General features: G+C 39.6%; 1 long non-coding RNA gene across 3 annotated transcripts; it reads right to left on the bottom strand.

Moving 5' to 3' along the window:
* Nucleotides 1,535-93,576, bottom strand: LOC102160537. Of its 3 annotated transcripts, XR_002338983.1 has the most exons (4): nucleotides 92,756-93,576; nucleotides 21,320-21,419; nucleotides 5,250-5,373; nucleotides 1,535-2,636 (listed from the first exon to the last, which is right to left on the bottom strand). It is a non-coding gene; the product is annotated as an uncharacterized LOC102160537 (long non-coding RNA). The 3 variants fall into 3 exon arrangements; XR_002338982.1 differs by lacking the exon at nucleotides 1,535-2,636 and having other exon boundaries at nucleotides 5,151-5,373; XR_002338984.1 differs by lacking the exons at nucleotides 1,535-2,636; nucleotides 92,756-93,576 and adding an exon at nucleotides 91,709-92,261 and having other exon boundaries at nucleotides 5,151-5,373.

A 101,954-nucleotide genomic window follows, 5' to 3' on the forward strand; every position in this document is an offset into this window, starting at 1 on the left:
TTTCTGAGATTGGTATTGATGTGAACAGGTGGGATGTGTTGATGTTGTATAATAAAATGTGTCAGCAATTTAAAGATCACCTATAACATCATGAATGGGTAAAAGATCCATTTAAGGTGGAAAGGAGACCAATAGCTTCTTCATGGACTAAGTGTGAAAGTTATCTGATATAGTTTCAGATTTCGCATTGCAACTAACCTTTAAGAAACTACCACCTATAAATGTTGTGGTATCAAAGAAGAATAAATTTTTCTTTCTTTCTTTCTTTCTTTTTTTTTTTTTTTTTTTTTTTTTGTCTTTTTGGGGCCACACCTGTGGCATATGGAGGTTCCCAGGCTAGGGGTCAAATCAGAGCTGCAGGTGCTGGCCTACACCCCAGCCACAGCAACGTGAGATCCAAGCTGCATCTGCAATCTTCACCACAGCTCATGGCAACACCAGATCCTTAACCGACTGAATGAAGCCAGGGATAAAACCCACATTCTCATGGACAGTAGTTGGGTTCGTTAACTTCTGAGCCTCGATGGGAACTTCTAAAGTTTGCTGAAATGACTTAAAACTCTCCTCCCTTTTCCAACTACTTATCTGTGGGTGGTGTATCTTTGTCATACACCTCAAGCAAAAGAATGTATCACAGGAGTTCCTGCTGTGACTTAGCGGTAATAAACCCAACTAGTATCCATGGGGACACAGATTGATCCCTGATGCCCAGTTAAGGTGTTTGGGGTTGGTAGATACAAACTATTACATTTAGAATGGATAAACAAGAGAGCCCTACTGTACAGCACAGGAACTATATCCAGTGTCCTGAGATAGACCATGATGGAAAAGAATATAAAACAAGAAGGTATATACATGTATGACTGGGTCACCGTGCTGTACAGCAGAAATTGGCACAACACTGTAAATCAACTATAACTTAAAAAAAAAAAAAGTCTACCAATTGTGCAGGGAGAGTGTTTTTTCTCTTTTGTGGCCACCCCCTAGGCATATGGAAGTTCCTGGGCCAGGGATCAAATCCAAGCCAGAGTTACAACCTACACCACAGCTGCAGCAGTGCTGGATCCTTAACCCAACACTGGTCCAGGTGGTGCCTCCACAGATACAAGCCAGATCATTAACCCACTGCACCACAGAAGAAACTCCAAGTGTTTTTGTTTGTTTGTGTTTAACTATCTTTTTGTTGTTCGATGCCTTTTTTTTTTTTTTTTTTTTTTTTTGTCTTTTTGCCTTTTTAGGGCTGCACCTGCGGCATATGGAAGTTCCTGGGCCAGGGGTCTAATCAGAGCTGTAGCCGCCAGCCTAAACCACAGCCATAGCAATACCAGATCCAAGCCGCATCTGCGACCTACGCCATAGCTCAGGGCAAAGCCAGATCCTAGACCCTCTGAGCAAGGCCAGGGATCAAACCCTCAACCTCATGGTTCTTAGTCAGATTTGTTTTCGCTGCGCCATGGTGGGAACTCCCAATGCCACTTTTTTTTTTTAATTAATCTTTTTAGAAAAAATACCTAAGATCATATTTTTACCAACAGCAATTTCAAACGTGTCTTTTGGATATATCCCAATTTATAACTATTGATGACTTAAGAATTTAACTTGACTTTCTTTTTTGCATAAGTACTCTAAAATGTTTAGAGGGTTATTCTAAATTATTCCAAACACATTGAGATATTTGAAAATCAGTACATTATAGCTTAAGTATAGAGAGTTAGTTATTTCGCATACAAATCCTATGGATGTTTTGAGTGAAGAATCAAAATATTTACATACCTGTATATTTTAAGATCCCCTGTGTCTTACACTAACTTCCACCTCACTTCGAAAGAAGGGTTCTTCCAGATAAAGAGAAAAGTGAAATCAGAGCCTGGGATCCACCTTGGCAAAACCTTGCCAGCATCTTGGGAAGCATTTCATCAGTTTCAGAAGGCTAACACAGCCCCAGGAAGTCTCAGCTTCTGAGGCAGAGTTTACCCGAGTTCCATCCTTATCTGACCTAGCTCCCGGGGCTATCACTCAGAGGCCGCATTCCACAAAAGAATCTTAAACCCATGTGAAATAACCCTGAAATGTCATGCCCTAAGCATAGACCTGAGGGCTGGATAAACCTAGGGCTCAGGTAAACACACAAGCATTGAAGTACAAACTTAAACTAGGTCCCCCTCCATCTATGACATAACTTTAATGACAAATTAAAATCAACAAAAATGCTTGAACGAGGACAAATTTGAAATCTATTTTGGAAACTTGCTTTTATGTGTATACATTCTTGGAAAAAAAAAAAAAAAAGATGAAAATTTCCCAGATGTTGTGGATCGGGTAAATGTCCAGCTGCTTTCAATTACTGGAGAAGCAGGAGCACCTCTTTTGACAGAGCACCTCCACGTATAATTTAAATTCCATGATTCAGGAAGTTTAATTAGACGAAGGAGAAGTACCCTGTACTGATGTGTTTCATCATCAATCTCTCCAATTAGAGTCATTAACTAATATGCCAGGAAATCTTCTAGTCCTCGGGATGCAAAGCGTATGAAAGCCTCACTGGGTTTCTTTTTCTTCCATTTTCTCCTTTCGTATCAATTTTTCCATACTTGATTAATTTCAACCAAAGTACATATTTGTAACATATCTCCCTCCTGAAATATAAAGTAACACACATTTTTTTAAGTGACCATTTTCTCTTTTTTCAGGCTGTGATTAAAAAATTTTTCTCTTCTATTCCAGATAGTAGAGCATCTGTTTTAAATATAATACTTTTGGTCGAGTTCCCGCCCACATTTTTGTTAAGTGATACATCTGCTTATTTGTTCATCTTGAGCTGGTTCATCTTGAAATGATGTCTGATTCTTTGAAATATGAAAACATATATGAGGAAATGACCATATTATTCATATTTAGAATATTATGTTTATGGAGATACACATTTGTGGTAAAAAGATTTAAGACAGGCAAGAGAACTTCGGGACACGAGCTAGCTCCCAAGAGGGAGGGAAAAGATGGGCTTTTCTCTGTTGTAGCATGTTATGGCTTTCACACACACAAAAAAAAAGTCTGAAGCAACTATGACATATTATTAACATCCATTAAATCTGGTATTAGGGGTAGAGGCCATGAACTGCCATAAAAAGAGCCGCAGAAACCTCAGGAAGAAATCGGATGCCTAATTCACAGCAACTGTAAAGATAGAAAACATGAAATGAATGAATGCCATAAGGTAGACGGTATCGTGGCGCAGCAGGCAAAGACCTGGCTTTGCATCCCAGCTCTGTCACTTTGTAGATACAAATGAGGACAAGCTAGAGAATCCCCCTGAGCCACAACCTCTCTACTTGTAGAAGGAGGACAATAGCATTGACTTTATGGTTATAAAGAGTGTTGTGTCACTGTACATACAGAATGCAAAACTATCAGATCCTTAATCTTGACAGATAGGGTGATGATCAATTTATCAAAAAGCCTTAAATTCACTTCTAAATTGATTTCTAGATTTATCGAATTTTTAAAACACTTCCAACAAACACATTTCAATATTCCTCACTGAAACACTTTATAAAGTAATCCAAGCAGTGAGATGCTAGGGTGAGAATGGATTACGTTACAAGGGATCTGAATACAGAGAGAATTGATATAGAAGATGGAGAATGAAGCAGACTGTATGTGGAAATGAGGTACTGGAGATAACGCTCCTTAATTGTTTTTTGATTTTTTTTTTTTTTGTCTTTTGTTGTTGTTGTTGTTGTTGTTGTTGTTGTTGCTATTTCTTGGGCCGCTCCCGCGGCATAAGGAGGTTCCCAGGCTAGGGGTCGAATCAGAGCTGTAGCCACCGGCCTACGCCAGAGCCACAGCAACGCGGGATCCGAGCCGCGTCTGCAACCTACACCACAGCTCACGGCAACGCCGGATCGTTAACCCACTGAGCAAGGGCAGGGACCGAACCTGCAACCTCATGGTTCCTAGTCGGATTCGTTAACCACTGCACCACGACGGGAACTCCTGTTTTTTGAATTTTTGAAGGGGAAAAAAAAGAGGAAGTCAATTAAATGGTCTGACAACCCAGAAGGGAGAGAAAGGGAAAATGAATTATTGCTTTCACAGGTGTTATCACATTTAACACTCTTAATAAAACTCAGAGGTTACACAAGCTAGTAAGTGGGAGAATTATTCTTCAAAGCTAGGTTTGATTTCATTCTCCAATCCATACTTTTCCATTAATCAACAAAATATTCCCTCTCTGGACCTAATTCTGATCAACATAGAATTGGCTGAGGGAAAGTGATAATTATATGCCAGATTACAAAGCAAACTGACTGATAAAATCTCTAAATCTTTAAATTTTAAAAAATGTAAAAGCAAGAAAAATGTAATTCCGATATTGAAAAAAAAACAGATTCCACAAAATCTAACAAATTTTTTAGCATTCATCTTGATTTAAAAGGCAACTTGTAGGAGTTCCCATCGTGGTGCAGTGGCTAACGAATCCAACTAGGAACCATGAGATTTCGGGTTTGATCCCTGGCCTTGCTCAGTGGGTTAAGGATCTGACGTTGCTGTGAGCTGTGAGGTCGTAGACGTGGCTCGGATCACGCGTTGCTGTGGCTCTGGCGTAGGACTGCAGCTACAGCTCTGATTAAACCCCTAGCCTGGGAACCTCCATATGCTGCGGGAGTGGCCCAAGAAAAGGCAAAAAGACCAAAAAAAAAAAAAAAAAAAAAAAGAAAAAGAAAAAAGGCAACTTGTAACCATTGAGAAACAAATGAGAGATCACTAAAGCCATTATAGTTACAGAAAACAACGATTGTGGTAAACTAATTTCATTTCTCTTTTAACAGATTTTGACAAGCTCACCAGGGAAAGGCAATAGAAAACTCTTACCTGCACTTTAGCAGAGCACCTGACAAAGTCTTTAATTCATTCACTTGATAAACAATTATTGAATACTGCACTTTGCAAAGCCCACCTTGATATCTAAATTGTTCATTCCAGGAGTTCCTGCTGTGGCACAAGGGGATCCGTGGTATCTTGGGAGCTCTAGGACACAGGTTCACTCCCTGGCCTGGCACTGTGGGTTAGATACAGGCATTGCCATAGCTGTTGCTTAGGTCACAATTGTGGCTCAGATGGGATCCCTGGCAGGGAACTCCATATGCAGCGAGGCAGCCAAAAAAGAGGAAAAAATAATAATACATTAATTAATTAAATTGTCTGTTCCACCCATGCTTCATAAAACACACTTGCCAGGATCTGCTCACATATCTCCAAAGGTGCCCCTCCATCCACCATTGACTTCTTTGGTAACAACCTTTTCTTCCATCCACTTCTTTGGTAACTTCTTTGCTCATCTTCAAGATGTAGGAGTCACTGCCTCCAGGAAACCTGGTGAGAAACATCCAATTACAAAGAGTGATGGCTATTTCTGGACAGTTAATAGAGTTCAAAATAATTAAAATTTGCCCTAGATTTTTTTTTTAATTCTGTTAAACACTTCTGGAATACAATGACATCTGGCCAGCAGCTCCCCATTCAGCTTGTCCACTTCTTATTAAAGTCTATGAACACACTGGGAAAAGATGAAAACTGATGATGAACCAGAACAGAATGAAATAAACGCCTCCCTTCAGCAGGCCATTTGCTGCCTCTAGACATGTCACACCAGTGAATTTCTTGGGCACATACCCTTTGATCTACTTCTTTCACCATTTCTTAGAAGAAATGTTGCATGGAATGGCATGACAATGGATAAGGCAAGTTATAAAACACTGAGTAGTGCTATCAGAGTGAAGCACATCTGTGTCAGGCATTTGTATGTATTTCCTTGAGGATAAAATGCTGCATCCCCTAAGATGGTGACGGCAGGTCCCCTTAGGCAATGGTGCCATAGCAAGGCCTTAGCTTTGGCCTTGCTTGTTGACCAGGTAGACAATCATTAGAGTAACAGCCAAATTAATTTTGGTAAGGGCAAGTCCACATTCCTGAGGCCATGCATAGCCTCCATCCTTGCCAGCGTGGTCACCCTGTGCATAAGCCCATCAAACAAGCCATTTGCAGGGAAGAGACTGACATTCATGGCATGGGTCCTCTTGGCCATGTGACTGTTGAGATCTTCCTCTACTGGCTACCATCTGATGGGATACAAATTGCTTCACAAGCTTTGGCCATTCTGAGAGCTTCACCCACATAGCTCCATGTCACCAATCCTGTTCTTTCTAAGTCCCAGGCCGGCCAAAGGAAGAGCCAGAGTTTATTTCCACCATTTGGCATGCATATAACTTACTAAGGCATGTAGGATCTTTTTCCGTCCTGTCTACTGGGTTAAATTGCATGATCTCATACGTATAATCAATTAGCATGATGTTTTTGAATATATCAAGATACCTGAGTTTCTCCAGGCTACATGATCATGGAAAGCAAGTGAGTCAACACAGTACGAAGTTAAGACAGTGAAGGGGAGTTGTTTGTCCTACCAGGTGAATGTAAACTGCTATTAAGTGTAATCACTACTTAGGATGGAATAAAAACCCTTTGCTGAGGAAACAGTTTTATATCAAAAATCAGGAAATGTGTCAATCTTCTCTAGCAGAAATATCACATTTGAAGTAGCAGCTGCAGTCAGAGAGTCCACTGATGATACGTTTAGTAATCTCGATGCCACTGCAATACAACGTCTTGTTATCTTCTCATTCCCCACCCTATGTTCAACCTAAGAAGTTATTATTATTATTGTTACTGCTTTTTTAAGAGCTGCACCTGCAGCATATGAAAGTTCCCAGACTAGGGGTCGAATTGGAGCTACAGCTGCCAGTCTACACCACAGCCACAGCAATGGTGGGATCCAAGCTGCATCTGTTACTTACACCACAGCTCATGGCAATATCAGATCCCCGACCCACTGAGTGAGGCCAGGGATCGAACCTGCATCCTCATGGATTCTAGTCGGATTAGTTTCCTCGGCACCACGAAGGGAACTCCTATTTTCATTTAATAAGAGAGCCATCTCAAAATAAAAAAATAAAAAGAGAGCAATCTCTTCCAAGAATTTCCACAATGAGCTTTGATTCTGGGACTACTTTTGGTACCAAATACCAGTCAGAGTCCTAACAATAAACAGATTTCTCCCCAGTAGCTCAAATGAACACATTTTAATGAAAGCACTATTTTTTTTTTTTTTTTTTTTTGCTTTTTAGGGCATATGGAGGTTCCCTGGCTAGAGGTCAAATTGGAGATGCAGCTGCCAGCCTACACCACAGCCACTGCAATGTAGGATCTGAGCCGCATCTGCATGCAAACCACACCACAGCTTACGGCAGCAACAGATCCTCAACCCACTGAGCGAGGCCAGGGACCGAACCCTCATTCTCATAGATACTATTTGGGTTTGTTATCTCTGAGCCACAATGGGAACTCCAATGAAAGCACCATTTCTAAATATACAGGCAGCATTAGTGATTTTTTTTTTTTTGTCTTTTTTCTATTTCTTGGGCCGCTCCCGCGGCATATGGAGGTTCCCAGGCTAGGGGTCTAATCGGAGCTGTAGCCACCAGCCTACGCCAGAGCCACAGCAACTTGGGATCTGAGCCACGTCTGCAACCTACATCACAGCTCACGGCAACGCCGGATCGTTAACCCACTGAGCAAGGGCAGGGACCGAACCCGAAACTTCATGGTTCCTAGTCGGATTCGTTAACCACTGCGCCACGACGGGAACTCCAGCATTAGTGAATTTTGAGCTACTCTGAAGTTAGCACCAACAAGGAAACATTAGCGGCCTGAGGAACAAAGGGAGGAAACAGTGTTTCTGGATGGAGCTCAGTGAGAATAGAGTCCACAGTAAGAAGCTGAATTCATGGACAGTCACAGCTATTGCCAAAGATATAGCACCAAAGCAGCAAGGATCAAGGGGTAGATACTCTGACCTTCTTCTCATCCCCCTTTGATCTCCATCAGCTAAACCCAACTGGAAATCAGGTGGCAAAGTACCCTTGGCGATACAGAGGGAAGAGGGCAGGCTTCTAGGGTAAACAACAGTGCAGAGAAAGGTAGATCATGGGTAGGAGGGTGGGGAGAGGGAGAATGATCAGCACCGAAATGCCTAAAGAACAAAGCTTTTGTGGCCCTGCTCTCGGGTAACAAGGCCCAATGATCTACTAAAAATATACAGAATTTATTGTGTGAAGATATTTCTACAAATTATTTTTATCATGATTTGTAGTAGACAATAAATATTTACAGTGGACCACCCAACCCAATACATGTTCTAGGAATTCCCCCTTTTTTTTCCAACCAGTCCAGCTATGTGATCCGAAGAGCAGAGTAATCCAGTAAAAGTAAAGAATAAAGCAGATGTGCTGTGAGAATATGGAGAAAAGATGTACAGAGCAGTTCCTGCTCAGTCTACTCCTAAAACATGCCATTGTATTGCCCTTGAATCCCATGAGATTCCCTAACATCATTCAAACAAATCCACCTATTTCGTTTACATTTAATTAGAGTTTGGGTCTTGTTACTTAGAATCCTAATGAATAGATCATCATTAGGAACACATTTCTTTTTCTTTCTTTCTTTCTTTCTTTTTTTTTTTTTTTTTTTTTGCTTTTTAGGGCCACACCTACAGCATATGGAAGTTCCCTGGCTAGAGGTCAAATCGGAGCTACAGTTTCTGGCCTACACCTATGCCACAGCTCACGGCCACGCCAGATCCTTTAATCCACTGATCAGGGCCAGGGATCAAACCTGTGTCCTCATGGATACTAGTCAGGCTCACTGCCACTAAGCCACAGTGGGAACTTCCCAGGAACACATTTCAATACACTAAGATATACTGAAATACATAACTCAATACATTGATATGTGATGTCAATTCAAGTTTATTTTCCCTTCTCAATTTCAGGTGATCTCTTTGGAAAACATGAGAAATGAATGAAAAGGAAAGGAAACGCTACATCTATTGACTGAATAAAGAAAAGCCAAAGAAAAGAAACTGGGGTTACAGTTATCTACTACAAAAGCAGAAAGCCCCGTCAAATCTGTATAGACAATTCTAGATCATTGCCATTGCACGTGAAATTTGTATGGAAGGTAGGTAATCTCTAAATTATCTAAACTCCTAAAGGGTAGCGTGTTTGACTCACAACCAGCTTACTTTCACTTTGCCAATCTACTCATAGTTCAGAAAGCACCCGAGGTGTCATTCCTCCTCAAAACCCCATAAAGACCAGTGGCTTTGGAAGGCCATATATTCAACTGGGAGAATACAAATAAAATGGATAGTCTTGAGGGGGGAACGAAAGTTGTTGAGCAAATGACTTTTCAAAGGAGTTTGAATCTGCAAGCTTCCTTTGTTAAAATTCCCTATCTTAGATTTTTAAACCAAGATTCTTAGTGAACTTATCTACTAGGATAAATATCCACAAGCAAATAACATCATTCAAATGTTTTCTCCTAATTCCAAGCTTATTTCAGGGAAAAGAAATTTAATTTGATGTTAGAATTGCTCAGAGAAGTTCAGTTTGTGTATATGTTGAAAAACACATTTATTATATTCCGATCCCAACACAAGAAAGGTTAAAATGACTTTGCTTGGTTGGCTGTGTTTAGTTAGTAAGGGAATGTTTGTTCTTCCTCTGTATTGCTATCATAAAACACATTGATCATTGTCTGTAGCCACTTGGTTTTACTGTTTATATTTGAGAGATGTTGCAATACTGAGCAAGGAAGTCTCTGTCACAGAGGGGAAATTATTTGGACCGTAAGTGGTTATTTACAAATAAAGCCAGCTTATTCATCTGTTTTTTGTTTATGGTGCTAATTATCAGAGCTAAATGAATCTTTTCGTTTGGATGTCTCCTGATTCCCAAGTCTCCTTCAGGCAGATTTGGAATACCAGAGGATTTGTTTTTCACCAACCATCACAAGCAAATACTTAGCCTCATTTCCAAATGACTGTAATTGTGATTCCCGCCCCCTTATCTTTCCCTAATTTCATGGAATGAACATTTTAAAAAAAAATCTAATTCGATAGAGTAAACACTGGATATTTTCATCTGTCACAAATGCGCTATTTAGGGTATGTAACATGAATACAGTTCCTTGAGTATTTGGAGATGAAATGTTGGCCCCAAAACTCCATAAAGTCAAGACAATTGTTAAGAGTAGAAGCCAATGAGGAGGAGGAGTTCTTGTTATGGCTCAGCGCTAATGAACCTGACTAGTATCCATGAGGTTGCAGGTTTGATCCCTGGCCTTACTCAGTGGGTTAAGGATCTTGCATTGCCATGAGCTGTGATGTAGGCTGGCTGGGAACTTCCACATGCCACAGGTGCAGCCCTTAAAAGACAAAAGAAGAAAGAAGGAGAAGGAGGAGAAGGAGAAGAAGAAAACGATGATGATGAAGAAGCAGCAGCAGTAGCAGCAGCAGCTAATGAAGAAGAAAAGCAGATTCAAGGTGGAGGATATAAGGAGAAGAGCAATGTTTAGGGTTTTCCACTGAAATAGGGCTACCACTGAGTACTGTGTGCCAGCCAGTGGACAAATTCTTTTACACACATTGATTTGTGTGTGTGTGTGTGTGTCTTTTTGCCTTTTCTAGAGCTGCCCCCGTGGCATATGGAGGTTCCCAGGCTAGGGGTCTAAACGGAGCTGTAGCTGCCAGCCTATGCCAGAGCCACAGCAATGTGGGATCCGAGCCACATCTTTGACCTACACCACAGCTCATGGCAACGCCAGATCCTTAATCCACTGAGCAAGGCCAGGGATCGAACCTACAACTTCATGGTTCCTAGTCAGATTCTTTAACCGCTGAGCCATGATGAGAACTCCCGAAAACAATCTCTTGATGTAGGTTCTATTGCTCTCATTTTAGAGATTAAGTAACTGGGAATCAGAGAGGTTAAATGCTTGTCTAAGGTCGCACAGCCCAGTGAATTAGAGAACCAGGACACAACCTACCTTATCTGCATGGCACATCCAGTTAACTTCTATGAATTTACAGTAGTAACACAAGCTTAAAGAACTATGCCATTTTTCCCAGCAAGGCTTGGCAAGCTGACAAAAAGAATGCAGGAAGCCAGTTGTTGAAGTCCTCTAGGAATGAGTGAGGATTGACCTGGATGTTTTGGGTAAATCATGGTCATGGTGAAGGAATTGAGTGTGCTGAAGAGTCTTATGGGAACGATCATTAGATTAGGAAGGGAGATAGTGCTGCCAGTTGAGGGCTGATGTTTTAGTAAAATTGAGTTGTACTGACAGGCTTATGGGATTCAATAAAGACAAAGATGAGATTGAAGGAAGGTCAAGAAATGAGAAAAATAGAAGAAGAGGAGGTATAATCAGAATTGGAATTCCACATAAATTGGTACAGCCACTACGGAAAATAGCATGGAGTTTCCTCAAAAGACTAAACATGGAGTCACCAAATGATCCTGTAATCCCACTCCTGAGCATATACCTGGAAAAAACTATAATTTGAAAAGATACATGCATCCCAATGCTCATTGCAACACTATGTACAATAGTCAAGACATGGAAATAACCTAAATGCCCATCAACAGTGAATAGATGTGTTATGTATATACAAAGGTCATTAAAAAGAATGAAATAAAGCCATTTGCAGCTACATGGATGGACCTAGGTATTCTCATATTAAGTGAAGTAAGACAGAAAGAGAGAGACAAATACAATATGCTATCACTTACATGAGGAATCTAAAATACAACACAAGAAATTGTATTGGGGAAACAACAATAAAAAAATAAAAATAAGTATTTCCAAAAAATAAAAATAAAACAAAATACAAATAAACTTACCTACAAAGCAGAAACAGACTCAAAGACATAGAGGGCAGCAACATGTAGTTGCTAAGAGTGGAGGGAGGAATGGACTGAAAGTTTGGGAATAGCAGAGGCAAACTATTACATATAGGATAAACGACTAATATATAGGACAAACAACAAGATCCTACTGTATAGCACAAGGAACTATACTGAATATCCTATAATAAAGAGTAACAAAAAAGTAAAAAGAAAAGAATTGGGATTATAAATTTTATATATATATATATATATATTTGCCTTTTTAGGGCAGCACCTGTGGCCTATGGAAGTTGCCAGGACTGGGGTTGAATTGGAGCTGCAGCTGCAAGCCTACACCATAGACACAGCAACATAGGATCCAAGCTGTGTCTGTGATCTACACCACAGCTCACGGTAACACTAGCAGGGCCAGGGATCAAACTCACATGCCCATGGATACTAGTCAGGTTCATTATCACTGAGCCACAACAGGAACTCCCCAAATGAAATTTTAAATATAGAGACATGGAGCTCAAAATGGCTGAGTCCCTCAACTTCCAATCCATCCCAGTGATTGGACTAAACTAAACATGGTAATCCCAAGTTCACTATCAAGAATTGGTTTAGGACGAGGCTTGTAATCTAGTCTTGGTGGAATGACAGAAAGTCTGCTGGGGAGCTTCTGGAAACGTTTTTCAATGCTGCAGAAAAGAGGCACGTAAACAAAACCCAGCCCCTCTTCCTCTGCTGGATGCTGTAGCATCTTGGCCCCTGCTACCAAAGCCAATAGAGACAGGAGGACAGAGACCACAGGAACTGTGGACTAATAAAATTAGCCCCAATAAATATGCCTAAAGCTGCCTTGGGTCTTAAATTTTATGTGAGTTATAAACTTCCCTATCTTTTAAAGCAAATTAAACTAGGTTTCTGTTCATTGAAGCCAAAGGCATGCTAAATGATTCAAGGGTGGTTTCAGAAAATGACAGTGAATTTTTCCAATTGTAAGTGACTAATATGGAGTAAAGTCTGAAGCTGTCAAGCAGAGATGAGAATGGTTTCATCCAAACAGCCTGAGTCTTAGGGGAGGGAAAGTTTTGGAATTAAGTTTTGGAAGAACAGCAAATGGTCTGGGAAGCTAAAAAACGTTGTTGCATGTGTAATAATAAAAATAACATATTCACTTGATCGACTAGTGAATGTCCATAAAATACCAGAATTGTGCCTTGGGCTGGGGACACATAGTAAGCAAAAGTAGACACAGTGTCTGCCTCAACAAAGCTTTGAGTCTAATGGGGGACACAGACATTAATCACATAATCACACCAACAAATGTAAAATTACATGTTACAAATAAAAGTACATCTGCTACAAAAGAGAGGTTTAGATTTCTAGGTCAAGATAGGAAAATGCACAAACCACAACTCATTTCCTCCTATTCCAAAGGAATATCACTGCTACATAAAAAATTATGAATATATATTGGTGTTCCAGTTGTCTAGCAATTAAGGATCCAGCATAGTCTCTCCTGGGCTTGTTGTCACTGCTGTGGCTCAGGTTTGATCCTTGACCTGGGAATTTCTATTTGCCAGGGGAGCAGCCAAAATAATTATAAATATATTTAAAACCACAGAAACAAAGACAAAGGGGGAGGGAGGAGGAGGGAGAGGGAAGGAGAGAAAGAGAGAGAGAGAAGGAGGGAGGGGGAGGGAAGGAGGGAGCTGGGGGGAGAGAGATCTTAAGGAGTGAAAACCAGAGAAGGTACCCATAGTGTTTAGTAGGAACTAAAGTCAGGAAGATAGCAGAGGACCCAGATGAGATGTGGGCCTCGTGGCTGGGGTTCTAGTGCCCTGTGGTGAGAAAGCTGAAACCATTAGACTGAATGTGATAAGCCAGAACTGGGGTCGCTCTGCAAAACGGCACTGAAAATGTTGCTCACTTGAGAACTGGGACTGGAGGATCGATACACATTTCCCCCAGTTTATGAACAGAAGCTAGACATTCACCCCTAGCCTTAGCCCAAAAGCCACTATCTACATTTCATAGAATGCAGGGCCCAGATTGCATTATTCCAGTTGTTCAAAACTTCAGAGTGGGAGGAAGGAAAGCAGGAGGTCTGACATAGCCATTGCGGAGAGTGGCTGCGTACATTATAATTTGGTAGCTGAGCCATTGCGACCTATCGCGTGACTTTCTCTTGCAGCACTTGGTGCAGATGTGGAAGGAATGGATAAGGGGATTCATCTAGGATCAGGGAATGTGCCAGACCAAGGTGATGAACAAAACAGAAGTGAAAGAATTTGGGCTACAGGAAGGAGTGTTTTTGAAATTATGAGCTTTAACTCTAAACCAAAGATAAAGAGGGAAATGAAGGAAAAAAGAAGTCAGAAGAGTTGGCAGATTACGTGCTTCGAAAAGAAAATTCTAGAAGGGGAGTGTTAAACACACAACTATAAGAGAAGGAGATTATGGTTACAGATAGTGGTGTATGAAGTGGTCATTTTGTAAGTGGATCAATCAGAAGTAATAACGATGGGAGAGCACATGGTAGAAGTGGAGAGGAGGAGGAAATCATGACTGGTTAGGAGATTAAGGAGCTCAGAGTCAATAGCATAGAATGATCATCTAAGCCACCATCCTGGGAGGAACTGAAATGGAGTAGATTAGGCAGGTGCCAACAATTTAGATGAATGGCAGAGGAAGTAGTTGGGAACAATAGTGTATGATAACAAGCAATAGGATAGAAGGTAATAAAACCTCAAGGGACCAAGTCTCAACGGAGAGGGCTTTTACAAGACGTTGGCAAAACGGAGGTGACAATGGTAACTTAGGAAGACCAGCCCTATCTTCTGGTCTTAAGGTAGGCAGGGTTTGTGAAAGTAAACAGCCACAGCCACTTAGGAGAGCTTCAGGTCTTCTCAGGAAAGAGGCAGATGTCATGAAAGGCCAGGAAGAAGAGGGAATATTCAGGCAACAGGTTGAAAATATGGAGATAGGTGTCATTGGCTATGGAGCAGCAGTTCTGGAGAGAATAGCAAACGAGTTTGGGAGGTGAGGCAATGTAGAGCAGCCAGTTCAAGAATAAGAAAGCCAAAAGCATGATGGGGGCTTGATTTATGTTTTGGCTGATTAAAAAGAAAGAAGCAGCATGGGAGGTCTGGTCTCAGCACTCTCTTTGAGAAAGGCAGTCAATGGACCCGGTCACCAGACTTAACTCACTCAGTTAAGACGGTGGTGGATCCAGAACCTACAGATAAAAGAGCTACGAGGTGAGCATCCACTTATTGGATGAATATTATGCACCAAGTATTGTTTGTATTTATCTCGCTTAACGCTTACAATAGCCTTCAGAGTTAAGTGTCATTATTCTCACTTGATAAATAAAGAAACTGAGTCTTAGACTTAGGCGGCAAAGCCAAAATCCAAAGTTTAAAAGAGGCTGCCACTAGTGGCTCATGGACTGGGATAGCCCCAAAACATGTTTTTGTTTTTGTTTTTTGTTTTGCTTTTTAGGGCTGCACTCCCAGCACATGGAGGTTCCCAGGCTAGGGGTCCATTCAGAGATACACCTGCCAGCCTATGCCACAGCCACAGAGCATCAGATCTGAGCCAGCCACATCTGCAACCTAAATCACAGCGCACGGCAACGCTGGCTCCTTAACCCACTGAGTGAGGCCAAGGATTAAACACGCAACCTCATTGCTCCTAATCGGATTGTTTCTACTGTGTCCCTACGTGAACTCCCAAAAACATGGTGTTTTGGTTTTTTTTTGTTGTTGTTGTTGTTGTTTGTTTTTTGTCTTTTTTTTTTTTTTTTTTTTTTTTTTTTGCCTTTTCTAGGGCCACTCCTGCGGCATATGGAGGTTCCCAGGCTAGGGGTTTAATCGGAGCTGTAGCCAGTGGCCTACGCCAGAGCCACAGCAACACTGGATCCGAGCCACGTCTGCAACCCACACCACAGCTCATGGCAACACCAGGTCCCCAACCCACTGAGCAAGGGCAGGGATCGAACCCCCAACCTCATGGTTCCTAGTCGGATTTGTTAACCGCTGCACCACGATGGGAACTCCCTGTTTGTTTTTTTGTTTTAAATATAGCTCAGTGGCTAGAGGAGTTATATCGAGATCACCTTACTTGTTTTTAAATATTATGTTACTTGCTGGGTTACCATGCTGTACAGTAGAAAATTGACAGAATACTGTAAACTAGCTATAATGAAAAAAAATGAAAAGAAAAAAAAAAAAAGATTTCAATCTCCGTAGGGGGAAAAAATGTTATATTACTTGGAGTTCCCATTGTGGCAGAGTGGAAACGAACCCAACCAGGAATCATGAGGTTGTGGATTCAATATCTGGCTTTGCTCAATGGGTTAAGGCTCTGGTGTTGCTGTGAGCTGTGGTGTAGGTAGCAGATGTGGCTCAGACCCTGCGTTGCTATGGCTGTGGCGTAGGCCTGCAGCTGTAGCTCCAATTGAACCCTTATCCTGGGAACCTCCATATGCCACACGTGTGGCTCTAAAAATAAAATAAAATAAAACAAAACAAAATAAAATAAAAATAAATGTTATGTTACTGCATTATTCCTGTGGCATTTAAATAACCTTACTGAGATTAGATGTATCTGACTCCATATTTTGCATACTGTAAAGTATTTAACAAGAAAAGGCAGGTTCCATTTCTGGCCATGACAGAGTAAACCACCCTAAATAACTCTAAACTTGGACAAAGTATGCAAAGCAACTACTTTTGGTATTGAACCATAAGCAATGCAAGACCGTGAACCTCAAGAGAAGGAAAATGCATGAGATAACTTCATATTTTCCCTAGATTGCTGCCTGGGGCCAATTTCCAGATAACTGAGTAGAATAGTGAAGACTAAGCAGAACATGAAGTCTCATTGAGCTAATGAAGCTGAAGTCACAGTTGGAAGCTACTGAAGCTACTGGAATTTGTGCTTCATTGTTCAAAAGAAGTAACTGCGGAGTTCCTGTCATGGCTCAGTGGTTAACGAATCCCACTAGGAACCATGAGTTTGCAGGTTCCAACTCTGGCCTTGCTCAGCGGGTTGGGGATCCGGCGTTGCCCTGAGCTGTGGTGTAGGTCGCAGATGCAGCCTGGATCCCGAATTGCCCTGGCTCTGGCGTAGGCCAGCGGCTACAGCTCCAATTAGACCTCTAGCCTGGGAACCTCCATATGCCACAGGTGAGGCCCTAGAAAAGACAAAAATAAATAAATAAATTTTTAAAAAGAGAAGTAGCTGTACAGAGGAGAGATCCTGAAATCTCCTTGAGATGCCCCATGGGTTACTCGAACAAGGCTGGGCTATATATATATATATATATATATATATATACACACACACACAGGATGAGATGCCACAAAGCAAGCAAAGAGGAAATGATATAGGACTGAGAGCTGACAAGGGACAAGAAAGTTCACATGGAGCTGAGAGATGTTGAATTTCTAGGCCAGCCAGTGCTGAGGCTTGTAGAGAACTCCAGAAATGTCATGTCTTGGGAATAGAACAATAACCTTAAGTAAAAGCAACATCCTATAAACAAGGAAAACGAGGGTCAAAAATATTTGAAGACATAATAGCTGAAAGTTCCTCAAATTGGTGATAAACAGAAACCTACAGATCCCAGAAGCCAAGCAAACCACAAGTAGCATAAACTCAAAGGAGAGCAAAAGCAAACCTGGATATATAGCAATCAAATGACTAAAGAGAATATTTTTAAAAGAGCTATAGAAGAAAAAAGGACATTAAACATAGAAAAACAAGGGTAAAAATGATGTCTGACTTTCTATCATAAACAATGAAGAATAGGACACAAGGGAATGTCCTCTTTAAAATGCTGAACAAATCCATTTAAAAGGTCTACCTAAAATTCTTTAACTAGTGAATATGTCTCTTGAAAATGAGAATGAGATACACATTTTCAGATAAAGGAAAATTAAGAGAATTTGTACTCAGGTAGACTTGCACCATAAGAAATGCTAAAGGAAGTTTCTTTAAGGTGAAGGAAATGATACAGCAGAGGAAGAGTTGTGTTGACACAAAGGAATAAATAACACTGGAAGTGGTAAATATTTGAGTAAATATAAAGACTAGCATTTTCCCCTTAATTTCTGTGAAACACAACTGACATTTAAAACAAAAATAATGGTACTGTGCTGTAGGGTTTATATCATATGGAAAAGCAGAATATAAGACAACAATAGCACGAAGGGTGAGGAGAAATGTAATTATTTTATAAACAACTCATTTACAATCCTACAATAAATAAATTAAATATTTAGTAAGTTTTTTTTTAAGTTCAGTATTTGACCACTGAAAACTACACCCATTATTGAAATAAGGTGAGGACCTAAGTAAATGGAAAGACATTCCATGTTCATGGATTGGAAGACAATATTGTTAAGTATGAAATTATCTACAAATTGGTCTATAAATTCAATGAAATAGCTAACAAAATCCTAGCTGCCTTTTATTTTTACAGAAATTAAAAAGCTGATTGTTTGAAAATTCTAGGAATCCAGAGGAGCCAAAACAATCTTATAAAAGAAGTTAGAGGACCCACACTTCCTAATGTTAAAATGTGCCACAAAGCTATCATAATCAAGACTGCATGGCATTTGCATATGGTTAGACATAGAGATCAACAGAAACAATGAAAGACAAAATAGGTAAACTGGACTCCATAAAAAATTAAAACATGTGCTTCAAAAGACACTAAGAAGAAAGTGGAAAAATTCACAGTCTATGAGAAAATATTTGCAAATCATATATACCTGTTAAGAGACTTGTATCCACAGTATATAAACCACACTTACAACTCAACAAATAACCCAACTGAAAAATGGGCAAAGGATCTGAACAGACTTTTCTCCAAAGAAAACAATCTAGTGTGCCAATAAATATGCTTAACATCATTAGCATATGCCAATGAGAACCACATTGAGCTACCCCCTCACACCCAATAGGATGGCTATAGTTTAAAAAAAGACTGTAACAAGTTTTGATGAGGATGGGGGAAAATTAGAACCCTTGTACATTGCTGATGGAACTGTAAAATGGTACAGTGACTTTAGAAAACAGTTTGGCAGTTCTCTAAAAATGTAAACACAGAGTAACATTGCCAGCCATATTTTCTATTGCTCAAATTTAAATGTCAAAAGTCACTGGAAATAAATTTTGAGAGGAAAATGCTATGACTTCAAAATCATACACGGATATACACTATTTTTCACTCATGAGGCTACAGACAGCTATTCCCTGATACATAAAGATTCAGAAATTATACTGACTCTGATTCTTTCTGAGCAGCTGGGGGAGGTGGGAAAATAAGAAAAAAAAATTTTTTTTCTTTTTAGGGCTGCACCCATGGCATACAGAGGCTCCCAGACTAGGAGTCGGGTCAGAGCTGCAGCTGCCAATCTACACCACAGCCATAGCAATGCAGGATCTGAACTGCATCTGCAACCAATACCACAGTTCATGGCAACGCCAGATCCTTAACCCAATGAGTGAGGCCAGGGATCGAGCCCACATCCTCATGGATACTAATTGGGTTCATTACTCCTGAGCCACAACAGAAACTCCAGAAAAAAAAAAATTTAAACACACAGATTGGAGGCAATCATATTATAAAAGAACTGATTTGTTATACACCAAAATCAGTTAAAGATATGAGTAAAGAAAATCAAAGTAAACCTGAGTTGAAACAGAATTAACTATAAAAAAGAATTCTTAAAGAGAAACTATGTAAAATATCTAATATAAAAAATTCTTGGTTAACTTCTGAAATCTTACCAATGAAAACCAGGAAATAGGCGACTGATGAATCACTGAAACTAAAACTGTATCAACTTCAAAAAAAATTTAAATACAGGAGTTCCCGTCATGGCTCAGTGGAAATAACTAGCATCCATGAGGACACAGATTTGATGCCTGGCCTCACTTGTGGGTTATGGATCTGGTGTTGCCGTGAGCTAGGGTGTAGGTCATAGATGCAGCTTGGACCTGGCATTGCTGTGGCGGTGGCATAGGCCAGAAGCTACTGCTCTGATTCAACCCCTAGCCTGGGAACCTCCATATGCCGCAGGTGCATCCCTAAAAAGACAAAAAAAAAAAAAAATTAAACTCAGAGTAACCATACGATTAATTCCACTCCTACATATATATCAAAAAATTGAAAATGTAGTTCACCCCAAAGCTTGTACACAATGTTCACAGCAGAAGTGGAAATCATCCAGTCTATCAACTGATGAAAAGATAAACAAATGTGGTCTGTCCATACAGTGGAATATTACTCAGCCATAAAAAAGAATCAAGAACCAAGACATATGCTTCAAAATGGATGAACCTTGAAAACATTATGCTAAGCGAAATAATTCAGATACCAAAAGCCACATATTATGTTTCCATTTATGTGAAATGTCCAGAATAGGCAAATCCAGAGAGACAGAAAGCTGATGAGTGCCTGCCAGGGCCTTGCAGGAGGGGGAGTGGGAAGTGACTGCTAATGGATAGGGAGTTTCTTTCAGGGAGATGAAAATGTTCTGGAAGTAGTTACTGGTGATGTTTGTACACTCTCTGAATATATTAAAATCCACTAAATTATACACTTTAAGGGAGTGAATTCAATGGATTTGAAATATATCTCCGTTTGAAGAACTCTGTAGAAAGACATAAAACAATGGCTGTCTTATTTGGGAGAGGAAAACTCCCTCAAATTAATCCATAAATTCTGTGCTGGCTCAATCAAAATCTTAATAGGACTTTTTCTTACTTGACAAAATGATTATACACTTCTTTTGGGAGCATAAACATGAAAGAATCCTTAAAAAAAAAACCTGGAAAATATTACAAAATTTAAGTTGGTTGAGGTTACTGAATTAGTTCTCTTGGATATTGTGTCATGTGTGTTGAAATGCTACAAGGTTTAAAAGTATGCTCAGTGAAGTATTTTTCAATTTTTATTTTCTTGTTAGAGTGTAGTTGATTTGCAGGGTTGTGTCAATTTCTGCTGTACAGCATAGTGACCCAGTCATTACTTTTAAATAACAAAACAATAAATCAAAGAAGCACAATAATAATAAATAAAAATTATGCATCCCCTTCTCCAATGCTAGTTTATTCTATTTCAAGCTAAAAAAAATCCCTCTTCTTTAAATATATCTTCATGTGCATAATTTCAAATTGCTCTTTCAGCCTTGCTGAGTCTCTCTGAATACAGGTTAATTTATGAATAGCCTCCCTAGAGTTTGGCACCTAAGCTGAATGTATTCAACATGGACAGACTGGCACAAAATAAAGGTTTATTTTGGTGGTTAATCTGGTTACTTCATTTACATTAATGTGCCCTAAGATCATATTAGCCCTTTGGGGCAATTAATTCACAATGTTGGCTGATACTAAGTCAAAGACTAGTGACTGAAGTCCTATAAGTTGTTCATCATCAGTACTGCTAAGCCAAAACTACCTTTATCGTTTTGTCCATTGTGCAGTAATATTTGGAAACAAATATGTGGCCTTACCTTTATTTCCATCACATTTCATCTTGATCTAGTTGGGCCAATCCTTTGCATTTGATGCAGTCATTCAAGGTATTCCTGGACTCTGCCAACCCTGTGATATCTGAAAATTTGTAAGGAACAATCCTAGGTCATCATGCGAATCATTGATAGGGAGTTCCCCTCGTGGCTCAGCGGTTAACAAACCCGACATGTATCCATGAGGATGTGGGTTCAATCCTTGGCATCGTTCAGTGGGTTAAGGATCCGGCATTGCCATGAGCTGTGGTGTAGGTCAAAGACACGGCTCAGATCTGTCGTTGCTGTGGCTGTGAGTAGGCCGGCAGCTGTAGCTCTGATTCAGCCCCTAGCCTGGGAACTTCTATATGCCGCAGGTGCAGCCCCAAAAAGGCAAAAAAAAAAAAAAAAAAAAAAGTCACTGATGAAAATGATTATCAGGACATTTTGGGGGACACAGGCTGCAGAAAATATGAAAATCTCCATATGCTTTAATTAGTTCTCATCATGTTTCTGGCATCCAGCCCGTAGGTGCTCAGACCTTAGTGCATTTAGGCATCACGTGGGTAGCTTGTAAATTCCCTGAATTCAGCTATAGATTCCGATTCAGTAGATCTAGAACAATGTCCAACAAATGACAACTAAACCGAATGTTGCCAGAATTCACTTTTTGATTTACCAAAGACTATTTCTCTTTCTTGGTAATAAGCACATTGGAAAGGTCATGTCACACACTTTGCTGAAGGCAAGAAGGTACAGTGTCTACTGAATTTACTACATCCAGCAGCCTGTCAACAAAGAGAATGGAGTTGATATGCAACAAAACCCAAGTTACCTTCTTATGAACGAGGTGAACCCATGTGCTCACAAACCATTTGGGGTTTCTTGGTTTGTTTTTTTATGGCTGCACTCACGGTGTATGAAGGTTCCTGGGACAGGGATTGAATCCCAGCTGCCGCTGCAACCTGTCCCTGCAACCAGGGATCCAACCCATGCCTCTGCAGCGATCTGAGCTGCTATAGTTGAATTCTTTTTTTTTTTTTTTTTTTTTTTTTTTGTCTTTTTGTCTTTTTGTTGTTGTTGTTGTTGTTGCTATTTCTTGGGCCGCTCCCGCGGCATATGGAGGTTCCCAGGCTAGGGGTCCAATCGGAGCTGTAGCCACCAGCCTACGCCAGAGCCACAGCAACGCGGGATCCGAGCCGCGTCTGCAACCTACACCACAGCTCACGGCAACGCCGGATCGTTAACCCACTGAGCAAGGGCAGGGACCGAACCCGCAACCTCATGGTTCCTAGTCGGATTCGTTAACCACTGCGCCACGACGGGAACTCCTATAGTTGAATTCTTAACCCACTTCGCCACAGCAGGAACTCTCCACAAACCATTTTTTAATAAGCAGTCCTAGAAGCCTACTTTTATGCATTTTTATTCAATTAACAAATATGTGGGGGGCCTAGTATACGCTAAATATTATGCTAGTTTATACTCTCACCAGTGGATGAGTTTTTCATTGAACCCATGTTCACATGGCATCTTATAATTCTTCATTGTACTTGGATTGACAAGAAAGAATAAATATATTTATATTTTAATTTGTGTTTCATTATCTTCCATAACGAAGTTGAAAACTTTCATGGTTTCCTTGACCATTGTAAATTTCCTACTGATTCCCATCTATCAATTGCTGCCTTTATTGTTTTTCTGAATAAACATGTAAGTTATTGCCATTGTTTTTAATCTGCCGCATGGGTTGGAAGTAGTTTTCTTGGTTTCTTTGTTCTCAGTTTGTTGTCTTTTAACCTTTTTATGGCTTATTCCTTTTTTAGCAAATATGTTCCTATTTCTTATGCTGACAAAGCAAATAATCATTTTATTGCAGTTTCTGCCATTATTTGAAACTATGAAAACTAATCTTTTATTTTTACATATATTTAAATTGTTGATACCTTTCTATCTTTTCATCTCATATATTTCTGTAATTCTTTAAAAATGTAATCCTTTAAAAATCTGGATCAAGGATGTTATTAGCAGTATGGTTTAAGTAGTAAAAATTAAGAAAATGTTGAAATTATCATAAGATGAGACTAGTTGATTATGCAAAACACCTATAAGATAAAACACTATGGAAAATGAGATTTTGCTCTAGGAGGATATATTCAGACTTGAAAATATTCTTAATTTAATGTTAAATGAAACAAAGGGCTATACATAGACGCACACACATACATAGTCATGAAGTTTGAAGCTAAAACTGTATATTGTGTTGAATTCTAAGAACTTTGAGCAAAATAAGAAAATATGATAAAGTAGGAACTATTTGGTTTTAGGTGACCTGCATACTATTTGGAAGTTATTTAGAAATTTTTGTTTTCGAATGCAACTGTCCCGATGCTGTCCCTGTGAATCACAAATGCCCAAACCAAGTCAGCAATACACTTACTGTAAATGAGCACAAGTTTAATTATTTCCATATTCTCGTATGCAAATATAAATATACCACCACATTCCACTGGATTGATGACGCCAGCATGTTCTTCACTTAAAAGCTTACTTTTAAATGATTTTTTCATAGTCAATTAAAAACACAATTCTTGGAAAAGGGTTTCAACAACAGGAAGACGGGGTCAGGGGTCCCTAAGACCATCCCCAGGTTTGACGATTTGCTAGGAAGACTCACGGGACTCAGCATAAAATCATATTCATGGCTATGATTTATTATGGCAAAAATGTCAAAGCAAAGGCCAGAGGAAATTATGCAAAGCTTCCAAGAGTGTTCTCCCAGTGAAGTCACATGGGAAGCAGTTAAATCCCCAGGAACAAATGTGACAACACATGTAAAATGCTGTCTACCAGGGAAGCTCAGTAGAAACTCAGTACCGAGGGTTTTTCCAGGGGGCTGGTCATAGGCACCCTCTGCCTGGCATGTTCCAAAACTCTCAGAGGGAGAGCAGGTATTCAGCAAAAACCACATTGTTTGTCCAAACTGTCCAAGCAGAGTGAGCTGCTCTTATCAGTTCTGAGAATGGTAGAAACCTTCCAGAAATCCACATTTCCAGATGCCAATCAGGGGCCACCTTGCCAACAGCCATTTCCAAGGAGAGCAATCTGGGGCCCCCTGTGTTAACTCTTTTCTGCACACACATGTTCACTCTTAAGATACAAGTTACCAGGTGAACAGATGGGGAAACCACATACACACATGTGTAAGGCTCATCCATATCCAGATAAAATTAAACAAAGAAAAGTAAATGAATAAAGTTTACCTTCAAATTCAGTTATGGGGCCTGCCAGGAAATTATTTGATGGGACCAACTCAGAAGGGATCAGAAATTAAAATATTCCAAGATTTTTCTACATTGAATTAAACACCCATTTGCTGCAGACAATGTGGAAAACTCAGAAAAATAATAGTCACTGAACCCCTCAATCCCTATTACTATCGCTCACTTTTTCATATATTCATGTGGTTGACACCACACTTGATGCTAAATTTCACTTCCGTCACCTTCATTTTTCATGTCACTAAAAAGTCCCAAGAAACGTTTTTCATAACGAAAAAGTATTTTGTCTCTGATTATAAAATAATTTCTAAAGCCTCTCCCTTGTGTGGGATAGATAGGTTTTTTTTCCTGTCGTTAATATTTTCTTAGACCCTCATAAAGCATTTCAGTGGCTTCCTACTGCTCTTGGAATAAAGGTCAAAATCTTTCACAGGGTCACAAAACCCCACATGACCGGGGGCCTCTCTCCTTCTCTCTGCAACTTTAATTCACCTGTTCCCATCCCTCCTCTATACTCAGTCACTGTGGCCTTCTTTGAACTTCTCAAACGTGCCACTCTTTCCCCCGTATGGTATACACATATGTAGCTAGCCCCTACCTTTTACATGCAGTTATCACAGTTTTAATTAGGCACGTAATCATTTAAGTATGCACATCTTTAAAATGTCTATCTCCCTTGGAGTTCCTGTCCTGGCGCAGTGGTTAAACGAATCCGACTAGAAACCATGAGATTGCGGGTTCGATCCCTGGCCTTGCTCAGTGGGTTAAGGATCCTGAGTTGCTGTGGCTGTGGCATAGGCCAGCAGCTACAGCTCCAATTAGATCCCTAGCCTGGGAACCTCCATATGCCGTGGGAGTAGACCTAGAAAAGGCAAAAAGACAAAAAAAAAAAAAAAAAAAAAAAAGTCTATCTCCCATAATAGCAATAATCCATGAAGGCAGAGTGGACATCTGTCTTGTTCACTGATGTGATCCCAGTGATAAATGCTGTCCTTGGCTGCATATGTGCAAAGATAGTTTCGGAATTAAAGAATGAGTGCACAAACAAGAGGACTCCCCTTTTATGTGAATTTTTCTTTTTTTAAGGGCCACACCTGCGGCATACGGAAGTTCCCAGGCCAGGGGTCAAATTGGAACTGTAGCTGCCGGCCGATACCACAGCCACAGACAGCAACGCGGGATCCAAGCCTTGTCTGTGACCTACACCACAGTTCAGGGCAACCCCGGATCCCCAACCCACTGAGCGAGACCAGGGATCGAGCCCTCGTCCTCATGGATATTAGTCGGGTTTGTTAACCTCCGAGCCATGATGAGAACTCCTTCTGTGAATTTTTTAATCACTGGCTACGTTTGATAACTGTATTCATTGGATTCCCACATTTCTTATTAATTTTTTTTTAAACTTTCATTGCCTCTTTATACCTCTTCATTATCTCTTAGGGGAAATAGTTAAAATCAGTTAGTTCTGTACACATTTTTCTTTAATTCAGACTTTTGGTTTAATGTTTTATTAGTTCTAGCAATTTTTAGATTTATTCTTTGGAGTTTTCTCCAAATCACAAGGAATGTGACTTACGATAATTTAAGTAACACTTAAATTTTATCACGTATTTTTCTGATAATCACTCTTAGTTACATTTCACTTTGAATCAATACTTATACATTTTTTTTTTAATTCCTTGAGTGTGGTGTTTTGCTTTATGATTTTAAAAAATCAATTTCTGTGTCGGTTAGTATTAGCTCTTTGGAATTTATGGAGAATTCATTATAGATAAATGCGTTTCTGTACAGGTTTTTGTTTGTTTGTTTTTACTTTTTTCAGGACCACAAGAGCAGAATATGGAAGTTCCCAGGCTAGTGGTCAAATCGGAGCTACAGCTGCTGGCCTGCATCTGCAACCTACACCACAGCTCACAGTAATTTGGGATCCTATAATCCACTGAGCCAGGCCAGGAATTGAACCCGCATCCTCATGGATACTAGCCGGATTTGTTTCTGCTGCACCACAATGGGAACTCCTGATTTTTGTTGGTTTTTTGATTAGAATATTGGGCAAAAACTGAGTGGCAGGGGGTGAGGATGGGGGGGTTTCCCTTGTTGGGTCATGGAGAAATTGAAAGCCCTGGATTCTCTTGTAGGACACAAGGTCAAAGACAACCCATTGGAAGAATGTGAACCAGTTCCTATAACTTCATAATAGGATGGGGAAAACGGGAGGCCTGGAGAGTCCTGGGAATAGGGACTAGGTTATGGAGTATGAATCCTGAAGGTACTCATACCCAATACCTAGAATTTCCTTTTCTATATTGAATCTCCTTTTGTTATCTGGTATGGTTAGTAGAATTTGGTTAATTGTTGCAGCCTGATCTTAGCTGAGCTCTGGGTAGTAATTGATGGGCCTGTGTCCATATTCGGGTGGAAGCCGTCCAAGGTGAACTGCAGTGTCTTTAGGAAGTCAATTAAGAAATAATTAAAAATTATTATCCAAAGACTAGAGATGCAGGCCACAGGGAGGTCGCTGGTCCAAGTACACAGTGAAATTCAGGACTAATGGAGGAAATACTCGAATATTCTATAGGCGGTCCCAGAGAGCTTGGGAAAGGAAAAAATGGGCAAAGCCTAACTTTCCTGTGGTCAAACATAATGAGGGCTCAGATCTTTTCATTTAGAATTGAAGAGAAGTGCTACTTCTGACAATCGCAGAGGTCAGCAACCTCTGGGTTACAAACCAATAAATTCTTTTAATAGGCAGTCGATGAGACAGAAACTACTTTTCCAGATGCTTTTGTGTCTTCCTGCTACACAGTACTATGATGGCTGTTCTAAAGCTCTATTTCAAAAGCCATGATATTAAAAACTTTGTTTAAAAAAAAATATAGATGAAGATACAATACATGTGGCTGCATTGAGAAGGTGCACACCCATCAGCAGATAGCAACCTGGGGGTGCCTATCGCCACTTGATAATCCAAGTTCTGACTTCATTTTCTCCAAGGCATTTTTCTCATTTTTTCAGGTTACAAGGGACTGCAGCTGCTTTATTTGGCTCTGTTTGTCCTTAAAAATGAAATGTTAATTGGTTTAAGAGTCTACCGCAGCCTATTCACAGAAAATTTTAGTTCTAGTGCTGGCTTCATAGATTATTTATTGTTTGATTTTGAGAAAATCACTCAAATGTCTTTAAATCGTAGTTTCTTCTTCTGTTAAAAAAAAAATCTGTCTTATCTACTTTAGATTATTATGAGAATCAAAGGTCATAATTTTTGGCCATTCTACTACGCGGCAATTTCCTACGTGTTTGTGATAAAATGACATAGGTTCTTTATATATTAAGTATATAACCATTTTTTAAAATGTTTAAGTCTGGTGTTTGCCCTTAATTCTCTTTAGGTTGCTTTGAAAATATTAAAAAAGATGAAGTACAATGATTATAAAAAGGACAAATAAATATTATAGTTTGTAAAGAGACACGCTAAAAAATTTTAAATTATTCATAAATGCGAACCCAGTGTGCATTTTGGAATATACACTTATCTTTTTATTATGCATATATTTGCATATATTTGTGAAGGGATACATATATATAACAAAATAGGATCAGAGAGACATGCTATTTTGTATTTCCATTTTTATTTCACAATATGGTGCAAATATGAAACATCTTAGAAACATCCCTTCTTACTGTCTTTTTATTATTGAGACAGCAAAAGTTTGTTTTGCAAGGATAGTAACTACTTTTAAGATCATGTGCCCATCTTTAAAAAGCATTCTTTTTAAAAGAAAACTACCTAAGATATACAAAATGCTGAGAGCTAAACAAAGATGGTAAAATTTCTTTTTCCTTTTTTTTTTTTTTTTTTTTTTGCTTTTTAGGGCCACACCTGCGGCATATGGAGGTTCCCAGGCTAGGGGTCAAATCAGAGCTGTAGCTGCCAGCCTACGCCAGAGCCATAACAATGCTGGATCCGAGCCACATCTTCAACCTACACCACAGCTCATGGCATCCCTGGATCCTTAACCCACTGAGCAAGGCCAGGGATTGAACCTGTGTCCTCATGAATGCTAATCAGATGCATTAACCACTGAGCCATGATGGTAACATTTCTGAAAAGGACTTGCAGGTGTGAATGTGGGGAATGATTACCCTGGAAGAATGGAAGCTGTGTTTTGGAATCATTTATATTGGATATGAATCCTCGCTCTGTCCCTTTAAGTCTTGCTTTTCCTGTCCATTAAGAAAATATAGGTCTTACCTTAAAACACTTTTTTAATTTAATACTTAAAGCACTTAGTTGGGGAAAAGTAATAATAAACAATACCTGTCATTAATAATATCACTACAATTATTAATATTTAATCATAAGATATTTAAGTGATAAAAATAGGCCTTCGAAAATCCTGAGGATGTTAGAGTTTTCATGATTTAATTTAGGGATATAATCTATCCTTCAGCTGTCACAATGTCTTCCTTCTTTACCTAGAGAGATACTGAGGTCATTAAACTCTTTTCTCGTACCGTGTTATTAGCAGAGTAAATGGAAGTAAGTGATCAGAGATTTCACAAGAAGAGAAAGTAATCACTGCATCCAATAATCCTAAGTGTTCAACCTTCCTACTAAGGAAAAACGTTACAACAATTTCACCAATTATGATATTAAAGGAAAACAAACACAAGACCCCACTACTGGCAGCTGTCAACTAAAATAAGCATGCATGCATACACTGGTGGTGGTGGCAAAAAAATTGCTACTTTTTTTTTTTTTTTTTTTTTTTTTTTTTTGTCTTTTGTCTTTTTAGGGTCGTACCTGTGGCATATGAAAGTTCCCAGGCTAAGAGTCGAATCAAGAGCTGTAGCTGCTGACCTGCACCACAGTCACAGCAACGCGGGATCCAAGCCACATCTGTGACCTACACCACAGCTCCCAGCAATGCTGGATCATTAACCCCCTGATTGAGGCCAGGAATCAGACCTGCGTCCTCATGGATGCTAGTCAGATTCATTTCCACTGAGCCACGACAGGAACTCCACTATAGTATTTTAGAAACTAGATAGCATGTAACAAGATATTTAAAAATTAATAGTCATTGACCAATAATCCTAGTTCTAGGATTCTCCTCTAACAAAAACTTTGATTACAGTAGAATCTTTCGCACAAATTTTGTTGCTAGAGCTTCATCTGTGCTAGTGAAAAATACGAATATCTGAGAATAGGAAAATATCTAAGAAAGTGTTAGTATCTCCATTCAGTATAACAAACAGACATTAAAATAGGTTTCAAGTAAGTTTCGAACAGCATTTTAAGATGCTAACACTATAACGGTATGAAAATAAAAATTTAATATGTCACAAGCATCATGTTATTTCGCTTTGTTTTTCGTGGTTAAACAAGGAGACATCTATTGAGAACTGACTTTTGCCTACTACAAAGTAGATTATCTTTACTCTTTTTCCACTTGTTTGTATTCTGCCCAGATCTCCCTCCCAGACCTACTGGTGTACACAGCCTTCCAGTTTAGCTCTATGTCTCTGACTGTAACAGGAAACTGATGCAGCCTGAGGTTTTACTTTGCTCACAGAGCCCACTCTGAAAGTCCTCCTTGCAGGGTAAATCCTTTTCATTTACCCTGAGATGAATCATCTCTCCGCTGAAACACATACACATCTTGGAAAATAACACGTCCCTGTATCCCTCGCATTAGTTTGTGCAACCATCAGGTTGCTGCCCTGAGCGACAAAATGGGATCGTTGATGGGGACTAGGAATTTGAGGGAGAGAGAGAAGTATATTTGGCCAAAAAATATTACCAAAAAATTCATATGTTTGAGGGAGGTGGGGGGTGACCTTTTTCTGGCCGGTGAATCTTCTGTCTTTCAGAGCTAAGGCCAGAGAGTGGAGGTGAGTCAAAATCTCTGCCGTATTTTGCTACCTGCCACGTTCTAGCGGTGTTACTAACGGAGCACCTACGCCTTGGATCTTTCAGTTTCCACCCAACTTCTGCGTCACCGCAGCTGGTGGAATTTCCTTCTGTTCTCTGGAACACGGTCTCCTCTTATCCATAGTTCTAGGGGCTTTCTTTATTTCATTTTATTTGGTTTTAGGGTCTTTTTTGTTTAATTTTACATAAACTGGTAACACCCTAATGGAATACTGAGAAATGGCATATCATACACTGAGTTTTAAAAGCAAATGTGGTAGCACCAAATCTAAGCAGGCATTGCCAAACAGTGGCCACCGCATAGGCGTGTTCAAAACATCTTGATCACAGATCACGGTTGCGAATTAGTTGCTGAGACGAATTGTGAATAGATTTTTATATTTCTTTGGAAATTCTATGCCTCTAACTTGGTTTATATAATTTTATTTTAATAAAAACCTATCTGGGGTTCTGCTATTATCCAGTTCTAAATTTGTCTCACTTTCTCTAGGTAATGGTCCTAAAGAGAACTTAATTGAGGTGATTAGAGAAACAGGTAATGTAGAAAGAAAGAAAAAAATTTTTTTTCTGCTTATGGATGACCTTTTAAAAATGATGGCATCAGCTGAATGTGATTAAATGGCAAACAAAGGCGGTGGCATACCAAGAGGTTTCAATTAGAGGGAAAGCCATCCATGCAATTTAATTGGGATCGCCTTCCAGAGCCAGAAACAGGGGCCCTGGCTCTGTCGGGGCCATGCGTTGCTGTGGCTTATGTGTGAACAGCTACATGCTGAGGGTCTTGCCATCACTCTTTACTTCAAAGCTGGAAGTCAAGCTTCTCCAGTGACTTTAAAGCAAGTTAAATAAACACCCATCAGGGAAAAAAGAAAGAGCTGTGGTGGAGAAAGACAGAATTCAGAACAGTGAGAAGCAGCAGATATTACAGAGAACCATCTCATCCACCTCCGCTGGGAAGCCAAGGACGTAACTTTCCCAAGTTTCTCATAACTGGGCTGTGGTGAACACAGCAATACACCAGCCGGTCCACCTTCAAGAACAGACTGTCTACTCAGCTAAGAGGAACGTGGTCTGCAGTGAGCCTCCAGCTAACAGCAAATTCGGGGTCAACCTCATCTGCCTAGAATTGCTTTGCCCAAGGTCATACCCTTCCCAAGACAGCATACATCCAACAGCAAGCTAGAGATATAAAAATTCAACAATTAATGCACACAGGGTGACTCCAGGTAGTCTAATACAGCAGCACCACAATAAAATTAAAAAAAAAATAGAAAAAGGCTGTGCAGTAGAAAATAAAATAATGCCAGATGATAGGATGGCTATACAAAGCACATTCTGTAAAGTCCTGTACCCTTGTTAGCAGTGGGCTGCAAATCTGAACTTAAAAAGAAATGCGCCCTCTGGGAGTTCCCATTGCAGTTCAGCAGTAGCGAACCTGACTAGTATCTATGAGGACTTGGGTTCGATCCCTGGCCTTGCTCAGTGGGTTAAGGATCCTGCATTGCCATGGCTGTGGCTGTGGCATAGGCCGGCAGGTGTAGCTCTGGTTTGACCCCTAGCCTGGGAACCGCTATATGCCGCAGGTGCAGCCCTAAAAAGACCAAAAAAAGAAAGAAAAAAAGAAATGTGCCCTCTGAATTAGTAAGTAACTAAAGACTATGTAAAGACTAAAAAAATGACTAAGGAATGGAAAAATATGTGAAATCATGAGCTATGTTGTAAAGAAAACCACGCAAATATTCTTCCCCAAATAACTCATAAATGTCATGCAATTCTAATGAAAATTCCAAAGTGTGTAGGAAATCAAGAGAAATATTCTGAAGTTCACCTGAAAGAAAAAACAGAGATCAATAGTTCCAATGTTTTAAAAAACAAGAATAAGAAAGGGGAATTGCACTAAAAGTACCTAATAAAACTATATTAAGAATCAAACTATATTAGGAACAATGTTAGGTCCTCTGTGGCACAACAGGTTAAGGATCCGGTGTTGTCACTGCAGCAGCTCAGGTTGCTGCTGTGGCATGGGTTCGATCCCTGGCCCCATAATTTCCACATGCTGTGGGCGTGGTGCCAAAAATGAACAATGTGAGAGATGCATAGAAAAAAAAAGATATGTCAATCCCACTAAACGATGAGAGACAGAAAGACACCCAAGTATACTTTGGAATTTAGTATGAAAATCATTTCTTGCTTCTCATGATTTTGAAATTTCCGTAAGGCTCGGAAGGGGCAACTTATTTCTACCTCATATTGTGTTGACTACAGCAGCTCAGCTGGGGCTGGAGCTTCCAGGATTGTTACCGACGTCTCTCCCTTTTTCTCAGTTTCCCCCTCTTTCTCTTTCACCTCTCATCATTCAGTAATCTAGCCTGAATTTCTGTACATGGGGACAGATCACAAGAAAACCTAAATAGAAGCTGCCCAGCCTCCCAAGGCCCATAGACAGCACAGCATAATTACAGCTGCATTCTATTGGCCGAAGCAAGTTACATCCGCCCAGGTTCCAGAAAAGGCAGTTTCCTGTGCAGGCACAGATGGCATCCTCTTATCCCATTGCTCATATCCACGTCTGCAGACAACCTACCAGAAATAAATTTTGTTATTTTTATGATTCACATATGCATAGCCAGGCCCCATTGATTTTGTAGGTTTGTTCTACTAAATATTCTCCTTCAGACAACATAATAAGGAAAATCTCCGACTCGTTTTATAATGTTTACATAAACTTGATTTCAAAAGTACACTGAAGGACTGTAAGAAATGAGTTTAATTCAGTCTCATTTAAAAATATTAATCAAGACATACCTAAATATGGACACGCAATGAGATCCTGCTGTAGAGCACAGGGAACTATATCTAGTCACTTGTGATGGAACATGATGGAGAATAATGTGAGAAAAAGAATGTGTATATATATATGTGTGTGTGTGTGTGTGTGTGTATGTATGGCTGGGTCACTTCGCTGTTTAGCAGAAATTGACAGAACATAGTAAATCAACTATAATAAAAAAAACTCTTTAAAAAAAATAAGTACCTAGGAGTTCCCATTGTGGCACTGAGGAAATGAATCTGACTAGGAACCATGAGGTTGCAGGTTCAATCCCTGGCCTCGCTCAGTGGGTTAAGGATCTGGTGTCACCATGAGTTGTGGTGTAGGTCTCAGACGCAGCTCAGATCTGGTGTTGTTGTGGCTGTGGTGTAGGCCGGCAGGTGTAGCTCTGATTTGACCCCTAGCCTGGGGACCTCCATATGCCACTGGTGCAGCCCTAAAAAGAAAAAAAAAAAAAGTACCTAAATATTATCAAATTGAATCAGCAAAGCAAAAAAAACCAATAAATGTATGCCTGATTTCACATGGGTTCACATCTGAAAACCTAATTGGTATAATTCAACTACTGTAACAAAATAAAAAGAGGAAAGAAATGAATATTTCAATGGATAAGGGAAATGATTTTTATTATTCAAAAGAGTCATGATTTTAAAGAACTTTTAGCAAATAAAAATAAAAATGAAATTCCTTAACCTGATAAAGATAATCAACTGAAGACCTACAATAATCACCCCAAATGGTGAGAGGCTGGAGCCTTCCTTTTGAAGACAGGACTGTGATAAGGGCACCCGCAATCAATACCTCTATTCAACATTGCACCAGATGCCCTAGCCAGATGAGCAAACAAAGAAGAAAAGATAAGTGGTATACAGGTTGGAGAGGAAGAAGGAAAACAATAATTATTTTCTGTTGATATTTCTTGACATTTGGAAACTCAAAAAAAAAAAAAAGCTCTTCAAGCAAACTAGTAGAGCAAACAATATAGTTTAGCTAAGTTATATAAAAGGTCAATATATAAAATCAACTGCATTCTCACACTTAAAAGTCCAATAAAGCTGGTAGAAATTATTTTTTAAAATAACATAAAAATTAGCTGTGGTACATTAAAAACAAAACAAATCCTAATCCCACATAAACTCTTGTGAATCAATGTTAATTTTTAAAAATGAAATTACTGGACTATCAGAATTACAGGTGAAAGTCTAAGTAAATGGAAATAGATTTTCCAAATGTAAAAGCCATGGGAAGAGTCATAAAGCAAACAAGTGAAAAATTAGACTCCACAAAATATGTTGTGATATTTAAAACATCTTAACATTTAAGTGACAAACTGGAAAAATAGCAACGAATAAGAAAAAAAGGTTAATACCCTTAAGAGACAAAGTATAAATTTTTAAATCCATTGGAAGAACATGAATCCTCCAACAGAAACATTAGCAAAGAAAATTCATGCAAGAAAATAACACTTATAATCATGCAAATTAAAGTTTAGCCTCACCATAATAAAACAACTGCTTATTAAAATAATGATGTGTTATTTCACAATCAGCAAATAGAAAATAACACCAAAAAATGGTAAGTTGTGTGCCATGAGACAGGTCCTTTTGCACTTTGCTGTTAGGAGTTGAAGCTGCACAGCCATTCTCCAGGCCATATTTATCTAACAAAATAGAATGGCATCTATGTTTGTCCCAGAATCTGGGTCTGTATCCATTTATATATATGTATAAATCCTAAAGAAATAATTATATATTTATATATTTTATAAAATTAAAATATATGATGTGTTATATATTTATTTACAAAGTTACATTTAATATATTACTTTTTAATACAATTTAAAAGTTGTCCATGATATTACTTAAACTATAAAAAAAAACTGTATATGCAACAAATGTGAAACGGTTAAATTATGGCTCATTGGTACTTGATTTCAAATTTTGATATGCTTAGGAATCCTTCAAGGAGAATTTTGTGCAGAAGCCCAATATATAAATTCATTAAAAGTGGAGATGCTCTGTTTGAAAAGAACAAGGGGAGCCTTGACTCAATGACCTCTGTCCAGATTCCCGCTCTCCCCAAGCCCTATGGTGGCCCTGAGACGCCTCTATGAATCCTTAATACTTCATAGGAACCTCTGGAAGAAAAAAGTGCTGTACAATATATAAGACGACTGACTTCATACCTTGAAGTATTTATAACGATGAGACCGAAAGCTCAGAATATCAGAGCACATAAAAAATAATATCAAAACTATATTCTGCATGATCTCAACTAGATAAACATAGGTAAATATCCACTAAGTCTATTTTGTTCTTTAGAGTTATCTGTAACTTTCAGTTTTTCTCTGGAGACCATGAATTCCTTTCATAATTAGGGGGAAATGGAAAATTATTAACAAACGTGTAGTTTTCATTCAGGCCCGCTAGTTCATGCTAGAATTATTATATGCATCTGCAGAAAAAAAAAAAAATCTTGGAATTTTTAAGAAAATTTTATTAGAAACAGCTCAAGAGCCCTCCAATAATCTACCTCTGGGACATTTATCTTCAGTGTTACTCGGAGCACATCTGAAATCAATTACAGCCCCCCAAGTGGCTTCAGGAACCTCTGTATGCCTCCAGCCATATCCACATTAAATTGCCTCAGCCGTGGTCAAAGTCAAAATTTCTCAGTTGCCTTGTTTGACCTAAAAATGTTTTATGTAATTTGCCATTCTCTGAAAGGGAAACAGTTGTTAAAAAATAAATCTTTTCTGACGGGGCCTTGTTAAAATGGGTGCCAAGAAATAGTCTTCAGTGTTCAGACACACCAGAAGAAAAATAACAAATATTCGGTAAATAAATGGAGTCACCACAATAAATCCAAAGGAAAAAAAATATCACTGTCAATCCATCTCTAGAGGCAGAAAAGTGAAGGATGCTTCGCTTTTTAACCTTTGATGAGCAGAAATGGGACATCTATCAGGACTGTAAATTTGAAACTAAGAGGCAGAACTTTTATTTTCCTTTCCTCCCTCCATTCTGTAAATATTTATCTAATAATCTACAATATGAAGATACAGCACGAGAAAGACGTGCATCATGGAGATAAGGATGGAGGAAGCTATGTAAAGAAATGATTGCAAGAGTGCTCCCGCAATGGTGTCTGGAAGCTGTTTCGGAAATTCAAGAGAAAACCACTGACGTTCCTAGGAGTGAAGGAACCAGGCAAAGAAATTGTGGAGGAGGGCGAAAGGAAGGATGGAAGCAGAAATATCCAGTTCTTCTCAGAGGTGATGATAGTTTTACAACTTTTTTTTTTTTTTAAGGTAGAAAAATAGGGGAAGTGTGTGGCATAAAAAAGAAATGATACTAGCTTGGTACTGAGGACCGCTTATCTCAAATGGTCCCTTAGAGCCTCCAGGCAACTCAGTTATGTTTCTGTAGCTCATTTACTTGCCTCTTCTCTAAAAGGACTAGTGTGTACCTTTTTCTCTCTCTTCAAACCTCCAACATTTCCTCGCCATCGTCTCTCTCACATGAGGAACCTGCTTTCCCTTCCACTGAGAAAACAGAGGCAATTGAGAAAGATTTTGACATACCTCCCCCTTTGCATCTACCGACATCAAGCTTTGTGCGCCCTTACTCTCCCCATCTCTCTCGTGGCTCTGGGTAAACTCTTGGCCTCCGAGCTGTGGCCAAGCCTCAGCTACTACTTGTGTGGTAGATTTCATCCTTCTTGCCAACTCAAGAGCACTGCTTCGACAATGATTTCCTCTCTCCCCTGCATCTTCAATTTCCCTCTCTCGACTGAGCCGTTCACATCAGCGCACAAAAATGCTAGATCTTAAAATAAAACCTTCCCTTGACCCCACATCCCCCTTTGTCTCCCCATCCAGCTACCATAACCCGTCTCTGCCATCCTCTACTGCAAAACTTCTATAAAAGGTGGACTACGCGTGGCATCTCAAATCTCACTGGAATGCGTTTCTACCAGGTTCTCTTCCCAACCACTCCGCCGGAAACAGCTTCCATAAACATCCCCAAATCTACCCCATCACTCACACTCTCTCGTCTCCACATTCCTTGCGCCACCATCAGACACATCATATATGTACTTGTTTATTTGTTGCCTATCTCTCCCAATGAGGCTGTAGTTTCCATGAACCCTAGCCGTAAAGTTCAGAGCATTGCGTGGCACATAACAAGTATTCGGTAAATGTTGGTTAAATGCGTAGGTGAGATACATAAATTATCATGTGTAAGATCATGCAATTAATTTTTTAATTTTAAATTTTTTATGGCCGCACCGGCAGCATATGGAAGTTCCCAGGCTAGGGGTCAAATCGAACCTGCAGCTACAGATCTGTGCCACAGCCATAGCAACGCCGGATCCAGGCTGCATCTGTGCCCTACACCACAGCTCACCGCAACGCTGGATCCTTAACCTACTGAGCAAGGGCTCGGATTGAACCCACATCCTTACGGAGACTATTTGGGGTTTTTAACTCATTCGGCAGTAGCAGGAACTCCAGCCAGATGTACCTGACTTTAAAATCATGTACCCCATTACCTCAGCAGATGAAATCAGCACACTACGACATAAAGTTTCCTTGTCTTTTTATGCTCATTCTTTTATCATTTAAGTCATATCCATGAGCTTAGAAAGCACAATTATGAAAAACTAAATAGAAAATGCAAACTGTAAATTGGTTAAAAACAAGCAACCGTAGCAACATGATCTTTCTATTTCAGAAGAATGTGGCTACAAAGTAGATTAAAATAAAGTTACACACATAAAAATAAAAACAAGTAAAATCATGTACCCCAAGCTTCATGCTACCACCTGGGCTTCTGATGGGGTGATGGGAATAGCTGACCTGGTCATCAGTAAAGTAGGATCTATAAGCAAGAAGATTGGAGGCAGAGAGTGGTGAAATCATTCACTAGTTTGCAAAATAAGCATAACATTAGAGACACTGCCTGCTGACTCAGAGGTGAGTAATCTGGCAGTCAAGGATTTCTACTACACCATCCAGAATGAGAAAAGGAACAACCACAGCCTCTAAATGACCTAAGCAAATGTCACAAAGCCCAAGCTTACACACGAGGAGCTCAGCGGGCTCTCAGAGCCACAAGTTTAGGTCAGGTATTCCAACCACAGAAGCTCAAATGTAACCAGCTGTGAGGTATGGTAGGAGAGGGAAACACACCCCCACACATCGACACACACAATTTCCAAATGCCTTTCCAAGGACCTAAATGACCTAATGTGCTTCTATTCAGCCTTAGCACAGCCCTTCACACCACAGCACTGATTCTCCTCCTGCGCTTGAGTACAGGGTGCCATGAGACAGGAATTGTTTAGAACAATGATCTGAGGTCGAGAGGGTAAAATCTAAATTTTAGTATTCAGTATCTTTTTCTTAAGAAGACAGACAGATAACTCATATATTTTAGAAAGCTATCCATCGAATCTGGTTGTAAGTTTTTAAAGGCTGCATTTGAAGAGGTAAACATTTCTGGGGGGAAAAAAAATCTATTTGATGGAAGAGCTTAACCCCCAAGGATGCTGGATAAACAGGACATCAGTGTACTTCTCTGAAGAATTAAGAAAATCAGCACCTAGACTCGATTTTTACTTTTGCGTTTGACTCAGGCCAAAGGTATTTGAGAGGTCATTTGTACATCACGACTTTGGTATCAGGGAAGTCACATCAACAATCCAACACAAGGTAGTGTTCACTGGTCCAAGGAGTCAGAGATGACTTACTTTAGCAGTGCTGTGATCATTTAAAGAGAGAAAATAAAATAGTCTTATTTGTGGGTAACTAAGTATATATACACTTTTCAAGTAAGAGGTTGCTTTCGCTGAGATTAGCAGTATAATATTCTCAAAACTGGAAATAAACTAACAGTGCCAAAGGAAATTCCAATAACCAGGCTGTTAACCCTGCAGACCAGAAAGAGAGAAATAAGAGCTTAATATCAAAATTTTTCAAGTTTTTTTCCACCCTCATTAGTGCTTCTGGTCTCGGATTTCAGTGCTGGCATTGCCGATAGCGTATCGAAGCTTGTTTTTGTCACACATGGGAGGATTTATTTAACTCGAAAGTCCTTCCCAGTTCACGTGGGTTGAAACCATAACTAAATACCTTGTCACATGTTTCTTATTGTGGATAGCCATACCTAGCTTTCCAAACAGTAATTATTATTCCAGTGAACAGATTTCACCAGACTTTCAAAAGGTAGACTACAGACCTTGAGAAACCTAAAAACTTGTTTCTGATTTTTAATCAGCAAAAGACTGTGTCCAAAATTAAAACATGGAAAACAACTCATTCTCTGGAAAAGAGGAAAATAAAGCTTTCGAAAACCAATTGTCCCTTTTCTTTGAGCCAGATTCTGAGATGTAGAGTAAAAAGATATCACATGAGAAAAGAACACTCCTCTTCCTCCTTTACTCAATATTCCAAATATCATATGAGATACTTTAAAGGTAGAATTTTTCACTTTGGGGGAGAATGGAATGGTTTCTTAGACGTCACAAGGGATCATCACTCTGCATTCTGGCCAAGTCTTTTTTTTTTTTTTTTTTTAATGGCCAAACCCACAGCATGTGGAAGTTCCCAGGCCAGGGACTGAGTCTGAGTCACAATTTCAACTTACAATGTAGGTGCAGCAATGCCAGGCCCGGGGATCAAACCCTTGCCTCTGCCGCCACCCGAGCTGCTGCAGTTGGATTCTTAACCCACGACACCACAGCAAGAATTCCATGGGCAAATCTTTTTAAAGTCCTCTTTTACAATCTGGTATCCAAACATATAAAAATCAAGGCAATATGATAAAGGAGTTAAAAGACTATAGGCTCTCAAATCAGCAGACTTGAGTTGGAATTCTCCATTTCACCTGCTATCCTAGTGACCTTGAGCTATTAAATTAACTTCCAAGAGCCCCGATTTTGTAACCTATAAAATGGAACAAAAGCATGGCCTGTTTTAGACTTTCAGGATGACAGAAAGAACTAATGGACTAATGCATGTAACCACCTCGCACAAAGTAAATGTGCAAGCCCAGTTATTAGCATTTCCAATTGTGAATGTGATTCTGATCCAGACTGTCCTTCCCAGTGCCACTTGCTTGAGTGGCACACAGTCGGTAGTATTTCCTTCTGTAATATTTTGTGATAGCCTGATGAAGGGATGGGTTTTAACCTTGGATCCATGCTCTTAAAAGTCAAGAAACTCAAAGGCTCTTTGCCATTCCATTCCATCTACCTTCATTGTTCCTTCAACTTTCTTCCTAACTTCCAGAAACAACTAGAAAAGGAAAGACTGAGGAAAACTTTGGGTTTGGGGGATTTGGAAATTGGGTAGAATGAGGTTGACCCATCAGAGAATGGAAATGGGGTAACAGCAAATGTAATATGAAGGACGCGCAGCCTAAATGAGGAGAAAACAACTACTGAATTCTGTGGATGCCAGTCATTGGTATGACATCATGAGATGCCAGTCTAGCAGCTATTTTTTATCCTCACACTCCATAATTATCCCTTAACCCTTTTCCAGCTCTTTTTTTCTTTCTTTCTTTTTTTTTTTTTTTTTTTTTTTGGTCTTTTCTAGGACCACAGCTGGGGCCTATGGAGGTTCCCTGGCTAGGGGTCTAATTGGAGCTATAGCCACCAACCTACATCAATGTGGGATCCGAGCCTCGTCTGCAACCTACACCACAGCTCACAGCAATGCCCTTAACCCACTGAGCGAGGCCAGGGATCAAACCCACAACCTCATGCTTCCTAGTCAGATTCGTTAACCACTGAGCCACAACAGGAACTCCCTGTTCCAGCTCTTTAAGACAAACTCATTCGAGGGCCAGTTGGATTTTAAAAGTACCCATGGACAAAAAGGGTTCAGTTAACCCAGTAGATGATGACCCAAGAAATGATGACAATACAGAAGGTTTCAGCAATATTATTGGAAGCTTGAAAAGGGGACATTTCAGGTAAATTCAATGGAGGCTGAACTCTTTTGCAGTTTTCACCCAAATCCCATCCAGAAAGGAAATATCAGTCGCTCCTGTTTTCATATTGGGCTTGACAAGTATGTTTTGTCAACCATTACCATGACTGACCTTGACATTAGAAAATGTTATTTCCTCAAACTTTAAAAAAAAAAAAAAAACCCAAAAAACCCTGCAATGGCCCTTCTCTGTTTGTGCTTCCCCATCCCCCGACAACACTGGCCTTTCACCTCTGTTTTGTTTTCTTCTTTCTTCTTCTTCTTCTTTTACTGCGGGATTTATGAAATCCTTTGAAACATGTTGTTTCCAGATGTAGGTCCCGCGTGCCCTGTCATTTACTTCCTGTCCAAGCACTGAGCAGATGGAATTACACAAGTTCAGCTGTATGATTCCACCCCTCAATGCCTTCATTAAACTCCGGGATTTTAAAGAGTCTGCCTGGTTCCTGGCAGGGACCTTTTCCATACTTCCACCCCCGAAGCTGTAAATTACTACCTCATTAAACCCAATTGTAAATGATTAGGTGTCTGGAATGTACTTTCCTTTCCCTGCAGCCTCCTTGGGGTAATTATTGCCTCACAGGCCTCTCTACTTAACTTCGCACATTATTTAAGCCATGCAGGGTTTTGAGTAGCTCATTGAGGGTAGAGGTTTTATTTTTGTTAGGATATTATAACTCTATCTTTTTGGTTCCAAAAGCAGAAGATTTGTGATCTTCCATTTCCCATTGAGCAATCTCTCTCTTAACAAGGGAAAGCTTTAATCACCAGGCCTTTTTCAAGAATTCGTTTTTTTTCCTTCCACCACACATGCAGTTGGAACGACAGAACCTTTGTTTTTTTCTGATCATCGGTGAGATCATTTAACATTTTTAAAAGGCTGCTGTTGCTGCCATGAGTTTCCGTAGGTACAGACCATCTGGGAAGTGTTTAAACTTTTTCTGAGACAAAGAGAAACAAAAATAACTCAGGTGATGGATGCCCAGTCACCTAATTTTGATTCTCTGATGAGATTTGTCTTAAAAAAAAAAAAACTTGAAGAGTCTGAAAAGGTCATGGGTAAAGGCTTGGAGGGAGGGAAAAAGGAGGAGGGGCTGTCACAGTGAATAAATAATCTATCCAAAGTTCCCAGCCTGGTTGCCATCACTTTAGCAGGAAAGGTAAAACTAATATTCCCTGAGGGACAAAAGCTCAGAAGGTCAGTCCTCTTTCTTATGGAGGTTTTTGCCTCTTTAGTTGATTCATTGGCTTAGCGTCTTAAAATTTGTACTATGTCTGCCACAGGCTTCTCCGCCATTTGTTTCCCTAGAGTCAATCAGTGTGGCATCACCATGTCCCTGGACCACAGGTAAACATATTGATGTGTCATATGGAGAGAGAAAATGAGGGCCATGGAGCAAAATGGATTAGCTGGGGTCAAACAGGTATTCGCCGTACAGTCAAGGTTGAAGTAGAGTTTCCACCACAGGTGAAGGAGAATTCAAAAATGGATCATGGAATGGAGGGTCACTCATTCCTTCTTGACATCTGTGAAGGACAAATTCAGAAGGAGATAAGGGAATGGAGTTTCCTTCATTTCCACCTCAGCCTGTGAATGTGTTCTTGTGTGTTGTGGATGAGCCTAAAGGAGATGCATTCTTATCTGGACATGATAGACAAACGGTGGACCAGGCATCTTAGGTGGTAGCCTGTACTCATTTGTGTGTGGAACAAGTTCAGATGAACTTTGTTTGGGACCATTCTCTAATTGGGATGGAATAAAAGGTCTATCTTCACTTTGATTCCTTGTCTGGGGCCTTGGAATAGACAGAAGGACTATAAGAGGTAAATAAGCTATTAACCCAAGGGAGAAAAAAGAGCATCATATGACCCAGGTGACAAAGGATGATCTAGAGTCGGGAAGGATGCAGGCTCCCTCATTCTGTCCATATACACATAGCATTGGTTTGTGAGGACTAAAGGAATTGCAGTGATACTCAGATACCCCCAGGGCCTGAGGATTCAGAAATCACCCTTGGGGCAAGATCATTGATGTTGCCATGGCGGACACCAGCAGCAGTGATGATACTGAGTCACAGTTCTCAGGAGGTTTCCTGAACATCAGATATGCAAAAGGGTACACAGAGTAGAAGAGCATGAGCTGAAGTAAGACACCAGAAAAATAGTCAAGTAAGACTGAAAGGGCTGAACATTCTATGTCAGCCTGGGCAAATATGAGTGGAATTTATAATATATTGACCCTAACCAGACCTAAGGTCCAGTGAGTTCTGGGAAAATCAATTTTCACAAAGACACATTCAATTAGGGGCACAGAAAAAATTAGCTACTTAAGTAGACTGAATAGAAGCAAAGCAAGCTTCTCAAATACTGCAAGTTAACTATGTTTTAGGCAATTCACTCCCTGACAAATTTTTATTATTTTAAAATTATCTTTTAAAGCTTAACAGAATATTAAGGTTATCCCCCCACTACAATGGAGTAAGAAACAAAAAATGGTATAAGATGGATCTTTGACTACTAATGATGTAATTTTTATATCTTAAAACCTTTGTATGTCTTTGTGAATTACTTGCTAAGACATGTTCCTATTTGCCTTTTCCTTGTTGGTTTATAAGAGCTTCTTTATATAGAGAGGGTGAGAACCACTCTGTGTCATTTATTTTATAGATACATTTTAATCTGTTTTGGAGATGGACTTTTAAATTTGTTTATGATAATTTTTGAGGTAGAAAAATTCTATTTCTTATTTTCTTCTATTATTTTTAATTTTATTCTTAGAAATATTTTACTTACCCTGTAAGCAGAATCTGCTCCTCTGTATTTTTAAGAATTTTTACCCTGTAGATTCATTTTTTAAATGGACTTTTATGTAATCTCTTTTTGAAGTATTGGGTGAGAAAAGGTTCTACTTTCACTCTTTTACAGATACATATTTTTTCCTTATATTAAATTTTATCTTTATCTTTATCACAAGCTAAAACCTTTCCTATTTCTCGATATTCTATTCTATGTGACTTAACTGCATTGGTCTGCTCTTGTGCCAACACCACAATGTGAAATGATAATATGTTACAAAATTCCATGACGCAAATGTCACTTCATAATTCTTTTCTTTCCCCACAATTTTATGGCAGAATTTTACTTCAGGTGAAGATGTAGAAGGTTGGGACAGATCATTGCTCTCGCCAGAAAAATTATAAAAGTATGGATTAACTAAAAATTCCTATGTTTTAACACACTGGAGAGCTATGAATGAAAAGAATCTAAAGACTTCCAGAGAAGAACAGGCCCTTCCTGGATGAGCAGAAATCCTGGACTGCTCTTCTCCTGGGAACACTTGCTGAGCTTATACAAAAAGAATCTGCTGGTATAAGGAGAATCAGTTAAGCCCCTAACTGGCATGGTGAAAATGCCATGTGAATTGATGCAGTGAAATAGAATCTTAGGAACTCCAAATGCAGAGCAAGTCCTTCCTGCCACCAATTCTCCCCATTGGACTTCTGCTTGGAAGAAACATCTAGAAATCTGGGGGTGAGGCTGGAAAGCAAATATAGATCCCAAAGTCCACTAGAAGGAAGAGCTTGCTGTATACACAGATAAGATTGCACTCTCCAGAAATTTGAAAGCAAATGAAACCTAAAGCTAACTATATAGCTACAAACCAGCCTGCAGTCTGTTAAATTCCTGATAGGATCAAAGTAAAAATCCTCTCCACTCCCCTTTAGCTTTCTGATAAGAAGAAAAGAATTTTCTCACTTCTGGGGGAAAGTAATATTTACTTCAGTCTCTACAATTTTTAAACAAAATGAAAAGTTACAAGTCATGGAAAGAAGGAAAATGTGACTTTTATTCCAAGGAAAATGATAATCTATAGAAGGAGAACTACGGATGACCCAAATGTGGGGTTAACTAAAAATGACTATAGCATTTTCACCACTACTAGCAATGTTTTAAAAATTAGAGAAAAAATAGACTTAATTTATGAAAAGATGGAGAATTTCAAAAGAGGAATGGAAAGAACTAACAGCAATAAAATGGGGATTCTAAAATACTTAAAATTAGTAAAGCAGTAGATGGGCTTAATATCAGACTAGACATAGCAGGAAAAAGAATTGGTGAATTTGAGGACAGGCCAATAAAAACAAATTAAAACACAGAGAAAATAGAACTTTTTTTTTTTTTTTTTTTTTTTTTGTCTCTTGTCTTTTTAGGGCCACACCTACGGCATATGGAAGTTCCCAGGCTAGGAGTCTATTCAGAGCTGTTGCTGCTGGCCTATGCCAGAGCCACAGCAACACCAGATCCGAGCCACATCTGCAACCTACACCACAGTTCACAGCAATACCGGATCCTTAACCCACTGAGCGAGGCCAGGGATCGAACCCACAACCTTATGGTTCCTAATCGGATTTGTTTCCACTGCGCCACAATGGGAACTCCAGAACTTTTTTTTTAAAGCAAAGAATTAGGGAAATATGAGATACTATCTGTAATTAATAACTTTCACACACATATAGGCTAGCTTAAGAGCCACTGGTCTAGACCTAGTTGTGAAATCTAAGGAAGCTGAGATAACAGGAACAAAAAAAATACTCCATAACAGTTCAAAACCCAGGCCTGCAGGCAGAGGAGTTCGGACATGAAAATAAAAGCTTCTGGCCTAATGAAGGTCAAACAACAGATCCAATCCTCTCCAAGTATAAATGATGCATTGGCAAACCTGAGAATGACATCTACTTGACCAAAATCAGACAGCAAACCATTGGCAGAGCTGGGACTTGGAAAGACTGGGTCCTATAAGAAATGATGGGCATGGGGGTGGGGGAATGAATCTAAAGGAGGAAAGGAATTTTCTAAAAAATCATTCAAGAAGGGAGCATCAGAGCCAGGACTGGTAGCCAGGTCTCCGGTCTCTCAGGTGAGTACATATTCACTGAATCTAATTTTTGTCCCCTCCTGATCCTCACACCCTCTATACTTCAGAGCCTCTATGCATGTTTGAAAGCTGTCTGGTACAAGAACTGCTCCATGAAATTCTATCCACCATCATTGTGTTTAAATGTGGTTCCTGATATCCTGACATAATGGAAATGAGGGGGTGTAGAATTCCATCAGGGGGTAGGGGTCTCTGAATTGGCCCTTGGCACATTGAGACTGTGACATCCCTCCGCACCCCCAACCCCATGCCCCAGTCAATAGAGAATTACAAGAGTAAAGACTCAATGGTATTGAGAATGACTCTGAAGAACAGGGGAGCAAAGAGAAAAAAACAGAGGAAACAAGAAGCCTGAATTTTTATTCTGTTCTTTTTGGTTCTGCTTCTTTCTTTTTCCTTTTCTTCGTTGAGAAAATATTCACCTGAACATTCACCATTTTAAAAAAATTATAGTTGACTTAACAGTGTTGTGCCAATTTCTGCTATACAGCAAAGTGACCCAGTCATAGTTGAATATACATTCCTTTTCTTATATTATCTTCCAACATGGAATATCCAAGGAGACTGGATAGTGCTATACAGTAGCACCTCATTGCTTATCTACTCTAAATGTAATAGTTTGCATCTACTAACCCCAAAATCCCAACCCATCCCACTCCCTTTCTCCTCCCCCTTGGCAACCCCAAGTCTGTTCTCTATGTCTGTGAACATTCACCATTTTAAGGAGTGTACAATTCTGTGGAGTTTAGTGTAGTCATGAGGTTGTGCCACCATCACCACTATCTAATTTCAAAATAATTTTTATCACCCCAAAAAGAAACCCTATGCTCATCAGTACTCACTGCCATTACCCTTTTCTCCCATCCCCTGGCAACTACTAAACTTCTTTCTGTCTATATGGATTTGCCTCTTCTGGACATTTCATAGAAAGGGAATTATACAACAACAATGTTGAGAAAAAAAAGAAATAAAGAAATGCTTTTATTTAAGCTATGGAGTCTATGGTAATTTTGTCACAGGATCCTCACTGGATTAAGACAATTAGGAAAATTAAAATTAAAACAACAGTGAAATATCATTTCACACCATGAAAATGGCTAAAATTAAAGACTGACAATATGAAGGACTGATGAGAATGCGGAGTAACTGGCCTTCATATACAATGCTGGTGGGAGCAGGAAAAGTGATAAAAATGAGATTGGAAAGGTATTTATGGGTTTCTAATCAAGTTAAACATTCATCTACCCTATGATCTAGCTGTTCTCTTCCTATGCATATGTCTAAGAGAAATGAATGAAGCCACAGAAAGCTTTGATCAAGAATGTTTATAGCAGCTTTATTCCAAATAGCCCCAAACTGGAAATAACCCAAAAGTCCATCAATAGGAAAATGGATAACAAGTTGAGTTATAGTCATACAATGGACTGCTACAGAGCAGTGAAAAAGAACAAACAGCTGATATACTTATCTACATGGATAAATATGAAAAAGAGCTCCAAAGATTCCCTACTGTAAGATTCCATTTTTTATGCAATTTAGTACTAGGCAAAATTAATCTATGATGTTTGAAATAGTGTAGTTACCTCTGTATTGGGGCTACTGACTGGGAGAATGAGGAAACTTTCTAGAGATATGAAAATGTTCTGTATCTATTTTGCAAAAGTTCATGGAACTGGAAAATCAAGATCTGGATATTTTACTATATTAATTACACCTCAATGAAAACAATGTTAAAAATGTTTAATGCATATATATTGAATATTCTTGGTTTTACATACTTATACACATGCACAATAATTGAGAGGCCCCATGTTGGAGTCTTGCTTGGAATCACATTAATACATAAATTAACCTGAGAACTGATGACATACTGAGTCATCATATCGGAAACATCTTTTATTCCATTTATTCATTTTTATGTGAATATGGTTTCTTATTGGGTGTTTTGCCTTAAGTTAAAAATTGTTTTTGTAGAAATTGTAATTATATATTTTCTGTTAATTTTACCAATGGGTTGTTTCTCACGTAGAGAAAAATAATAGTTATTTTAACTGGATTCTTTATTCCTGTTATTTTTTTCTATGTTTTTTGTTCTCAATTTTGTTTGTTTTCATTGAAAATATCAACAAGAAGAATTATTAATATTGCCTTGTTCTTGGCTCAAACAGCCGAAATATTATTTTTAAAAGTGATGAAAAAACTTATTCAGGGCTGCACATCACATAGCTCAATAAAACTGAGAGGGAAAAAAAGTGATGACAGCTAGTATTTCTGCCCTCTTTGTGGTCTTGATAAAATGCCTTCAGCATTTACTATTAAGTATGATGCTAATGCTAATTTGAAAGAGAAATTGACTATCCTATTATGATGTTATCTAGCTCCTTAGTTTTCCTTGAATTTTATCTTGGCTGGATTTAAAATTTGCATCTCCAGGTGGAGAGAATTCATTTCAAGAATTTATAAAAATGTTCAAATGGTTTTCTTTCTTTGATCTAATGATACTGTGATATATTACGTTTAGTTCTAACTTTAAACTATTCCATATTCCTAGAAATCATATCTCTCTCTTTTAAAAAAAAAATCTTTCTTAGGGCCACACCTGCAGCATATGGAAGTTCTCAGTCTAGGTGTCTAATCAGAGCTGCAGCTGCTAGCCTATGCCACAGCCATAGCAACACCAGATCTGAGCTGTAGCCTACACTGCAGCTCCTTGCAATGATGGATCCTCAACCCACTGAGCAAGACCAGGGATCCAACCCATGTCTTCACAGATACTAGTTGGGTTCTTAAGCCACTGAGCCAATGGGAACTCCTAGAAATCACATCTCTTTTAATGTAGTTCTACATTTGTTTTGTAGGAGTTCCCGTCGTGGTGCAGCGGAAAGGAATCTGACTGGAACCATGAGGTTGCAGGTTCAATCCCTGGCCTCACTCAGTAGGTTAAGGATCGGGCATTGCCATGAGCTGTGATGTAGGTTTTAGATGCAGCTCGGATCTGGCATTGCTGTGGCTCTGTCGAAGGCCAGCAGCAACAGCTCCGACAGACCCCCAGCCTGGGAACCTCCATAGGCTGCAGGTGCAGCCCTCAAGAAGACAAAAGACAAAAAATCCCCCAAAAATACATTTGGTTTGTAAAGAATTTAGGTAGTTTTTTTCCTCTACAGTTATATATATATGTAGTTTCATTTTTGTTTTTTGTAAGAATTTTAGATAGCAATTGTTGTTGTTGTTTTTGTTTGTTTCGCCTCTGCAATTGGAAATGTACAACTTTCTGCCTGCAGTAAGAATTTCAGGAAGTTTTGTTTCAGTGACCATAAATGTAGCCTTTTAATACTGTCTGTGTGATTTGTCAGATTTTGGTACCAGTGTTTTGCTGGCACTGTAATAACGGATTGGGAAACTTTCCTTATTTTATGTAGTGGGCATCTTATGCAAGTTGATACCTCTCTACCTAGAGTTTTTGGGGTGGGTTGGGGTGGTGTTGGAGAACTTCCACCAGGTAAAAAGCAGCTACCAGCTTTCTATTTGCTTAATCAAGAGCAGCCACCGAAATGAAGTTTCACAGAATACAGACCAACTCCCAGGGGACTTCTTTCTAGGTCTTAAACTGAGATGTCCCTCCTGAATAAAAACAAAGCAAAGCAAAATCCATGTGCTTCATCAGTCACTCTCATTAAAGTTACTATATTTTGTAAATCCTAAGACAATGTTGACAGTGGATGCAACATTATTTTATGTTTCACAAAAAAAAACCCCACAAAAGCAAGCAAACAAAAAACTTTGCCAATTAAAATCTGAAGCATTATTGATTATAAGATCCATCCCAATTTCAGAGATATTAAAATATGAAAACCAAAGCAAACCAAACACAAAACAAAAAAGCCAAACCTGAGTCTTAGAGTTGATGAAAAAATAATAGATGACTTCCCCATCGGTAGGAATGAAATAACAATTTCCTGCCCCCCTCTCCTGACCTTAGCAGTTTAGGAGAGTAACCTGGCCAGAGGGCATCCTGTAGATTCAGAGAGAAGTTAAAAGTGCTTGGGGCGAGCAGGCAACGTAGAGGGAATAATGAGGTGGCTTTACTTGGTCTGCCTTAAATGCAAGCATGTTAAATTCATGAGTGAGAAACCCCCTGCTTTAAGTCTTTGTTTCAAACTTGGAATATATACATATTTCTCCCTTCCTTCCATCTGGACTTCGTTGAGACCTCAGGTCAAGCCAGCTTGAAAAAAAAAAAAAAATACAGTGGAGCTACCTTCTACAGTATGACATCATGTCTCCTCTGGTTTTCATTATGAAGTTGCATTTCAGATGTTAAAATCATATCCTCCTCACCTTTCTCTGCTTTCTTCTTCCCTCCCCCTCAACAATCCCATCCTGATTGCGTTCCATTGTTTTTACAGTTGAACTGCTGTGCCGGGCACACAAAATTATTAACCTGACACTGGGAAAACACATCTTCAAAGAAGTCACTTCTATAATTTTTAACTCTAATTTTTAACTCTGGGTCTACGTATTATTTTTCACGTTCCAGTTTTGACCTACATATAAGAAGTTATATTTTATAAAATGAAAAACTTTGGATTTGCTTAAAAGCATCACATAATTTTTTCGGGACACATGTGAAACTGAAACATGGTTTATAAAATCATACAGTTTTATTAAAAGACATCAAGTGAATAATGGTGTAATTAAAAATTTTTTAAATAGTGGAGACATGCAGCAATAAAGGAATGATGCCTGTTCTTTCTGCTGGAAAATATAGATAGGTTGAATAAAATTTTTGGCTACAATTTATGGTAGTTTCTAAAATCTTAATCTAAAACCAAATTATGTTATTATAAAAAAAATTTAGGAATAAGAATTTATGCTGAAACTACAACTTGAAATATAGCCCAGTTATTATTAATATTATTTGAGTAATTACAACTCCTAATTTTTATTAAAGTTGCACATTTTGCACAGTACTTATTAATGTCAGTGAAAAATAGCAAATTAGCCATTTCTAAGATATGTTACATTTTATACAGTTATGACACTGAGATATGTGAAGCTGTCATTTCCTACAATTCTGTCATTTCTAAGCATCTCTATTCATAGAGAAGTTGTAGAAAACTGGAAAATGAGTAAAAGGAAACCAACAGAGGGGTGGATCCTGGGAGGAGTGTTTACTGATGGACAAAGCATTTTATCTAAGAATAGACAGCAAGAAGCAGGAGAGCTGATTTATAAATAGGTATACAACTTTGTATCCTACAGAGAAAACATATTCCTTTTCAATATCTGTGGATATTTAAAAATTATAGAATGATGTATAAAGGTATAAAAATCATCAATGAATTAAAATACCAGAAAAAGGCACTGCAAAAATATTAGAAATTAAAAATAAAAACTAAAAAAGATAATCCCACTGGAAAAATTTTTAAAATTCTCTGTGTCAGATATTAATACTTGCTCCCTGTTTATCTATTTTGTTTTGTTTTGTTTTGTTTTCCATTTTACTTGGTAATAGAATTTTAATTGGGCACATGGCCAACCAGGAAAAGACTGCATTTCCCAGGATCCCTTGAGTCTAGATGCAGCCATGTGACTAAATTCTAATGTAGATGGTAGTGATAGGTGCAACTTACACTTTGCAAATCCATTCCCCTTCTGTGGGCTAGGAATGTAGATCTGAAATCCTAATGTGGAAACTGCTTATTGTGGAAATTGGTGGGATAACAAGATAGAAAAACTGCCTTCCACCCTAGACTGCCTCCCATGTTCATTTGCCTTATTTTAGCCACTTTCGCAGCAGCCAAACCTGATTTCTAAATAATATCTCTTTTTCCTTGAGTTAAATCAGAAGAATATTTGGAGCCGAGATTATTAAAAATGATGATGACAACACTGAATATATAAGTACTTACATATTTGAAACTAAAAATATAACCAAAATGAATTCTTGCAGTGTATTTCTAGTAAATTAGAAAGAATGAAAATTAGCTAATATCATCAAAGAATTGGAAAATAAATTAATCTAAGAGAAGCAAGAGAAAAGAATTAAAGACAGAAGCGAAATTAATCCAGGCATATAAAAAAGAAAAATTGGCAATAAAGTTCACCATATACAGAATAGTGTTATCAATGAAAATGGAATCGAACTCTAAATAATGGTTATTTACGCATCCCTGAAGAGTGTTTTTTTCCCCAAAGATCAAAGACCCAGGAAATCTGGGATGAACTAGCTTGCCATTGAGCAAGAGATGCTGGAAGTGATAATGAGTACACCCAAGTTTTACCAAAGCTGTTGCTCCAGAATCATACCCCCACTCCTCCCTCGAAAGAGAAACCAATTACTCTCATCTATGTTTCAGGAGGAAGCTGCAAAGAGAGAAAAACTAAGAACAGGTTATCACCAACTAGCCCCAAAGTGGTGAAGATTTGACTTCCAGTAGACCCTGAGCCTCATTATATGCTCAGTGTAATTGATTAGCATGCTAAATGACACACCCACCAGCACCCTGACAGTTGACAATTGCCACGACAACAACTAGAAAAGCCCATTAAAGGACTGAAAAGGAGAGCTGCATCAAGTTCTGGGTCCAAACCTCACCCCTGCTCTCAGATAACTCGTGAATATTCCTCCCACTCTTTCCAATTTCCTTCCTTTCACCTTAGCTCTCCTAGATATTGGTGTCTCCATTGGAATTAGGTTGAGAAGTTGATTTGTGAACTAGGTTCCCAAGTCTCCATTTTTTGGCCATTGAATAAAGCTTGTGCTATTCCAGTCTCAGCACTGGTTTCATTAGTGACTACGGGATTCAATCGGAAAAAGAAACTCCCAGCCTGGCTAGGATCCCAGAGTAGGTCCAATCCACCCATTCAGTAGCATGAGGGGAAATCATTAAGGGGGCAAAAACTGGCCTTTCTTGAGTATGTGGTATAGCCTCAAGATGAGCTTATAAGAAGAAAGGCAGCAGGTGGCCTAGCGAGGACGTTCTACAGACGCAGCCACTCTGGCCTAGGGTTGAACTTTTTGCAGAACAGTGACCAAGCTCAGAACACGGCAGTCCAGCCAGGAACCACTGTAGCACTGGCAGGAATCCAGATCTTCAAAAACATTCCCTTCTCTGCAGACAGGCACTCATCTGGCTAAGCAGAACCAACCTTGCAGCAGCAACATGCAACAGAAGCCAAAGCAATAGAGCCAATGGACAGACTCAATTTGCCAGTCCCCTTCACTTGCCAGTCTCTGTATCCCAACCACTAGAGCAAACCATTTATAAACCTGGCACCAAGAAGAAACCTTTGAAAAAGTTCCCAACAAACAGACTCACAGACAGAAAATTTATGGTTACCAAAAGGGAAAGAGGCATGGGGGGGAGAGATAAATTGAGAAGCTAGGATTAGCATATACACACCACTATATGTAAAATAGATAACCAACAAAGACTTACTGTATAGTACTGGGAACTATACTCAATATTTTGTAATAACCTAAAAGGGAAAAGAACCTGGAAAATAATAAATAAATATATATAATAAATAATACATTATACATATATACACAACATACTTATAACTGAATCACTGTGCTGTTCACCTGAAACATGACATCATAAATCAACTACACCTCAATTAAAAAAAATTTTTAAAGCCTCAAATGGTCAATGAGAAATTGTGATTATTCTAAGGAAACAGAGTCACAGCAATCTTAAAAAAAAAAAAAAGTTATCCAAAGATACAAAGCTAATATAAATTAGTAAGTGGTAGATTAAAAATTCAAACAAACCGAGGATAACCTGACTTAGAAAGTCATGTTCTTTTCACTACATTGTGCTGGCCACCTCTAAAGAGATGAGAATTCTCACAAGGATATACTGGCAGATCAGATTCCTCAGAAATAGCCCACAATGCTGAACTGATTGTTTTATGTCTGGAGTAGATAATACAACCTGTCTTTGGAATATGAAGAGGAACTATTAGATGGGCTTAGAACTGGCCATTTAGTCCAGTAAATATTCCTTGGATTCACTGTGAACTGGTTAATGCAATGACAAATTAATGGTTAATGACAAATTTAGGAGTTTTTTCCAGATAGCAAAGGAGACCTTGACTCTACTTCCTCTGGAGGAAATACTATAGAGTAGCCCTGAAAACCTCATTTAGAGCCTCTTTTCCTTTGTAAATAAGAAAAGGTAGAGGAGTTTGTCATTAATCTAAAATCCATCTACTAAAGGGTTCCTAGGCCATCTCTGGGATTTTTTGGACATCGAACTCCTTAAAGCAAAAGGGACGATGAATTATTTTTACATTCTTTTTTTCTGATTGTAAATATATTATGAACTTGTATGAATTGGGGAATTTAAAACAATTTATATGAAAAAAAAGACAAAATAATATTTGGTGCATAATCTTCCCACAAAGTAACAAAAACTGTTACCAGGTCACATGACTAGTTTCCAGTCACTGCTATAAAAAAAGTCATAATTAGTACCACACATGGAAATAGTTTTATATCCTTCTTCTTTTACTTAACATTACGTCATGAGTTTTCTCCTAGCCTTTACAAACTTGCACAATGTGCCAAGTCTGTAATTTGGGGTATGGGCCATCAGGGATTCTGATTACTAGCCTGCCTGCTCATGTACCTACTCACAGACGAAAAGGTCACCAAAGTCAGCATCCCAGATGAGGATGTGCTTGAGAGGCAATGGGAAACCCAAAGTGTGATTTCGAAAGGTACGCGTGGAAAACAAAACAACAAACAAACAAAAAAAAAACATCTGCTCGAAACACCAGGGAATATAGGTTCAAGTAGTGAGGGATTTAAAAATGTGTAGAGATTTTTTGGAATAATGGTATCCAGAGGAAGGGAAATATTTATAAACAGGGCGATTATATATTTTATCATTCAAGCTGGGACCATATTGATTAATTGCCCTGGGACAACAAGTGTAAACCAGGGCTTTCCAGGGAAAATTGAGACAGCTGCCTTGTTTATAGCTCTTTTAAAGCCAATCAAGAAGATATGAAGGTGAAGAGTTCTTAAGGCTCCCAGACTGCTTGGATATTACCGCATTGCCAGTAAATCCTCGACAGCATTATACGTTAATGTGGTATCGAGAGTTCTTTTCCATATGGCACAAATGAACCTACCTACAAAACAGAAACAGACTCACAGACATAGGGAACAGATTTGTGGTTGTCAAGGGGGAGGGGGGAAGGAGTGGGAGGACTGGGAGTTTGGGGTTGGTAGATGCAAACTATTATGTTCAGAACAGATAAGCAAGGAGGTCTTACTCTATAGCACAGGGAACTATATCCAGTCTTCTGGAATAGACCATGATGGAAGACAATGTAAGAAAAGGAAGGTATATACAGGTACAACTGGGGCACTTTGCTGTACAGCCGAAATGGCCACAGCATTGTAAATCAACTATACTTTAGTAAAATAAGTTCAACTAAAAAAAGAGTTCTTGTTTCGATCCTGTTTCACTTCCACAGTTACAGTCAGAAGCAATATTTCAATATCATTTTTTTAAAATGACCCAGTGGGATTTGTGAGGCAGAGACTAGAAATTTCCCTAGGGTAATGGTACACAGTGTCTACTGATGACTCAATGCATTCAGGGGAGATCGTACATTACTTAAGAAATATTCATTGTACAGTAGTCGTAAGGTCTCTGGACTGTTCCATCAATCCCTGCATTCAACCCAGGGCACCATCATGGTTCCGGGATTGCTCTTAGGTCCTTTGTCCATTCTCTGTCATAGGCATGTTAATGGAGAGTGAGCTTTTGGTGGAATGAACAAATGAGGATCAGTGAAAGATGGGATCGAGTGGCATGGAGAAAGGTACCTGCAGTCCAAAGGTGGCAGGATTGGCAACCCCACCATTACTCTACAGGGACACGGGTAGAGCATCTCCATTTAGTCATGTGTCTGAGGCAAAGAGACATACTCTTCCTTTGATGTAGATGGACCTCCCAGACCCTACAGTACATTTCTGAACTGTCCTTTGCTCAGAAAACAGTACCTAGAAGATCCCCCCATTCCTTCAACATTCTGAGAAATTTTAACAATGTCTTTTTTTGCTTCAATAAGCCAGAGTCCCTTTCTGTAGCAATCTCTTTCTGACTAATCCCTCTAACTGATAAAGCCTTTTAGAAGTAGCATGCCCTTCATTCCTCCAGTTCTTCTTATGGTACAATGATTGTGAAGGTCTCTAAACCCATATTAAATTCTTATAACCAGAACACATAGAGTGGCTTTCTATTTTCCATATCATGTTATTGTTTTTCATATATAGAAAAAAAAGATATCTAGGAAGTTACTCTAAACTTGAAATAATTTTACATGGAAGAAGGTGTGGAGAGAAACAGGAACGTTGCCTCCCCACAGACCAGAACAGCATTCTCCCATCACATTTTGTGTAATATCTATACTAATACACCAGTGGGAGAGAGAACGCACATGCAGCAACATTCACTGCCAGTAAAAATGGATGAGACGTCTGGGGCGCAAGAAGGGAAAATGGGTTTGTTTATCCACAACATAAAGGAGACAAAATTTTTAAATGATTTGATAATAAGTCTAATTAGGCAAATAGATAAGTTACTGTTTTAAATCACCACACTCCAAAACTACCCTTTTCAATGTAGTATTTTGTGAAGCTCTGTGGATGGATGGATGGCTAGAAAGATGGATCATTTCTTGAGTAGCATTATTTCAAAGTAAAATACATAGTCCTGAGGTTCAACAGGGTGTTTTCAGTTCCTTGATAACTCAGCTGTTTGGAAGGAGCTATAGCATAGTACAAATTCTACTTTGTCTTGTTAGGGTGAAATTCCAGTGGTCTACCATATTTTTTCAGTGACAAAGCTTTCCGGTTGAGCATTAACAACATTCTTAACAAAAGACAGAGGCAAGGAACATGAAGAAGACCCAAGCTAAACAGTGTGCACACACTTGTTAAGCATGATAGAACCCCCAAATACAACTAACAGCAAAGATTAACTCCATTTGTTATGTATAGTCTAACATCATATGAACCTAAAACAGTAACTTCTTCAACAATTTTCACTGAGAGTTGTGACAGTCACATCAGCGTTCACCAGCCTAATGTGTTATTTAGGGATGCCATATTAAATATTTACAAAAGCAGATGAAATAATTCACTAACTTTATGTTTTAGGATAGAGGATGCCTAATGATATGTGAAGCACATATGTCTTAAGAAATAATTGATATCCTTTTGCCTTCTTGAACAATTGTAGAAAAATGATGTTATTTTACACAATTAGGAAACTGAGTAGAAATCTCCCTTAGTCTTGAAATGCTCTCTGGTCATATATTATGCTTTTGAGAATTTGGACAGAATAAAATTTCATGGAAACTATGACAGTACACAAAATGCTTGCAACGGAGCACAACTATTACAGTATATTGGATTTGTACAGATTTTATCAAAGAGACCATCCTTGTTTTTGGGACAGAAATATTTGATAAAACTGAGGCACCATGACACAGAGGAAAAACAGAATTTGGAGACAGATATGGGCTGGAAAATATATCCTCAAGAATGCCTGTCTATCCATCTGTAAGCCCATGACAACCCATTGTCTAAAGAGATAGAAATACTTCCTTCCTTCCTCAGGGACTATTTCAAAAATGAACAAAAAGTCTGTAAAGGTCCAGGATCTGCTTCCAAACAAGAATGCAGCATAAACATCAAATTATTAACTCCAATATGGGTTGCAATTCATTTATTCTTGGCACGGAGGTTGATATGACAGTGCTTACCCAGTTTGCTGAGTAGACAATCAATTTACTAATACATAGGAGGCATTCAGTGTTTGCAACCTGGCTTGGAAATCTGAGTATCATTAATTTTTGAAGTTATGTATCATTTTAATCTTAATGATTTGGCTAGTCTTGTTAAAATAAAAATTGATTGCATGTACTCCTTTATTATCTATGTCCTTGCAAATTCTAAAAGGGATTTTAAGAGACTTAAAAGAAAATGATCTTGGGATAGACCATGATGGAAGGTAATTTGAGAAAAAGAATATAGATATCTATAAATATATATACTTATGACTGGATCACTGTGCTATACAGCAGAAATAGACAGAACATTGTAAATCAATTTATACTCCAAAAAATTCTTTTTAATAAAAAAAAGAAAATGAAAGGAAAAATTAATTGAGACATTGAGAGTATGTAGTAGAATAAGTAATTACATGAGAAAATGATGTTGAGAAAAAAATATTTTGATTGAACAGAGGACTTAGATATTTCTGCCAAATAGAGGGAAATGTAAAGCTTTGGTATAAAATGGTATCTACTTATTAACTTCTGCAGCAACTTTTCCTGAAAACACATTAACCTTCTGATGAAGATTCAGGAAAATTTGAAACCAGCAATAAGATTAATAGAGAGTATGATGGAAATGTATGGAAGGAAAGGAGTTTGCACTCCCTAAAATATCAGTGGAGGTGGATTGAGAAAAAAAGGTAATTCAAGGATTCTCAAGCTTTACTACGTGAAAGAAAGGACTCTGCCAGGGTAAAAGATGACAGTGGAGACACTTCATCCTCCTACACTCCCCCTCTGGTCCCATACAAGGAGGGAACTACAGCAAAGGCAGAAATGGGAAGAGCCTTGATAAGGATGTAGAACACAGGCTGGGATTTCACATGTTCTTGGGTTCAGAAAGGGGAACTTAGGGAGTTTGAGTCATGGCTTTGAGGGTTAAGAACCTGATTAGTCTCCGTGAGGATGCAGGTTCCATCACTGGCCTCGCTCAGTGGGTTGAGGATCCGGCATTGCCATAAGCTGTGGTGTAGGCCAGCAGCTGCAGCTCCAATTTGACCCCTAGCCTGGGAACTTCCATATGCTACAGGTGCAGCCCTGGAAAAGGGGAGCTAAGAGAAAAGCATGCCTCATTCCAGCAGAATGCACTCGACAAATGTACACAACGCAATGAAATTTCAGCTAAGGGACACGCAATGAGATAGAACAAAGACTCAAGGAAAAGCCACTCATCTTGACTGATAACAGAAACACCAAGTCTGAATAGATCTTATCATTTTTAAAAAAAGAAGAAAAAATTTTAATTTTTAAGAGAAAATTTTTCGTTGAAATTTTTAAATTAAAATTTGTTTTTAATTGAAATGTTTTAATTTAAATGTTTATAAAATTTTTACTTTTTCATTTTTTTAAAAACAAGAAAAAAATGCAAATATGCCCTACAGGAAAAAGTAATGTAACACAAGGAAAAGAAAATATTACTCTGATAATGTAAAAGAGACCTATCTAACTTTTTTTTTTCTTTTTTGGCCACATCCACAGCATATGGAAGTTCTTGGGCCAGGGGTCAAATCCAAGCAGCAGCTGTGACCTATACCACAGCTGCAGCAACACCAGATCCTTGACCCACTGCACCACAGAAGGAACTCCTCCGAGACCTACCCATCTTTGAAAATGATATTTGGCAGAAATCAAAGGAAAAGTTTTAAAAACTTGGCATCCTTAATAGGGTCCAAAAGGACATAATGAATATAAAAGAGAGAGAACAGGAGCAAGTAAGAACGCAACAAAATGAGAGCAAAGGCAATAATTATAGATGAGCAAGAGCTGAGTGAGATAAGGAAAAACAAAAAGGAAACTAGCATGGAAATAGCAGAATTAAAACCTGCAATGGAGAAGTTCCTGTCGTGGCTCAGTGGTTAATGAATCCGACTAGGAACCATGAGGTTGCAGTTCGATCCCTGGCCTCACTCAGTGGGTTAAGGATCTGGCATTGCCTTGAGCTATGGTGCAGGTCACAGATGTGACTCAGATCCCATATTGCTGTGGCTGTGGTGTAGGCTGGAGGCTACAGCTCTGATTTGACCCATAGCCTGGGAACCTCCATATGCCTCAGGTGCAGCCCTAGAAAAGACAAAAAAAAAAAAAAATCTCTAATGGAGTCATTAAAGAGAAGGGATGACTTGGAAAATAAAGCAAATGTGGAAAATAACTTGAAGAGGCTTCCTAAAAAGTAGCTGTAAAGGACAGGAGCTGAAAGTTCAGTGAGAAACTATAAACATAGAGGACTTAGATGAAAATCTAATCAAGGAGTTAGTGCTGTCATACCAACAAAATCAAAGCAATTTTAGAAGTCATAACTTTTCTGAGTTTAAAAACATAAGGATTAGAATATTCAGATCAAAAGCAATTAACAAGTTCTAAATTATCAAAAAAGACCTATGTCAAAATTACTTCATTGCAAGGATAAATACCCTATTTTCAGGGGCAAGTGGAATGTTACCCACAAAGGAAATTTGTTAATTAAAAATTTAAAAGTTGGAGTTCCCGTCGTGGCGCAGTGGTTAACAAATCTGACTAGGAACCAAGAGGTTGCGGGATCGATCCATGGCCTTTCTCAGTGGGTTGAGGATCCGGCGTTGCCGTGAGCTGTGGTGTAGGTTGCAGATGTGACTCGGATCCCGTGTTGCTGTGGCTCTGGTGTAGGCCGGCGGCTACAGCTCCGATTAGACCCCTAGCCTGGGAACCTCCATATGCTGCGGGAGTGACCCTAGAAATGGAAAAAAAAAATTAAAAAGTTAAAAATCACCACTACTGGAGTGTACTTGTGACACAGTGGGTTAAGGATATGGTGTTGTTGCCACAGTGGCTCTGCTATGGTGTGGGTTTGATCCCTGGCCCAGGAACTTCCACATCCCTCGGGTGTGGCCAAAAAAATAAATCACCACCATCACCACCAAAACAAAAACAAAAAAACATTGGGCTGGCCTCAAAATTCTCTCCAATTAAAAAAATGTCAAAAGAAAATAAAGAAAAGCCTACAGAATTTTCTGGGGGTAAACTGGTGGCCGAAGAATGCTATTTCGACATGAGTGGTTATTCCATGGTGAAAGAAAAAAATAGTCATTCCAGACATGAAAAATAAAAAAATAAAAAGAATCAAAGTGTCTCCTTTTTTTTGAGTAAATTTCTTTCTTTTTAAATATAAAATGTATAACAAGTTTATTATTGAAGATTTTTCAAATAAGCAATAGCAAAGGTCAGACTCAACCATAAATCTACTACCCAGAGATGACCTTCAGTTTCTTTTTCTTTTTAGCAAGATTAATATTTTTTTCATTTTTATTACAGTTGATTTGTATTGTTCTGTCAATTTCTGCTGTACAGCAAAGTGACGTAGTCATTCATGTGTGTGTGTGTGTGTGTGTGTGTGTGTGTATACACATTCTTTTTCTCACATTATCCTCCATCATGTTCCATCAGAAGTGATCAGATCTAGGTCCCTGTGCCCTACATCAGGATCTCATTGCTTATCCGCTCCGAATGCAATAGTTTGCATCCACTAACCCCAAACTCCCAGGCCCTCCCACTCCCTTCAGTTTCATTTAATAGTATGTGATACATTGTTGTCCATTTCATTAAAATTCTCCTACAGCATCATCTGTCATGTTGGGGTTACAGGTGAGAGTTTATTCCAATATGAAAAATAATAAATTATGGATGTGCCACCATTGATTTTGCCCATTCCCTATGACTCCAAGATCAGTTGGGCTCACTTTTGGGAAGCTGTTGGCGAGGTACAATGCCCACTCCTAAGATCCCGCCCTCCTCTAGGGAATTCAAATTCCTATGCTCACCTCTGGCCTGGAACTCTAGCTCTCCTCTGAGTTCATGTGGACTCTGATTGCCTTGGCATGCTGTATGGGATCCCGTCACTTCTCTGCTAAAACCTTTTAAGAAATAATTTTCCATTTGCTCTTGTAATAAAGTACATATTACTCGGCTTGCATTACACGGCTTGCCTATGCCTCCGGCCTCATTTCCAGACACTGTCCCCTCCCATTACGTTCTATCCAAAGTCCCCCTCTGCTCCAACAATATGAACAATGGATTTTTGTTTCCCAAATGAGCCAAAGTCCCTCTTACCTCCAAACCGTTGGCAAGTTGTTCAAAAAATATTTACTCATCTATATTTCAAGACACTGCTAGAGACCTAAGGGACCTGGTCCAGAACAAACAAACACATCAGTGGAACAGAATGTGTAGTCGGAAGACAGATTTTAGTGTGTATAAGAACTTAATATATTATAAAATGGTGTCACACAGCAGTTGGAACATAATAAACTGTCTAACAAATATTACTGGGAACATTGGCTTCCCCCGGAAAAAAAGTGACAAAGAATAAAGTGAAAGCCTCGCCTAATACTATGTATAAAAGTTAACAGACCAGATTAAAATGTTAAATGGAGCTACAAAGCCTTTTAAAACTAGAATTAATGGAGCCGCCATGGTACAGTGGGTTAAGAATCTGAGTGCAGTGGTTCAGGTCACTGTGGAGGTGTGGGTTCGATCCCCAGCCCAGCAAAATGGGTTAAAGGATCCCACATTGCCACAGCTGTGGCATAGGTCACAGCTGTGGCTTGGATTCAGTCCCTGCCAAGGAACTTCTATATGCCACAGGTGCAGCCATAAAAGCAAATAAAAAGCTGGGAGCTCCCACCAGGGCTCAGTGGGTAGCGAACCCAACTGGCATCCATGAGGACGCAGGTTCGATCCCTGATCTCGCGCAGTGGGTTAAGGATCCAACATTGCCAGTGAGCTGTGGTGTAGACTGCAGACACCTCTCAGATCCCACATTGCTGTGTCTGTGGTGTAGGCTGGCGGCTATGGCTCCGATTGGACCCCTGGCCTGGGAACGCCCATATGCCATGGGTACAGCCCCAAAAGACAAAAAGAAAAAAGAAAAAAAAGCAAACAAAAAACTGAAAGTAATTACAGCTGATTATTTAATTGATCTTAAAGTGGGAAAGGAATTTCTAAGCATAAAAACAATGGAGGAATCCTTGAAGAAAAAATGTAGCAGACCTGATAACATGAAAATTAGCAACTGTGGCAATTACAGAAAACCAAGCATAATAACCACCTGGACCGTACATTTTCAGACATAATAATGCTTTATCTGTCAGGAGCTTCCCAGCTCACTCAGAGAAAAGGTCCAAGTCCATAGACCTCCTGTTCTCCCACCTCATCTCCTCCTACCACCCTTACATGCTTCCTCCACATCCTTGACTCATGACCACATGGACTCCTTTCTGTTTTTCGACCCGTCCTGTGTGCTTGCACCTCAAGACCTTGCAATGCCCTGCTCTGGGTTTTCTCTTTTCCCAGTTACCTGCAAATCTTGCTTCTGCATTGCTGTATCAACTAATGTCTGAACAAATGACCACAAACTTAGTGCCTTGAAACAACACAAGTTTATTATCTGAACAGTTCTGGAGGCCAGAAGTCCTAAAATCAAGGTGTTAGCAGGGCTGTATTCTTTCTGGCAGCTCTAGGGGAGAATCTGTTTCCATGCTTTTTCAGCTCCTATAGGCAATCAGCATTCTTGGTTCATGGTTCCATCCTCCATCTTCAAGCCAACAACCTAGCATCTTCAAATCTGACTCTGCTTCTTTATCACATCTCCTGACTGTCTCTCCTGCATCCCTCTTATAAGGACCCTTGTGATTATATTGGACCTCTCTGGAAAATCTCATCTCAAAATCAGTAATCATATTTGCAAGTCCCTTTTACATGTAAGGGAACCAACATGTGCATGGGTTTTAGAGACTTGAACATGGAAAGCTTTGGAGCAGGGCATTATTTTGTCTACAGAACTTCCTTCAGATCTTTGCTCAAACATTACTTTATCCAAAAGGCTATGACACTCCTGGGAGTTCCCACCATGGCTCAGCAGAAAAGAATCTGACTAGTATCCATGAGAACGCAGGTTAGATCCCTGGCCTCACTTAGTGGGTTATGGTCCTGGCACTGCCCTGAGCTGTGGGACAGGTCACAGACGTGACTCAGATCCCGCCTTGCTGTGCCTGTGGTGTAGTCTGGCAGCTACAACTCCGATTCAAGCCCAAGCCTGGGAACCTCCATATGCCATGGGTGTAGCCCTAAAAAGACAAAAAAAGATTATGACACTCTTAGGAGTTCCCAGGTACCTCAGCAGGTTAAGGATCTGGTGTGTCGCTACTGTGGCTCAAGATCAATTCCTGTCCCAGAAACTTTCACATGCCTTGGACACAGCCAAAAAAAAAAAGACAATGACGCTCCTAAATAAAGAGTTTCTGCTCCATCCCTACACCTACCTCACTGTACTTTATTCTTCTGAATAGTATTTTTCACACACTAATTATACAATATCCATTAGGCCAAGGATTTTGTATTGTTTACTGATTCTCATAGCTAGAATGGTGGGAAGCACATTGTAGGTACTCAATAAATGTTTGTTGAATGGATAAATAAGAAAAAATAAAGTGACTTATTTCTAAGTGGAAAAATACCAGAAGCGATAAATTCTTTCTTACATCAAGAAATAGCACAAAGGGAGTTCCCATTGTGGTGCGGCAGAAACAATCCGACTAGTATCCATGAGGATGCAAGTTCAATCCCTGGTCTCGCTCAGTGGGTTAAGGATCTGCCGTTACTGTGAGCTGTGGTGTAGGTCACAGATGTGGCTCAGATCCTGCGTTGCTGTGGCTGTGGTGTAGGCCGGCAGCTGTAGCTCTGATTTGACCCCTAGCCCAGGAACTTCCATAAGCTGCAGGTGCTGCCCTAAAAAGGAAAAAAAAGAAAGAAAGAGCAAAAAGGAAGGACGAAGGAAAAGCGAGAGGAAGGGAGGGAGGGAGGAAGTATTGCTGTCTCTCCTCAAATAGATAATGAATCAGGAGTTTTCTATTATGGGTCCATGAAAATTTTACTAAATCGTGAGTTAGATTTTAATTAAATTTTGACCAGAGCAGTACTATAAGACACTATAATAGGGGCAAGATGTGAAATGTCTATACATTGGTCAAGAATATTCTACCTCTTACATGCTCCTCCTGCCTCCAGGGTAACCTAAGGCAGGCAGCCTGGGCAAAAGCAAAGGGAAGAAGAAAAGAGAACGGTTGAGCCCGTGTGGCTGGTTCACAACAAAAGTCTGTTACACCATGATTTGTAACCTGTTATTCAGCAGGAAAGAATCTTGGAAAAACAAGCATCTTGTTCTTGGAATGTCAGAGAGAATCAAAATAATTCAAAATCCAATCAGTGGCTTTGAGCAAAACACATCTTCTCTTCTCCTGCTGGTTCTCAACAAGAATTTCGCACACAGTAGATTTTTATAGAGATGGAAACTACTAGAATAAGGAAAAAGTCTAGGAAAAACCTGAACTAGCTTGCTAAGGTTTGGGGCTGGTGCAGGGCTGCTGGGCATGACCAAGGGAGTGCAAGGAATGGGGTAGGGGGCGTAGGGGGGTATGTGTGAAATGAAAGACCAGACCCTGGCAGGGGTAATGCCGGCTCTGGGACTCTCATAGCAGAATAACGACATTAGAAACCTTGGCTTTTACTTGTCCTTAAAATATATGAGGCCACGTGACTGTTCTGATCCTTCTTGCTCCATCAAAATTATTCTACAATTTAGTGATATGAACTACAATGGTTGGGGTTTGCTCACAATTTCAAGGGTCGGGAATTTGAGAAAGGCTCCCACTTGGGGTCCCTCATGCAGGTGCATTCAGATGTCCACTGAGGCTGAGTCATTTGGATGACTGGCTTCCCTGGCAGAACATCCAGAATGGCTCAATCCTGGAGCTGGCAAGTGCTACTGATCTTCTGCTGGGCACGCCACTGACTACACACACCCTTTCCAAGGTGGCGCTCTTAAGGTAGTCAAACTTCTCCTTTTTTTTTCAATGAATTTTATTTTATTTTATTATTTATTTATTTATTTAATTTATTTTTAGTCGAACTTCTTAAAGAGCTTTTTCTATCCCGCGACAGAACATGGGCTTCTGTATTCCAGAAGAGGTCAACATGGAAGTGGCATGGTCTTTTCCAACCTTGCCTTGGAAATCACACAACGTCCCTTTAGCTGCATTCTATGAATTATAAGTGGGTCACTAGGTAAGCTCAGATTCAAGGGGAAGGCGATTACTGATCCCACCTCTCAATGAGGTATGCCAAGCAACTGATCTTTAATCAACTCAACTAACTGTTCCTTTTTTCCTTGGTATGTCCCACCATTTGTTCTATGCTGGGCTGTTTACTTCTTGCTTCATGGAACATACTGCTAATTCTTAGTGGTTATCTCAGAAATTTATTTGATGCTTATGGAAGACTTTGTTTTCCTCCAGAGTTCACTGTGCAATGCAGGCCGAGGCTGTGTGATGCTGTAGCTCTCTGTGTCTCCAAGCTGAAATGACTGTCAGTAGCTTTTTCCATAGGCAACTCTGTCTTTTCTAACCCAATGATCATCTTTTGTGGCAATGGAAAAAAGAACAAAGATGCCCCTTTGGGTTCCTCATTATGTGCCTTTAAGATGTCATAATGCTTCTTGAAACCCCATTCATCATTTTCCTGCAGTATGTCACTCATATTGTCATTTAATTACTTCACATCAACACTATGTAAGGTGCAATTACTATGTCAGTTTGAGCTATCTGCATTAAATTCCATCAAAAAATTATCCATGGTATCAGAATAATATACAGAATTGTTCACCAAAAGAAAATAGGTAGAAAAAAAGACTAAACAAGCATTTGAACCGAGCCTGGCTCATCTCCCAAATCTGTATGCTGAGTATGGACCCTCTCTATACACTACTGAAATCATCAAAATTATTACAATGTCTTAAGATTAGAATAGAGACACCAATGGCCTAAGTAATTAAAAGGTAATCAGCATAAAAAAAGGCTCTTGGACTCTGACAGAGGTAAGTCTCCCATGATTTTAATAAATAGATCAGTTGCTTTACTTTATCTATTTCCTTCTTCAATATTAAATTTATAAGAAAAAAAGCAAATCTTTAAAAGAAGCCCTGAAGATTTAATTTTCCAGCAGCATTTGTCTTTAGGAGAAAAAAAAATATTTGTGTTTATAATATTTTGCTTCACAGAGTGGTTTTGGATAACATCTCAACTGTTTAGATTGCTTCGGGGATGCATTTTTAAGCCATCATTTTAAAAAAAAGTTAGCTGAACCATGCATTACAGTAACTCAGTGACCCCCCTGACTCTGTGTATTATGGACTTACAAATGGTTTTTGATAGGTTCCCAGGAGGACAGAGACAGACCCCACCCCCACCCAAAATGTGGCTGTTCACCTTGGAGACCTGCTGCAGACACCCTCTCCCGGAATGTGGGGGCTCAAATTGGGCAGCAAGAAACAATGGCCTGCAGAAAACAACTGCCTGCATAGATTAACCTCCTACAAGGATTAACTGCCCTCTGTCATGGGACTCGAACCCCTATCCCTCCCTTGACCTTCCCCTCCTTCTTCGTTATTTTTGCACAAGTTCCCCCCATGAGCTCCATCCAGCCACAGATTCCTGCCACAGATCCTTTATAAGCCTAGCACCTCCTCACGGTCAGGGCTGGTGCCATCTTGAGCTCAGCCCATTCCCTGCTGATGCCTTAATAAATCTCTTTTGCTTTATTAACTTGGCCTTGTGCATTCCTCCCTTGGCAAACCTAGCAGTTTTGAAACGAAGCAGGGCCCTGCAGGGCTCCTGGATCCAAGCCTTCCTGTGTCCCCCATTTCTTGTTTTTAGGGTATAAGCTTCAGCCTTCATAACCTTCCCTGAGTTCAAAAGGATAGGTTCAAATAATTGCTAATCAGGGAAGAGAGGGGATGATGCAAAGATACAACCTTGGGGCAGAGACCTTGTTCCACTTCAAGGAATACACATAACAAGATCATTGAGTTCTTTTGCAGAACGAAAACCCCAACAAATGAAAACCAGAGAGGAGGACCACCAGAACCAGTCCTGGGGCCACCACACGCCAACTTTGAAGAAGAATACAAGCTTGAATCTACCCTGATCCTTATCTAAGGCCCTATATTCTACTCCCAAACTATAAAACCACCTCCTAATCTCTCCCAAGGGAAGAGAAAGTCTTTAGGATATCAGCTTGCTATGGCCTCCTTTGCCTGGCAAAACAATAAAACTATTTTTTTCTCCTTTGCCCAAAACTCTGTCTCCACATCTCTCTTTGGCCCCGGTGGACAGAGGCTGAGTTCAGCAAGAGTTTCTTTCACGTTGCCACTGTGAAGTTTTTTCCTATGAACTCTGTGCAACATAACGAATATCTATATATGGGATATAAGGGGCCAGGTGGGCCTCCAAACTCCATTATGTGAACAATTATTATTTCTTAAATATTCTACAAAGAATGTACATGAATGTGTGGCGTGAAATGCCACCAGCCTAAGATAGGACCATCCAATGGATCTAGATAGACAAACGCAACCAAAACCAACGCTCTATGTCTGTGGCCTTGTAAGACTCTTTGGTGGAGCTTCATTCCTGCTTCTTCCCACCTCTACTGCCCCAAATCTTTTGGCTTCCAGCAAAATTCCTGAGTGGCTCTAGAAGTCTCTCTGCCATAGCCTGGGTACCTCCTTATAGGCTACCAGGTTCAGCCACAGATGCTGCATCTCCCAGCCCCTGCTACTCCCAATGGTTTGCAGTCCTGGGCTGGAGGCAGAGCAAAAGGTAATGAGCCATTCCCATCCCGGAAATGGGCTGTACTATTATCAAAAGATTGAGAGCTCATATCATCCACGTGTACCTGCATGTTCCTTAACAGCTTCCTCCATGTTTCAATTTCCTATCATATCAGAAGTCTTTGAAGAGAAGAACTTTCAACAATCTTTCGAGGCTAAGAAATAACTGATCACATAAGTTTAAAAAACTTGAAGCAGACATGGAAAAAAACAAAGTTTTTTTTTTTTTAGCTGAGGACATAGGTACGTTCTAAATGTTACAGTGGTTGATCTGCTAATTCCTCTTACTGCTCTGTCTATTCTAGATGAAAAGATTAATAACACTAGACACTTTCAAGAGCAAAGTTCAAATACTGGTAGTTTGGAAGTTTTTTTATTGTAAATAATTTTAGGAAAAATTTACCTCTGGTATGCAATGATCTGGAAATAGTTTCCATAAAAAAAATAAGAATACCTTTTATTGGTGTTGGTTTTTAGAAATCACTAACGGCAACAAAATACATTATTCCATTTGATCCTCCAAACAACTCTGAAGCAGACAGGAAAATTATACTGTGATTCCGGTTTTATTATTATTTTTTATTTTTTTAGGGTCATACCCATGGCATATGCAAGTTCCCAGGTAAGGGGTTGAATCAAACCCATAGCCACTGGCCTACACCACAGCCATGGCAATGCCAGATCCAAGCTGGGTCTTTGACCTACATTGCAGTTCACAGCAACACCAGATCCTTAACCCACTGAGTGAGGCCACAGATCGAACCCTCATGGATACTAAAGTCAGGTTCGTTACCTCTGAGCCACAATAGGAACTCCTGATTCCCATTTTAAAAATGAGGAAACAGGTTAGGCATCAAATCAGAGCTACAGCTGCCAGCCTACGCCCCAGCCATAGCAACTCGGGATTTGAGCTGCATCTGTGACCTACACCACAGCTCATGGCAACACCAGATCCTTAACCCACTGAGTGAGGCCAGGGATCGAACCCACAACCTCATGGTTCCTAGTCAGATTCATTTCCACTGTGCCAAGATGGGAACTCTGACAAAAATCTTATAAGCAGTAAATAATAATGTTTAGTCTTGGTCTCAGTTCAATGTATTTTCCCTTACACCGTAATGGCTCTTTATCTCTCTTTTTTTTTCCCTAGAAAAATCCAGGTACTTCTGTTTTGAAACTTGAAAATGTTGTTGAGTTTATAGGAAAAAATTTCTCCTTTTTAAAATTGCATGGGTAATAGATCTTCACTGTAGAAAAAGAAGAGAAAAATTTGAAAAGAAAAAAATCTCTGGGTTATTACTCAGAGATGATAACATCTAGAATTAATTGCTTGATGTATTTCCTTCCAGACTATTTGTATGCAAATTTGCCCATGTAAATAACTATAAATTTGCTTCAAAAACTGTATCTTTTTTTTTTTTTTTTTAGGTCCACAACTACAGCCCACGGAGTTTCCCAGGCTAGGGGTCTAATCAGAGCTGCAGCTGCTGGCCTACACCACAGCCACAGCAGCACCAAATCTGAGCTATGTCTGCAGCCTACACCACAGCTCACAGCAACTCCAGGTTCTTAATCCACCAAGGGGATCCTTAACCCACTAGTGAGGCCAGGGATTAAACCTGCATCTTCATGGATACTTGTCAGATTCATTTCCACTGAGCCACGATGGGAACTCTGTATTATTTTTTACAAACTGTTCCATGCCTTGTCTTTTGTTCTTAATGTATTTAGAACTTTTTATGTTAAAAAAAATATCTATACTATCATTTTGATGACTGCGTGTCTCATAGTAATCTTAATTTATTTAAACATACCCCTATAATGCCAGATTTAGATTGTTTCCAAATTGCCTCTATCATAAATAAGTAATGTGAATCATTCCTTAAGGAATATCAGACGAACCCAGATTAAAGAACATTCTAGAAAATAATTGTCTTTATTATTCTAAAAAATTGGGATCAAGGAATATACAGAAAAAAATGAAAAACTGCTCCAGAGTAGAGACTAAAGGGGTTGAGTGGCAAATGGCTATAAAAGACATAATGGAAACAATTTGTTTTTTGCTGTAGCCATGGCATGCAGAAGTTCCCAGGCCAGGGATCAAACCCAAACCACAGCAGTAACCAGATGCAGAGCAGCGACAATGGAGGATTTTTAACCCTCTGAGCCGTGAAGAAATTCCTGAAACAATTTTTAAAATTGAATATGGACTGTGGATTAGATAATAGTATTGTATCAATGTTAAATTTCCTGATTTCGATACTTTGTCTATAAAAGAATTCTTGGGAAATATATACTGAAACATTTAGAGATAAAGAAGCACAATGCCTTCAGTTTACTCTCAATTGGCTCAAAAATATTTACTCACAAAAACACACACATATACACAGAGTCCACGACAAGAATGGGTTTTTTGGGGGGGAGGGGTTGGGTTTTTTTGTTTGTTTTTTTTTTCTCTATTTAGGGCTGCACCCATGGCATATGGAGGTTCCCAGCCTAGGAGTCGAATTGGAGCTGTAGCCACCGGCCTTTGCCAGAGCCAAAGCAACGTAAGATCCGAGCCATGTTTGTGGCCTACACCACAGCTCATGGCAAATGCCAGATCCTTAACCCACTGAGCAAAGCCAGGGATCAAACCTGCAACCTCATGGTTACTAGTTGGGTTCCTTAACCACTGAGCCACGATGGGAACCCCAACAAAAAGAATGTTAAACAAATAAGGTAATACATAAAATATTGGTGAATCTCAGTAAAAAGGATAAAAGGAGACAAGAAAAAGAAATAAAAGGCATCAAAATTATAAGGAAAGAAGTAAAATTATCACTACTTGCAGATGACATGCTACTCTATATAGAAAACCCTAAAGTCTCCACCAAAAAACTACTAGAACTAATAAATGAATTCAGTAAAGTTGCAGGATACAAGATTAATACACAGAAATCCATTGGTTTTTTTTTTTTCTTTTCTTTTTCTTTGTAGGGCCATACCCACTGCATATGGAATTTCCCAGGCTAGGGGTCGAATCAGAGCTACAGAGGCCAGCCTATGCCACAGCCACAGCAACATCAGATCTGAGCCACGTCTGTGACCTACACCACAGCTCACAGCAATGCTGGATCCTTAACCCACAGAGTGAGGCCAGAGATTGAACCTGCATCCTCATGGTTACCAGTCAGATTCATTTCCAATAAACCATAATGGGAACTCCCCTATTGCTTTTCTATACACTAATAATTAACTATCAGAAAGAGAAAACAAGAAAACAATCCCATTTAGAATTTTATCAAAAAGAATAAAATACCTAGAAATAAATTCAACCAAGGAGGTGAAAGGCATATACTCTGAAAACTATAAAATATTGATGAAAGATATTGAAGATGATAAAAAGAAATGGAAAGATATTCCTTGTTCCTGGATTAGAAGAACTAATATTGAAGTTCCCGTTATGGCTCAGTGGTTAACGAATCCGACTAGGAACCATGAGGTTGTGGGTTCGATCCCTGGCCTTGCTCAATGGGTTAAAAATCCAGTGTTGCCGTGAGCTGTGGTGTAGCTGCATTGATGTGGCTCTGGTGTAGGCTGGTGGCTACAGCTCCGATTTGACCCCTAGCCTGGGAACCTCCATATGCCACAGGAATGGCCCAAAAATGGCAAAAAGACAAAAAGAAAAAAAGAAGAAGAATTCATACTACTAAAATGTCCATACTATCCAAAGCAATCTACTGATTTAATGCAATCCCTGTCAAAATATTCAGGACACTTTTCACAGAACTAAAACAAATAATCCTAAAATTTATTTAAAACCACAAAAGACCTAGCAAAGCAATCCTTAGAAAAAGGACAAAGCTAGAAGTACACACTCCTTGATTTTAGTATATACTACAAAGCTACAGTAATTAAAACAGCATGGAACTAGCACAAAAACAGACACATAGATCAATGGAACAGAATAGACAGTACAGAAATAAACCATAGGCACTTATGGTCAATTAATCTACAACAAAGAAGGCAAGAACATAAATGGAGAAAAAACAGTCCCTTCAATAAGTGGTATTGAGAAAACTGGATAGCTACATGTAAAAGAATGAAATCAGTAAGTGGTATTGAGAAAACTGGATAGCTACATGTAAAAGAATGAAATCAGAACATCTTCTGGATCTCATTGTAGTGCAGTGGGTTAAGAATCTGACCACAGTGGCTTGGGTCACTGCAGAGGTATGGGTTCAATCTTTGGCCCAGTGCAGTGAGTTAAAGGATCTGGTGATGTTGCACCTGTGGCATAGGTGGCAACAGTGGCTCAGACTCAATCCCTGGCCCAGGAATTTCCAAAGGCCTCATGTGTAGCTAAAAAAATTTTTTTTAAAAAACATTTTCTCACACCATATACAAAAATAAACTCAAAATGCATTAAAGACCTAAATGCAAGACCCGAAACCATAAAACCCCCAGAAGAGAACATAGGCAGAACACTCTTTGACATACTTCATAGTAGTATTTTATTTTAACTATCTCCTAAGACAAAGGAAAAAAAAAAACAAAAATAAGCAAGTGGGAGCTAATTAAACTTAAAAGCTTTTGCACAGTAAAGGAAACCATTGTCAAAACAAAAAGACACCTACAGAGTAGGAGAAAATATTTGCAAACGATATGACCATTAAGGGGCTAATATCCAAAATATATAAACCCATACAACTCAATATCAGTAAAACAAACAACATGATTAAAAATAAGCAGTAGATTTGAAGAGAGATTTTTCCAAAGAGGAAATGCAGATGGCCAACAGACACATGAAAAGATGCTCAACATCACTCATCATCAAAGAAATGCACATCAAAACCACAATGAGATGTCACCTCTTACAAGTCAGATTGGCTGTCATCAAAAAGAACACAAATAACAAATATTGGCAAGCATGTGGAGAAAAGGGAACACTTGTATACTATTGATGGGAAGTAAATCTGTGCGGCCACTGCAGAAAACAGTATGGAAGTTCCTCAAAAAACTAAAAATAAGAGTTGCCACATGATCCAGCAATTCCATTCCTGGGTATATATCTGAAGAAAACAAAAACACTCATTCAAAAATATAAATGCATCCTTATGTTCACAGAAGCATTATTTAGGATGGCCAAGATAGAGAAGCAAACGAAGTGTCTGACAACAAATGTATGGAATAAAGACAATGTGACATATCTACACAATAGAATATTAGCCATTTTAAAAAAATGAAATTCTACCTTTTGCAGCAACGTAGATGGACCTTAAAGGATATTATGCTTAATGAAAATAAGTCAGACTGAGAAAGATAAGTACTCGGTGGTATCACTTATACATGGAATCTAAAAAACAAAACAATAAATGATTATAACAAAATGGAAACAGACTCACAGATATAGAGAACAAACTAGTGGTTACCAGGGGGGGAGAAGGAAGAGAGGAGGGGCAAGAGAGGGGTATGGGATTAAGAGATATAAACTACTATGTGTAAAGTAAATAAGCAATGAGGATAGATTGCACAGCAAAGGAAAATATACCCATTATTTTGTAATAACTTTAAACGTAGTATAATCTGGAAAACTATTGAATCACTAAGCTGTACACCTGAAACTAATACAATGTTTAATAAATCAACTATATATTTTTTTTTTTTTTGTCTTTTTGTCTTTTCTAGGGCTGCACCCACAGCCTATGGAGGTTCCCAGGCTAGGAATGGAATCGGAGTTGTAGCCACCAGCCTACGCCACAGCCACAGCAAAGCCAGATCCGAGCCACATCTGCGGCCTACACCACAGCTCACAGCAATGCCAGATCCTTAACCCACTAAGTCAGGCCAGGGATGGAACCCAAAACCTCATGATTCCTAGTCGGATTCATTAACCACTGAGCCACAATGGAAACGCCTACTTCAATTTTTTAAAGGAAGAAAAAAGAGAATAAGGGAGTTCTTTATACACCCTTGCAACTTTTAAGTTTAAAATTATACCAAAATAAAAAGTTACCCTTGACAACCACTAGGAAAACTATACAAGCGATATCAACAAAAACTTGATAACAGAGAAATCAAGGTGGAATCCAAAAAAAGTGTTCATGTAACCCACAGGAAGGTGAAACAGAGGAACCAAACAGAAAACAAATCGTAAAAATGCAGGCTTCAGCCCTAACATATAAATAATTACCCTAAAAATAAATATCTAAATATACCAATTAAAAGAACAAAATAGCCAGAGTAGGTTTTTTTAAAATGATCCATTAATATGCTGTCTACAAAAAACTCCCTTCAAATATAAGAGCATAGGTAGGGAGTTCCCTTTGTGGCTCAGTGGTTAACAAACCTGACTAGGATCCATGAGGATGCGGATCTGATTGATCCCTGGCCTCGCTCAGTTGGTTAAGGATCCGACATTGCTGTGAGCTGTGGTATAGGTCACAGATGTGGCTCGGATCCCTAGTGCTGTGGCTGTGGTGTAGGCCTGCAGCTGTAGCTTCGATTCAGCCCCTAGTCTGGGAACTTGCATATGTCCTGGGTGCAGCCCTTAAAAGAAAAAAAAAAAAAAAAAAAAAAAAAGCTTAGGTATATCAAAGTAAGCAAATGAAAAAAAAAAATGTATTGTGCAAACATTAGTCCAAAAGTTACTTCCCCAAAATGTCAACTGATGCTTAAAGCAAAAATAGTTAACAATTTTGTAGAGGTAAAATATATGCCAGCAGCACAAAGAAAGGGAGAGGATCACTTCTCTCCTGCAGAACTTCACTAGGAGTAAAAGCCAAATTTCTTACAAAGTTCTACAAGTCCCTACGCCAACTGTCCCTGTTACCTCCCTCTGTCACTCCCTCTCCTATTAATCCTACTATTCCTGCTCACTGTACTTTAATCATGCCAACCTATTGGGCTGTTCCTAGAGAATCCTGGCAAACGCCCCACTTAGGGCCTGAGCATGAGTGGCCACCCCTGCCCAGAAGGCTCTCACCCCAGAGGACCAGAAGCTAACCCAGTTCTAACAGAGGCCCACTTCGACAAATCCATTTAAAGCTGCAATTCATGCACTCCTCTCTAACCTCCTTGCCCTCTATTTTTTTCATAGCACTAATCACCTGTAAACATACCATACAGGAGCTCTTGCTGGGACACAACAGGATCAGAGCCATCTCTGGATCACTGGGATGTAGGATCAACCCCCAGCCTGGCACATGGGGCATAGGTCGCAACTGTGGCTCTGATCTGGTCCCTGGCTGGGGAACTCCATATGCCACAGGGCAGCAAAAAAAGAAAAAAAAAATACTATGTAATGTCTTTGTTTAAACCGAATTTATTATTTATGTTCTGTTTCTCCCTGCTAGAATGTAAGCTCCACTAGATATGGATTTTGTCTGTTTTCCTGATCAAAGTACCCCAAGTCCATAGAACCATGGCTTGTGTATAATAGTTGATTAACCAATGTTTGTTTATGGAATGAAGGAATACATGAAAGACTATTTCAGAGGGAGGGGGAGAAAGGAAAGATGTTTGTGATACACTACAGACATTATTCTGAGAACCCAGGGCACAAAAAGGGAGAGCAGGCTAAAGTGAGCAGTTCAGACTCAGGTTAACCTTTTGTGTAGAAGCGTATCCTGACTAAGATGGTGCTTTATCAATATAACAGAAGTTCACACATTGAACCTCAAATACAAGCTCATTTTTCGCAAAGAAGGGACTGAGTGGAGTTCCCACCATGGCTCAGCTGTAATGAATATGACCAGTACCCATGAGGATGTGGGTTCAATCCCTGGCCTCACTCAGTGGGTTAAGAATCTGGCATTGCCGTGAGCTGCAGTGTAGGTTGCAGACACGTTACTGTGGCTGTGGTGTAGGCCAGCAGCTACAGCTCCGATTCAACCCCTAGCCTGGGAACTTCCATATGCCTTGGGTACAGCCCTAAAAAAGAAGAGAGAGAAGGAGAGACTGAGTGAGAAGGCATACACAGTTCTGTGTCAACCATATCCAAACTGCATATCCTTAGCTTAAAGTCACCTTGACAGAAAAATAACATCATGTTTGCACAAAGCACCTGGATGTGTGTGTCCCTCACTTTCTATTCCTTTTATTCTTTTTTTTTAAAAAATTCATTGCACACAAAATGCTCCAGCTAAGGGCTTTGCAGATTATCCATTAGAGATAAGAAATACCTAGTTGCTGTTTGTTCATTTTCAACAAGCAGACATCTCCAGGCATAGGTGTCATGCAGAGTAGCAATGTAAATAGATCATTTAAACAAGGAATTCAGGTAGAAAATGGAAATCACTGAAGTACCATTAATGCCCACACCGGCTTGCTTCATCTGGAAACAAGGAGGAAATAGGTACCCACCATCTGAGCTGATGGTAATGGTTCTGTCCTACAAGCCTGCTGGTGCCCTACAAAAGGAAAATGTAGTCAATCTTCAAGAACTAGCTCAGCTGCAATCGCCGTCATGAAGACTCAAAGATTCCCGCAAACAAATGATATGTTGGCTTCTATTAGGCCTCTAGTACTACACCGACGTCAACGTACGGCACTTAGCTTACCTCTCTGATATATAGTCATGAGCACTCAACACTGTTGCCACCATAGGAGCAGGAATCCTGTGTGTCTAATCTTTTGTCTCTCCTTTGGTGCCTCACACATATATCTAACAAGTCCTTATTAATCAAGGAGCTCCCGTTGTGGCGTAGCAGAAACGAATCTGACCAGTAACCACGAGGCTGAGGGTTCAATCCCCAGCCTTGCTCAGTGGGTTGAGGATCCGGTGTTGCAGTGAGCTGCAGTGTGGGTCGCAGATGTGGCTCGGATCCTGAGTTGCTGTGGCTGTGGCATAGGCTGACAATTTAGATCTGATTTGACCCCTAGCCTGGGACTCTCCATATGCCACAGATGCGGCCCTAAAAGCATGAATGAATGAATGAATGAATGAATGAATAAAGTGAATCAAGTCAGGAGTTCTGACATGGCTCAGCAGTAATAAACCCAAATAGTATCCATGAGGTTGCAGGTTCGATCCCTGGCCTTCCTTAGTGGGTTAAGGATCTAGTGTTGCCGTGAGCTGTGGTATAGGTCGCAGACTCAGCTCTGATCCCATGTTGCTGTGGCTGTGGAGTAGGCTGGCAGCTACAGCTCTGATTTGATCCCTAGCCTGGGAACTTCCATATGCCACAGGTGCGGCCTTAAAAAGACCAAAAATAAATAAATAAGTGTGTGTATTAGAGAGAGATACTTAGGCACATATGAGGTATTTAACAAATATTATTGAATAGATAAAGAATGAATGACACATCTACTACATGTCATTGTGTCATGTACTGTACTGGAACTGGGGAGTAATCCTAAGATATGCAAGGTATTTATTCTCCTGAATATTACAGTCTAGCGGGATGACAAACAACTAAAAGCATTATGTGTAGAAAAAGAAGTACCAGTTTCTATTGGAGCACATGAAGCAATTAATTTAAGCCAGAGGGTCAGATAAAATATCTCTATGGAAAGTATAACATAAAGATATAAGATGCAAGGATATGATTACCACACAGGAAATATAGTCAATATTTTATAATAACTTCATATGGCATATAATCGATAAAAATATTGAATCACCAGGTTATAATACCTGAAACCAATACAACATTGTAAGTCAACTATGCTTCAATAAAATATATATAAATAGATGGATACATAGATATGTAGATATCTCTATGGAAGAGTGGGAGGGAAGACAGGGAAGGGCTGAAGCATAAGGCTCAACAGGCAGGACACTACACAAACCCTAGGAGCTACCATTCACATATGAGTGAGTTGACCAAGAGGGAAGACTAGGACTGAATGGCATGTGCAATGGCCTGGAATGGAGGAGTGTGGCAAATGCCACCAAGGAACTGGAGTCTAGAGAAGCAGGGTAGAAGTCCAGTAGGATGAGGCCGAAAGAAGTAGACAGTGGCCTGCTCAGGGAAGGGGAAGGATTTGGAACCTGCACCCCAGTGTTTATGGAAGTATTATTTACAATAGCCAAGACGTGGAAGGAACCTTTATCCATCAATAGAAGAATGGATAAAGAAGATGCGGTACATACAATGAAATATTACTCAGCCATAAAATGTCCTTTTTTTTTTTTTGTCTTTTTTGAGGGCCACACCCACGGCATGTGGAGGTTCCCAGGTTAAGGGTCCAATTGGAGCTGTTGCTGCTGGCCACAGCCACAGCCACAGCAACGTGGAACCCGAGCCACATCTGCAACCCACACCACAGCTCACGGCAACACCAGATCATTATTAACCCACTGAGCAAGGCCAGGGATCGAACCCAAAACCTCATGGTTCCTAGTCGGATTCATTGCCACTGCGCCACAAGGGGAACTCCTACTCAGCCATAAAATGAATGAAGTAATGACATTTGCAGCAAGATGAATGGACCTAGAGATTACCCTACCAAGGGAAGTAAGTCAGAGAAAGGCAACCATCATATGATATCACTTATGTGGAAGCTAAAAAAAAATTGATACAAATGAACTTATTTACAAAACTGAAACAGACTCAGAGGTTTCTAAAACAAACTAATGGTTACCAAAGGGGAAGTGGTGGGGGAGGAGGGATGGATTGGGGGTTCGGGATTGGCATATACACTCTTGTATATGGAATGGTCAATGGGGACCTGCTGTGGAGCACAGGCAACTCTACTCAATATTCTGTTGATGACCTATATGGGAAAAGAATCTGGAAAAGAATGGGTATGTGTGTATATATTTATATATATAAATGAATTGCTTTGCTGTACAGTAGAAATTGACACACTGTAATCAAGTATACTTTGGTAAAACCTTTAAACATGAAAAAAATCAAAGATTTTTTTTTAAAAAAAGAAGTGCTTTGGTAAACTATGTTTCCAGATATCTATGACCGCAGGATATGAAAACATCTGTGATTCCTACTAATGACAAAGTTGCAAATACCCCTAACACAACCTTGGCTTGCAGCCTACATTCATAACTGAAGGACATGGGGAACCATAGTTAGGTATCTGTGAAAATAAAGATTAATTTTTCCCATCATGGACCCTAGGAATAAAACCCTAAAAAACTACCTGAAGAGATCTAGTGTCCCAAAGGGCAAAGGCATAGAGCAAGTGCCTTCGGGTGCAGGGAAGCAAAAGATGAATTTCTCATGCAAGAAAAAGGTTGCAAGGTTTTGGTCCCTAGAGCAGAAACTTTGCATCACCATCTGCTGACCCTAACCACCATACCTAGGTTAGGGACCAAGACCCAGCAAGAAATGGATGCTTGGAGTAACTTAGGAGCCTCCATCCATAAGCACTGGGCTCCCAGCTTCAGTAAAGGACCTCTGTGGTCCATTTGCCATGGCTTGGACAACAAGTATTTTAGTGATATGGACTGGAGGGGCCTCCCAGAGTGTTTTTCTCTGAGTAGGTATTAGACCTCTTCATACACCTCTCTGGGTTTTAAAGGTGTGGAAAGGGAGCCATAGAAAAGCAGGAGAGAGGTTCAGAGTTCAATTTAATTTTTTAAGGCCACACCCACAGCATATGGAGGTTCCCAGGCTAGGGGTTGAATCGAAGCTACCAGCCTACACCACAGCCACAGCAACACAGGATCTGAGCTACATCTGCAATCTACACCACAGCTCACAGCAACACTGGATCCCCAACCTACTAAGAGAGGCCAGGGATCAAATCTGCAACCTCATAGTCACAGTCATATTCGTTTCTGCTGCACCACAGAGGAGCTCCTTTAAATTATTTTAAAGAATTTTTGCGCATCTAGGTTTTTTTAAAATATACATATTTTATACCCGCTATACATACCTGACTCTTCTTTTCTTTTCCCCAAACTGATCAACCAGCCCACATTGTTGACTATACCTCACGTGCTGGACTGTCCTCCCATCACTGTGGCCCAGGCTACCGTATCCCTCTGCCCAGCACTTAGTCTTGCCATCCCCTCAAAATATTCTTCAACCAGGGGTGCTGGTTTCCTTTCCAAAACACACATCTCAAAACCAGAAATGGCTTCTCTTTCCCTTAGAATAAAGTTCAATGTCATCTATTCTTTCTGTATATATGCATAAAGAATACTGTGCAATGATTATCATTTAATAGGATAATATTTTTGATGGGGAGTTGCAGGGTTTGTTTTAGTTTTTTTTGCCTAGGAACTTTATACTGCCAGAATTGTATTAATAAAAATATATTTTATAAAAGCAATAGTTAAGAAATAGAACATTATATCAGAAGCCTTTCTGTGTGTTCCTCCCATGACCTTCCCTAAATTTCTGTTTTACCTTTCCCTTTAACAGTTTTTCCAAATATGATAATATACCCAAATATAAAATTACATGATGTCATGGTGGTAAATAAATGGAATCATAATTCTCTTGTATTGTATTCCATTTTATTAACATATTATCCTAGTCTATTCAGACCACTATAACAGAATACCATGAGAGCTCTGCCATCATAACCTAATCACCTCCCAAAGGCCTCCCTCCTAATACCTTTTATTGGGGGGTTGGGATTTCATCATAAGTTTGGTGAAGAGCAAAAACATTCAGTCTACTGCACACACTGCCATGTATTTATCCATCCTACTGGTGAACATTTGTTTCTAGATTCTTCCCATTACAAAAAGGGCTGCTATGAATATACTTACACATGTACCCTAATGCAATAATATCAGATATATATATCCAGACATGTAATGAATATATTCACTTTAACTGGATAATACCAAACTGTTTTCTAATACTATAGCATAAATTCATATTGTCACCAGAAGTATATAATAGCACTCATCGAGCTGTATCCTCATCAGCACTTGATATTTTCAGACATTTCATTTGTTTTTCGTTGCAGAGGGTATAAAAGGGTATCTCACAGTGTTTTACTTTTCATTTGCCTAATTGGTAATAAAGTAAAGATCTTTCCATATGTGTATTAGCTATTCTGTTATTCTCTTCTATGAAGTGTCATTCAAAACTTCTGCCTGCCTATCTATTGGGTTGTTTGAGGCTTTTTTTCCTTATTTTTATGTAGAATTTTTTACTATGTTCTGATTACTTTTCTTTTCACAATTCTATATGTTGCAAGTATTTTCCAGGTTTTATCTCTTTATTTTCTATGATGTCATTTACTAAACAGAATTCTTTTTTTTTTTATTCTTCTTTTTAGAGCCACACCTGCCACATATGGAGTTCCCAGGCTAGGGGTTGAATCAGAGCTGTAGCTGCCAGTCTACACCACAGCCCACAGCAACGCCAGATCCTTAACCCACTGAGAGAGGCCAGGGATCGAACCCACATCCTCATGGACACTAGTTGAGTTCGTTACTACTGAGTCACAACAGGAACTCCTAAACAGAATACTTAATTGTAGAAGAGTCAAATTTATCAATTATTTATCTTATGGTTTGTGTGTATTCCAAGATAAATTCCTATATAGATTGTGTAGTTCTATCTTTCATATATATTTATTTATTTATTTATGTTTGTTTGTTTTGGGGTTTAGTTTTTTTGTTGCTGCTTTTTTTAGAACTACGTTCCACAATATATGGAAGTTCCCAGGCTAGGGGGCAAATCGGTTCCTTAACCCACTGAGCACGGCCAGGGATTGAACCCACATCCTCATGGATGTTAGTTGGGTTCGTTACTGCTAAGCCAGGACCAACAGGAACTCCTATCTTTCATATTTAAATTTTTCACACAGGTGGAGTTTATTGGGAAGAAGGATATGGTAGGAATAGGAATCCAATTTCATCTTCTCACATTTGAATAACCAGTTTTCATGGCTCCATTTATTGTAAAGCACATCTTCAATGCAAGCTCTGTCATAAACAAAGCTTATATTTATATGCTAGGAGTCAAATCAGAGCTGTAGCCGCTGGCCTATACTACAGCCACAGCAACATCAGATCCAAGCAGTGTCCACGACCTACACCACAGCTCACCACAACGCTGGATCCTTAACCCACTGAGCGAGGCCAGGGATTGAACCTGTGTCTTCATGGATGCTAGTCAGATTCGTTTCTGCTGAGCCATGACAGAACTCCATTTTTATGATTTTGATGCTTCCAATCCATGGGCCTGGTATGGAATTTAATGCCATTTTAATGAAATATTTAGGTTTTGTCCTTAAAAGTTCACAAATATTTGGTATATTTATTCCCAGGTAATCTATAGCTTCATGCAATTTTAAACAATATGCATTTCTACAGTTACATTAACTACTGGTTGCTGATATTAAGCAATGCAATTGATTTGTGCATAGTGATTTCTGTTACCAAGCAAACTTAGTAAATTCCTTTTTAAATTCTAATATATCTACAAATTCTTTTGAAATCTCAGTGAAGATATTATCATTTGTGAATAATGATAGTTTTATTTCTTCTCTTCCTATCATTATGCCTTTCTTTCTTTCTTCTTCTTTTTTTTTTTTTTTTTTTTTCTGCTTTTCAGGGCCACTCCCCCAGCATATGGAGGTTACCAGGCTAGGGGCTGAATCAGAGCTATAGCTGCTGGCCTACGCCACGGGCACAGCAATGCCAAATCCAAGCCTTGTCTGTGACCTACACCACAGCTCATGGCAACACCAGATCCTTAACCCATTAAGCAAGGCCAGGGATCAAGCCTGCATCCTCATGGATACTAGTCAGATTCATTTCTGCTAAGCCACTACAGGGACTCCCTCTTTATTTTTCTTACTGAATTGATCTGGCAAGGATTTCCATTTTAATCTTAAACATAACTCATCCTTGCAATCTTAATCTAAAAAGAGATAGATGTTTTCTATTTTTAACCATCAAAAATGTTTCCTTATGCTTTTTGAACCTAAACTTACTCACTTACTTATTTATTTATTTACGTTTTTCTAGGACTGCACCTGCGGCATATGGAAGTTCCCAGGCAAGGGGTCAAATCAGAGCTATAGCTGCCAGCCTACATCACAGCCACAGCAATGCCAGATCCTTAACCCAATGAGCAAGTTCAGGGATGGAACTTGAGTCCTCATGGATACTAGTCAGGTTTGTTACCACTGAGCCGCAATGGGAACCCCCTAACCATTTTTAGATTAAAGTAGTCTTCCATTATTAGTTTGCAAATCATAAATGGATATTTAACTTTATTTTTTTAAATTCTGCACCATCTCAATGATCATATTTTTACCTCCTTTTATTTGTCAGTATGGTGAATTATATAATAAAGTTTCCAGTATTAGAAACATTAGACTGACCTGACTGACATGGTATTCCTGGAATTAATCCAACTTGGACATTATAAATTAGCTGTTTTATATTGTGTTGAATTTGATTAGCTATTTTTGTGTGTGTGTGTGTCTTTTTGTCTTTTCTAGGGCCGTACTCACAGCATATGGAGGTTCCCAGGCTAGGGGTCTAATCACAGCTGTAACCAGCAGCCTACCAGAGCCACAGGATCTGAGCCACATTTGCAACCTACACCACAGCTCATGGCAACGCCAGATCCTTAACCCACTGAGCAAGGCCAGGGATTGAACCTGCAGCCTCATGGTTCCTAGTCGGATTCGTTAACCACTGAGCCATGACAGGAACTCCAGTGAAATTTTTTAAAGGATTTTTGCATCACTGTCATAAGTAAGATGCTCTCTAATTTTTCATATTTTTAGTATCCCTGTCAAGTGGCAGCATTATGACTATGTTAGCCTCTATCAACCATCATTCAAAATTAAATTTATTATTAAATTTATACAAGATAACACTTTATTTATTTATTTTGGTCTTTTTTATGTTTTAGGGTTGCACCCATGGCATATGGATGGTCCCAGGCTAGGGGTTAACCAGAGCTACAGTTGCTGGCCTACACCACAGCTCATGGCAATGCCAGATCTTTGACCCACTGAGCAAGGCTAGGGATCAGACCCGCAATCTCATGGTTCCTAGTTGGATTTGTTTCCACTGTGCCATGACAGGAACTCCTATACAGATAACACTCTAAACAGACAATACTTCATGTACAGGGAGGACATAAGATTAACTCAAACAAAAGACACTCAAAACTGTATAAAGAAAATTATACAACTTTCTTAAGAGCTATCAATGAAAACTTTTTTTAAATGGAGAGATAGACCATGTCAGGGATTTGAAAGCTCAAAATTCTAAAGATATAAATTCCCCCAAATTGATTGACAGACTTATTGCAAAGTCAATCAAAATCCAATAGGTTTCATTGTGTGAGATTTGATAAGCTGACTTCATAGAAATAAAGATCTAAGAATATTAAAAATATGTGAAATAGCTCTAAGATAGACAAATCAACCAAAGCAACAGAATAGAAAAGCCAGAACAGACTCATGCATAGATACTTTTTATATGGCAGATCAGCACTATAAATCAGAGGGAAAAGGATAGACTCGTCAAAAAATGGTTCTGGCCCTGCAATCCCACTCTTGGGCATATATCCTGACAAAACTCTACTTAAAAGAGACACATGCACCCGCATGTTCATTGCAGCACTACTCACAATAGCCACGACATGGAAACAACCCAAATGTCCATCAACATATGATTGGATTCGGAAGAGGTGGTATATATACACAATGGAATACTACTCAGCCATAAAAAAGAATGACATAATGCCATTTGCAGCAACATGGATGGAACTAGAGACTCTCATCCTGAGTGAAATGAGTCAGAAAGACAAAGACAAATACCATATGATATCACTTATAACTGGAATCTAATATCCAGTACAAATGAACATCTCCACAGAAAAGAAAATCATGAACTTAAAAAATAGACTTGTGGTTGCCCGATGGGAGAGGGAGGGAGTGGGAGGGATCAGGAGCTTGGGGTTATCAGATACAGCTTAGAATAAATTTACAAGGAGGTCCTGCTGAGTAGCACTGAGAACTATGTCTAGACACTCATATTGCAACAGAACAAAGGGTGGGGGGAAAAAATGTATACATGTAAGAAAAACTTGATCCCCTTGCTGTACAGTGGGAAAAAATAAATAAATAAATAAATAAAATGGTTCTGGGACCACTGGGCATCTACATGAGGAAAAATGAAATTAAGTTTTTCTCATGCACACAAAAGTTAGTTCTATGTGAACTGAAATCTAAATATGAAAAGTAAAACTATGATGTTTTTAAAATATAGGTATCCTGTATTTTATCTTATTTTATTATTTTATTTTTATTGGCCATGCCTGTGGCATGTGGAAGTTCCTGGGCCAGGGATCGAACCTGTGCCACAGCAATAACCATGCTGGATCCTTAAACTGCTGAGCCACCAGGGAACTCCAGGAATCCTATATTTTAGAATCCTAAATTTATAAAGAACTTGTATAAATCAATTTTAAAAAACATAACAAGCTATAGAAAAATAGATGAAAGTTCCAAACGGATGGTTCACAAAAGAGGAACTCCAAATAATAAACATAGGAAAAGATTTTAAATTTTATTGGTAGAAAGAAAAATATAAACCAAAAGTTATAATTATTTCAAAACGACTTCATTAGCAAACATTAAAGTCTTGACATTACCCTGTGCTGGTTAGAAAGTAGAGCAGTAAGAAATTTCATATACTGGAGTTCCCGTCATGGCGCAGTGGTTAACGAATCCGACTAGGAACCATGAGGTTGCAGGTTCGGTCCCTGCCCTTGCTCAGTGGGTTAACGATCCGGCATTGCCATGAGCTGGGTTGTAGTTTGCAGATGCGGCTCGGATCCTGCGTTGCTGTGGCTCTGGCGTAGGCTGGCGGCCACAGCTCCGATTAGACCCCTAGCCTGGGAACCTCCATATGCCGCAGGAGCGGCCCAAGAAATAGCAAAAAGACAAAAAAAAAAAGAAAAGAAATTTCATATACTGCTGGTAGAAGGTAAATTAGGATAACCAGCTTGGAAATTTGATTAGCATTACCTATTGATTTGAAAACAGTCAGACCCTATGCCCTGATAAGTCTGTTTCTAGAGAGTCTCATGGATATGCACAATGGGAAACATGTTACCAAATGCCCCAAATTAGAACCAGCCCCAAAGTTATCACTAAAATGGATTTTAAAATTATGGTACAGTAGGGGAGTTCCCATCATGGCTCAGTGGTTAAACCCGACTAGCATCCATGAGGATAAGTGTTCGATCCCTCACCTCGCTCAGTGGGTTAAGGATCCAGCATTGTGGTGAGCTGTGGTGTAGGTTGCAGACTCAGCTCAGATCCCATGTTGCTATGACTGTGGTATAGGCCAGCAGCTACAGCTCTGATTCGACCCCTTGCCTTGGAACCTCCATATGCCATGGGTGCAGCCCTAAAAAGGTAAAAATATGATGGTATAGTCATGCAATGGAATAACATATCACAATGAACGTGAAGCAACAATAGATAATCATAACATGATGGAAGAATCTCACAAGCATAACATTGAGGGGGGAAAAAAAGCCAGACACAAGATAATAACACACACCCTATGAACCCTTCCATGTAAAGTTCGAAACCAGGCAAACTTAACAATATTGTTTAGAAAAGCACATATAATTGGTAAAACATAATGAAAAAAAAAGATTATCAAAAAAATCATGATGTAGAATTCTTCTAAGGAGAAGGGAGAAAGTTATGAGTGGAGGTGGGGGAGTGGGGGTGATTGGGGAACACATAGGGAGTTCCTGAGATGCTGACAATGTCCTATTGTGTGTGTGTGTGTGTGTGTGTGTGTGTGTGTGTTTTGTCTTTTCAGGGCCGCACCGGTGGCATATGGAGGTTCCCAGGCTAGGGGTCAAATCAGAATGGTACCCGCAGGCCCACGCCACAGCCACAGCAACTCCAGATCCAAGCCATGTGAACGACTCATACCACAGCCCATGGCAATGCCAGATCCCCAACCCACCAAGCAAGGCCAGGGATCGGACCCACGTCCCTGTGGATACTAGTCAGATTTGTTTGCACTGAGCCACGATGGGAACTCCCTAATGTCCTATTTTTGAAATCAGTATGGTTTTTATACTCTGTGTGTTTTATTCATTAGCTCTACATATGTTTCATATGCACTTCTCTACAGGTATATAAAATATGAAAATAGAAAGGTTAATAATTGTTTGGGATTTTATTTTAAAACAAACTTAAGATATTTTGAGAAGCAATACAGTAGAGAGGTTAAAATGAGGCTCTGAAATTTAACCAACCTGGATCCCAACCCCAACCCCATCAATCAGCCCCTGACTTTGTACTGGTTATTGCACTGTTCTGAAAACCAGTAGATCTGACCTTCAACAAAAATGTCCATTAACAGATGGGTAGAAAAATTATGATATATCCATACCATAGAAGACTACTCAGAAATAAAAAAGAACAAACTATCAATATCAGAACAGATGAACCTCAAAAGTACTATGCTGTGGGCGAGAAAAAAGACGCAAGAGTATGTACTCTGTGACTGCCATTTATATGAAATTCTAGAACAGGCAAAACTAATCTGTCTTGACAGAGAGCAGATCAGTGGTTGACTGGAGATGAGGATGACAGCAATTGAGTGCAAAGGGGCATGAGGTGATAACCTCATTTTTTGCAGTGACGGAAATTTTGATTACACATGGATCTATATTTGTCAAAACTCATTGAATTGTGCACTCAAAGTGGGTGTGTATTATTACATGTGAATTGTAACTCAATAAAGTTGGTTTTTTTAAATTTAAAAATAAGTTCCCCAGGGGATGCTAATGGGCAGCCACAGCTGAGAACCACTGCTCTAAGGCCCAGTTCCCTTACCTGTGAAACTGTGATGATGACCACAATCATAACACCCAACTAGAAGGTTGTTATAAAGACAAAATATGATAATGTGTGCATGACTGCCTGGGATTCAGTGGCTTCCTCTCTTATTAAACTGCCCACTCCACTATGTTTTGAAGTTGGATTGAAACTGACTTTTTGAAGAATCATATGAAATAGATGGTATTTTTCAGAAATAGGATTTGATGACAATCTGGCTGCCAAGGAATTAAAGACAAGTACCCAGGGTGGTAAGCTCTGGGAGGGGGTGGGGGGAGGCAGGAGGAAGAGAGAAAAGGAAGCAGACCAGTCTTTTGACTTCAGCTATCTGGACACAATCTCTCACTCTCCGTTGTAATTTTCCAAGTTTATACAAGTGATTCAAAATCCATTGAAAGGCTTGGCTTTATGTTCGCTGGCCTCACTGTGGGTGGAATCTTAGAAATGCTAGTGTCTTGCAGATATAATGTTCTCTTTGTTTGAAGATTTTGTTTTCTAACCAAGGAAATAATTAATGGAGCTTGTATTCTCCCATCCCCCTCTATGATGATGTTCTAAACAGCTGGTACTTATTTGGGACATGATAATGGTTTTGCTTGGAATCCATGGTGATACAGTGTTTGTTTATTGTCATGAACATGTTATAAAGCGGATTTATGGTTTTCTAAACCAGTCAATAAGCATTGCATTAAGAATCTTCCTTTGTGAAGATAAATTTTTTGAAAATATAATTCTTAACCTCAGACATCCAAAACATCTTTCTTTCATTCAGTTAATGAGTTAGGCACCTCCAAGTCCAAAAATAATAATAATAATAATATTAACTATCTGGAATTCTTAGTAACATTAAATTTTCTTTGATTAAGGAAACGGGTTTTGCATTTTCAAAAAATGCTATAGTTGAATTACTTATTACGCCTATGCCCTTAAAATGTCATTGAGCAAACACACACTGACATAGAATGACCACTAAAAGAAAAAATGTGAAGAAGAGATGCCTTAAACATGCCTTAAACAAGAGAGGACCTTGTGGGGGTGGTGGAATTGTGGGGGTTAAGGGAATCTGTGGACTGGCTTGGCTCCCAGCTAGATTTCATCTGGACCACCTGTCAATGCCAAGAAAAATAAGAGCATTTTGCAGAGGCCGGTATCTCCAGTTCTCTCCTCTGACCTCCCTCCTTCCTGACCCTTTGACCCTCCCTGCAGGAGCCGCTCTGAGCAACTGTGCCCAGCACCTGGGAGGCAAAGAACTCTGCAGAGGCCAGCAAGTCAACATTCCGTGGCCAGAGAGTTCAACAGATTCAGCTGTTATCCTTCCACACCCTCCATCAAGGCTTGCACCCAGCCCCTCCTTCTTTACTACTGAACATTACAAGCCAGGCCCCCAGCTTCTCTTCCCACCCCTCCCCAGCCAGTCTCCCCTCTTCATCCCACCTCCATACCTCCCTGTGTGCAGGTCGCTACACTGTGCCTTGGGAAACCCTGATTCTCTAAGGAGGTAACGCTCTCTGGTCTACACCTGGAGCATTCCCCCAACAATACGAACCAATGGACTTACGAGCTTCCTTCCTAACCTGTCATTCCATGAGGCACCAACCTCAGATTGCCCCCTAAAGTCACCTGGACACAACCCCTTGGAGAGAACATGACCTCCTGCTCCCATCTGCCTCCCCATCTTTTGCCACGTGTCTACATCTAACTATGACCTTGTGGGAGGGAGGAAGAACTAGATGAGCCCATGTTCAGTTGTTCACCGTCCTATTATTTCTTCTCTTTTTATTATGAAAAGCTTCAAACATACCCTTAAATATAGTACAGCAAAATTCCCATGTCCCCAGCACTAACATCATGAGATGACAACATGTTACAATACTTATTTGACTCCATTTCTTTTCAACACCTTAATTTTTTTTAACAGATAAACACAACGAGCACTGAATGACTATCCCCATGTGAACACCACACCTACCCAGCACAGTGTCTAAGACACAGCACAAAGAATCACTTCCTCGGTAGTATTTATATAAGTTGATGAGCCTCCTTGAGTCCAAATCCTTCCTCTTTCCCTCTCTCCCTTTCTAATCTGCTGCTTTAGGATTTGTTTGGGTTTTTTTGTTTTTTGTTTTGTTTTGTTTTGTTTTAGAGCCTTGAGGCATATTGGAAGTTCCCAGGCTAGGGGTCAAATCAAAGCTACAGCTGCCAGCCTACACTACAGCCACAACAACGAGGGATCCAAGCTGCACCTGTGACCTATACCACAGCTCATGGCCACACCGGATTTTTAACCCACTGAGTGAGGCCAGGGATCAAACCCATATCTGCATGGATACTACCTGGGTTTTTAACCCACAGAGCCACAACAGGAACTCCCTGGATATATTTCTATCTGCACTGGTTGTTAATATTTTTTCTTGTAATATCTCGATATTTTTCTGGACATGTGCATCTCCCTATTTCCTTTTATTTTTCTTTCTCCTCACACCATTCATGCTGTCTTTCATTTAATAACTATTTCCTAAGCAACTACAGAGGGCCAGACACTGTTCTGTCCCTGAGGATATGTATCTTCCTATCTTTTTCTCTTTGTAGCTTTCTCTCTGCTCATACTTATTTTCCGACCATCTCTCTATCTGAATTTCTTCTCTTCCTTTCGTCATCTCCACACTTATCATTTCCTCTCACACTTCCCTCACCTGATTACAAAAGAAAATGGAGGTATTATTTATTGTGTTTTTACACTAGAATGATGTGTTCTCCATATCTTAATTTTTTTTTAGTAATAAGTAATTTCCTATGGAGTGATGCTCAGATTTCTGACAGCAGCACCAAGTCATCAAAGAACATCTTCCTTCTCCCCAATCGCCCTGTATCCCAATCATGTCTGACTAGTCTCTCTTCTCCCAATTCACTTTCAGACCTTTACTCATGCTGTTCCTCCCTCTATGAAATGCTCTCAACCAGGAGTTGTCAAGGTTCTCCGAAGACTTGGCTGCCACTGTCTGCTTTTCCACCCACGTTGCCAGCATTTAACATGACACACCGGAAGAGCTCAAGAAATGTCCATTGTGTTATTAAAAAATAAAAATAAAAACGAAGTTACTCACTACTTGGTACAGCATGTTTTCTTTCAGCTCATGAGTGCCATAGAAACCAATTCTCAGCTTACATTGACAGGTCCAGACAAAAAAAAAAAGAGCAAGTAAGAACTCATGACAATTGTCCTTCTGAGAAAGAATGAGGAACTCAGATTCTTCTTTCTCATGGGGTTAAAGAACTGTCAGAGGTGGAGTGAAGCAACTGCAAATAGTTTGCCTCCCTATTAATCCTTCAGGGGAAGAAAACCTGTTCTAAGTAGAAGATGCAACAGCTGCAGCTCTACCAGCGCATTCCACAAAAGTCACAAGAAAATGGATGAGAATTCAAATACTCTGTGATAACGTAGGTAGAAGCTGCCAAAGAAAAACACCAGGACAGGGGACTTGGAGACTTTTCCCCCTTAGGAAACGTATTAAACCACATACATCAGGAAGACCCAGTACATCAGAGAGAAGATGGCATCAGATGCTCCAGTGATGGCTTACGCAGAGTGTAAACGTCAAACAACCAGGCAGTTAAAAAATAATAATTACATGAAGAATGGCTAAGGAATGAGGTCCTACTGTGTGGCACAGGGAACGCTCTACAACCTCTTGGGATAAAACATGATGGAAGATAATACTAGAAAAAGAATGTTTATATATGTATGACTGGGTCACTATGCTGCACAGCAGAAATTGGCACGACATTGTAAATCAACCATACTTTAATTTTTACTTTAATTTTATACTTTAAATGAGATTTAAAAAAGGGAAAATAAAAGTTATAAAATTGTATTCCTATTAAAAGAATAATAATAATAATCTCCTCTAGAGCCCCCCGGGTCCAAGCTGGTTTCCAACACCTCGTGTGAAATCATTGACCAAGAGATAAAGCCCTTTTTGGCTTGCTTCTTAGGAGTTTAGTGATTAAGGTCAACTAGAAAATGAGTGAGAGCTGTTTGAGAAGATACACACGCCTATCAAAGCCATGTGCAGCCTCTTGGAGCAGCTGGATCTTCACAGGGTCTAAATAAACCACATCTTTAGAAAAGGACAGTATTTTGCAGCACTTACCTGCAGTGAAGTCCTTGGGTGCTTGTTAAAAATTCAGATTTCTGGACATCAACTCTTTTCTACCGAACCAAGTTTCACCCCGGGAGCAGTGGCTGTGTTGAATAATTAGGAGGTTTTAAAAAACAAAACTCTACGCTCCAGGCCCCACTCAGATTCTAACTAGTTTACAACACTTTTGTAAGCGCTCTCATTTCTACACTCAAAGATACAGCTTGTAAGGGTTAATTGCTTTTTTAGCAAGTTTTCTTGGTGATGACCACTTGGTAATGTCTGAGAAGAGGCTTAGAAGGCTTTCAGGTGAGCCAGAAAGCCACCTGCCCTGAGGTTTCTCTGCTCCGGGACCACCTCCCTTGCCCTCAGGTCTGAAGAACTACAGCCAATAACACCCTCCTGATGGTTCAGAGTCTCTGTCTTCAGTCCGGCCCAGAGTTGTTATACTGAACTTCCTGCTCCTAACAACTGCTTATACTTATCACATTATTTTGTTTTCTCTTTCCGAAGATTTGTGTCCTTTTTGATTTTACTAATTACTCTAACATACTCCTCTTGCGGAACTCTACTTGCTATTGTAAAAATGACTCACCATCCTTGTTTTCAATTTAGAACGAAAACAATCATAGCAAATGTTCTTAGGGCTTCAAGGTGGTGAATTTATTACTTTTCACTGTTCAGTTGTTTGTTTTAACTTTCTGTATTTTGAAGTTTTTCATAAGAAAATATTGTTGGGAGGGGGACTAGTTCCAAAGGTACAGAAGCCAAGAGAGTGAAAAGTAAATTCAGTCGTTCCCATCATGGCTCAATGGAAAGGAATCCGACTAGCATCCATGAGGACACAGGTTTGATCCCTGGCCTCGCTCAGTGGGTTAAGGATCCGGGGTTACCATGAGCTGTGGTGTAGGTCGCAGATGCGGCTGGGATCTGGTGTTGCTGTGGCTGTGGTGTAGGCCGGCAGCTACAGCTCTTGATTTGACCCCTAGCCTGAGAACCTCCATATGTCACGGGTGAGGCCCTAAAAAGACAAAAAAAAAAAAAAAAAAAAAAAAGGAAATTCCTCTCCTCTTCCGTCAATCTAACTCCCAGAAGGTAATCACTGTTAACAATGTCTTATTTATTCTACCAGAATTGTCTGTAAATATGCAAGCACATTTTTTTCTACCTGATAACAATATCACATGACATAAGTGCCTAAAAGCATACCAACAAGTCTGACCTTGCTTTTTTCGGTTATTGACATATCAGGAATGTCTTTTCTAATAAGTATGCAGAGCTCAGCCCATTTTTTTGGTTGCTATATAAAATTCCATTTCCTGAATATACATCAATTTGAGCAGTGCTTTGTTAAGAGATATATAGGCTATACAGGCAGTTTACAGATGCGGTATTTGTTTTGCTGACATACACATACGCAGTAATATCATAATGAATATCCTCATCCAGCTATCTTTTGATATTCATCAAGTACTTTTACAGGATAAAATCCTGGGAAGGAGGAGTTCCCATCATGGTGCAGTGGAAACAAACCGGACCAGGATCCATGAGGATACGGGTTTGATCCCTGGCCTTGCTCAGTGGGTTAAGGATCTGGTGTTGCCCGTGAGCTGTGGTGTAGGTCGCAGATGTGGCTTGGATCCCGCCTTGCCAAGGCTGTGGTATAGGCCTGCAGCTACAGCCTGATTAGACCCCTAGCCTGGGAACATCCATACGCCACAGGTATGGCCCTAAAAAGACCCCCCCCCAAAAAAAAAAATCCTGGGAAGGAGAATAATGTGTCAAAATTTTCATTGAAATTTTTTTTTGTTGTTTGGTTTTTTAGGGCCACACCCATGGCATATGGAGGTTCCCAGGGTAGGGGTCAATTCAGATCTGTAGCCACTGGACTTATACCACAGCCACAGCAGCGCCAGATCTGAGCCATGTCTACAACCTATGCCACAGATCAGGGCAACACTGGATCCCTAACTCATGAAGGCTAGTCAGTTTCACTTCTGCTGAGCCACGACAGGAACTCCGCATCGAAATGTTTTAAGGTTTTACAAAACTGACTCCTAAAAAGTCACACCAATTTAAATATCCATACTATTTTTTTTCTATATCCTCAAATATGCTTAATATTTTTAAACTTTCTAATCTTTACTCATCTGATAAGTGAAAAAAGAACTCTCATTTTAATACATTTCTTTAAAAGAAATGAGTATCTTTTCACATATTTAGCATTTGTTTTGGGGTTTTGGTTTTTCCTATAAACTGCTGACGCACATTCTTCACCTAAATTAGGGTTTTCAACTCTTCTCGTTGATTTATTTAAAAGCCCTTTGTGTATTAAGAAAGTAAAGCTATTTGCCATTTTTGCTTTTGTAAAAAGATCGCCTTTTGCCTTTTTATCTCATTTGTAGCATCTTTTTTGCATTGCAGAAGTTGGGAGTGAGCTCTTATCACAAAAAACAGTTTCTCATGATTATACAAAAGATAAGTGGTCATTACAATGAACCAGAATGATACATAAAAATAACCACTTGCTCTCACTTCTGTGTGGAATCGATACAAATAAATAAAAACTGAATTTAGGAGATTGGGAGTGGGGGGGACTGTGTGAAGGTGGTCGAAAGCTACAAACTTGCAGTCAGAAGATAAATAAATTCTGAAGATCTATGTACAGCATGGTGAATGCAGTTAGCAATAGTGTAGTGAATATTTGAAAGCTTATCAGGATAGACAGATAACAACATAAATGCTTGGGTCATATGGATAATGACATATCACACTCAAAGTGTCTTGTAGTTTGTTACATGAATAAGCAGTTTATGGAGTTGCCATCATGGCTCAGTGGCTAACAGACCCGACTAGTATCCATGCGTACATGAGTTCAATCCCTGGCCCTGCTCAATGAGTTAAGGATCTGGTGTTGCCCTGAGCTGTGGTGTAGATCGCAGACACAGTTTGGATCTGATGTTGCTGTGGTTGTGGCTATTCGACCCCTAGCCTGGGAACTTCCATATGCCATGGGTGCGGCCCCAAAAAGACAATAAATAAATAAATAAATAAATAAATAAATAGCGCTGTATATTTGAAAGCTTCTCAGGATACTTGCTAGAGAGATAGATAACGTAAATGCGTGGGTCATATATATAATGAAATATCACATATCCGCTTAGAAAGTGTGTTGTAGTTTGTTACATGAAAAAGTAGTTTACGAAATAGCACATACTTACATATATAAAATGCTTTGCAATGTACACACTTCATCCTGTCATGTGATACTTCCAACTCCAAAATACACCACTTTTCACCATTCTGTAAATGGTAAAGTGGAGAGTCCCAAACCAAGGAATTTCTCTGAATTTGTAGTTAGTAAATGTGAGATCCAGGACACACACTTTAGAGTTTTCCTAACCCTAAAACGCCTGGCCTTTTCATGGCATCACACACGCACAGGTGGAGAACAAGAATGCCTAATAGCATTGATGTTTCTCCATCGGTATATGAGTTAAAAGTCTTTTGAATTGTAATTATAATGGCATACATCACAGAATTATAATTTTCATTCATTCTCAAAATTCAAAGTTTCACCATCATTCTAAGGTACACATCTTACTGCATCTAAACACATTCAAATTCTACCTTCTGTCTTACAAAAGAAGTACTCAGTAAGCACTCACTCAGTACTCTGGTGACACAGACCAGAGTGACTTGCCCCTCCCTGTCATTTCTTGTGAAATAATGTCTATAATTATATCTACAAATGGCTTATGTCACAGGCCGTCCTATCTTGAGACTGTTTCTGCATTGATAGAATTGTGTTCCTCCTTCTGTCCATTCAGTTTTGTTTTCCACAGAAAGTCAAGCAGGAACCCTTGCTGCTAAATGTCCCATTAGCATTCTCTGACCTTCTCCAGGGTTGGGCTGCAACTGTGAACCTGCTGTGACCATTGAGACACACAAAAGAAATGGAAAAAGCCACTTCATGTCTGGAGTGGCCCAAAATGCCAAGGAGCAGCCAGAGCACACAGGGTAAAGGACAGAAGAGAAAGAATTAGGACCTGCGGGACTATTAGAAATGAGGGCAGCAAGAATCCTGAAGATCTGGGGCCACACCATCATTGGCATCCAAAAAAAACCAAAAAAAAACAACAACAGCAACAACAAAAACACAAAACAAAACACGAAGAAAGCTGGTGACATACATATTTACCAATCTCCCCTCCCCAAACACAGACTGAAAAAAAAATTTTTTTCTTTTTAGGGCCACACCCACAGCATATGGAGGTTCCCAAGCGAGGGGTCCAATTGCAGCTACAGCCGCCAGCCTACACCACAGCCATGGCAACGCCAGATCCTTAACCCACTGAGCAAGGCCAGGGCTCGAACCTGCAACCTCATGGTTACTAGTCAGATTTGTTTCCACTGTGCCACAATCAGAACTCTAAAAAAAATTTTTTAAATGAAGCACAGCTATGGAACAAAAGTCGTCCATGTAAAATCCATGGAAAAGTTCCAAGCTCATAGTGTAAGTTTCCACAACTATTGCACCCACGTCACTGTTCTTGAAAGAATTGTGCTGTGTGCTGGGATAAAGCGGAAGAAAATTGGGGGAAAACCACAATATCCTCCAATTTGGAGAGACAGAGGTCTGGAGGTGATAGATGGGGAAAAGAATAAACAAAGCACAGACCTAGAGCCACTCCCCCTGCAATTGACATTTTTTTCCTTCTATAAAAACAGCATCTTCTATGTCTGTGAGTCTGTTTCTGTTTTGTAGATAGGTTCATTTGTGCCATATTTTACTTTCCACACGTAAGTGATATCATATGGTATTTCTCTTTCTCTTTCTGACTTCATTTAGTATGAGAATCTCTAGTTGGATCCATGTTGCTGCAAATGGCATTCTTGTCATTTTTTAAGGCTGAGTGGCAGTCCATTGTATATATGTACCACATCTTCTTAATCCATTCATCTGCTGATGGACATTTAAGTTGTTTCCATGTCTTGGCTATTGTGAATAGTGCTGCAATGAACATAAGGGTGCATGTGTCCTTTTGAATTGCAGTTTCGTCCAGATAATATTCCCGGAAGTGGGAATGACTGGGTCAATTTGCTGTACAGCTGAAATTGACACAACTGTGTAAATCAACTATGCTTAAATTAAAAAAAAAATTTTTTTTAGGTGTTTAAAAAAAAAAACAGGAGTTCCCGTCGTGGCGCAGTGGTTAACGAATCCGACTAGGAACCATGAGGTTACAGGTCCAATCCCTGCCCTTGCTCAGTGGTTAACGATCCAGCGTTGCCGTGAGCTGTGGTGTAGGTCGCAGATGCGGCTCGGAACCTGCGTTGCTGTGGCTCTGGCGTAGGCTGGCAGCTACAGCTCCAATTGGACCCCTAGCCTGGGAACCTCCATATGCCGTGGGAGCGGCCCAGGAAATGGCAAAAAGACCAACAACAACAACAAAATCCTTAGGCCAAGGGTATGAATGGCTAGGAGAGTTTCCTCTGACCAGCGGATGTTGGGAACCATAAAGGTGGCCACTGCCAGAATCCAGCTGAGCCACCTCTTTCTCCTGCCTTTCCTTGCTTGCCTGCCTCTGCCAGAGTCTGTAAAAGGTTCCAACCCACTTTCCCTGCCTCCTGTGCACTAGGCGTGTGGTAGGAGGCACATTCCTTCCAAAGAAACGTAGGCGGAAGTCTCCTGGTGCTGCCCTGTCCTCTCCCCATCCCCAATCCTGGGAAATGCAGACAGCCTGGAGGTGAGCCGACCTCATGGAAAACAGTAGGGTGGGAGGCCGGAAGGAGCCTGCCCCTGATGGCGTCACTGAGTCACCCTGCCAGGCCTGGATGGACAACCCCAGGACTTCTTGTTTTCTACTGAAGCTACAGTCAAGTTCCTTATGGTTACTTGAAATTGAACAGGATTCTAATACAACAAAGTATCTCCTGGAGCCATGCCATTATCCAACCAAGTGCCAACACCAGGAGTGCGGTGCCAGGAAGAGGCAGAAAAAGCCAGCAGAGGACTCTAGCAATAAAGAGACACGATCAGGGAGTGCCCGTCGTGGCTCAGAGGGAACCAATCCAGCGAATCCATGAGGATGTGGGTTTAATCCCTGGCCTTGGTCAGTGGGTTAAGAATCCAGCATGGCCCTGAGCTGTGGTGTAGGTGGTAGATGCGGCTTGGATTCCATCTTGCTGTGGCTGTGATGTAGGCCAGCAGCTACGGCTCTGATTTGACCCCTAGCCTGGGAACTTCCATATGCCAAGAGTGTGGCCCTAAAAGGCTAAAAAAAGAAAGACAGGCGTGATCAGATAAGGTAAGGCAGGAACAATGGAGAGGGTGTAAGGGGGTATAGATGGAAGAGATACCTGGAAAACTGGGCTCAGGTTTCCTCTCTTCCTCCCAAACCCCATCAAAATAAGAAAAGGAACATAAAAATGAAAGAAAATCTAGGAGTTCCCACAGTGGCTCAGTGGTTAACGAATCCGACTAGGAACCATGAGGTTGTGGGTTTGATCCCTGGCCTTGCTCAGTGGCTTAAGGATCCAGTGTTGCCATGAGCTGTGGTGTAGGTTGCAGACGCGGCTCAGATCCCATGTGGCTGTGGCTCTGGCATAGGCCAGTGACTACAGCTCCAATTCAACCCCTAGCCTGGGAACCTCCATATGCCACAGGAGTGGCCCAAGAAATGGCAAGAAAGACAAAAAAAAAAAAAAAAAAAAAAAAAAAGAAAGAAAGAAAGAAAGAAAGAAAATCTAAAAACTGAGAAAGGATGCTTGTGTGTGGCTTCTGAATGATTCTGATAAAAACCAAATGGAAAGACAGAACTTATGAGCCTCTAGTGAGAAAAAAGAAAGTGGACACCATCCTGGCAGAACCCTACTAACATTCATAAAAAGGGCTGGAGGGGGCACTGCACAGGCTGGGAGAAGAGCAGCAGAGAACAGAAGGGAAGCCCTTGTTAGGGCTGTGAGTCAGCATCTTGCAAAAACAGCTACTCAAGGAGATCCCAAGCACCCTGCTCTCCATCCACCAGGCAGGAGCAGGCAGTGTGGCAAGTTTTCTCTGCAACAGCAGCACCTCTCCCCAGAGGGGCACACCTTCTTTTTGAGGCACTGGCAGAAGAACAAGAATGGAGGACAGACAGAGCCATGCCTTGTGGAGAGCCATGCAGCATCCGGCCACAACAGCTTCAAAGAAAGAAGATGATAAATAAACATGACGTTCTGGCCCATGTAAGAGTCCAAAGTCCTGCTCCTTTCCACTCACCTTAATCTGCTGGCAATGTAAATATATGCCAGTCAGTCCTCCAGCTTAAAATCTAATTATTACTATTATTATATTATTATTACCATCACCATCAGATACATGGGGAGGAGATTCAGCCACCCTGTTTATGGTTAAATAGGTAAACACCAAAGGCAAATAGACCTCTCTTTATTCAAGAAGATATAAATGGAAGGAAAAGGAGCCTATGAAATTTACAAGCATATGAACACAAAAATATTCTGTAGAGGAAGCGTATGTGTTTGAAAACAATTTGTAACAGGAAGAAAATTTTCAGATGAATTTCTTGGTGCTTTCCACAAATTTGAGAAAATATAGACTAATGAACGTTTACAGCCTCAAACACAGAAGACGAGAACTAGGCAGGAAAAAAATATTTTTTTGAGCTTTTCAGGGTCACACTTGCAGCATATGGAGGTTCCCAAGCTAGGGGTCCAAACGGAGGGGCAGCTGCCAGCCTACACCAGAGCTGGAGCAACATCAGATCTGAGCCTGGTCTGTGACCTACACCACGGCTCACGGCAACACTGGATCCTTAACCCAAGGAGAGAGGCCAGGGATCAAACCCGCAACCTCATGGTTCCTAATTAGATTCATTTCTGCTGCGTCATGATAGGAACTCCAGAAAAATTTTTTAATAAGTCTAAATTTAATACAGCCATAAGATAGAAGAAAAATAATACAGCAGAAGTAATCAAAATATGCAATGTAGATACACTCGAATATTCATAGCAGCACTATTTACAATAGCTAAGACATGGAAGCAACCTAAATGTCCATTGACGGGAAAATGGATCAAGAAGATGTTGTAAATATGTACAATGAAATACTACTCAGGATTAAAAAAAAGAATGAAATAATGCCATTTGCATCAACATGGATGGACCCAGAGATTATTGTATTACGTGAAGTAAACCCGAAAGATAAACACTATATGATATCTCTGATATGTGGAATCTAAAATATGACACAAATGAACTTATTTACAAAACAGAGACTCATAGACATAGAGAACAAATTTATGGTTACCAAAGAGGAGAGAGGGTTGGGGAGGGGTAAATTAGGAGTTTGGGATTAGCAGATACAAACTACTATATATAAATGAGATAACCAACAATATATTAGTGTATAGTACCCGGGACAATATTCAATATCCTATAATAAACAAGAATGAAAAAGAATATATCTACATAGTTATATAGATAGATGACCAAATCAGTTTGCTGTAGACCAGAAACTAACACAATATTGTAAATCAACTATACTTCAATTTAAAATTTTTTAAATAAATAAGTATAAATACATATGTGTGTGCGCACACACACACACACACACACACACACACACACATACACAATGTAGAAAATCAAATCCACGGCAAGGAAGAAAATGTTGGAAGTTTTCCCAGCCTACAAAGAAAAAAGATTAAGTTGAAATGTCAATAAATGACAAATTCAAATCACTAGTCTTATATATTCAACATACAGAGAAAAGAACAAATAGAACAAAAGCAGTATTAAGAGATAATAATAGGAAAAAAGCTTTTGTGATTGATTTTACAGATTTAAGCAAATCTACTAAGGGGATACCTCAACCTAAACATGTTCTGCAGACATTTTTGAACTTCATGGATGAGAAAAAGAATCCCATAAATATTCAAAGGGGAAAAGGGATTCATTACTACTGGTCAAAAAGTCCCTCAATTGCAAATGAAAGAAACTCAAAGGAGCTTAACAAAAAAGTTAACTTAAGCCAAAAAAAAAAAAAAAAGTTTTGATTCATGTAATCTGGAAAGTTCTGGGAAGTCCAGGATGGATTTGGTTTTAGAGTCAGCTGAATCTGGGCTCCATGTGTATTTTTGGAGTTGTCTTTCTCTTTTCATTTCTCAATTCTGAATACCCCTGCTCATCTTCATCTTCATCTCCATAT

Source organism: Sus scrofa, chromosome 1 (genome assembly GCF_000003025.6).
Source record: "Sus scrofa isolate TJ Tabasco breed Duroc chromosome 1, Sscrofa11.1, whole genome shotgun sequence".
Lineage (NCBI taxonomy): Eukaryota > Metazoa > Chordata > Mammalia > Artiodactyla > Suidae > Sus > Sus scrofa.